A 144,179-nucleotide genomic window follows, 5' to 3' on the forward strand; every position below is an offset into this window, starting at 1 on the left:
CCTAACTAAAGAGGTAAAGGATCTATACTTGAGGAACTATAGAACGCTCATGAAAGAAATTGAAGAAGACACAAAAAGATGGAAGACCATTCCATGCTCTTGGATCGGAAGAATAAACATCGTTAAAATGTCTATACTGCCTAGAGCAATCTATACTTTTAATGCCATTCCGATCAAAATTCCACCGGCATTCTTCAAAGAGCTGGAGCAAATAATCCAAAAATTTGTATGGAATCAGAAGAGACCCCGAATCGCTAAGGAAACGTTGAAAAACAAAAATAAAGCTGGCGGCATCACCTTACCTGATTTCAAGCTTTATTACAAAGCTGTGATCACCAAGACAGCATGGTACTGGCATAAAAACAGACACATAGACCAGTGGAACAGAGTAGAGAGCCCTGATATGGACCCTCAACTCTATGGTCAATTAATCTTCGACAAAACAGGAAAAAATATACAGTGGAAAAAAGACAGTCTCTTCAATAAATGGTGCTGGGAAAACTGGACAGCTATATGTAGAAGAATGAAACTCGACCATTCTCTTACACCGTACACAAAGATCAACTCAAAATGGATAAAAGACCTCAACGTGAGACAGGAATCTATCAGAATCTTAGAGGAGAACATAGGCAGTAATCTCTTCGATATCAGCCACAGCAACTTCTTTCAAGATACGTCTCCAAAGGCAAAGGAAACAAAAGCGAAAATAGACTTCTGGGACTTCATCAAAATCAAAAGCTTCTGCACAGCAAAGGAAACAGTCAAAAAAACAAAGAGGCAACCCACGGAATGGGAGAAGATATTTGCAAATGACAGTACAGACAAAAGGTTGATATCCAGGATCTATAATGAACTCCTCAAACTCAACCCACACGAAACAGACAAACACATCAAAAAATGGGCAGAAGATATGAACAGACACTTCTCCAATCAAGACATACAAATGGCTATCAGACACATGAAAAAATGCTCATCATCATTAGCCCTCAGGGAGATTCAAATTAAAACCACATTGAGATATCACCTTACACCAGTTAGAATGGCCAAAATTAACAAAACAGGAAACAACATGTGTTGGAGAGGATGTGGAGAAAGGGGAACCCTCTTACACTGTTGGTGGGAATGCAAGTTGGTGCAGCCTCTTTGGAGAACAGTGTGGAGATTCCTCAAGAAATTAAAAATAGAGCTTCCCTACGACCCTGCAATTGCACTCCTGGGTATTTACCCCAAAGATACAGATGTCGTGAAAAGAAGGGCCATCTGTACCCCAATGTTTATAGCAGCAATGGCCACAGTCGCCAAACTATGGAAAGAACCAAGGTGCCCTTCAACGGATGAATGGATAAGGAAGATGTGGTCCATATACACTATGGAGTATTATGCCTCCATCAGAAAGGACGAATATCCAACTTTTGTAGCAACATGGACGGGACTGGAAGAGATTATGCTGAGTGAAATCAGTCAAGCAGAGAGAGTCAATTATCATATGGTTTCACTCATTTGTGGAGCATAACCAATAGCATGGAGGACAAGGGGCGTTAGAGAGTAGTAGGGAATTTGGGTAAATTGGAAGGGGAGGTGAACCATGAGAGACTATGGACTCTGAAAAACAGTCTGAGGGGTTTGAAGTGGCGGGGGGGTGGGAGGTTGGGGTACCAGGTGGTGGGTATTATAGAGGGCACAGCTTGCATGGAGCACTGGGTGTGGTGAAAAAATAATGAATACTGTTTTTCTGAAAATAAATAAATTGGGAAAAAAAAAAAAAAAAAAAAAAAAAAAAAAAAAAAAAAAAAGAACTATGGGTCGAATGTTTGGATTTGAAGTGCTTTTTTCCCCAAATTCCATCCATAGAGAATCTGGGCCTGGGAAGACTATTCTTCCAGAGGCTATTGACATGAGAATTACTGTCTGTTCAAGAGGCTCAACACATTTGCTAGCGTAATCTAATTTTGGAGAACAACATGCTAGAGGATGATTTTGAGATAAATTACATTTGTGTTTTCAATCAAGGGGTCAATATTAATTGATTATGTAACAACCCATCCTCTTTGCTTATTTTAATCCTTGAGAAAATAGTAACCTGACCCATTAAACTCCCTCTGGCCCTGATTTTGGAGACTTATTGCAAGGCCTGGATATGACCACCTCAGGCACAGGACAATGGAATTAGGTCATAAACTATCAAAACAGAGAGCCCTTCTAATTGCAGAAGTAACTCCCCAGGGATAAAGAATCCATAGAATTACCCTAGAAGAACTTGTGGGGAGAGGCCTCCCTTCACTCTCCACACCCCTGGAATGACAGCCCTGTTTGGGGTCACCCCAGGGTTGGCCACACCAGCTCTGGGTTCTATAACAATTGTGACAAGACCAAAGATCTGAGTTGAGTTACGCAATCACCAGCTCATGTAGAACTTTGAAAAAAATCACACGTAGCTTATGAAGGTAACATCCCCTTGTAAACTGGACAAGGAGGCTTCCACAGGCAGGGTCAAGGAGGAGCACGATGTTGGCGATATAAGCCCACTCTTGGGGTACTCCCAGCCTGAACCCTGAAATACTATTCTATAGAAACAACTGATAAGTATAATGGTTAGCATAGTGCCTGGAGCTTCATGGGAGGTCCACAATATTTGCTGAGTAAATGAGGGAGTTGGGGACAGAGACGACATCTCCCCAAGATTTTTTGTATTAATGGAATTGTTGCATTGTATAAATCTCACAAGGATTCCCAAGTGAGGAAACTGAGCTGCAGGGAGCACAGAGCTAAAACATGGGAAGCAATTTCCAAATCAGTTCTGTCTGCCTTCGGGCCTCATACTCTTCTCTGCATCACCTACAAGAGTATCACGAGAGACGACACGTCGTCTGTCTGGCATGATGGGTTCCAGCTTTCACCCAGCCATCCTCCCTATACAAGGTCTCTTGTTTGGCCTCGAAAGAGAAACCCAGGCAGAGGCAGCGACATGCTCAAAGGCCCCAAGGAGGAAAAGCTCAAGACCTGGGGGGGGGAGAGGAGAAATGGTCCACCATGCCACGGACCGAGCAAACCTGCTGCTTCTGGGTCCAGATCTCGGCTTTGCCACTTCGTTCGTGGTGTGACTCTGCCAGTGAGAGCATTAACTGTCCACACCTTCATTTCCTCACCTGTACAACGAGAAGTCATCTGCCTCCCTTCAGGCTTGGCACACGATCTTCCCTGTCACTTATGAACAAGCTGGAGCTTCCCAGAGGAGAAAACCATCCGGTGGCAGGAAGGTAGGATGAGACAATGCACGTGGAGGGCGAGGGCCAATGCTCCACAAATACAGGCTCTTATATTTAGCATTGGGGGGCCCATCAGGCAGGTAGGATATGGGCAGAAACATCTCTCTGTTCAGAGCACTTGGCACTGCTTGGTATCTATTAGACATCCATTAGAACACAGCCCCTTAACCTCATGGACCCTTCCCGGTAAAACAGAGGACGCAATAGGTAAGGATTACAGGAGATACTGAGGTCCAGGGAACACAGGCATTCCGTGGGATGCTAATAGTGTTCTAGGACAACCTATCAGAAACTCAAGCCCTAAGCACTGCTGTGTAGTGGTCTATGCTGGTTTTTAGGAAGGCGCCGCTCAGACAGCACAGAGATTCAATCAGTACAGCCCCGGGATCAGGAGCAGAGAGGCAGATGGACGAAACCAAAGAGAGGGTCCCAAGGAGCCACAGGTTCATGGTGAATTTCCGTACACAATAGAGATGGTGTTTTATCAACTCGATGGGGGAAAGACATTTTACTCAGCAAATGGCACTGAAAAAACTAGCTAGCTGTTTCATTTCCGCCTTTCATTCCACACATCAAAGATTCTACAATGTACACGGAAAACAGATGTAATGATTTTTAAGTCATTTTTGAAATCCCCATCGAGGGACCATTCAAACTTCCACGCTCAGCAAAAAAAAAACAAAAAACAAAAAACAAAAAACCAAAAAAAACACCTCACTGTTTAAACACAGCAGTAAAGCAATGCATGTTTAGGGTTCCTGAAGAATCAGCTGCACGACCTCCTTCTGCCCAGCATTCTTGTTCCGTGTCGGGGCTTGTGTGTTTGCCAGCTGCCCCAGTGGCCGGAATGCTCTCCATCCAGCCCCGGCATGGCTGACTCTTCCTCACCCTTCAAATTCAGCTCCAATGTCACCTCCTCGGAGAGGCCTTGCCTGTCTCCACCTCATCTGTGGCGGGCCTCACCCAATTCAGTCACTGTAACACATGGCCCCGTTCATGCCCTCCCCACACATCACGGTGTCTAATGCTCTGTCTTGTTTGCCCCCGTTAGAGCGCACACTCCTTGAAGGCAGACAGTCTTACTCACTTCTTTATTGCTTGAAATAGTGCCACGGACAAACTACCTGCTTAACCGGATTTCTTGAATGAAGCAATGAATGAATGATCCCTTCCTCAGTTTAAGTATCTGTCCAGTGTCTGAGCAACAGTCTCTTTCAAGAAAGCTGACACGTTTTTCTCTTAACCATAATAGAATCCTTATCAATACATGTTTTCAACCTTCTGTTTTATTTTTAAATGCCTGCCCACCTGTGCTTGGTTTCTCTCTCGTATCTCTTGAGTTGAAGAAATTCTACTTATTGTAAAACTAGGTCTTTGAAAAGGCACGGGTTCATAACTTTGGCAACTAATGTGTTAGCTGATTTAATACTTTGACACAAAAAGATGACAGATACTGCCTCCAAACCATTCTTTGTTCACTTTCTGATGCATGCTTAGCCTGCTGGCCCCACATTCAGGGGTTCATGATGGACTGTCATAGGGGAAAGGGGCTCCATTGGTCAGCGTCCTGTCTACACAGACTGCAGAAAGGACATGCCTGAGTGTGCTGCTATCTATGTGCCAAACAACATGTCCTCTCCCTGCTTCTATGTCGTGTGCCCACAGCAGCATCAGACCCAAACACGTACCCGTGAGAAGACTAATCTCCTGTGGCTGTGAACCCCCCTTACATGATGTGACCTGGTCCCAACACCTTTCCGTTTTGGCATCTCCAGGCTTAGAATTCCTTTCTTCTCTTTTCACTCTTCCCTCTGGACCTTGAACATCTGCCTGACTGAAATGCTTTTCCTGAGTAAATATGCACTCTAGACGATAGTTCTCCTCAGCAAAGTCACACAGAGAAGAAACAGGAGAGTGACTGTGGCTGACCGGATTTCCCAAAGATGGCCACAGTGTCTCCCATCTCACCTGCTCTCCCTGGGGTGTGACGCTGACATTCCTCCTGCCACATGATGTGATTTATATCCACTTCCCTTCCATCTGGGTGATGCTGTAAGGCCGAAGAGATGCTGGGTGACTTCTGAGGAGAGATCACTAAAACACCATATACTTTTGCCTTGCTCTTTGGGGATGCTTCCTCACGGACCCCAGCTGCCATGTTCTGAGTTGAGTTTGAGGTGTGTGTGGCCATCACTGGAAGCATGTGGGTTCCAGGTACCCCGGCTAGAGGTGAGTCTCTGGTAGCCACTGGTGTCAGGTGCTGATGAATGCTGTCCAGAATTGTGAAGAGAAGGGAGTGAATGACCTAGAAGAGAACCCTGGAGAACACCCCCTCATCCCCAGGGCCCAAGCAGAACCCTTCCCCCATGCTGACTTCCACAGCTAATTCTTCAATCAGGTCCTTTAGATTCTAGCCCCCCACCCCCCAGCTCCATTTCTGATGCCACCTTGTCTAGGCTCTGGTGACTTCTTGATTGGATTACTACAAGTTTCTCATTGGTCTTCCCCTTCTAATCAGGACGGATTGACGTCCACACTGCAGCTAAACGTCATTCTGAGAAATTAGTCATCGACTTGAAATCTTTCAGAAGTCCTCTATGTCATTTTCATAAAATCCGAACTTAATAGTTTGATAAATCAGGGCTTTGGGATTTAGAACTCGACCTTTCTTGCTCCATGTCACCCAACATAGTCTGCTGTAGCCACACAAAACCCACAGTGCTCCGGTATGCAGGGTTCTTCTGCAGGTGCCCTCCCCCATCTCCTTTCTTTAAACCTGATGCCTCCTCCTCTCTCCTTTCCTGGATCCGAATAACCTTACTTCTCGAAAGCTCCGTTCAAGTAGCATTTCCTCTGGGAGGCCTTCCCTGCCCAGTATTCTGATTTAGATGCTCTTGTTGTGTTCCCACATTATCTTATTTATGTACCCATTATGGCTCTCAACACTCTGCATCATTGCAATTCATTATTGATGAGTCTGTTTCCTTCGCTAACCTGAATATACAAAGTCTCATTCAACTTTGTATTCTCCGCAGCTGGCGCATAGCAGTAGACATGTAACTACGCACCGAATTAGGACATGATTGCTAACATTTATTGAGTGCCTTCAAAGTCATCCTTGCTCCCTGAATCCTCGTCTCACTATGTGTGAAGTGGACACCCACAGAATTTCACTATTCTGACAGGAATCTGCTCAAACAGGGCTGTGAAGGGGGGGTCTGCCTGTAGAACCCGTGCTCTTGACCACACCATGTGACCTCTGGCCTCCTTCTGGATATTTTACTTACATTTCGTCTTGTTTTTTGTTTTTTTTTCTAAAGAACTTTACATTCTGCATTGGAAGCTCCCTGAACACAGGAGTCATGCCTTCGTCATCTTTATGTCCCTTGCAACAAGGGATACGACGCTTTTCCCATAATGCCTCCTTCCCCTAAGTCATGACATACCTAAGAAATCAGTGTGGGGTTTCATACCAAGTTTCTAAAACAACACTATTAGAGCAACTGTGACCCTGAAGTGTACCAAATGTATCTCAAGTCCGTTTCACAACTTTCCTACGTGATACTGTTACATCTGCCATTTTGTGAATGAGGAATATGGGCTCAGGAGGCTAGGAGGTGGGAAGCAGTATGGTCACCAGGGAACCAACAGGGGCTGGGAAAGACACCAAGACCTCGGCCAGAGACACTTAAGGGGATTCTCCTGGAGACACACATCACGTGGGACCGAGGGTTGGAAGCCCTCCGAACCGCGGACGAGACAGCACCCCCTGCATCCCACAGCCAGCCGTGGGGGGGAGGAGGGTGGTCTTCAGATCTCTCTAATCCAGGATTTCATCTCTATGCCTGCATTACATTCACTTCACAAAACCTCTTTCCACAAGTTTTCAGGAGGACCGGCATTTTTTTACCTTAGTCTCAGGTGTCTCCAGGATCCTTAAAATGGATCAACTTTCCATAAAGGAAAGGAAGCTTTTGGAATGCCAGAACAAATGATACATTTTTTTCCAGTAAAAGCTTTCAAAAGGCCCCAGCGTTCTTCAGCATGAAGTGTACATTTTCTCTGTCTGTCCTCAGATATTAAATGCTTCAAAATCACTGCAGACTCTATGAGACATTCGGTGAGTTCACCCAGAGTAATTACCCCAGAAGTACAATGGTCATTTCAGCTTTCTACCAAATCTTCACGTCTGAAGTCACAGCTTTGGACGTGGGGCATGTGGGGTACAGTCTGAGCACAGGAATTTCGCTTCCTTGGCTGGGCCTGTCCACACTGCCTGGCAGTGTCGGCTTATTAAGAGCAAATGCTTGTAAAATTGTGGTACCTCCATACCATGGAGCACTGTGATCTGACCCCCTAAGCCTGGTCCTCTTCATAGGCTCCCAGCAAAAGGCTCCTCTCCTCCCGGTTGTGTGAGCTAAGTCCTCCTGACACTCCCCTTCCTGTGTCCCCAGCCAGCTGACTTGGTGCCAAGTCCTGTCCCCCTGAGGCCTCATAATACTCACTCTGGCTCCTTCCACACCACATCCAGGAGCACTTTCTGGGAGTACAAATCTCCCCACCCCTCCCTGCTTTGGCAGAAGTTCATAAACCTGATCTCAGTTTGTAACTAACTTTGCATTCAGTCAATTAATGTAATTTCACATCAGTTCTAATCAGTAGCTGTATATGGAGTATACGGAGCATTTATGATGTACAGAAATCAGAGAGTACACGGCCCCTACTGTGTTCACGACAGGAATTTAAAAATACATCTGTTGAACACAGTGCAACCACCGATAAGATTTTGAGGATGATAAATCTATGGAACACTGGGAAAATGGGGAGCTTACCTGTAGTTATTTTCTCAAGCTTCCATTGTTATATCTGATAATCTAATCCACTGACATGTAATTTTGCAAGTTTACCTTCCTCATCATTCTATCATCTCCGGTTTTTTCCCTTAAAATCCATGCAAAAACTCTGGCAGGTTAAACAAAACTAGTCACAGAACTCCAACGACGAAAATGTTCATTTCTGCAGCCGAAAATCAACACAGTTTGGAAAATGGTTTCTACCTGAAGGGAAAAGGCTCCCAACAAACAAAAGTTTCAGTTAAAAACAACACAATCATTGCGTTTGTTCCAAAATGTGCACAGGCGGCATTATTTCACTGTTTTCTTTCTGGGCCCTGCAGGGAATGGAGAAACACTTTGTAATGACACGGCTGAGTATAGGAAAATCAAGATTGTACTTTATTCTTCTACAATTTTCCTTATTAATGACCTAACATGCGATTTCCCAAATTTGTTGGGTGAGCAGGGTGTCCCTCATAGAAAGGGAGCAGGTCACACCTCAGTCCATTTTGAACGTTTCTTCTTATCATCCACAATTCAGAGTTCCCTAAGTCCGAAGGACCTGAAGTTTCCTCAAAAGAAGTATTTGGGGAGACAGTGGGAAGTGCTGGATTTATGACGTTCAATTCACCCAGGGCGTCTCTCTGCTCCAACGGAAGGAAAAATGAATTCTACAGCTGCCACATTTGAAAACTCGAGACTGCTATGTTTTATTCAACCCACCTCCCTCCTTTTGAGCCAGTGACTGGGGAACAGGCTGCTTTCCATCCTAACCACGAGAGTAACCTAAATCCTGCCCCCAGTAAATGATGGCCCTCTACGTCCAATTATGTGTGGATACAGAGAGCTAAGTATGAGCCCTGGAATACAAAATCCAGCCTACTGCTTATCCTCTGGCTCCCTGCCTCATCTGCAAAGAAGCACAGGGTTCTCTGGTACAGCCTCCTGGCCAGCGAATAGCCCTACCTACAAACAGTCAATGGCATTAGAAGCTTCGCTCTTCATTTCTTAGCTCGCTGGCTGCTCTCATTGCTGAAAAACCAGAAGGCTTTTCCTTGTACTTAATATGGTCTCTGCCCTCTCCGCCTCTCTGTCCCCGTTGAACCACAACGGCAAAACATCCTCCAGATGGCAACCTTTCAAATGCTGTGAAGACAAGTGCCCATCCTCTCCCCTTCAATTTCCCATGATGGTTCCTGAAGTAATTTGTTTTATTGAGAATGCTCCAGGTAAACTCCAGTTTGGCAGTGACCTTACAGAAAAATGATACTGAACTTGGGAGTAGTTCTACCCCAGGGAGACCCGAACCCGGGTGATTAGAATCACCTGTGAACCTTCCAGAGCATCAAAATTGGGGATGCCCAGCATCTGAACATCTGTCCAACTCCCCAGTGACTTTGCTCATCACCCAGGTTTGGGAATGACTCATCAAATCAGGGTAGTGGGACCGTTTTTCCTGATCTTCAAATGGAATTTTGCTTACTTGAAAACAATTAGGAGGCAACATAGGAACATTTAATTAAGTCTTCATGTCGAGGGCAAATCATTGATACCAGGTGAGGAAACTCAAGAAAGGAACCAATTTTTTAGGTGAATTATAATAAGCAACATGCTTTAGGATGGCATAAGCTGGTTTCTTTGGGAATCAGGTCCGTAGTAGCTGCCTGGTGAGTTCCTGAGTGTTAAGTTAAGAGACTCTCCTTGGAGAACTCGGGACTGAGAGGGAGGGGAGTAAGTATTTGAATCAAGCTTAGAAATTCTATTACTGGAGAGTATTAGGAGTTAGTATTCTTGATTTCTTATTACACTTAGTATCTCCAATCCCTTTGACTGTTTTTGATTTCCTAATCTCTCTGTGGGGCTCTCTCTGTAGGCCTAGTAGTCTGACTGCATCTCTGTGGGTGTCAATATCTTTCTACTCCACCTTTCTCCACCTGTTCTGTAAAGATGTGTGTATGTTGAAGCGTGCAGCTGACTTTCCAAGCAAGCCGCTTGACTCCTTCCTAGGTGGTAGATTCCTCAAGGTCAAAGACTATGCCTTTGACTTTCTTAATGACCCACGGTGAGCATGTAAGTGTTGGGTATTTGTAAAAATCTTTGATCTTCTCCAAGTCTCCCAAAACGTTGAAAAGAAGGGAATACTTTCTAACTCATTCTATAAGGTCAGCATTACCCTGACACCCGAGCCAAAGATCATTCAAAAAACTACAGACCAGTATCCCTTAAAATATTCATGCAAAACTAATGTACAAAGTACTGACAAAGCAAACTCAGCAGCATATTTCAAGGACTGAATACTAAGACCACATGGGACTTACCCCCAAAATGCAAGGATCGTTCAACTTATGAAAATCACTAAAATACATTAACAAAGCAAAGCAAAGCAAAAAAAAAAAAAGTCTTTTCACAAAACTCAATACCTTTTCTTGATACAAACAATCAAACTACAGATAAGAAATTTCCTCAACATGAAAGCCATACATGAAAAACGCCCAGCTAACATCACACTCAGTGGTGCATGGTTGAAAGCTTTTTCTCTAAGATCAGGAACAAGGCAAGGATGCCTGATTTCACCACTTTGATTCAATGCTGTACTGAAAGTTCTAGCCAGAGCAATAAGGCTGTTGCCTTCTTATATAAGAAATAAAAGACATACAAATTTGAAAAAGATGAAGTAAAATTTTCTATTTGTGAATAATGTGATCTTAGATGTAGAAAACCCCAAAGATTGCCCCACAAACTGTCAGAATAAACAAACCCAGCAACGTTGCATGACATAAAATCAACACACAAAAATCAGTTGCTTCTCTATAAACTAACGATGAACAATATGAAAAAGAAAATTAACAATCCATTTAGAATATCATCAAAACAATAAAATACTTAAGAATAAACTTAACCAAGGAGGTGAAAGATTGTTACATTGAAAACTATAAATAAATGTTGCCGAAAGAAATGAAAGCAACACAAATAAACAGACATCTTCCAGGAAGACAGATTCAATGCAATCCTGCTCAAAATCGCAACAGAAACTTTTGCATCTTTTTTTTTAAGTCCTAAAATTCATATGAAATTCCACGGGGCGCTGAACAGCTAAAATAATGTTGAAAATGAACAACAAAGGTGGGGGCCTCATACTTCCTGATTTTAAAACTTACTACAGGAATAAAAAGTGTCACAGTGGCATAAGAACACACATATTGACCAGTGGAACAAAATAAACCCTCACATATACGGCCAATCGACTTCTGATAAAATGCCAAGATCATTCAATGGGGAAAGAACAGTTTTTTCAACAAGTAGTGTTGGATAAACTGGATATCCACATGTAAGACAATGAAGTGGGACCCTTACCTAATGCCATGTTTAAAAATTAACTCAAAATAGATAAAAGACTTAAGTATAAGAGCTAAAACTCTAATAAAACTTTTACTAGAAAACAGAGGAGAAGTTTTGTGACTGAATTTGGTTGTGATTTCTAGGATGCGACACCAAAGGCAAAAGAAAAAAAAAAAAAGATCCACTGGACTACATCAAAAAGGATACGATCTGTAAGACAGTGGAAAGGGAGAAAATATCTCCCTGGAAAGGGATGAATATTCAGCACTTAAAAAGAACCCCTACAAAGAATTCAATTTTTAAAAATACATAACCCAATTTTAAAAACAAAAAGCTTGAATAGACACTTCTCTGAAGAAGTTATACAAATGGCCAGGGAGCCCATGAAAATCTGCTCAACATCACTCATCATCAGGGAAAGGCAAATCAAAACCACAGTGAGATGCCCTCACACCAGTTGGGACGGCCACTACCAAAAACATTCCAGGGAAGTGGAGACAATTGTTGGCGGGGATATACAGAAACTGCCGTGCTGGGGCATCACCGGTGGGGAATGTAAAGGCGTTTGGAAAAACAGCATGGAAAACAGTTCCTTAAAAAGCTGGAACAGGGGTGCTGGGTGGCTCAGTCGGTTAAGCGTCTACCTTTGGCTCACGTCATGGTCCTGGGATTGGGTCCCACTTCAGGCTCCCTGCTCAGCGAGGCATCTGCTATGCCCTCTCCCCCTCCACCCATTCATTCTCTCAATCTTTCTCTCGCTTACCCTCTCTCTCAAATAAATAAAATCTTGGGGGGGGGTAAAATAGAATTAAGTGGTCCAGCAATCTCTTGTATAGACTTGAAAGAGCTGAAGTCAAGGACTCGGATATTTGTCCATCTGTGTTCCTAGCGGCTTTACCACCCAAATGTCCAAGAGATGAATGGATAAAAATGTGGCATGCTATGAAGTATTACCAAGTACTAACAAAGGAGATGCTGACACGTGCCTCAACATGAAGCTTAAACACGTTACATAAGTGCAATGAGCACAGTAAGTGCAATAAGCGAGACACGAAAGTACAAATATTATAGGATTTGAATGAGTGACCTACAGCAGGCAAAGTCATAAAGACAGAAAGAAGAAAAGGAGTTACTGGGGCCAGGGGAGGGGAGGTATTATTGAATGCATACAAAGTTTCTGTTTGGGAAGATGAAAAATCCTAGAAATCAATGGTGTTGACAGTTGCATAACATTGTGAATATGCTTAATGTCATTCTACTACACTTAAAAATGGTTAAAATGGGGGCACCTGGGTGGCTCAGTTGGTTAGGCGTCTGCCTTCGACTCAGGTCATGATCTCAGGGCCCTGGGATCGAGCCCCGCATCAATCTCCCTGCTTAGCAGAGCCTGCTTCTCCCTCTCCTGTGCCCGCTGCCTTCCCTCCTTGTGCTGTCAAATAAAATCTTAAAAAAAAAAAAAAAAGGTTAAATGCCAAACTGTAGGTCGTGTGCTTTTTCCACAATAAAACACTCTGATAATGACAGCCACAGCGAAGGGCTGGGCCACAAAGTTCTACCTACTTGAAATCTGGATCTACTACGTTCCAGCTGAGTGACTGTGGGAAAATGCCTCCGCCTTGGAGAGTTTTAGTTTCTTCTTGTAAAATGAGGGTTCCACATATCCATGGAAGTCATTGTCAAGATCGAAAGAAAATGCTGAGTATACCAACAGCCTCTCATGCCATCAACCAACAAATGATGGGTTGTTATTGCAGCAACTCTGGAAATAAAAAAAAGTACTATGTTATCACAGAAAACATAAACGAGGGGCGCCTGAGTGGATCAGCTTAAGTGACTGCCTTTGGTTCAGGTCATGATCCCAGGGTCCGGGGATCGAGTCCCACATTAAGCTCCTCACTCAGTGGGGAGTCCGCTTCTACCTCTGATGTCCTCCCCTCTCAGGTCTCTTTCAGTCTCTCCCTCTTTCTCAAATAAAAATAAATAAAACCTTTTTTAAAAATTAAAATAAAAAATACAAATGCACAAAGTTTTTTTTAAAAAAAAAGCTTCAAAAGAAGAGAAACAGGTACTGGGTAACGAAGGAACTTGAATAAAGGGAGGGGAAGTCTTGGCTTTGCAACAGTTCACAAGAAGCTCTCAAGAGTGCAGACAATTTCACTTATTAAAGTTTCCACACGGTACGCCTGGGTGGCTCAGTTGGTTAGGCAGCTGCCTTCGGCTCAGGTCATGATCCCAGGGTCCTGGGATCGAGTCCCACATCCGGCTCCTTGCTTGGCGGGGTGCCTGCTTCTCCCTCTGCCTCTGCCTGCCTCTTTGACTGCCTGTGCTTGCTCGCTCTCTCTCCCTCTGTCTCTGGCAAATAAATAAATAAAATCTTTAAAAAAATAAATCTTTAAAAATCTTGAAAAAAAATAAATCTTTAAATAAAGATTTAAATTTAAAAAAATAAAATCTTTAAAAAAAAAGATTTAAATAAAAAAAATAATCTTTAAAAAAAAAAAAGTTTCCACACAAGGTGTGTGATACAGATCTTTAAAAGACAGAATGCCATCTAAGGTCCCCAGTGATGATCTAGGTCACCTATTACTGTGCTCCTTCAGAGAGATGAATACACAAGAGTGTTTCCGGGATGGTCACCCAAGAGCGAGGGAGGTGGATTACACAGAAAGGCAGGATTAGCGCGTACTTACTGAGAGGGGGAGCGGGGCTTCGAGTACTCCAGCACAGGGGGAATACCCCCAACATACCGATTTTGCTACACTGGGAGGGGCAAGGAGTGCTAAAAATGCTGCCCTTTAACCTATTTGCCCCTCTCAGATTCTGTGATCCTAAATTTACATTTTTAATCTTGGGATTTGGGGAAAGACCGTGCTACTATGGAAAGATGGATGCGAGGTACGCGAGGATCACACGTGACTGCGCGTGCTGTTTTACATGTGCAGAAGGCTCTGGTGGGACAATCTCTTTGGGTAACAGAGGGAGTAAGTTCACAGATAAAGCAGTAAGGCCGTTCTCCAAGTGTATCCAGTTGAACTGGAACCACCCAGGGGTAAGGGGCACCGTGTCTAGGCAGTCGAAGAAACCCTAACTTTTGACTCTCCAAAAACTTATTATGAGTCTACTGTTGTCCTGTTACCGATAACATCCGCAGGCCATTAACACACAGTTTGTATATGTTTTATATACTTTGTTCTGACAACAGAGCTAGAGAAGAGAAAACGTTAAGAAAAATCCTAAGACAAACCATGTTCATAGTACTACGTTTATCGAAGAAAATCCACTTAAAAGCAGACCCACACAGCCCAAACTTCCGTGTTGTTCATGGGTCAACTCTTCTAATTCACAAAGATATTTTAGGCAGAAAGAAAAAAACACACTCAAAAGCCCACAAGCACAAATAAACCAACTTTAATAGATATTATTTTGTATTTATATAGCGCCTTCTTCAAGAACCTTAGATGCTTTACAGACATTATATCTAATTAATCCCCACAACAACCCTGTGAGGTAGGTATTACTCCCATTTTACAAGATAGGGAGACTGAAGCACAGAGAGGTTAAGTGACTTGCCCAAGGTCACACAGTTAAATTCACTGAAGAGCCAGGACCTGAGCGCCTTAGCCTCCCGGCTCCCAGTTAAATACCTCATGAGAGAATCTTTAATGAAAAGTGTCCTTAAAGAAAGTATCAAGAGTAGTATGTTATGAAAGTGAGGTCTTTCTACTGCCATCACCAAAAAGAAAAAAACCCGATACTGATGGTTAGAAGCAACAAGACCCATATATTACACGGCCTTTTTTCCCCTTTTCCTGAAGTCTCACGGTTCCTGTCTTAAGCAATCTTCTAAAGGTAAAGTTTCCAAGACAGAAGCCATAGGACTTAGCAGTGAGACTTAATTTAGAATATTTACTTTCAGTTATGATAATTTATAGAAATTTTTATTCCAATATACAAAAAATATGGGACAGCCATCCCAACTAACATGTACATGGTTAGAGAGCAGTCAGCCACCCTTTACAACCTAACCCCGCCCCTCATTTCAATCACAGTCAACCAACACACAACCTCACAATGCTTTCTAGATGGGCCATTTTTCTTACTAAATACCTGCATTTTCCCCCCCAACCCTAACCCTTTGTTTTCAAAGTATACTGAGTTTCTGATAAGCTTCAAAACGTTTTATGTAGATGCAGCTGTACTAAGAGTAAAAAGGAAACTGAGAACAATCACCCCACAGTCCCTCGCCGGACAAATCATACTATTAAACATGGTGGAGATGTGAACAGTGTGTGACTACCAAAGAACTCAATAAAAATGCTAGAACTTGCTTTAATAGGAGATTTAACCTTGCTTTTACTGTATTTCTTAAAAATGCAAAATGTAGAAACAAACACAGCGAAGTATTCCAATGCTGTACCTCTATGCAAATGACTTCATCTATCTCTCTTATCCATGCTGTGGCCTGACTCAAGTGAAGACTGCCTCAGCCTCACTTTACATCTCTCTGCGCTGAACGCTGCAGAAACACAGCCTCAAGTTCCAAGACAATTTGGTTTAAGCCCTCAAAATAAAAAAAATGTACCCACTTCCACGTCTGTGACCTTCCCAACATTCTCAGTCATGATTCTCTGTGCAATGTAGTCATCGGGCAGGCTACATAATTTGTACAAACCCACTCCAGCCAGCGTAAGGTTTTAGCAACTATAATCTTAAAAAGCAAGTTGTCAAAATACATCATTTTCTCCCAGCACATCTGTTGAAACAGCCCGATTAGCCAAGTGACCCTGTTAAAGATCAGTTCATGGAACGAGTAGGTGAAGTCATTTCCTGAGCTAAAATATACAGATAATAAATGTTAATAAATAGCAGCAGACAAAAAAGTTTTTTTTTTTTTATCATATTCAACAGTATTAGTCAAAGAAGTTTAGAAAATTACAGCAATTAAAAAAAAAATTACTTCCTAAAGGGACTTAAAGAACATCCAAGGCCTGATCGCTGTGATTTGGACTCTGTATTCAATCATCTCCTGCATGTTACGTTTGGCCACCGTCCGACAACTTAATGATGCGTGGAAAAGTGTCGACCGCCATGGTTCACGTGCACTTGACATGACATCTATTACTTCTTCAAACTCCCAACAGAAGAAAGTCTTAACAAATGCAAACTGTAATCTCTGAACACTCTTCCAGTAAGGTTTGTGAAGATGGAGAGAGGGGGTGGGAGGAAGAGAAAAGGACTTGCTCCGTGTGTTCCCCGCCTGTGCCACAAACACTTCATCTTCGTCGGGTGTGTGCAGCGAGCCTCGGGGGCTGCTGGGGTTCTGACAGATGACTTCTTTCCCGGGTGAAGAATGACGTTTGAGAAGAACATAACTGCTACGACACCAATTTTCCAAGCACGGCCTCATCTTGAAACGTCCGAGAACTTGAGAGTGCTCAGGACTGGTGCGCCCCCACGGGGCCACACCTTCCTTCATCGTTCCAACTGGGACAGGGAGATTCTGACAGTTTTTTATGGTGCTGAGATTAAAGCTGAACAACTGATTTATAAACTCTAACAAAAGGACAAATATTAGCCAGAGATATCAGTTCCTCCTGAAAAAGATTATTTACCTCCTCTCATTGCAAATTTTTCTTAAGGTATCCTAGGACTTTAAAATAGAGTTTAAAATTCACCTTCAAAATAGAAACAAACAAAAGGACTAGTAAAACTGACAAAAACTAATAAAAATATGCTCAAATTTACTGACAGAATCATGGGCACTTCACAAAATACTTAAGACTCTACCAGTTTTAAGTAAAATAAATAAGAAAAAAAATTATAATTACAAAGCCAGTCTTTCCCCTTGGGGAAACAAAAAGCCACTTTTGACCAATTGTTCCCTACATATACATATACTGTATATTATTATAAGCTTCTTCAGAGAAGCAAAACATATTTGCCTTCCTGACACTGGATTCTAGTGATCTGAGTTCTGACATCAGGAAGGCAACCGCAAGTGTTGGGCCCAAATGCAGTTCTGGTTTACACTTGAAAAGACCACCAAATATTCCTTCTGTGTGGCTTCAACACAGGCAAATTTACGCAGTGTATTCAGTGTGATCTCCTTACATGATCAATACAACCTAGCACAGATTCCTAGTCTTTCTACTGCACCCCCAAGGAGTTCAAATCATTACTGGTGCAATTAATAAAGAGAAATGCATATCAATTACTGGAAGGCTGTTTTACAAGAGGAGCTGCTATCTCTGATTTCACTTCCTTGTTGTATGGAACTGCAGACAGCATGATACCTGAGCAAATCAATCAACTACCATGATAGGAAGAGCGTGTTAATCCATAGTCTTTGCTTTATTGTGTGCAAAGTGTGCTACTGCCCCCTGAGCTTCCTGCATTTCTCTTGTCTTGAAAAATCAGTGCTTGATCCTTTCCAAAATAACCAGAGAAGAAATGAGGCAGAAAGTATCTCTTCATCATGATCCCACTCAGTCCCGAGACTGATAGAAAAGGATGTAACCAGACTCTGAGTTCTTTGAGATATCTGATGTCAACCCGTAGAATTCTTCAATAGCTTGTGCATCTATTTTCTGTGAGGCAAAATGGAAATATTAGTACAGAAATGAGCTCTACAGTCCAGTAAAGTCTTCCACATTTCTTAGAATCGTGCCTCTCATTTTCCTGTTTATGTTTATAAAACAGCTCTGCACGAGAATGGCTTAAGTTAAAAAGACTGATCATGCCCAGTATTGGTGAGAAAGTGCAGCAAAAAGGGCTCCCACACGTAGCTGGCAGGAAGGCAGAATGGAACGGAGATCTTGGGGAAATGGTTAGCATTATCTTGTAAGGCTGAACACACAACTAGCCTTCGATCCAGCAAGTCTATTCCTAGGGAACAGAATTACCTGACCCACTTGAAACCACCAATTCCCAACCATTTGTGACCTATGAAAATAGCAATTTCTTATGGTCCTACCTAACAATTACCCAAGAAAAATGAGTGCGTATATCCAGCGTTAGATAGGGGTGATTGAGGCAGTTTTATTGATAATAGGAAGGGATAAAAAGGCAAATTTCTAACTTGTTATATTCTTACAATGAGAAATTACAGAGCAATAAAAAAGAACCACTACTATAGGTAGCAAGAGTGAACTGCTAGATACAAAAGAAGTCACACTGGAGGAGTCCGTTAATAGTCAAACAGACGCAAAACTAATCATAATGATCAGTCATCAACAGTGGGTTCAGAGGATGGTGAGGACTGGGAGGGAAAACTGTGAAGACTGACCGGGAAAAGGATGAGGGGCTTATCGAAGGGTGTTACAAATGTACTCTCCTTTGATCTGGAGAGTGGTTACAGAGTGTGCATGTGCACATACATATGTTTGTATGCAAACCCACACATAGAAAATTCAAGTGCTGGGGCACCTGGGTGGCTCAGTGGGTTAAAGCCTCTGCCTTCGGCTTAGGTCATGATCCTGGGGTCCTGGGATTGAGCCCTACATCGGGCTCTCTGCTCGGTGGGTAGCCTGCTTCCTCCAATCTCTCTCTCTGCCTGCCTCTCCGACTACTTGTGAGCTCTGTCAAATAAATAAAATCTAAAAAAAAAAAAAAATTCAAGTGCTGCTTCAGATCCATATACTTTCTACACGTGTATTATAGCACAATCATTCTTTTTAGACAATGAAAGACTTTTTAAACCTAGTTGTCCCGTGGAAAGCTTTTCTTTGTTTTACTCTATGCATTTTGAAGGTCACCTGACCATTCAAGCATTGGGGTTGGCTGTTGGGGAGTAAGAAGTAGGAATCTGACTACAGTCTGAAAACTTCCAACAAAAATATCCAATATTCATCACCTGTCATATGAATGAGAGGCTGGGAGAAAAAAACAGAAGAGTAAAATACACACACAACTTTCAATAAAATTAAGAAATTCAGGAACTACTTACTTCTACAATGTCGTCATCAAACAATAACCAAAAATCATGACTCTTAACTATTGCAATATAATGTCCTCGATTGGGACCACTAAAACAAAGAGAAAGAGAAGTTAATTATATACAATGTTTATTAATACCACTCTTCTATGCCCTTAACATCATGTTCTATAAAGGAGAATAACTGAAACCGATGAAAATATTCCTTATCTATTCCTCCCCAAAATATCAAGCTACACGGATGTGAACTGGCATTCAATTTTATAATCAAATAATCAGTACTCTACTTTGAGAGCTATGACCAGCATTCTATTTACATAAATCTATGCTATTAAAATTTTTGTTGTCTTTGTAATAATTTTTTAATTATAATGTTTAAAATAATTTTCAAATTTGCTTCTCTGAAAAATATATTTTTTAGCATTTGGGAGAGATAGAGGATCAAGGGTCAGAGACCCCTGAGTTAAACTACAGAACATACGTAGAATTTTTTCTAAGTTTTATTCCTTTGGCCATCGTTTTTCTCTTGAGGAAAAATACCATGTGATGCCTAAAAAAACACATATCACATCTATAGTTCTAAAATCAAGCTTGACCCTCAGAAACTTCTTTAAAAATAAATGACATTTTGCTAGTATTATTAGTGCTATTTTTAAGTACCTGGATCTTAGTCATAATAATTCTTGGAATTGCCTCTGCAGCTCATTTTAAACAAAACTGGAATAAAGAAATCTATAAATGCATTAAAATGCAGGTGGATTTTTTGTTTTTGTTTTTTGTTTTTCAAAAAAATCTTTTGCTCTATAAAGGACATGGCAAGGATTTTAACCCCTCGTAGATTAAGAATGACTAATTATAAAAGCTTCTATATAATTCTTTAAGTTATAATTCTATTATAATTATTATATTATAGAATTTGAGATAATTTTCAACACAAAGAGCTGTTTATGGTGAATAGCAACATTAGATAATCAGATAATAGAATAAGAACCCTCCCATGTGTCCCTGCCTTGGCTCCTCTGATTATTAGGTGAGACGAGTACCTCAGGTGACAAAATGACAAAACAACAGTACTACTCTTTCTCCACAGAAGAAAATACCTCAGAACATTTTTTTTTTAAAGGCTTTTAATACTGGAAAAAACAAAAAACAAAAAACAAAAAACAAAACCAAAAAACAAAAACAAAACTTCCCCATTCCTATAGGATTCATCTAGAGTCTTGTGTTTTATAGTGAGATGATAAGAATTTTTTTTTAATTTTTAAGGTGGTGAACATAAAGAAAAAAACCTCAGAAAGGCGGAGGATCAGAGCCAGAGAGGAAAGGAGGCGGGGGGGCTGAGGACCCTTGGGTGTGAGACTGAAAGGGTAGCAGCCTTTTCCTCGGGCAGAGAGGCAGTCTGAAGGACAAAAGACAAATGTGCACTACAGAAACTAGTAAGAGAAGAAAGGCTGGTAAACTTCGCCCTACAAGAGCCGTGGCTTAGGGACGTGCATCCTGAACATAAGACACGCTCAGTGCAGTATGGTCTGAATACATCACGTGTGCTAATAACTGCTGGTTGCTGTGGGGCTCAGAAAGGCACCCACAGCCTCCTGGCCCGAGGACACCGTGAGTACAGGAGAGAACTCTCCAGGAACACCATACGAGGCCCCATACGCTATAAAAGCGGAGTTGCAGGGGTAGTGCAACCTACAGGCCTCACCCAGGAGAGGGGGCAGCTGGGAGGAGGAGGGCTGAGGAAGTTGGTGATAGTGGAGCGGGGCCCTGAGACGGAATGAAAGGATCACACGCACGAAGTCCGGAAGCACCTGTCGGAAATCCGCGAGATGCCAGACACGCAGGAGCAGGACCACGGGAGCTGGGCAGGCACAGGCCTGCTGCAATGAGCACCACCCGCGGCAAGGATGCGGCAACGTAAACCCTTTACACTCTCGTATGAAACGTAACTACGAGTAAATCTTGTAAGTAGAAAATAAGATTTGAAAAGGTTTTCAATCTTTTGTTAATGGGAGGATCACTTCCTGTTTTAAGACGTGCCTGTTCTGCTAACGGAGACGGCCCTCCAAACTGATAAACACACACCATACCCAGCAGTGAGTTACTGCGGGCAGGACACATCCAGCAGCTGCGTGGACACAGAGGCCTGGCACCAAATGGAACAGGGCTGGATGAGAAGGGCACCCAGCACGGCTTTCAGAGAGGTCTGAGGAGGCCAGGGGGGAAGGCGGCAGGGGGAATTGCAGTGAGAGAAGAGGAATAAGGAGTCGGGGAGGGAGCCCAGCTGTGACCAGGAATCTCAGAGCTCACGGTCTGTGAGCAGAGCAATTCCAGGAACCCCAGCATCATCTAAGCAGAGGGAAACCTAAGAACTGTCCCCGAATTTGAAGAGGCTACAGCACAGTTAAGTTAGGATGTGAAAAGGTACTATAAGGGTGTCGTTATTGTTGACAAAGTAGCAGCAGCTAAGTGATTTGCATTCCCCCTTTAACAGTAACACGGTGGCAGGTTGTTAATAGGACTGCATTTTGCGTAGGAGAACGTGGACATTCAGGGGGTACTGTATGAAGCCACGCCAGGCACAAATGGCAGGCACAGAACATCCCGCACGCCTGCCCCACGGAGAGAGATCCTGGCTGCACGGCCCATGGCTGCACTTACCTTCCACAGTGAACCACCACAGCAACAAGGTCGTACATTCTGTCAGGATTGGTCGCATCACCAGAGGTGTTAAACAGACGAAGTTCTAAAGGAAACACTACCCGGTAAGACAGTTTTGTGTATCGATGAAGCTGATCCATGTATTTAAACCTCTTCAGGTGCAGAGCCAGAATCATGGGCAGTTTTTTAACTTTCATCCTATTCAAATAAACACGGAAACAAAATTTCAGGAAAGGCATTCAAACCACGTCTTTAAAAGAACTCTCAAACTTTCTGATTCCATTAACAAACAGGTCACAGAAAGTGTGAGTAGCCCAGCACTGACCACTTTTGCGTATTCTTACCCGTTATTTTTAAATCGGCGAAGCAACATTCCGAATGTCTTGCGAAGATCCCACCCCACCCACCATCACCAAACAACGTAACAGGACTTTGTACTCCATACAGCTTCAAAACAGATGGACTGGTCTCAGTCCTTTGTTCAGAAATCTGTATTCTGAAATACAGGCCCCCAGGATCGGGCTGACTGCACAGGCAGCCGAGACGATGGGTGGAGGAAACGCGGTTCCTCACACCTGCTGTCTCCTCTGGATGTGCGTGGAGACCGAGAGCTGCTTGTTCCATCGGTCAGTAGAACTCACTAACATGTGGAGGACAGGCGCAGTGAGAAAAGCATTACTGAAGACCATTCTGTGAAAGGTGTTTGCCAGAGGTAAATAGCTCCAGATGAAGAATGAGGACTACATGTTCTAGAATGGGAGTTAAATGACCTGCAAATTTAGGAGAAAAGTTTTTAACTGTAAAACAACTGGCCATCTTCCACATTCTGGACAATCTTTAGTATGCCCTTCAGTGCCATTTCTCCCTGGCACGACCTCTGCACTTCTACCTCATCTAACGGAAGTTTATTCTTCTGAAGGCTCAACTCACATTGTAACCCCTGGCATCAGTACCTCCTCCCTTCAATCCCCCATCGGCACTTCGCGGAGTCACTGTGGGCGTATACGGTTTATTACACCATAAAATACTGAGATGACTGTGGGTTTTTCTCTTCTAGGATCTGAAATCTTGACAGGTAGAAACCTTGTTTTTCCCTCCATTTTATTTCTCTACCGAACAACACACCTGGCACATGACAGATAGTTGACAAATGTAGCGGAACCGAATTTTGTATGTGTTCAATGAAGCAAAACACTTTTCATAATTAAAAAATGATATTTACTAAGCCAGTGTTGCTAATGAAATGAAAACAAGAATCATTTTGTAGCATTATAGTAAATCTGCATCCTACAAATCTTAAATGTGGTGGGCAGCTTATTATTCCAGAAACATTTACTATTCTACCCTGACCTTTGAAAAAGATTAGTAAGAATAAACATAAACAGATAATCATTCCTGGAAAGAAATCCAGCAGTGTAAGAGTCTATGGCCTTTGCCTCAGGATTCCCACTACTAGAAGGGAAATAAATCATCTCAAATACAAGATTTCTGAAAAAAAAAAAAATTTCTAGAATTATCTTATACTGTGAAAAACTGGAAAAATCCAGGAGACAGGCGTATCACAGAGATACTGTGAGTTCAGTTTCAGACCACCACAGTTAAGTAAATATCGCAATACAGCCAGTGAAATGAAATTTTTGGTTTCCCAGTGCATACTAAAGTTAGATTTACACCATACTGTTACTATTAAATGCGCAACAGCATTATGTCTAGAAAAACAATGCAGATACGTTAATTAAGAAATAGTTCATGGCTTAAAAAGGCAAACCATCATCTAAAACTTGAACAAGTCATAATCTCTCTGTTGGGGATGAGGGTCCTGGCTCCCTGCTGATGGTGGCTGACTGATGAGGGCGGTGCCATGGCAGGCTGGTGGGGGTTGTGGCAATTTCTTAAAGGAAGACAAGAAAGTCTGCCACATCGACTGGCTCTTCCTTTCATAGAGGATTTCTCTGTAGCATAGGATGCTGTTCAAGGGTTTCACCCACAGAATTTCTTTCAGAATTAGAGTCAGTCCTCTTAAACCCTGCTGCTGCTTTCTCAGGTAAGTTGATGTAAGATACTAAATCCTTTGTGGTCACTGCAACAGTCTTCACAGCATCTCTACCAGGAGCACATTCCAGCTCAAGAATCCACTTTCCTGGCTCATCCACGAGAAGCAGCTCCTCATCCGTCCAAGTCTGATCATGAGATGGCAGCCGTGTGGTCCCATATACTCGCCCTACTTCTAACTCTAGTTCTCTTGCTGTTTCCACCACCTCTGCGGTGACTGTCTCCGTGGACGCCCTGAACCCCTCCAAGTCCTCAGGGACGGTGGGAACTAACTTCTTCCAAATGCCAAACAAAGGTGGATATTTTGACCTCTTCTGATTGTTCTTAATAGTATCCCATTCCAGGAAGCATTCAATTGACTTTGCCCGGATCCATCAGAGGAATCACTTTCTAGACAGCTAGAGCCTTATGAAATATATTTCTTAAAGAATAAGACTGGAAAGTCAAGATGACTCCTTGATCCGTAGGCTATGGAACGGATGCCGTGTCAACAGCCATGAAAACACTCATCTCATTGCACATCTCCATCAGAGCTCTTGGGAGACCAGGCGCAGTATCAGTGAGGGAGCAGCAATATTTGAAAGAATTTTTTTTCTCAGCAGTAGGTCTTAAACAGTGGGCTTCATATATTCAGTAATGTTGTAAACAGATGTGCTGTCACCCAGGCTTCATTGTTCCATTTCTAGAGCATGGGCAGAGTAGGTTTAGAGTAATTCTGAAGGGCCCTAGAATTTTCGGAATGGTCAGTGAGCCCCGGCTTCAGCTGAAGTCACCAGCTGCACTAGCTGTGAGAGTCTAACGTGAGAGTCAGCCTGTCCTCTGAAGCTGTGAAGCCAGGCACTGACTTCTCCTCTCTAGCTCTGAAAGTCCTTGACGGCATCTTCTTCCAGTAGAAGGCTGTCTTGTCTACACTGGAAACCTGCTGTGGTGTGTAGCTGCTTTCATCGCTATTGTAGCTGAACCTTCTGGAGAACTCGCCGCAGCTTCTCCCCAGCCCTTGCTGCTTCACCTTGTACTTTCTGTTACGGAGTTGGTTCTTTCCTTCAACCTCATGGACCAGCCTCTGCAGCTTCAGACTTTTCTCTGCAGCTTCCTCACCTCTGTCAGCCCTCCCAGAATCACAGAGACCTAGGGCCTTGCTCGGGGTCAGGCTTTGGCTTAAAGGAAGGCTGGGGCTGGTTTGCTCTTCTCTCTAGACCACTCGAACTTTCTCCGAACCAGCAATAGAACTTTTTCCACTTTCTTATCATTCATATGCTCACAGGAGTAGCACTTTTAATGTCCTTCAAGTTTGTTTCCTTTGCACTCCCGACTTGGCTGATGTTTGGCACAAAAAAACTAGCTTTTAGTCTTTGATTCAAAGTGAGGGACATGTGACTTTTCCTTTCACTTGAGCACTTAGAGGCCACTGTAGGGCTACTAACTGGCCTCATTTCAATTTCGTTGTGTCTCAGGGAACAGAGGGGCCAGAGGAAAGGAGAAGAGGTGGGGGAATGGCCAGTGGACAGGGCAGTCAGGACACACACATGTACCAGGTAAGCTCATCACCTTATATGGCATGGTCTATGGTACCCCCAACAATTACAAGAATGACATCAAAGATCACTGATCACAGATCGCTGAAGGGAAAAGTCAGAAATACCGTGGGAATGACCAAAATATGACATAGAGACATGAAGTCAGCAAATGACATCAGAAAAAGGGCATTACTAGACTTGCTTGTCTCAGGGATGCCATAAACCTTCAGCTTGTTAAAAAAAAAAAATGCAGTATCTGTGAAGGACAATAAAGTGAGATATGCCTGTGCCTACACCCACCTTACACAAGCCCCTTTATGCAAGAGGGAACCATCACCAACTCAATTTTATTTTATTTCTTTTCAGTGTTCCAGCATTCATTGCTTATGAACCACACCCACTGCTCCATGCAGTACGTGCCCTCCATAATACCCACCACCATTCTCACCCAACCCCCCATCCCCCTCCCCTCCAAAACGCTCAGTTTGTTTCTCAGAATCCACAGTCTCTCATGGTTTGTCTCCCCACACTCCCATTTCCCCCCACTCACTTCTCCCCATCTCCCATCTCCTCCATGTTATTCCTTATGCTCACAAGTAAGTGAAACCATATGACACTTGACTCTCTCTGCTTGACTTATTTCACTCAGCATAATCTCTTCCAGTCCTGTCCGTGTTGATACAAAAGTTGGGTATTCATCTTTTCTGATGGAGGCGTAATACTCCATAGTATATATGGACCAAATCTTCTTTATCCATTCATCTGTTGAAGGGCATCTTGGTCCTTTCTACAGTTTGGCAACTGTGTGGTGGAGTTATGGACATTGGGGAGGGTAAGTGCTATGGTGAGTGCTGTGAAATGTGTAAACCTGGCAATTCACAGACATGTACCCCTGGGGATAAAAATATATTCTATGCTTATAAAAAATTTAAAAATTAATTTAAAAATTAATAAAATAAAGAACAGTGACATCAAACACACACACACATACACACACACACACACACAAAAGAAAGAAATTAAAAACAGAGCTTCCCTATGACCCTGCACTTGCACTACTGGGTATTCACCCCAAAGATACAGATGTCGTGAAAAAAAAAGGGCCATCTGTACTCCAATGTTCATATCACCAACTCATTTTTGAGACCAGCATGAACCTGACACCAAAACCTGACAGAGGTTTAAGAAAATTACAGACTAATGATACCCCTCATGATATTTCAAAGATATGAAAATCAAGAGAACATTATCGAACTGAACCCAGTAACATATAAATCTCAGCCGGTGATGATGCAATAGTTCTAAATGCAATGATGTTTTTTCCTCAGGTTCTTTCTAAAGACCAATAACTGTAAAAATGCAAAGACTTCTTTATATTCCTAAATTAGCAAAGTAATAATAATAAATACGTAAGGGGCATCTTAAGATAATAGATAGCATCCTTCTCCTCCTGAAGAAAAGAAACCTTGACCCCACTTAAATTTTACAGAAATTTTACATCTTGGCAGAAAACGTATGCTTATCAGCAATGTGATTTTTTAAAAACAAGCATGTCCTCTTCCAACCTAATCCAAATATTTTTCTAGAAAACCAGGGAAGGGCAGACTTATTTTCTTGGTAAAAATGCACTGCCCACATTACACACCAGGTCACAAATCAAACCACTGTAAGAAGAGGCAGCAGTCACATCCTTCCTATTCAGGGTCTAATTAGCCAGAAGCAGACCCTGACCGGAGGGAGCCAAGAAGGAAAGGGAAGAAGCCAGCTAAGGATTCAGTCTCTGGAAAAGTGGCACAGAGGGCAGCTTCAGCTCTGAGCTCTGAATTTCTCTACTCTGCACGGACAGCAAGGTAACTGGGTTTTCGCACTCTCATCTCCATCCACTGGTCGAAAGCCACTGGGGGAAAGAAACTCTCGGGAGCTTCCTTCAGCAGCAGACCAAGGGGAGTCCCCCCGAGAGGAGCCAGAGTGAGAGCATCCTACAGGAGTGGGGGCGCTGGAGAACGGGCACTGTCTGCCACCATTCCCGGGCTGGAACACCAGCTACTCCACTGAGGCAACAGACGGCCCCAGGAACGCAGGTGCCAGGTTCCAAAGCTGTCTGATGTTCTGATTTTTCACCCCACGCCCTGGTCAAGAAAAGCCAGAAGCCACTCTTTTAAGTGGATCTTCGATCTGTATAAGCCCTGTGAGCCCAGCAAAGAGGGCTGTACGGTGAATGTGGGCCAAAGGGCACTATAGGCAAACTCTGCCAGACAGAAGTTAATATCCTAGCACAAGCACCTAAGAACTTAATAAAATTCTGTTGGCAGAGAAGTCTTTCAGCAGGCTCCCCGCTGAGCAGGGGGTGGGGGGATCACAGGACCCTGGGATCATGACCTGAGCCAAAGGCAGACACTTAACTGCCTGAGCCACCCAGGTGCCCCAGCAGAGAAGTTACGACCACACAGAAGAGTTCAGTAGTTGTACACACATGAAATCCCATTATTCTCATATACTATCCCATCCAGAAGGCCTACCTGGGGTAGGCAGGCTAAGGAGTGAGAGGGGAACAGAGGCTAGACCACAGGTGAGGAAGACACCATATGACTGAGTTGTCAGCACTGAGAGGAAAGTCAGCCCCCGAAAGTCCCAAGAAGGTCCCATGTTCAAAACCTAACGTGACGGTACTAGGAGGCGGGGCCCCGGGAGATGCTTAGGTCATGAGGTTGGAGCCCTAAGGAATGGAACTGGTATCCTTATAACAGACACCCTAGACAGTCTGCCAGCATCCTTCCAGCACGTGAGGACGCGGTGTGAGAAGGCACCTTCGAGGAAGCAGGAAGAGGGCCCTCACGGGCACAGGGCACGCTGGCGCCTTGATTCGGGACTGCTAGCGCCCAGAACTCTAAGGACGCCCCTGGCGCTTGTAACGCACCCAGTCTAGGTATCCTGTTACAGCAGGGTACATGCCAGGAGTGACTGGGCATGTGGCCACGACCAGGCTGCCAACATGACACTAGCCTTGACTAGGACCTGCACATGGAAGAATCGGATACGGAGCTGGTTGTGAAAATGGAGCAAAACGGAAGAACTTGCCCTCAGAAACAGGAAGGACCTCAGTGACTAGACCAGAGTAGACGGGAGACAGAGGCCATGACACCTCGATGCTGCTGACCTGGGCGCCACACAGGTCTTCCCTGATGCCTCACGTGGCAGGCCCCAGGCCTGGAAGTGAAGAGTGAAGAGAGGAAGGAGGCGGAGCAGAGAACCAGTCAGGCTGGCTTCCCCCCCCCCCCCCCCAGCCACTCACTGAACCCTGCTCTGAGGCAGAGAAGACTGACAGCAGAGCAGCTTCAAAAACATCCCCCACCACCCCCACGCCCAGAGGACAGGAAAACACCTGGGGAAGCAAAGCCATGGAAATCCTAATCCTCACCTTCCAGTTCCCTGCGGGAAAGCACTTTGCTTTTCCTCAGGGGCTTTATCCTCCCACTGGGTATCAGCTTCTGGCTGTTCACCTACATCTGCCAAGCCTGTGTATACAGCCTTACACAGTTCAACAGGTGGGCCATGTAAAAGGAGTCCCTGCACAGATAAATTCTGCATAAAGCTAAATAAAAAGATAAATTTCTCTTATTCTGTGAGTATTCTCAGAGTTTGTAATATGAAGCATGAATAAATAATTAAGAGGAAGTTTTATTATAGAGCGAATTCATTTGATCATGGAATACTTCTTTTATGGTAACATCTCCCAAAATCATTCTTCAGGATTCCAATACTGAAACCTTTGGTTTTGAGGAACACATTGTCTGCATATAGGAACATATATAGTCTGAATGAAGGCCAAACCACATGTTTTTTTCTTCTGTGGTTAAAAAACACGTAACATAAACTGCACCATCTTAACCCTTTCTAAATGTATGGTATAGCAGTGTTTCCAATTAGCACCATTGTTGTGCAACAGATCTCTAGAACTTTCTCATCTTGCACAATGAAACTCTACACCCACTGAACAACTCTCCTTTGCCCCTCCCCCAAGACCCGACAACCAGCATTTTACTTGTTGCTAAAAATGTGACTACTTAGAGTCTTCATATAACTGGAGTCATCCAGAAATTGTCTTTTTGTGATTACAATGTGTCTTTTTGGCTTTTGTGATTAGCTTATTTCACTTAGCATAATACACTCAAGATCCATCCACCTTGTTGTATAACCAAATGTCCTTCTGCTTTAAGGCAGAATAATATCCACTAGATGTCCATCCCACATGTTCTTTAACCATTCATCTGTTGATGGACATTTAAGTTGTTTCCACCTCTTTGTTAATGTGAACACTGCAGCAATAAACAAAGGAGTACATATAATCTCTTAGATACACTGTTTTCAAATTCTTTTGGGTGTGTATCTAGAAGCAAGAATGCTGGGTCATGTGGTAATTCTGTTTTTAGTATTCTGAGGAGCCTCCATACTGTTTTCCAAAGCAGCTGCACCACTTAACCTTCCTACCAACAGTATACAAGGTTTCAATTTCTCCCCCTTACCAACACTTATTTTCTTTTTCCGATGTGAGTTTTCTAACAAGTGTGAGGGGATACCTCACTGTGGTTCTGATTTGCAGTTCCCTGATGATCTGTGACGTTAACTGTCTTCTCATATGCTTGTTGGCCATTTTTTATCTTCTTTGGAAAACATTCAAGTTCCTTGTCCATTTTTTTTTAAAAAGATTTAATTTATTTATTTGACAGAAATCACAAGTAGGCAGAGAGGCAGGCAGAAAGCAGGCTTCCCGCTGAGCAGAGAGCCCAATGTGGGGCTCCATCCCAGGCCTCTGGGATCATGACCAGAGCCGAGGCAGAGGCTTTAACCAACTGAGCCACCCAGGCGCCCCTCCTTCTTCATTTTTAAATTAGGTCACTGGTTTATGTTGTTGAGCTATAGGAGATCTCCATGTATTCTGGATATTAACCTCTTATCACATACTGGTTTTCAAGTATTTTCTCCCATTCATGCCTTTTCACTCCATTTATTGTTTCTTTCGTTATGCAGAAGTTTTTGAGTTTCTTATGGTCCAGCCTATTTTTGCCTTGTTGCTTATGCTATCGGTGTGGTGTCATACTTAAGAAACGATTACCAAATTCAATGTCATGAAGATTTTCCCCTGTGTTTCTTTTTTAAGGAGCTTTATAGTTGTGGCCTTACGTTTAGGTCATTACTCCATTTTGAATTAAGTTCTGTATATGGTATAAGGGTCCAACTTCATTCTTTTGCATATGGATATCCAGTGTTCCCAAACTATGTGTTGAAGAGGCTGTACTTTATCTATTTGTAGCACTGGCACTCTTGGAGATCATCTGACTGTATAAATAAGGATTTACTGCTGGGCTCTCTATACCACTGGCCTACATGTCTGTCTTTATTGCTACTACCACACTGCTTCGATTATTGTAGCTCTATAATATGTTTTGAAGTTAAAAAGTATAAGGTCTCCAGCTTTTTCTTTTGAGATTGTTTGGCTTTAAGAGTCCTTTAAGATTTCCCATATGAAATTTTGGATTGTTTTTTTCCTATGTCATCAAAAAACTCAATTGAGATTTTGGTAGGCATTAAACTGAATCTGCAGACTGCTTTGGGTACTATGACCATTTTGACGTTAAGTCTTGCAATTCACAAACACAGAGTATCTTTTCATTGATTTGTTACCTTCTTTAATTTCTTTTAGCAATATCTTATTTTTTTTTTAGTGCGTAAGTCTTTGGCCTCCTTTGTTAAGTCAATTTCTAAATATTTTATTCTTTTTTGATACTACTGTAAATGGGATTATTTTGCTAATTTTCTTTTCAGATTGTTCAGATAGTTCAACAATCTTTTCAGATTGTTCAGATTATACACTAACTGTTCAAGTCAGGGTACAGAAATGCAATGGACTTTCACGTGCCGATTTTGTATCTGCACCTTTGCTGAATACTTACTAGTTCTAACAAGGCTTTTTATTGTTGTTGTTTAATCTTTAGGGTTTTCTGCATACAAGATCATATTATCTGTGAACAGAGATAATTTAACTTCTTTTCCCATCTGGCAGTCTTTCCTTTCTTTTCTTTTTCTTACCTAACTGCTCTAGGACTTCCAACACTACGTTGAATTAAAGTGGCAAGAGTAGACATCCTTGTCTTGTTCTTGATCCAAGCGGACAAGCTCTTCAGTTTTTCACCACTGAGTATGGTAGCTGTGGGCTTGTCACAGAGGGCCTTCATTATGTTGAGGTATGTTTTTTCTATCCCTAGTCTGTTGAGTGTTTTTTTATCATAGACAGGTGTTGAATTCTATCAAATACCTTTTCTTTATCCACTGAGGTGATCATGTGGTTTTTGTCCTTCAGACAGACTGAAACCTTTTGTTTATTTATTAATTTGAAAGAGAGAATGTGTGCAAGCAGGAAGGGGGATAGGAGGATAGGGAGAGAGGAATCCCAAGCAGACTCCACATGGGGGCTCGGTCTCATAAACCTGATATCAAGACCTGAGCTGAAATCAAGAGTCAGATGCCTAACCAACTAAGCCACCCAGCACCCCCAGACTGAAACATTTTAATGTCAAAATGATTTTTGTTTAATTAGAATGATGATCTGTATATCCACTATCTTTTTCTTTTATTCTGAGACCAGAAACTATAGACTTCTACAGCTGGTAGGGATCTTAGACAGCAACTAATCAAGTGAGACCCAAAAGGTTAAATGACTTGCCCAATATCACAGTGCAAGTTATCAGAAGGGCTGACACTAGATCCTAGTAGAAAATGATTTCTATACTATCTTTCCATTAACCCACACACAATTTATCCTATAGAAACAGCCTAAAACCTGTGTGAAAATGTGTGTATGGGTAGACGTATACATACAAAATATGTTTATCAAAGCCTTATAGCAGTGAAAAAAGGGAACAATATAAACTATTAGATTTAGAAACTCAGTAATTATGGCATGCCCATATAAAAAGTACTATGCAGCACCTCTGAAGAATGATGTAAAAGTATACTTTCACTGACATGTCTGTAATTTATTAAGGGAAAAAATTATAAAACTGTACATAGAATTCAATTCCATTTCAAGAATTACATGTGTACACACATACATTCTTTAAAAATCTAGGATACACACAAAAATGTTAACAGTGATTTTATAAATAATGATTCTAAACTGATTTATACTTAATCTGTGTTTTCTAATTTCTTGACAGAGTATATATATTTCCCACGCATTTTAATAAAAGATCTACTATTAAATACTATATTAAAATCACATGGATGTCTTCAAAACAAGCAGCTGGAGTTGCTGGACAAATTCTAATTACTCATGTCTGGCTATTTGTGATTCTGGATGAAGAACAGCTCATGCTCACAGATGCACTTACCTCCGTGGAGCCAAAGAAGTTTGTCACGGCACTCCTCTGAGCTACATTTAGTCCTCAACTCTATCTTCCTTAACCAATAGTCTTAGGCTCCTTCTTCAACATTTTCAGGGTTAATCTATTTTATCACCCCCCATGACATAACCAAACTTAGGGGAGGTACTCTACTCGTCGTCACTAATAGAAGGGGACAATGAGTACTCTGTTTTGATTACTTGGGCTCATCACCTAAAACATCTCCCTTCCTACTAGATACATGTGTCCAAAATACAGATAAAAACACAGTCATTTAAAAATCTAAGTTCTTCTTCCTTTCATGAACGTTTCAGTGTAACCATTTAGGTAGGTAGGGCCCTCCAGGATAGACATCTGGGCAGGCAGGGGAGAGGAGAAGACTGAGCAGAGCAGAAAGCATGTCTGTGCAATAGGGAGTTGAGTGCACGCATGGCGGTTGAGGAGTAAGATCAGTTACGGACAGGGTCACTAACCAGGTAAGTAAATACAGAAGGATACTGGGAACCAAATTGTACTGTCAGAAGGAAATTATGAATATTAAAAAGGGCAAAACTAGAATGAACCCTATGGTGTCGGCTGAAACTGTGGATATCATTGTGACTTCATGGCTTCTCAGTATAGACAGATCCATGATAATATCGACAGGTTGACGTAAGCATGTGTGGAGTACATACATACACACACATCGTCCAGCTCACTTCACTAGGGGGCTCAGGAACACAGACATCCTGGTATCAGTGAGCATATCTATATACCAAATTCCTGCTTCCTAAACATCATCGTCCTCCTGTAAGAAAGCAGGCCTCCTGGGATAAATGGCTGATACCAGAGTCGGGGCAAGAAGAGTACAAGATGAGCATGGAACATCTTATGTTATGTTATGCTACGAAGTGAAGGGTCACTCAAGGACATGGGACATGCCAAAAAGACACGGGTGATAGCTTGAAAGGGCCCCCACTGGCCGAATGGTAATGGAGCATAACCCACTGAATTTAAAAAAAAAAATCCTTGAGTCCATGCTGAGATTTAGAAAATGAAAAAAATTAGAAGTCTGATGAAGAATGGGCATATGTACAACCTCAAAATACCTCCACACAAAATACTTATGAATTATATAAATGGAAAAACCATTGCTTAACAGAGAAGACCTCTGGGAGACATCACCACAGTCAAGTGCTCAAACAGAACAGCACCAGTAACTGGATGGGCAGGAAAGTGTTAACCTCGCAGGCCTCAGACTATCCTTTCTGGAAAGGCCTGCTGGCAAGGATGGTCCTTGGTTAACATATGAGAATTTGGATTTGAGGAGTGTTTCCACCATTCCCTAAATGATGGGAGTGTCTCAATAGACCTAAATTGTCTGGACAAACAATATGGTTTACACTCAACACCTCCTTTCCTTCTGAGTGTCTAGAATTCTGGAAGACAGAGGGGTACCTACATGCCTGGCTCTCAGTTTAAAACCTTGGACACTAGGTCTGTAATGAGCCTCCGGGGGAGACGACACCTCCCCCATGTCCTACTCAGTACTGAAGGAGGTTAGGTGTCTTTTTTTTTTTTTTTTAAGATTATTTATTTATTTATTTGACAGAGAGAGATCACAAGTAGACGGAGAGGCAGGCAGAGAGAGAGAGAGAGAGAGAGAAGCAGGCCCCCCGCCGAGCACAGAGCCCGATGCGGGACTCGATCCCAGGACCCTGAGATCATGACCTGAGCTGAAGGCAGAGGCCTAACCCACTGAGCCACCCAGGCACCCGGAGGTTAGGTGTTTTGCGGGACTCCATGGCACTGAACTCTTGGAAGCTCCCCTGGCTTTCTGCTCTATAGAGATGCTTTGCCATTTTCCCTGTAACAAGTCTTGGCTGTGGGCCTGACCGTACATGCAGAGTCTCGTGAGTCCTTCCAGTGTGTCTCAGGAGTGGTCTGAGGGACCGCACACGTGAGACAAATTGGAATCATGCATAAGAGGATACAATGAGAATAGAGCATCACCTCTGTGAGATGCCCACCAGAATACATAACCCGAACCTCATCATGAGAACACAAAGAGGGGCAATCCTTAAGATGAACCCAAAGAGGGACAATCTATAAAATAATCTATAATTTTCAAAAGCATCGAGATTTTTAAAGCCAAGAAAAGACTGTTCCAAATGTAAAAAGAAAAAGACACATGAATACTAAAGATAACATGTGTTTCTGAACTGGATCGTTTTGTTCCAGAAAGGACAGTATTGGGACATCCGTGCTAATGAAATACCTTCCACTAGAACAGTTAACATGCCAGCGTGCCTTGCCCCAGGGGGGTGACTATGGCAATAGGGAAACTTCCCTGTTGGTAGGAAACAGCCACATCATACCTTACGTCTGAGTGGTTTTGGGTAAAAAAGCATTCTTGGTACTGTTCATACTACTTTTCTTTGACCTTGAGATTGTTCTAAAATAAAAAGTAAAATAATAAGAATGGTGATGATGCGATTCCATTCCTGGACACCAGATACCAAATGAGAGAGAGCACAAGATCCTATGTGGGGCTAGCAGAAACGACAGTAGAGGCGAGGAAAAGGATCTTCCCCACTCTTCCTCCTCACCAAGACCAAGTTTACATAAAGCATGCAAGCTTCAAAGTCAAGTATTTTAACTGTACTCGCTGATGATTCTTAAACAACTTTCATTAAGTGGAGAAAAATCACTGGAGGTTGCAGAGCTGACAGTTGCTTACCAAGGAATAACTTAGTGAGTCTTAATTACTTAATGATAAAACTAGGCATTTTTACTCTGTAGATTTTCAGGCATAACTTTCAGCTAGGAAAGCCCATCTACATGACCCACTGCCAGAGAACTACTACCAAATTTTAAAAACGTTACATTACCGTTTGTGTGCTTCCTGTTTGCTGCGACATTCTTCACAGTAATATTTGTATTCACTGCACAGAGTTTCTGTGTTGCTGAAACCCCTGTGTGAAATTCAAGATACATTTATTTAGTCTATACCAGAAAACTGTGTATTCATTTAAAAGGACTCTAAACCAAAGATAGTCATTAAACTTCAAAATAAGTAACTCTCCAGTTACCTTAAGCAGTGAGTGATCGATGTGTTTTGTTCCACGTCAACAGAAAGGTCTAAAAAATCTTCATCTTTGCTGCTTATCTGTAAAAATAGGGAATTATCTTTGATTTCTTTACCTGTCAGTAAATCATTGTTCTGAAGTGACAGAAGTAAATGCATTCATTCTATCAGTAGTAGTAAGTACTGAAGAATTCATCTTCCATGAGTTCAAAAGAATCTACTGGATCTGGATTATCCAAAAGGACACTGAGTAAAGGACTCTCAACACACGTACAGGTTAAACAGCAAAGTCCACCTGTGATTGATGCCCTTTCTGGCAAAGATGAGGATAGGAAATCCCATTATTTTCCAAAACCTTGGTATTATGGTGCAACAAGAAACAAACTGCCCATATATACTAATTCTTAAAAAAACACGGGCTAAGACTACATGGGGACACTTGGCAAAGGGCATCACACCTGTGCTGTTGTATTATTCAAGGAAATAATTTTGCCTAAAATGCCAAATTACAATCTTCACTGAAGACCAAATTATAGTCTTCATAGATGACCTCCTTTAATCCTTCTTCTTCTTCAAAAATAAAATCTAACATAAAGTTCTGTTTGAATTATGGGTAACTTATCTGATTAAAAAAAATTCAAGTTATTACTTATTCATTTGAATTGGATTAGGACAGAACTTCAGGCATCAATTTTCCTAGCTCTTCCCTTTAAAGACTCTATGCTTAAGGTTAGCACACAACAGGAGATCTCTGACTGTACCTCTCACACACAAGGGCTATAAGCCCAGTGCAGTAAATGCCTTCCTGCTTCAATGGTGCATCAATTTTATAAGATCAGCATCATTAACTTGTGACAGATTACGTGGCTGTACATACTATGTACTTACGCAAACAGGAGTAGCTATGGTACCATGTACGCACAGTCTAGGGACACCACGAGGGAAATGATCTGGTTCTCAAAAGATTCAGTGAAAAAGAGAATAAGAAAGACTCCTCACAGAGAGAGGAAAGGGGACGTGAGGTGCTAAGGAAAAACAATCAGCCCACTTTGGGAGGAAGAAGGGTAGGATGTCAAGGGATAGTATGGGACAGACAGGCGAAAGCCAGACTGAGCAGGGCCTTATGTGTAGGCTAAAGAGAAATAAAGATTAGAGAGTCTGGTGTTTCTCAAAATGAGGTTTGTGGTTCTCAGGCACTGCCTCAGGGGTCTTCATTTTAGATTTTCATCTTTATTATAGCATACAAACTTTGACATAACGATTGTTCTGGATCACCTGGATATATCTGAGTTACTATGTTTGGATTTACAGTTCTGTTGGTACAGGGAAACTTCCAAGTGGGGCAGTATTTAACTCTTCAAAGTGTTGGTAAACACGTCTGGTTGTTGCTGGACTCCCCCGTCCTAATGTCAGGTCACACCCAGATGTGGAACACTCAGTAAAGCTCTGTAGGCTAGAGATGTGGGTGGGGAGTCATTAGCACAGACCATAACAAACTGGAACATGACCCTCCCAAGGCAGAGTGACAAGCAGCCCAAAACAAAAGCCTGGAGGAAGCCCACATTTGAAGGATTAATAGCAGAAAAAGAATGGGACCAGAAGAAAGCATCAAAGAACAGAAGAACACAAGAAGAGGGTGCCCTTACAGAAACCCAACCTTCTACCAACTGGGACATTAACCACTGTGTTACTAACATCTGCCATATGAACACTGTCTCCAGGAAGCCCACTCTGAACCTGCACAACTCCGTCCCACTTCCACCTGGATAGGTCAGCTCCACTGTTGTCCGACTCCGACAGACTCGTGCTTACTTGAACTACAACATACTGTACTGGAATTACCTATCTGTTGGAAGCCTGCACAGGTGAGCACCTGTGAGCATCTTGAGATCAGAACTGAGGTCTTACTCATCTTCCGCCAACCTCTACCCATCTTCTACCTGGCATAGTTGGTACTCAAATAGTTGTACGAAACTACATGAAGAAATGCTATATATTCATTCTGAGAAATTCTCAATTTCATTCCTCTAGCTGAACTTGATAAAGGCATGGTACTAATGATCATTTACGGAGTCTGCAAGAGGACGATTGAGATTTTGAGGAAATATTCTCAATTCATACCCTTAATTTTTGGGAGACTATCTGCAAATACATATTGCAGACCACAGGAGGACCTAGCTAGCGAGGAATGGGTGGAAGGATCACTATCCATCCATTACAAGTAAAATTAATAAATATTTGAGCCAAACAAGAATGGGTGATAACACTTTATCTATCTAATCCTCACTCCCATCATCCTCAGTCTGTAACATAAACTTCAAAGACCTTACATCACAGTATCCCCAAACCCTCCCAAATCTACTTTGCCAGCTTCACCTATTACTGCATTTCTCAACATGCTAAACAAATTTAACTATTTTCTGTTTTATCGAAGAGGATGAATTATACATATCTTCTAACACAGACCAAACTCCATCATATCAAACATCAAAAGCAACTGTCAAGTTCTCTAATTGTACCTATGATTCCAACCAAAACAATGCTCTAATAATTGGACAATATATTTACTTACAACTCAGCTCCAATAAAATTCTTCTTTATAAGATCTACAAAACTGGTGTTAAAAAACAGATGGAGTTGGTTAGATTGAATAAATATGAGTATTGAGACCAACTCCTGACATCAAACATTGCCCAAACTCTTACTACAAGTAACTAATGGCTGCAGCAGTGAGCAATAATCCTTACTCTAACCCAAAAACATCTTCACAGCATGTTAATATATTCAAACACTCAATTATACCTCTTTCACTTGATGTGAGAGAGGGTTACCAATAAAAATGTATTTCCACAAAAGAATTTTATTTATTACTACTGTGTCCTTCATTAACTAAAATTATACTACTGACAACTATCATTTTCCAAATGCCTGATTATAATTAAACAGATCAGTGCATACTCAACAGTCAATAGATCATTAATCGGTATAGGTCATGGTTCTATTTAAAGACCCTATCTTTTAATTCATGGTGGAACCAAAACAGTCACCATTTGCTTTCAGAGAGAGAGAGAGAGACAGAGAGAGAAAGAAAGAAACTACAATATTACTTACATTAGAGCCAAAACCAAACAAACAAAAAAACCCCACAATCATCTATACAAACATAACAAAATAAAATATGTACAAGATCAACATGAAAACTACAAGATGATTTCTTTCTAAATCAAAGAAGATGTAGATAAATGTACAGTCCATGTAAATGGACAGTTAGACTCACGACTGTGAAGACGTCAGTTTTTCCCAAGTTCACCTACAGAGTCAAGGCAATCCCCTTTGAAATCACAGCACACTATCTTGTAGACAATACTAGTTTTTAAATTTTATGTGATTCTACAGTTTATATGGAGAAGCACAAGGCCCAGAGCAGACAAAGCAATAGTCATCAAAACTTGGGAGGCAGGTGAATGGATAAGTGAATAAGTGAATGGATAAACTGCAGAATATCCACATCATGAAAGATAATTAAGTGATGAAAAGAAATGAGCTACAAAGCTACTTCTCTATGATTCCAAATATACGACATTCTGGAAAAGTCAAAACTATGGAGACAGTAAAATGATCAGGGGTTGCCAGGGATTTGGAGAGGAAGGAGGGATGAATTTGTGAAACAAAGGGTGAAACTTCTCTGTATGATACTTTAATGACAGACACGTGTCATTATACATTTGTCAAAACAGATGGAACCCCAGAACAGACAATACCAAGACTGAACTCCAAATATGAACTACATATTTTAATTAATGTGTCATGGGGCGCCTGGGTGGCTCAGTCAGTTAAGCGGTTAAGCATCTGCCATCGGCTCAGGTCACGATCCCAGAATGGATCGAGCCCCACATCTGGCCCCTTGCTCAGCGGAAAGCCTTCTTCTCCCTCTCCCTCTGCCTGCTGCTTCCCCTACTTGTGCTCTCTCTCCAATAAATAAATAAAATCTTAAAATAATAATAATAATAATGTAATGTATTGGTCCATCAACTACAACAAATGTACCTCATTAATGCAAGACATGAATCATAGGGGAAAGTGGAAGAAAGGAGAGAGAGAGTTGGGAACTTTCTGTACTTTCTACTCAATTTTTCTGAAGTCCATTAATTAAAAAATACAATTTCCTATTAGCCTCACTCAACATACTAGGTATGTTTATCTGATTTAGACAAACAAGTAACCATGCTATTCTTCCAAACATCCATAAAACATGTCTTATATTTCTTGCTTGTGAATTCTCTTTTCCAATGGATGATGCTACTCTTCTGTGCTATTAAAGACTAGTCGTAGAACCACCATAGTAGGACTGGACCTGAGTGGATGCTAAATATTGCGGAAGATTCTGATGAACAACATATTTGTGTCTCCCCACAGACTGCCTTTACCAAGGCATAAAAACAAGACATTATCAACCAGAGAAAGTGAACAACACCTTGAATGAGAGATCAAAATTTTACCAACGAGAGGCAGATGGATATTGTGTGCCCACACGTGAGACCCTGAGAAAGACACGTTAACGAATCACTCCAGCCAAGAATGCATATCTGCGTCTCAGAAGGAAACATCAGATAAACTCATTATGAGAAATGTTAGATTTTTTTTAAAAAAGGACATATTCTTTAAAAATGTAAATGCCTTAAAAAGGTAATGATACTATGAAAGGACTGGGCTCTCTGACCCCACATAAAATCCATTTTCAGGCTTCTTCCCTACTGCTCCTCTTTACGAAGTATCCAGCAAGTGGATACTTTCCCCTGCTTGAGTGTACACAGTATGCTTTAGTTTTTATTCCAACAATCAACAATAAACACAACAGCAGGAAAAAGGAAAACAAATTAATGTACCTCCCTGACCTGTAAGTTTCTTATGGCCTTAAGTAAGACACAGACATACAATTTCCAGAACATGATTCTATGGCCTCTTACACTGAAATAAAAACAAATACAGTTGACCCCTGAGCAATGCAGGGGGGGTGACAGGCACTGAAACCTCCTATCCACGCTGCCACTGTTGAAAATCATGTGTAACTTCTGAGTCTCCAAAAAAGCTAACTATAAGAGCCTTCGGTTTACCAGAAGCCTTATTGATACATAAAACTTAGCACACACTTTGTGTATGTATCACAGTATGTATTTATAATAAAGTTAGCTACAGAAAATGTCATTAAGAAAATTATTTTTAAAAACCTCACATTTTCAGTACTATATGTATACAAAAAAAAAAAAAATCTACAAATAAGTGGACCCATGCAGTTCAAGCCCCTGTTGTTCAAGGGTTAACTACGGTCCAAACCGCAGTAAGTATTTTTCTGTCAGCTCAGGTACTCACTGTTAATAAGCAGCATTACTACAGAGCATACCGAGTACGAGAGCAAGTACAGCTTCGATAATTCATTTATGCTACACCTAAGAAATTACAACCTTCATGTTCATCTCTCACACTCCTCCTCTAAGAAGTTTTAATAAAAATGAATTAAATCTGCTCTATACAAAATTTTATGACATACTCACAGTTTCACAAGTAAGACATCTGGTTTCATTTGTCAGTGTTCCCTGAAAAATCTCGTGAACCCACGTTGGGTCTGGTGTGCTGTTGTTGTTCTCATTGTCAATATTACCATTAGGTAAACGGCCATTTTGTTTTTCCTGCTTTCTTTCTTCTTGTAAAATATCAGCAATTGTATTTAGTAGGTAATTTAAGAATTCATGGGCATCTTGCTGCATGTAGTTGTCAAAAAGTTCTAAAAATAAAAATATATTAGAGAATTACTTCAAAATTAATAACCTGATTAAAACTAGATTTAAAACAAATATCCAAATATCCAATATACTAAATACAAACGTCTGGTATTGTCAGTCATGTACAAGAAACAGATTATCTTTCACAAAAACATATGACTAAACTTGGAGAAAATACAGTTAAGACCAATGAGGATCTTCTTTTTAAAGCAACAATATTAAGTGATCCACGAGAATTGTGGGCCATGCATCCTAGAGATTCAGTCAGAGGTGAAGCCTGGAACCTAGAAGTTTCCAAAGTTCCTCCAGGGGACTCTGATCTGCAGTCAGGTATAGGAAACATCGGTATCACAAATTATCTATTCAATCCAGATAATCTCTAAAAGTGAGAATTTGTAACTCTGTGAAATGTTCCCTGTAACTATACAAATGAAAAAATATCACCGAAAACCAGTCCCTAACATGAACTGCTTTATACCCAGCACTGGACATTACACCACCTGAAACTGAAAGGTAAGGACTTCACAGGCAGTGTTGCAGTTGATCTTTTTAACAACTCTGTGATGCTGTTATTGCCATCTTCCAAATGAGGGAATGGGATCAGAGAGGGAAAGTCATGCCACCAGGAAGTGGCAGGCCCAGGACACAAAGCAGGCAGTCCCCAAGCAGCCCGCCCAGGGAGGTCCTGCCCCACAAAGGCACCTGCTGCTCAGAGATCACACACACTGAGAAGACCTGGCCAGAGATATTTTACCTTTAGATCCTCAAGGCACATTTAATAAATTCCAAAGATATCACAGCTGACATTTTTTAAATAAAAGACAACAAATTAGGAACAAAACTTAGGCAAAGTCTAAGATAAAAAGAACAAAAAATTGCATCTTAGAAGAGCTACAGTGATGACTGCATAAAATTAAGTTTCTGTGCATTAGAAATCACTGAAAAGGTTTTAAAAAAAACATTACAACTATTAACAGCTTCAACACATAAAGAGTTTATACAAAAGGAAATACCAAGTGTGGAAATCAACAATTTATAGAAACAGAATTCAAAAAATTAAAAAATGTGAGTAAATGTTCAATCTTATAGTAATCAAAAAGGCCTTGATTTTCTGGTCTTTAAAACGGAATACCATCTTCTCTTGCAAAGTTACTGTACAAACAGAATGGGATCTAGTGAAAATGTGGATTTGGGAGGTACAGTCAAAACAAATAAAGACTCATTTCACTCTTGGTGTCAAAAAGACCTGTAAGGAGCCTCAGATGTAAGGTGCAGCTGCTCGAGCAAGACTGTCTGGATTCCTAGGATGGTTCGACCTTTAATTACATGTATGTCACAGGCAATTTATTAAATCTCTTTCTTGGGAGTTCAAGTCAAACTCAATAATGCAGTTAGAGCCACTCCCCACTTCTCTTCTGTAAACTTGTCCTGAGGGATTTGATTAGCCTCCAACAAGCCCTTTATGTTTAAGAACAATGAAAGCCTTGAGTCCTGAGAGATACTGCATTAGCCTATGTGGCGTTAACATCTAACTGATGATAATTTGGTATTGTGTGTCCAGTGGTTTTTGCCCATGAGGGACAGATCCAAGAGACTGTGACACCATTCCCATCCCCTGTTGCCGGCAGAAGTCTGTGTGTCACTCCCGACACTGACACAGCTCACTGCAAAACCTCCCAGCTGTCTATTCTATCTTCCTGAGACAAACCAAGTCATGGTCAGAACCCTTAGATGGTTCCACCGCTGGACGGGGCTAGGCAAGGCTGGGGTAACTGAAGTCAATCATCTTTCACTTTGCCTCTCGGTGCAATGATGCCTCATCCCTGAAAATACTAGTCTACCTTCCTCTATTACTCTGAGTCGTTTATTGTTCCTTATTTCCTTCCTCATCCTTGGGATTTTCTTCTTTCTCAACCCTTTCTGCTGTTCCCTCCAGAAACAACTTTCTCTTCTAAACTCCCCATCTTTTCAGCCTCTGGCATTTTTGAGCTCCCTACAGCCACTTCTAAATCATGACACCTTGCTTTGCATATGAAACACTCGCCCTCAGTCAAAAAAGCTGTTAAGGTCTGGCCATACTACCCTGAACCCCCTTTTGTCTGTGGTCATCTGTCAACTTCCCCTCACCTCCTAAAGGCCTGATTCGTGGTCTCTTTGTCCATCCCGACTCCTTCACCAACCCTGACACTTTGAGTGTCTGGGCAGCTTCCAGAAGTGTACAGGACACCCTTAAAAGTCCCCTTTTTATCTCTCACTTACTCATCTATCCCCAGGTCACAAAAGAACCAACCATGTCTGCTAAGAAGGAAATATGCTAGAGTTGATTAGTGTTCAAGGAAAATACGAACAAACTGGAAAAGTTAGCGAGGAATCTAAAAGGAAGGATAATGGGAGAGCACCATAAAAATATTTTATAAAAACTCTAAGGGCCTAGTTAAAGTGAGATATGAACAATTTACTCTATATGCAGGCTCTCTATATGCTGGCTCAATGCCACAGTCTAAAGTAGTCTCCCACGAAATCAAGTTTTTTCTAACCCAAGTTTTAGTTTTTTTTTTTAATATTTAATTTATTTATTTGACAGAGATCACAACTAGGCAGAGAGGCAGGCAGACAGAGAGGAGGAAGCAGGCTCCCTGAGGAGCAGAGAGACCAATGCAGGACTCCATCCCAGAACCCTGGGATCATGACCTGAGCCGAAGGCAGAGGCTTTAACCCACTGAGCCACCCAGGCACCCCCTAACCAAAGTTTTAATGAATGTATTTTTGCCGTGAATATTTAAAATAAACTATAAAATTAGAAAATAACTAAAAAGATATAAATTTTAAAACTTCTGGTTAAGAGAAAACAATAAACAATAAGAAGTCTCTTTTTTTTCCTGTTACAAGTTATTTTAGCATCTATGCATGTCTTTCAAAATAATCTATAAAGCAAAAATGTGCAAATACTTTTGTTTTTTTAAAACCTGAAACAACTTTTTTTAGATGTTGTTCTTTAACACAGAACAAAGGACTTCACATTCATAGACATACCTCAACTGACTTGAACACTCTGGAAATGAGATATAGAGTAAAACAGAAAATACTCTTAAAAGCATTTTGTTGAAATATTTAAAATAATTTGCAGTCCATTTTTTAATAAACATTATGGTAAATGTGCCAGACTCTCGCTATGCCTGAGTAGTCAATACAGATTTAAAAACTTCAACCAGAACTACATGAACAGCAAAACAACATCAACTAAATGGCCACAGACAAGACCCGTAAACTGTATTACACTTAATTTCTAAAATCTTGGTTTCCTTTCTTTTCTACTAAGTAGCATGATGGGAAAGGTGGGCTTCAAAGTTGCTTTGGCAAATTAAACAAATTCACTCATTCGCTCACTCACTCATCAAATATTTAGTAAGCACCTACTACGTGCCAGGAACTAGATTACATGCTGGGAATACAATGGTGAGCAAAAACAAATGGGTTCCCCTCATCATGGAACTGACAGTCTAATAGGACAATTTCATTATTAAATGAATGAATATGAAAGGTATAAATTATTAAAGTCCCAAACAGCTGCAACATTAATGCAAAAAAAAAAGGGGGGGGAAACTAAATCAACGTGTAAAAATGTTATGTGTTCTTCATAATTCAGAAATAGTTAGCTTTCATTAATACAAAAATCTTTTACGCTCTTTTGGAGAAACAGGATTAAAATGAACACGGGAATTATTCACTCACATCTATTTAACAGGTGTTATTTGTAATTATTTCCTCACTTAAGGAAGGCCAATCCATAAATATTTATTCTTACATATTTATATTAGTATCTCTCTGCATCACCTGAAGCATCCCTAGGTACATACAGGTTTCTTGAGAATAAGGATCTTTTCTGTCTCATTCACTGCTGTATCTCCAGCACCCAGGACAATGCCTGCTACATATTTAGATGTGCTTGACGTTGTATGAATGAACGAACGGACGAACTACCAAATGAACAACAGGGCCGGAAACAGCTACCACAACATGGGAAGAAATCTGGGCCCAAACAATAGCGTGAACTACCTGTGCTGTTAAGACCCAGTGAGTCAGAGCACACAGCTACACTAACCAGCTGATGGGACTTTCAAGCCCCCATAAGTGATCCCAAGCCAAGTCACTGCTAGCTAGCACACAAGTAGCTCATCAGTCTGTGTTTTGAGACTTCTAGAATGGTAGAGTGGCTATGGGAAGTTAGCGGTGTAGAACAGAGGGCTTTACTTCTTACCTAGGTTAGTGCAACAGCCTCCTGGCTGGCTTCCTGGGCTGTACTCATGCGGCCCATGCCCGCTCATGCTACCACACCACCCAGCAGCCAGATCAAAACACATCACCCACCTGCTCAGCAACCCTAACGGCTCGCCATGGCTTTCAAATGAAAGCACAAGTTCTAGGCCCTTGCCTTTTTGCTCTTTCTTCACTCCAGCCACGTGAATATTCTTGTCATCCTTCAAGCACTCAGTGCAACTTCAATTTCGATTCTATCCACTCGGAACGAGTTTGCCTCGGATTTTCCAATGGCTTCTCACTTCAACTCTCTGAACTAACATAACTGACCAACAGCCTTTTCACGTTTTTGTTTTTTTTTTTCCACGGAGATAACACATTAAATTACATGACTATTGGTCCTCTCCACTAGTTTCTGGCCGTCAACAGAAGCTAAATATATAATAGTTAATCAATTCAAACTTTCAGCTAGTTTCCCATCATGAAGGAGAACACATTTACGGAGCAAGTCTTATCACACTGTAAAAGTTCTATGCTACAGTTCTTATATGCTATGGATAGGGAACATGAATTAAAATTTTGAAAGCAAAAATCCATTTCTGAAATTAAAACAGTTTCTTCCCAAGTAATATCGAAATGATTAGCTATATAAAGTATCAGCGGTTAACATAATATGGAGCTAATATCGACTGCAAGTACAAAACATGACATGTTTATTTACAGCATACGATGGAAGAAAACTGGTTTAAGAACAATAATCCAGGGCGCCTGGGTGGCTCAGTGGGTTAAGCCGCTGCTTTCGGCTCAGGTCATGATCTCAGGGTCCTGGGATCGAGTCCCGCATCGGGCTCTCTGCTCTGCAGGGAGCCTGCTTCCTCCTCTCTCTCTCTGCCTGCCTCTCTGCCTACTTGTAATCTCTCTCTGTCAAATAAATAAATAAAATCTTTAAAAAAAAAAAAAAAAAAGAACAATAATCCAACAGTGACAGTTAGTGGAAATTCTGAAATGGGCAACATCCATTTGTGCCAGAGATTTAAGTACAAACAAACAAACAAACAAAAAACCCCAGCAAACATAAGGTGAGAAGGAGAGTTAAGCAATGGATAGTCCATTAAATGCTCTTTAACTTGTATGCTCTCCTCTACAAAATTGCCAGGAAAAAAATCAAAAGGCAAAACTGTACTTCATACAAATGCCAGCAACATCAAATAATAAACATGCTTTTCCATTAAATATTGTTTCTGAGGTATAGAAAAATGAAACAAAACTATGAGAGGATAAGTTTGGAATATTCACTCTGGAATCAATTTCATCAAACAAAAGAAGTCTACTGTACAATGTACTCTGCCTAAACATTTAAAAAATTTTCCGAAAATACTGAATTATTAAAAAAAAATAAACACAGCAAAAACATTTCAGCTTTGACAAGCAAACGTATAAAGCCACAGAGACGCAACTTTCAAAACACAGTAACTTGAGCTCTGTGTGCAGCGTGACTTACTGTAAATTTAAAAAGCCACAGCTCACTTCAGGACCATAGGCATGTACCTCCACCCAAAGTCCCATGTTGAAACCCTAACCCCCAATGTGCCGCTCTTTGGAAGTGGGGCCTTGGGAGGACCTTTAGGTTTTTAAGACTGGGATTAGTTTCCTTTTAGGAAGAGACATGAGCGAGTTTGCTTCTCTCTCTTCACCATGCGGGGCATGGCAAGAAGGCAGCCATGTGTAAACCAGGAAGACAGCCCGCAGCAGACGCTGAAGCTGCCGGCATGTTACTCCGGAATGTCTCAGCCTCCAGAACTGCAAGAAACACGCATCTCTTGTTTAAGGCACCCAGTCTATGGTACTTTCGTTACAGCAGCCCAAACTAAGAGAACATACAATAGATTAAAGAATAGGGTCGGGGCACCTGGGTGGCTCAATGGGTTAAAGCCTCTGCCTTCGGCTCAGGTTATGATGCCAGGGTCCTGGGATCAAGCCCTGCACCAGGCTCTCTACTCAGTGGGGAGCCTGCTTCCTCCTCTCTCTCTGCCTGCGACTCTGCCTACTTGTGAGCTCTGTCAAATAAATAAATAAAATCTTAAAAAAAAAAGAATAGGGTCAAGGGGCTCCTGGGTGGCTCAGCTGGTTAAGCATGGAACCCTTGATTCTGGCTCAGGTCGTGATCTCAGGGTCCTGAGACCAGGCTCTGCTTCTGAGCCCAGCGCCCAGCTCCACGCTCAGCAGGAATTCTACTTGAAATTCTCCTTCTCTGCCCCTCCCTGCCCTCAAATAAATCAATCTTAAAAAAATAATAATAAGGTCAAGAAAAATGTACTATTCACTGAAAAAGAAAATACTGTGTATTCTGTGTTTCATGTTTCTGATGCTGACCATTTCTAAAGTACTAACAAAATCACCGAGAAAGATGGCACATTCAAGTACCATGTACATGAATTTTCTACCAAGACAAAATCCCTGAAGTTTCATACCAATACAGACAAAACGACTTAAGGGACTTGAATCACTCAGCCAAACTCTAACAGAGCTGTATTTGGTGTTCTTAAAAACAGAAGATACTACACAGATTTCTAACTTAAGAGAGATGTTTGGCTTTCATAGGGAAAACACAAAAAGATTTGTTTTTGTGAATGAATGATCAACTGCTTTGTAGCTGTTTACAGAGGAAATGAACAAAATCGTTTAACAGGTGAATCAGATTCAAGAATAATAGCCTATTGCCATGTTATCTCAGTGTCTTCTGACCTTTCAGGAAACTGGATATGACCCAGGCTTCTCTCAATTCATGGGATGATGAACAGTGTCTGCGCAGTTAAGGACAGCATTATTCAATGGTGTGTTTGGTAACCAATCTTAAAGACGTCTCAAATCTTATTTCTGTGGGCATCTTTTGATAATAAATCAAACTAAAAATACCACTCAGTTTTATTTCCACAATGATTAAACTGGCTACATCAAACAAAACCCAGAATTCTACATGTGATTTAAATCCTGCTTGAAAAAAAATAAATAAATAAATAAATCCTGCTTGAGGGGTGCCTGGGTGGCTCAGTGGGTTAAAGCCTCTACCTTCGGCTCAGGTCGTGATCCCAGGGTCCTCAGATGGAGCCCTGCATCAGGCTCTCTGCTTGGCAGGGAGCCTGTTTCCTCCTCTCTCTGCCTGCCTCTCCTGCCTACCTGTGATCTCTGTCTGTCAAATAAATACATAAAATCTTTAAAAAAAAAAAAAAACTGATGCAAATTTTTTAAAAAATAAATAAATAAATCCTACTTGAATTTTCTGAGGTAACGTAACACAGCGGACAGAATATGGGATTTAGATGTCAGAAACATGTGGGACAAATCTAAAAGAAAAACATTGAAGAGAGAAAAGAGAAGACAGGCTTAATCAGTAACTATTTTAAAAAGGGGGTGAGTGGAGTTAAAACCACCTATACCTACCCTAAGCCAAAAAGTTTCTGGAAAGCTTTTTAGCCTCTATTCTTTGCATGGCTAAAGTGGGAGAGATCACCTGCTCTCTAAATCAGGGTAGTGTAAAGATCCAATGGGTTAACAGACATGAAAGAGACATGAAACAGACATGAAACTACAAAAACAACAGATAATGGGAGGAAGACCCAACTTTACTCTCCATAGAAGAGCCAAGCAGGCAAAAATAAATAAAAAAAAATAATAATAGCCAAACTATGTAAAGAACCTAGATGTCCATCAACAGATGAATGGATCAAGAAGATGTGGTATATATACACAATGGAATACTATGCAGCCATCAAAAGAAACGAAATCTTGCCATTTGCGACAACATGGATGGAACTAGAGCGTATCATGCTTAGCGAAATAAGACAAGCAGAGAAAGACAACTATCATATGATCTCCCTGATATGAGGGAGTGGTGATGCAACATGGGGGCTTAAGTGGGTAGGAGAAGAATCCATGAAACAAGATGGGATAGGGAGGGAGACAAACCATAAGTGACTCTTAATCTCACGAAACAAACTGTGGGTTGCTGGGGGGAAGGGGGTTGGGAGAAGGGGGGTAGGGTTATGGACATTGGGGAGGGTATGTGCTTTTGGGTAAATTGGAAGGGGAGATGAACCATGAGAGACTATGGACTCTGAAAAACAATCTGAGGGGTTTGAAGTGGTGGTGGGGGTGGGAGGTTGGGGTACCAGGTGGTGGGTATTATAGAGGGCACAGCTTGCATGGAGCACTGGGTGTGGTGAAAAAATAATGAATACTGTTTTTCTGAAAATAAATAAATTGGAAAAAAAAATAAAATAGAAAAAAAAAAAAGTAAAATAAAATAAAAAATTTATCATTTCTCATTTCCTGGCATACAGAATGTAATCTTTGAAGAACATACTTCCAACATTAATCATACCTCATATTAATTACTGTGTGATTACCTCCCTCACTGAACTAGCACTTCCTTCAAGACAGGAACGTCAGCTTTGGTTTTTCCATGGCTAACATACTTTCAGTCCTAGAAGATGCTCAGTCAGTGCCTGCTGAACTGTAGTGTGCTATTATTTACCCTTTCTGGTATGTAAGAATACATTCAGAAGTAGAAGAATTACCATTTTCCTTCCGTAATCTTGTTATGAACTTCTTAGGAGGAATCACCCCAACCTTCTTCTTCTGAGTGGCTATGCTATGGAAGAGGTCTGCTAGGCAGGTAAGAAGGTTCTCCTTTTTCCTAGGTTGGCTCTTGTATGCTAGAACTTTTTCCCGAAATGGACGACAAAAATAAAGTGCTTGCAGAACTGAATTACAGTAGCAGGTATTCCCAAACTAGAATAGGAAAAAAAAAAAATCTTGTTAAATATGGGGCAACACATTTTCAAGAGAACGAATTTCCATGTACAGTTAAGAAAACAGAGAGAAGATAGGGAATTTATGGTCCTTATAAATTCAAAGGTATCTGAGAGTAGAAATAATTAGTCTGACTGCTAATCTGCCATTTGAACATTAAACGGATACTCCAGGCATTGGTTTCAGGTTAAAACTGAAGGAAAATATATGCAATAAATTTGGCCTTCATGAAGACTAATTTAAAAAACTATACAGTTTAAACAGTAAGAGTACTTAAAAGGCTTAGACTTCTTTATAATTCTTTTTTCAATTCCCATTGTTACATTGTAGATATTAAGCATTTCATATATTATACATTTTAAAATATAACTCTCAAAAATTCTTTTGAAAAAACACAAAAGTGAGGTTTTCTATCAGATTCTTAAGTGCCATCAAAAAATAAAAACAAGGGGTCCCTGGGTGGTTCAGTTGGTTAAGCGTCTGCCTTTGGCTCAGTTCATGATCCCAGGGTTCTAGCACTGAGCCCTGCATCAGGCTTCCCTGCTCAGTGGGGACTGTGCTCCTTCCTCTCCTCCTGACCCTCCCTGCAACTCTCCCCCGCCACCCACCACTCATGTTTGCTCTCTCTCCAATGAATAAATTAAAAAATCTAAAAAATATTAATAATAAAAAGCAAAATAAAATGAGATCCTCTGAAATGTTAGATTAAAAATTTTCAAGGGCACCTGGGTGGCTCAGTCGGTTAAGTGTCTGCCTTCTGCTCAGGACATGATCCTGGGGTCCTGGGATCAAGCCCCACATTAGACTCCCTGCCAAGCGGGGAGTCTGTTTCTCCCTCTGCTCCTACCATCCGTCCCCCCGCACTGTGTTCTCTCTCAAGTAAATGAATAAATAAAAATCTTAACAACAACAACAACAACAGCAACTTTTCAGTATGCTAGCACAACCACCACTGACATGCTGAGATACCTGCACATCACTCTTGATATATTACAAACAGACTTCAGGTGCATTAAATCCTCCACATGAACCGACTTCTTACCAGCCATGTGTAACTACAGCCTACTGAACTTTAACCTCCTCCTCTTTAATAATGGGGAAAAATAATCCTACCTTATGAGAAAATGACACACAATTTGATCAACATTCATTGTCTTCCTTTTCCCTTCCCACTAACAGACACTGGTTCCCAAAGCCAGCTGACAAAACACCCGAAAGCTGATTGATGAGGACTTGGGGAGACTGAAAGTGTAAGAAGAGGGAAGAGGACAATTCTCACAGCACTACCATGCAGTGAGGTCACATACTCACTAACCTAAGAAGCCGAGGCAGAGGAGACTGTTTTAAGGGGCAGTGTCAAGGTTCCTGGGTGGCTCTGACGGTTAAGCACCAGACTCTTGGTTTCTGCTCAGGAGCTGATCTCATCATGGTATGAGGCTGTGGGATCGAGCCCCAATGCAGGATCTGTGCCCAGCGGAGAATCTGCTGAAGATTCTCTCTCCCACTGCCCTACTCAACCCCAACTTGCACACACACTTTCTCTCAAATATAAGTATTTTTTTTTAAAGGGTAATGTCAAACACATCCACAGACATGTACATTTGATTATATTTAAAAACCAGGAAGGATAAATTAAAAACTAATAAAAATGGTTATAGAGAAAGAGGAAAGAGTAGAGAGGAATCAAAGTACTTTTTAAAAATATTTGCTTACCTTTTTAAAAATATTTACTTTGCACCGATCTTTTTTTAAACTAAATTAAATCGAAAATATCTCAGAGGAAAAAAAGAAATTCCTAAAGCTAAAAGGAAACAGAGATCCGTGACACCTAAATGTTTATCCACTCCGTGGGAGAACTACACAAAAAATTAGTTCGAGCAACTTTAAAACATGGAATTTTTACTATCCATGCATATTGAAATAGTCTAAGAATAAAAAGAAGAAATCTTTCTTTTTAATAATTTCTTTTTTTAAGATTTTATTTTATTTATTTGACAGAGATCACAAGTAGATAGAGAGGCAGGCAGAAAGGGAGGGAGAAACAGGCTCCGCACTGAGCAGAAAGCCCGATGCGGGGCTTGATCTCAGGGTCCTGAGATCATGACCTGAGCTGAGGGCAGAGGCTTATACCCACTAAGCCACCCAGACGCCCCTTAAATTAGAATTTAAAGTATTAGTATAAACTCGTGTTTGTGTGTGTGTGTGTGTTTTCAAATTCTATCCACTGTTAGGCCTAGCAGCAACAAGTTTCCCTGGCACACAGATTGTAGTCTTTAAAAATCTTTATCCCACAAAAAGGAACTAGGATGTCTTACAGATATGGCTACACTACGTCTGGGACAGAAAATATATAAATGTAGATCAGCCTGGAATATATTTTGCACAGATTCAATAGCCAAATTTCATTAAAAAGAAATACTGCAATTGATAAAAAGCACATTAATCATATAAATATTTATGAATTAATAATGATATTTTATAAAACCTTTCATTAGACTCCATGGATGCTGTACACTCATATATAAAAGGAGAACATCAAAGTTTTATCTTGTTCCCTCCCTCCCCCTGGCCCCGAGAGCTAGCACATGAGCATGGGGGTAGAGAGCAGGGGCAGAGGGAGAGAGAGAATCCCAAGCAGGCTCCACACCCAGCATGGAGCCAGGCAAGGGGCTTGATCACAGGATCCTGAGATCATGACCTGAGCCAAAATCTAGAGTTGAATGCTTAATTGACTGAGCCACCCAGGTGCCCCTTATCTTGTCTTTTTTATTTGAGAAAGAGAGCATGAGAAGGGGGAGGGCCAGAGGGAGAAGCAGACTTCCCACTGAGCGGGGAGACCGATGGGGGACTAGATTCTGGGACTCCAGAATCATGACCTGAGCCGAAGGCAGTCGCTTAACCAACTGAGCCACCCAGGTGCCCCTTATCTTGTCTTTCTTGTAAGAACAATACTTCACAGGGAACTAAAGAGTTGATGAAGAAGTTCCAGCTTATAGAATAAATCCAGCTAATAAATTCAGAAGAAATGACTACAAATAATGGTGTTGGAAATAATTACCAATGGATACCAAAAGCGTTAATGGCTGATGGGAACTTGAAAAACTATCTGAAGCCCGAGTGCACTATAACATCATTAAAAAGGAACAGCCAAACCTTTGTCTCTTGCAGAAATGTGTAGCAACTCTTAGGAAGAATTCTTGTCTTAAAAAACAAAGGTACTACATTTTTTTAAACTACTAAATTTCAATCGCATGTCTAGACCTATCTACCAATTTACAAGATACTTAAGGAACAGAGAAATGAGTTAAACAATACCACAAAAAAAGAATAGAACATGAGGCCCAGTGAGAATATATGATTGTGACATTCCTATTGGTGGTCAGAGCCAAGAAGTGGTTTCCATAAAAACAAGTGCTTTAAAGGCTTTCTAGGTAAATGCTAAAAGAAGCAGATGAAAAGGAGATGATGCATTGATACTACTGATAAATGTAACTCTGGATATACTTTAATAAAGCCTATCCGGGGGCTAAGTACACCTACAGTAGAATCTACAATATTACTGAGATTAATTTACCGATTATTCAGTATTAATTAGTCTGAAAAATACTAGTATTTGTATCACAGTCTAATGAAGCTCATGACCAACAAACTATGCCTCTGCCATTGGAGAGAAGAGTCACTCTCCATCACTGGACACTTCTGTTAAAGAACAAGCAACAGGGATTCGAGTGACTTCCACAGAGCAGGTAAAAGCAAAAGAAAGCATCTCACAGTATACTGGAAAAATTTATCATAAAGGTTGACCAAATTATAAAAAAAGAAGCAAATGGAATGATAAGCTAAGGAACCAGAGGGAGTCTATTCTTCTGTACAGAATGCTGGGAGGTAGACTCCTGCTCATCTTCTGAACATAAGGCAATGAGTAACATTATAATCAGTTCTCTGAGGTCTTCTCTTATGGTCTTGCACTGATCTTCATCAATCCCATTAAAGAAAAATCAAAGCTTGAAACTACTACAATTTCTCCAGAACAAGCAGTAACTTTCGATCTTATTCGTAACTCTGAAAATTTGTCTTCACCTTCCCTGACAGTAACTTTCCTCCAAGTTCCTAAAACCTAAAAAGGTATCTCTCGAGTGTGTAGCTTTCATGCAAAAGATTGTCTGCGATGATTTCCCCCACACTCCTGTTTCTGAATGCTCGATTTCCAGAAAAGACATTGCTTTAAGGGTTGAAACCTACCCTATGTCTTCTCAGCTTGTTTTGAAGATCAAAGGTATAAGCAGGTTTAAAATAAAGGGAAGCAAATTTTAAAAAGCCGCCACTCTCCTCAAGGTCTGAGCATTGATTTTTTTCAGTTGCTTACTGAACACAATGACATCCTCTACTGCCTTTTGCTCCTAGTTTTAAGATAAATGCCCCCTCCACAAATCTTTATCATAGCCCCATCACTAAGATGATCTTGAACACACATTCCTAATAAATACAAATAAAAATTATATGGTGCATCATATACATGAAAATACACTTCTATAAAGTGTAAATTTATATACATAAAAATATACATTATATACAGTTATCCTTTCAACAGTGCAGGAGTTAAGGGTACTAACCCCTCACATAGCCAAAAATCTGTGTGTAACTTTCAACTTCCACAAAACGTCACTAATAACAGACTACTGCTTACCAGAAGCTGCACCTATAACAATTAATTAACACACATTTTGTATGTTATGTGTATTATATATAATAAAGTAAGCTAGAGAAAAGAAAATGCTATCAAGAAAATCATACAAGAAAATACAATACTATACTGTGTACCAAAAAAAAAAAAAGCAAACTGCACATAGATGGACCTAGACAGCTCAAACCTGTGTTGTTCAACAGTCAACTGTGTAACAAATGTGACTGAGACAAAGTAAATTAATTTTGTTTTCACTAAAAATTATTAATATTTAAGTGAGAGCAATGAAACAAAGTACACCTTGTGATAAACTGTGGGCTATAGATTTTAATATTCGATTGCAGGTCCGAGTGTATGTTCAGTTATTTCTGTATGTGGCTTTAACGGCAATCAAAGATAGATACACAGGTGCATAGACAGGTCCAAGGGGGAAAGTTTCCTTTACGGCCTTACTGTATTTTCAAAATTAAATTCTCCATCCTATCTACCAAATTTGTTTGAATTCACTGGAGTGATCATCGGCCTTGAAAGCAGCACCGCTCAGCATCGAAGCGAACAGGCTCTGAAAGCAAACTGTCTAGGTCCAAGTACGCTTCTGCTCTCAGACCTCTGGAAACTGCCACGCCACTCCGCTTATCCGCGTCCTCGTCTGTAAACGAGATTTGCAACACAGGGCCCACCTTCTAAAATCTTGAAAAGAACTAAACTAATAATCCACCCGCAGCACTAACAACAGTTCCCAGGTCTTCATCATGGCACTGTTATTTTTGAAACTATCTTTTTAAGTCATTTGACCATTTTGAAAAATTAGATTAACAGAAATTAAATCGTATCATCTCTAAATCTACCTTGAAATTGTACTAGTTTATAAACACATAAATGAATACGAGACAGTTACACTGTCAACTCTTTGGTGCTATGGAACCTGAAGTGACATAGGACCACTTCACGCATGGATAGAGTGTGCATACTAGTATCCAACATTTAATAAGGATTAATAAGGCTGGGTCCCCTGGGTGGCTCAGTCAATTGAGCATCTGACTATTGATTTCAGTTCAAGTCAGGATCTCAAGAGGCCTGGGATGGAGTTCCACATCCGCCTCCACCCTCCGGACTCCACCCTCCACGGGCTCCACACTCAGCGGGAAGTCCCTCTCCCTCTGCCACCCCCCCACCCACCTATCTCCAGCCCCGTTTGGGTGCACACACTCTCTCTCTATAAAATGAATAAAAGAATCTTTAAAAACAAGAATTAGTAAGGCTTAGCTCTCATTTTTAGATAAAAATCAACATTAGTGATTCTGTATTTCTTTCCACAGCCCAATCGTTCATCTTACGTATATCATTTGGAGACTACTGGTGTTTACCGCCATTATATTAACAGTATCGCCTAAAAAAAAAATGTTTTAAAATGTTTAAATGCTCCACTGTCCCCCGTGCTGGAGGCTGGTGATGATGATGCCTATCCTCTTCTAAGGATATGAACATCCCCTTCTAAGGAAAGAGCCTCTTCCCCTACTACAGTTTGTTTAGGTGGCCCTGTTTTTGAACACTGTACCCAACATGCCCCTACTCACCAGTCTCACCACAGCCAAGTGGACCAGATCGAAAAGTGTCCTTCCATGTGCTAGTGGAAATGCATTCCTCACCCCATACCCCTTACCTCCGCTGTCCCACCCTTTCTTACCGAAAATAACTTCTCTACATTAATTCTGTAAGGTTGTCAATCACAAACCCTTTCACAGACCCTGCCACAGGGCTGGACACTTGATCCAATCTCAGCAGAGGACTTGGGACACAGCTGTTCTCTCAGATCTAATGTAAACATTCTCTGGGATCTCTGATAATCTAACCCTCCAGTAGCCTATGGCCATCAGGTGGAGAGAAACAAAATGACAATCAATCAATTCAAACAAAAACAGAACCAAGACATTTGCGTAATCAACTTTATTCTTGAGGATGTCGTTTTATAATCCGCAAATGGAAAGAAAGTTTCATGTCGCTGTTCTTCACAATGCTCCTGTCCCCTGGACCAAAAATTCGAACCAATGACCACTAGCGATTCAGGTGTAAAAAGCCTTTTGTAAGATGGTCTAGGAACTCAACTGTTATTTCGTAACAAAGATCTTAGGGAAAAGCACATTCCACTGTAACCTCACAAATAGATTTGCTGAGGCGACATGTCTGTTGGCTCCTACCGTATTAGAAAATTAATACAGAGCCATATCATAAAACAACGAGAAAAGACTATTTAAAAAGGTAGACTGTACAAAAGTAGAAAAGAGATATTGCTAACTGAAATCACCCCTTTTCTATCCACATACAAAAAGAAGTACTCACTAGCTAAAAGACACAAGGAGGAAAAGGCAATCTGGTTCACTGGATCAAAACAATTCATTTTCAAAGAAGTTAGCTGACCCTATAAAGGTGACATTTAAGCAGGATATTCCGCTGCAACAGAAAGCTTTCAAAAGGCTACCCTGCCTACTCAAGATAGTTTCTGAACCCCCACACCACAGTAGTATTCCTCCTGCTTTCTAATAACATCAGAAATATTAAAGCATTCACAAGAATTAAACCAACAGGAAATCCCCACTCAATGTATTATGGAAAGTACAGTGACAGACATCAGAATATTAAGAATGAACTGCCATCAAAGCGATCCTCTGTGAAAATATTCTTCGAAAAAAAGATAACTGCAACTGAAAGTAATGGAAAATAGGTTATAGTAACAATATTGAAAGTAACCCCTATGTTGTATTTTCTGCCAGTTAATTAAACTGTGATTATTTTTCTTCTGTCCATTAAAAAAAAAAAAAGTCTGATTTTCTAAGTGCCCAAATACATGTACTATTTCCCAAAGGCAAGTGGTAGTGAATGATTGTGCCACTCACCAGTCACAAAAAGGCTCCAAACAGGCAATTCTGATAGAAACCCTTCTCGGTGTAAGCTTTTTGTTAGAAGCAATTAAAATGAACCTTGAAAATGCATACTTAGCTAAGAACATACTGATAAAAGAAAGAAAATATATGTGTGCCTCATTTAAACAAAATTCAATTGTTGGAAAAGATAAACCAGAGTTCTTAAAGCAGTTATATTCCAGTGTTGTTTCAACACTAACTACCTTGTAGACAGGTACAGAGAGGGAAAAAAAAGTCACAATGTTACCTCTGAATTAAATAAGCTACCCTCTCCTACCCTCTCCCCACAAAGCTCCACCCTTCATTTTTAAGGGACTCCTATAGTGTGATTAACTCCAAAAAATTTTTAAAAAGGAGGAAGGCGTGGAGGGGTGGAGACAGAGATAGAGTGATGATATTTTAAGAGCTGCAAAACAGGACCTATAGAATAAAGTTAACAGTATAGAAGACAGTCGCAAGGTAGCCTGAAGGTTTAAATCACAGAGTTAAACACTATACTAGTTCTGCTGCACCTACTCTGACCACCAATTAATTTCTCAATATAATTCAGGTGTTCATCAATCTTTCATAGTTGGAGCGCTGGTTACCTCAGAGATCCCAATTTTTCATAATAACTAGGCACAGAGATCAGAAACTACATTTCTATCCATTAGATGAGTCTCTGGAAGGGATAAAAGACAAAGCTTCCTCTAAAGATCTCTTACTAACTTCACTCCCTCCTGCTTCTCTTGGGTGTTACTCAGTATCAGTTAGTCAGTTTCAGGGAGAAGCACAAATACCACCCTTTTAATTTGGATTCATTGATCCATGGAGAATAATAATAAAAATAAAACCTTCTTAGAAATCCTTTTCTTTCTTTTTTTTTTTAACACAGCTGACACAAAGCAATATATCAGAGAAAAAACAGCATAACAAAAAAATAGACTAATTTGAGAACTCATTTTATAATAAATTTTCTCAAGGATGTTGTTTTAGTTGTTCTTAGTCTATCTACAAAAATAGTTAGAGTCAGACACAAAATGGAGAGACTGAAATATTTAAACTGGAGAGGATTAAAGGTAAAACAGCCTTCAATATATAAAACATTCCTCTGCTGAAGAAAATGGGTTCTTCTGAGACACAATTCAAGACACACATCAATGTAAGAACATGGACCGAATCGGGATGGGAGCCGTAGGGAAGGAGTTCATGGAAGTGGAGGAGCTAGGGTGCTGCCCTTGCCAGAATTGCCAGAATGTACACCTGGCTTCCAATCACCAGACACCTCTGCTCATAAGCACGGATGCTTAAGACGTTAGAAGAGGACCAGATCGTGTTAAACCAGGGAAATTAAATAGTCAACTCCCCACCTTCCCCACAAAATCCCAATAATAGGACAGTAAAAGAAGATATTAAGCAAAAACTCAAAAGGCCAAGAAAAAGGGGGGGGAGGTCGAGCTTCCCCTAAAAACACGGTCTGGTCAGAAATCTTTTAAAAGGACCATTTACACCCCTAGATGACACTTAACCTTTCTTTCAAGTGCAGGTTTAGTCTCCACAGAAGCTGCAGAGAAGAATCCGGTTCAAAAGCCCTTAAGGACAGCAGAGGACAGCAGTGAGGCACCAAACAGAAAACAGAGGGCTCAACAAAACCCTGAACTAAGCTACCTCTGACAGAAACGGAAAGTCCCTCAGCACCAAGTAAGAGTCCCAGAGGAAATGCTCCAGCCATTGGAATGGGAGGTGGGGGGGATGCAGCCATTTCTAACACCTGCCTGCCAAGGGTCACCTTAGAGGAAACCACAGCAGACAAGCTCCACCCATAGTACACCAAGTCCCAATCAGCTTTTCAGAATCCCAGTGGTATGTATGAATGAAATTTAAGGAATGCTTCCATTAGAAAAGACAGAGTTTAAAACAGTGGGGGTGGGGGGAGAGGACCTCAAAACAATACAGTAAGCTTAAGAAAACCTCACCAACAAAAATTATTAATAATATCTTGAGAAAAACAACAGAATATTGCCTCCATAAAACAAGATAAAAAAATTAAGGTAACACTCTACAAAATAAAAAGTGCAATGAACTGAACCAAAAAGGGCAATAGTCCAAAATGTAGAATAATATCAGATGATCAAAAAATGGAAGAAAAAGGAGGAAAAACAGAGAATCAATCTGCATTTCAATATGCAACTAAGAGTATCTGAAAAAAGAACAAAGAGATTACATTGATTGGAAGCAATTATCCAAATACTGGTTTCAGAAATCTTCTAGAACTGAGGAAAATGAAATATGTCTAAATGGGTTAATAAACAGCCAACAACAGCAGGAGACACAAAGGACCGCATCATGGGGCCTAGGGGTCTAAATGGTCCACAACAACAGCGGGAGACATGAAGACGCATCATGAAATTTCAGAACACTGGCTATCCATTCACATTCTGAAAGGAAAGCCTCCCAAAACATCTTTCTAAGGGGCAAAAGCCAAACACAGAAGAGATGAAGAATCAGAAGGGCATCAGTCCTGCCGATGTCAATGGAAGCCAGAAGTCCACCGAGTAACCCCCTTACAATTGTAAAGGAAGGTTGTACCTTAGGATCTCCATCTAGTTTTGACAATCACCAAAACATTCTTAAATACACAAGATCTCAAAGTCACCTCCTGTGCACACTCCCTAAAGAAGCTACTACAGAACATGTTCCACAAAGCAGGGAAAAACCCAAGCAGAAGACGGGATCCAGGGAAGGAGAGAAGTGAAGGGATGTCCGGGCTAAAGGTAAAAGGACGCAGAGGCCACACGGTAGGATGACAGGGCTCCAGAGGGATGTTAACATTCTGGGGCTGACGCAGTGCAAACTGGTACTGAGGAAGTCTTTTTGCATTTGTTGGCGCTGCTGAAGACTTGGAATAAATGAAAATTAAGGATGAAATTTAATGAAAATGAATAAATGAAAATTAAGGATGTGGAAAAATAAAGCAGTGGTGAATTCCATACCAGGGAATGGGCAGGGATGGTGCTAGAAGAGGGCTAAGTTTCTTACCTACCATAACAGGAAGTCAATGAACTGTTTTGTTTTTGTTTTTAAAGATTTATTTATTTGACAGAGAGAGAGTGAGAAAGGGAACATAAGCAGGGGGAGTGGGAGAAGGAGAAACAGGCTTCCTGCCAAGCAGGGTGCCCGATTCGGGGCTTGATCCCAGGACACTGAGATCACAACCTGAGCCAAAGGCAGATGCTCGATGACCCAGGCGCCCCAATGGACTGTTTCTAATAGCAGCATAGGCACTTGATCTAGAATACAGGGGGTAGATTCCAGGAAAAATGGCCAGCCTCCTCTGGGGAGAGGGCACTGTGGAGTGGGGACTGCTGATTCTGTCACAAGCTTCACACCCACGAGAGGACTCCCAAAGAAAAAGGAAACACCCACACCACTTTAACTGCTTGCTGCAAATCACACAAGAAATCCACCTCACACATCACAATTACATACTAGTGTTTAGTAACACACAGGTGTGTTCAATGGAACTTTCTTTGTCACCCGTATTTCTCTCTCTCTCTCTCTAATATAGAACATTCACCACGGACCCACCTAATAGTACCCTACAACACAGATTTGTGGTGTGTGCTGATGATTCAGAAAAGAGTTAAAAATTCTAAAAGAACGTTCTTCCAAAGTTTTAATAATGCATAATTACTAGAATTACCTCCACAAGCCTGGGGAATGTACCCTTTACTTGTATTTTGCCCTTGTAGATCTATACTAGTTAAACACTGCCACAAGTTGACAAATACTTTACAGACACAGGGAGGCATTTACAAAAGTTTATTATACCTGTACATTTGGACCACTTATATTTAGGCATTTAAAGGATTCTCAAAGAATCAAGAGATCATTTGGTGTAAGCCATACAAAATTTAAGTTGTGAAAAATTCTGACACAAAATAGGAAAAATTAAAAAACCATTTTAAAACTCTTATGACCTTGGGCAACTTTGTTTCCCTTTCATTAAAAAGGGAATTTCAAATCAAGTTTCTTGGCCTTAAGCCTAGTGAGGCAAATAAACAATTTTCCTTTAATAAATGATGAGATGCATGCAGTAATTTTTTTTTAAGATTTTTTAATTTTATTTATTTGTCATAGAGAGAGAAGTGAGAGCAAGCACAGGCAGACAGAGTGGCAGGCAGAGGCAGAGGGAGAAGCAGGCTCCCTGCCAAGCAAGGAGCCCGATGTGGGACTCGATCCCAGGATGCTGGAATCCTGACCTGAGCCAAAGGCAGCTGCTTAACCAACTGAGCCACGATGAGATGCATGCATTATTTTAAAAACTATTTCCAAAGGTACTGGTGAAGACCAAGTATCAACGGGTACTTACATTGACTAATCCAAAATAGTGCTCATTGACTGGAAACTGTTCTGGACCAATCTCTTTCTCTAATGCCGAGGCATTGGCGCCCTTTAAAAAAAACAAAAACAAAAGCAGAGATCTTAGTATCTGTAGTATGAAGTTTTCACAGTTATATAAGCATTACAGAGAAATCCTTTAAAAGCTATGTTCCCTTTGACTCCCTAACATTACTGGAAAATAAAGGATAATAGTGAAGAGTAAAGGATTTTAATGATATAACTAAAAACCAGTTCGCAAGAACTTCTTCAGGAAACCAAAGCATGGATCAAGAAATTCTATTTGTAATGTGTTACTATTTTCTGGGTAATGCATTAAAGACCCTGCTGTACCATGTGCTCTAACAGGAGAGCTGAAAACTAAATATGCAGATATTTAGATATGCGATTCTTTGGAGCGATATACCTGAAAATCCCCACACGGATCCCAAACGACAAGAACGTTGTGTGAAATGGCACTAATGACTGTGCAACTGCCAACCATCCTACTACGTAGCAGAGTCAGAATCATGGAACTAGATTTACATACAAAAGCACGACCATTTCTCAAAAAGATAACGTTAAAGAAAAAATGAGACTAACACATGTATAAAAAATAGCAGACGGCAAATGGGCTGAAGAACATACAAGAAACATACTTGAGTGGGTGCCAAAAGAGGACTGGGACATGGCATTGAGGGTGAGGGATTAAAAAGGAAAAAAAGAAAATGAAATGGAACAAAAAAAAAAGGGCCTTGCGCCCCGACAACAACTGAGTGTCACAGTCTCAGGAATATGACTGACTCAACTCTGTGCACTGGGGTCCCTGAAAAAAAGCGGGGGGAGGTCGGGGGCAGGATGTCCCTGTGTAGTGGCACATGCCACTAAACGGGCTCCAAACATAGCTGGAAGGGAAACGACAGCAATACTGAAAACCCAACTCTAATATGGTGACTTGAAAACTCCCAAGAAAACATACCACCACCTACATAAAACTGATACGGTATGACTCACAAAATACCTGAACACCACTTGGCAAAGTCACACACAAGACAACATACACGCTATGCCTCCTCCGAGGCGCTGACTCAAGGTTAAGCTACCTCTGTGCCCAGAAGCCCATCCCTGTTGTTTCCTGACTGAGCTCCGCTCCAGGACTTGGGAAGCCCAACCTCTGTTAGAGGACACATCCTCAACTTCCTGATTGCAAGTACTGATTAAAGAGACCTGGTGGACTGGTGGTCAAATTCTACCAAAACAAGACATTTCCTTTAACATCGTCCTGCCCTCCAGCACTTGTATATAAACATGACAGTGCCTTTATTTTTTTTTTAATTTAGGACTTATTTTAGGCTTTCTACAAAACCTTCATATAATCGCTAGTTTACAGGTACCATTTATTTCTCATCTGGCCATCCACTGTTTCAGAACAACATCAAATTCAAATATTTCAGCAGCTACAAGATCTACTGAACATATCTGTCTTGGTGCGAATGTTAGAAGCCCCTCTCCTCATCCCCGCCAGCACAAGTTATCATGTCATAAAATTTCCTCAAATATGTTGAAAAAAAATCCGTAAGCCCAGATGTTTACCACCTACTCTAAGAACTAATACTTGTTTATTCAAATAAGTATAACCCCTTCCCCACAAAACAGAAGGGCAGGGGAGAAGGCAGGGGAAGGAGGAAAAAGAAGAAAGGTTCTATTACCCAAAATACAACGTTATTACATCTTTTTATGTGGAACAGTAAAATGCCAGTACATGTAACTCAGGAAAGCATTTCTGGCCCTTAGGATGAACACAGTAACACATGAACATTGTCTCTCCAATGTAATGCATCACACACCACAGACCGTGTATTCTAACCATGCCAGAGGATCCACTTATTCCCGCCCCTCCATCACAGATTTTCATGCCTGCTTAGAAAATCCTCCAGCTGTCCTGCATCCTCAAAGTAAGTCTCACTATGGATCAAGTTATTAGCTTCTCTGCACCTTGGTTTCCTTAACTACAAAAGGAAAATGTCACCAACTACTTCAGAGGATAGCTACAAGGAAAGGAATTTAAACCTCTATAAAAGCGTCCAGCAGTGTCCCCAAAATATTGGTTCCCTTCTTTGCCTTCCCTTCAAATTCAAGGGGGGGAAGAAAGCTACTCTCATTAGCCAGTAATGTTAATAAATATCTGCTCCATGCAACAGAGAAGAAAACAAGTCAGAAGAAAGATGAGATAGCTTTAAAAATAATAATAATAATAAGATATTATTAAAAAAATAGATTTCCTCACTCAGGCCAATTCCACCAAGTGGCTCAGAGGTACAGTCACTGTACTCTCCAGAGGCTGATAATAAAGCAAAACCACAATCCAATCAGAGATCTGGGAAGAGGATGCTAAGTGTGATAAAATGGAAACAGCCATACACCATAGCCATTGAACCTTTCTGGATTTATGAAGCTTCATTTGCAAAATAAAAGGGTCCATCTCCTCACTGATTTTCAAAAACCCCAGCCCCCAGTTTATCTGTTGGGTGTTCAAGTAATCCTGTACCCAAATTAAGGTTTTCACAGCTAAGCCTGTTTAGAAAATTAAGACTAGGTAATTTCCAATTCAACATTCTACCATTACCAATCACTTTTACCAACATTTCTGAGAACATTTACTATACCAACACAAAACTCCATGGAGGGCCAAGCCAACCAATAATACATGCCAAACAACACAGTTCAAAAGAGAAAGATCAGAGCAACAGATGGAAAAGGGAGCAGATCCAAATGGAAAGTTCAAAGAGAGAATGGAATTTACTTTATGACAGTTCTAAATTAAAGGACAGCATAGTAACATATACCTTACCATGATAATGATGCTGTATAATGCAGATTCTGTGACGGTGGAGGATAGTCTTTCGGCATGAACTCAAGATTTTCTCTGCAGAAACAATCAGAGTACATGTTTCTACCTCTAGCTGAAAGCTAACTACAAATGCAAAGAGGAGAGGAAGTAATTCGGTTTCTGATGACTGGTTCTCAACACTAGAGTTTGGTATAGCTGGGGAGAAAGAGCCACCAAGCCAAATGTTTGCTGTAGAATTTTTAGTATCTTCAAAAGAGTTCTCAACGTCATCCCTTGAGGATGTTGTTGAAGGTTGACAAACCCTATCGTGTCAAATAATGGTCAACCAGCAACCTCAGGGTTTAAACTGAACCTAGAACAAGTCAATATTCAATAATAATGGCTCTGAACAATTCTCCATCCTTACAACACTTGAGAAATAAGATCCCACTACAATTAACAGTGGTTTATTGCATTAGTGTTGCTTTCCCAGAATAAAGGAAAGAAATGTTGGATTCTCAGATTAGAATTTCTGCTCTAAAGCTTTCATAGGTATCAGGATTCTTCTTATTGTATGAGTACATGACACACAGAGAAGGAAGAAGACATTCTTTTCTGATTGTTGTCTCCATTTTTGTAACTTACACAAAAGATTACTTTAGAGTCAGTACCTATTACTACAGAATTCATCATAAAGAAGCAATGATGTATCCATGACCCTCCTGATGAGAACAATGAGGTGGATGAATTTTAGTATTAAAAAACTAGTAATTTACTGAGCTGGTGAGAAAATGAGGAATCCACAGAAAACAAAAAACAAAATGATGGGAGAACCCTGGGAGACAGGCCAAATGCCAAAGAGAGATTTTACAGTGAGGGTATGTGTCAACACTAGTGACCTTTATACTCTTTTCTGACAGCTGAATGAAAGAGAGTGCAGGGAAGGCTAAAACTTGGGATGACAGGAAGGCCAACAAAAGACCTGGGCGTGACACTAAGATTCTAAAAGGGCTGGTCTTCATGTCAGGGGGAGCAAGAAATAATCCTGTACCACAAAAGGCAGCAAGGAAACATGCGTGACATGTGCTTGGCACTGGGGGTGGAAGATAGCTTCCAAAAATTCATAACCCCAAGTTGACCCTCATGAAAGACTGTAACCCAAATCCACACAAGCTGCATGATCTTAAACCAAACCACTCAAGCAGATACTGTAATTCAAAGAGACCCTGAGTTGATGGTGCCCTCTCCACCTGGCAACCAACAGAATTACAAGTTCACTCTGGGAGCTGAAGTTAATCCACCCCACAAAAAATTCCCACAAATAAAACTCCAAGAGATTTGAGTTCACAATCAAAACTCATACACACATACACAAAACAAGAAAATAAAGCGCTATGAATAAAAGCCAGCAGAAACACAGACAGCAGAATTAGACTCTCAAAATACTAAATACCAGAATATTTCAGACAGGACACAAAACAAATGCTTAATATGTGCCAAGAAATAACAATTGCTTGATTATAAGAACAGAGATGAGACTCAAAGCTGATGCAGGTTTTTTTAAAAGAACTGAATCAAACTTCTAAATATAGAGGCACCTGGGTGGCTCAGTGGGTTAAGGCCTCTGCCTTAGGCTCAGGTCATGATCTCTGGGTCCTGGGATGGAGCCCGGCATCAGGCTCTCTGCTCAGCAGGGAGCCTGCTTCCCTTCCTCTCTCTGCCTGCCTCTCTGCCAACTTGTGATCTCTGTCTGTCAAATAAATAAAATCTTTAAAAAAAAAAAAAAACTTCTAAATATAAAGGTTACAATAATTGAAACTAAAAGCTCAATGGTAACTATAGAAGGCAGTAAAAAAATGGAAGTTGGGGAGAAGGACAGATGAACAGGCAGAGCACAGAGGATTTTTAGGGCACTGACAATATTCTGTATAATACTGTAATGATGACTAGGTCATTATACGTTTGTTTAGGCTGTATACCAAAAGTAAACAGTATCATAAACTTGGACTTTAGGTGATTACGATGTTTCAGTGCAGTTCATCAGTTATGTCAAAAAGTACCAGTCTGGCAGGGGACGCTGATAATGACAGAAGCTATGCACACGTGGAGCAGAGCTTTACGGAAAATCCCTGTACTAGCCCCCAAGAAGAGAAAGTCTTAATAAGATAATTAGTCAGAAAAGAGAAAAAACTCAACGGCTAGGCCTAAGAATCCAGGTTAATAGTAACTAATATTTTTTCTTTTTCTTAAATGGAGCCCGAAGTGGGGCTTGAACTCATGACCCTGAGATCAAGACCTGAACTGAGACTTAAGAGTTGGACCCCTAACTGACTAAGCCACCCAGGCTCCCTGGGTAGTATTTTTTAGTCAATATTCCTGTCAATATAATGCTAGAAATTCAAACTAACATTTTTATTAAAAACAGGAAATGTTGCTTTACAGAAAATATTTCATGGAAGAATGGGTTGGATCAGTTGGGGAGCTGCTGCAGCAAGACCACGGTACACTATTATGGCACTGACCTAGGAAAGGTACAGACTTGGGACTCTCTGGTCCCAGCCTTGTCACTAACTAGCTGAAACAACTTGAGGCAAAAGGCTTCTCTCTCTGGACCTTGGTTATCTCATAAGTAAGACCTCAAAATCTACAGCACCTCCCATCCCCATGTGTCTAGCAATGTGTGAATCTATTGGTTGTTCTGATCTCAGACATTAAGGAAAAAAGTTTGGAGAGTCTATTAAACACCAAACATCAAGTTCTGAAGAAAAGGTAGGATATATTATTACATCCCCAGAAACAGTCATCCAATCCAAGAATTTGCGGGTCGTGGAGTAAGTGTCTCCTTCGACCTGCCTACTATGAATTCTTAGAAAGCTAAGCAATCTTTCTTTTTCATGCCAAAAAATAACCATCCAAGTAAAAGAAGAGTAAGTTCTATAAGGCTGTCTTTGACCTATCATTCTGAAGATACCACCTGCAAAAAGGAAAAAACAAAAGAACCCAGGGGGAGGCTGTTTCTGGTTGAGTAATTTTTACATGGTCAACCACGGAAACCACACCCTCTCTGACCACCCTCCACTCTGCCATTATGAGAAAGACACAAGACAACACATTATTACATTTGAGCAAGAAATAAAAAACCAGTAAATTGTAAAAAGATGAATATCTACTACCTAGAAAATATACTTATCAAGATACTTCCTTTTTTTATACTAAACAGTTGCAATGAACAATTAGTTCCCAGACAACTTTCTGTTTAAAACAAATATGATAAAATACATTTTTCCCACTCTTCTGTTTCAAATCATATCTTTGAATCCAGTGTTTATCATTCCGAGTGTAACACTGGAGGGTCACACCAGGTCAGTACCCAAAGGAGAACTGCCAAAACAGGCAGGAAAGGCTTCCCAAAGAGGAGACAATCAAGTGACCTTGGTAAAACTAGGAAAAATTCTAAAGGCACAGGAAGAGCCCATATGAGGATATGAACACAACAGAGACAAAGCGAATTTGAGCAGTGAAAGGATGAATCCAAAATTGAGATGATACAAGAAGCAAATATTTTAACTCAAAGAATGGAAAAGAACAGAAGGCTAAAAGCCCACACCTGTTCTCCTGGAAGATACTGTGTCCCTGAAATTGTATCAGCGACAACAAAAATCTGTATTAAAAAAAATTTTTTTTTCACAGGCATCATAAAAATCATCTCAAAACAGTCTTTCATAAAAGGTGAAATTCACCAAGTATCGGAGTATCTACTTTCTCCCCAGTCCTGTGCAAAAAGTGGTAGAGCATGACTGTCAAATTGTAATACCCATTTAGTGGACAGTGAAATCAGTGTCTCTACCATTTGGATCTACCATCTTCAGTAAAACAGAAGAGGTCATGGTATATCTCTTTATGAATGAACAATGGTGTGTGAAACTTTTATTCCAATAATTAAGTACGTGTATATTAGATCATCTAACTGTAAAACCGATTTCCACTGTGAGTTAATTTTTTTAATCTTTTTGAAGATTTTATTTATTTATTTGAGAAAGACAGCAGAAAGGAAGAGAGAGGGAGAAGCAGACTCCCTGCTCAGCAGGGAGCCTGATGTGCGGCTCAATCCCAGGACCCTGGGATCATGACCCAAGCAGAAGGCAGTTGCTTAACTGACTGAGCCACCCAGGCACCCATCCCTTGTGAGTTTAAATAAAAGAAGTTTTGATATATACAGTGCTACCAAAGATTTAAAAGGGTAAGAAAGAATCGTGAAGTCAAGATCCAATTGAGGAGTATACAGTGAATAAAAATTGGTTTTTCATGAAACCACATAGAAAATGATTACAAATAAATTTAAAGTTACAGAGGGGAAAACAAATGTCAAATTATGTTAGTATGCAGTATGTACTATAGGCTATCAGGACAGGAATGACTCTGGGAGCTGCAGAATTGGGGAAAGACTTTATAAACAGATGTAACTAAAAGAGCCAAGCCTTGAATTTTCCTTCAGAGGTACTTCGATTCTAGCTTTACAGGCTGTTGAAACAAGAGCCCAGAGAATATGAGTAGACACTTAACCATTCCAAATGCTGGCTGTGCCATGACTGAGTAATGGCTTGTAAGCAGGAGGCCTGCCTTCCTGGCCTAGTAGGAGCTAAGCACAGCGTCACCGTCCAGAATCACTCTGCCTTGCTTTTCTCATCAGCAAGGTAAGAGAGACCAGATTTATGACATCTACTGTGAATCTAAAATGTTATAATTCTAAGACAGCAGCAACATGGATTCACAATCACGGTGTGAACTTAAGGCAAAACAGTTCACACCCTTGTGCTCCAATTTCCAAATGTGGAAAACAGGGAGGATGAAACCCTTACGTCTTATGGCCTGTTTCTAAAAACTGTATAGAGTATTTAGAACAATGTCTGGCACGGTAGGCACTAAACCAATAGTTTCTTTATTCCTTCTTAGTCCCAACTTCAGATCAACCCCCCAAGAGACTGACACTGCCAAAATAACTGAGAAAGTATCTGGACACTCCACACTGGTGCACCATCATTCCAAGAATCTTGGTCTAGGACCTCTACAGTGGCCTCCTCTGGTTTTAACTCGGCCATCAAAGAGAAAACATGCTCCACAGAAAGTACATGGGCTTCTTAAGATTGGGCCAGGCCTAAGAGTGGCAAGGCCCCCTCGAAGCATGTCACAGAGGGTGGCAAGTACTGTCTGAGAATCCGAGATCAGCACAAAGCAAAGCCAACCCTGGCAAGACATCACATGGTATAAATGGTACACACAGAGAGGGTGGGATGGTCTCCAACACAAATGGAGAACTCAAAACACCTTCATATCCCCGAACTACTATACAACCAATTATCAACCTCTGGAAATCAATCACACTCCCGAAGGGCTCTGGCCTCTGTTACCATCACAGGTCTTCTGAAAGCCCTCTTTGTAAGTTCCATGGAGGAGACGCCATATAAACTTTTTACCCAATGGTGCATATGTACATGTTCATGTGTACCTCCAACTTCCCTCTATCTTCCACAGCACCCCCAAAATCTTCAACCCAGCAGGGAAGACTTCTGGCAAGTTTTCAAAGTTTTCAAGAATATAGTTCTTTTCAGAAGAAATTAAAGCAGCCTACTCCCTTCGTCAGCAGCCGCCACAGGGGCATATACACGACATGTAAGTTACACAGGTAACATTCTCCATCTAAGCAACTATGGAAAATTCAATTCTATGATTAATCACTGACCAAATGACTGCAAATTTCAATTTATTCAGTATATATAATCCTTTCCATCTAACAGTAATATATACACAAACACACCATATAAGAGACAGAAGCTAAGCAAGTTACATATCTGAATCATTATAATTCAATGATAAATGACCAAACCAAAAACATCAGACAGGTTATTTTCACCTCCAGAAGTTCACATATCCATTAGAACCTCAATATTCCTATTAGATGTTAAAAGCTATGATTTCTGTATTACTTGATCTAACATCTTCAGTGAAATGATTAGCTATATAATTCACAAATAAATGTTATTTGTAGAGAATATTTATATGTAGAGAATAAAATAAGATTCAGATTCACTTTTAAATCTTTTAAATCAGTCAAAGAATGAGAAAGTAATAACACTGACTTGGTGCCAAAAACAACAACAACAACAACAAGAAAAATCCACGTCTTTAATCGCTTAAGTGTTCACGAGACAATGAGTTACTGAAAACGCTCTCATTAATTCACCTCTGTCAGAAAGTTATGGTGGTAACACTGGGCTTAGCACAAATTACTCTGCCAAGCCTCCAATCAGCTTAACAAGAACATAATAAAGAAAATTCTCAAATATGACCAAGTTTCATATAATGGCATGCTTAATTTGAGTGAGTACACTGAATTTTACAAGTCCTATTTATATCAATACCAAAAAAACTTTCCTGAGAAAATTATATAACACTCTCACGTACAGATACACATTTAAAACATAACCATACCTGAACTCCCTTAGTGGTACCTTACTTATGACAAAAAAGGTTAAGATTTGGTTTTTACAGCCTCTCTGTGGAGATTCGCCTACTCTGGTCAAACAAATAACAAGGAATGTGACATTACTTTAAGCTCTACCATATTCTTTTCATCATTTTTCTATTCTATTTTACCAAATAATAGAACAGAATATTTTGCTCTATAAAAAATAAGGAACCCTGGACCGGTACTAGGCCAACTTTGGACACGTGACTAGGATAACTGATTATATGATAACGCTCAATCAGAAAACACATGTTCAATTCTTTTCCACTTACAAAAACGTGAACACTTCCATTTTTACAAATAATGACCTATTTGTAAAGCCTGTCACATTCCTGTGACAAAAATCACTATATAGAGACAAGGTATTAAATTGAAGGGAAATAAAAATTATTTCCTGAGTTACTGTTACTACAACAGAGTTCATACTCCAGATTCTAGAGGCTAAATGTACTCCTGCTCACCCTAATAAAAAGTAAAAATATCATCAAACTTAAACAGTTTTGTCAAACACAGACAGGAACTGACTGCAGCTGCCACCACAGCATGTCTAAAATATAACCACGGGTGGAGTGACGTCACAAAAAATTGAAGCTCCAGGGATCAATACCGCCACAAAATCATGGAAACCCATGAGAATCAACTATTTCAGAGCATTTACACCAACCAGGGGAGTGGCTGCTGAAGACAGAGGATACTCAACCCAGGTCAGAGAGTAGAGTGCATGAACCAGCAAACAGCCCCTGTCCCTCTGCCTCGCAGCCCAGGCAGGCACAGGGCCCATGTGCCTCAAGTGCTGGCTGGTGCCAGGGTGGGCAATGGGGACCTTGCCCTCCTAACATTTGGATTATGTATCTTATCATACTGGAGGCAGCCTAGGGAAACAACAGAGACACCTGCATTTGTTTCCACCCTCCTGGGCTGCATGAACTTCCCTTTCTGGATTTTTTGGGTGATGGGAGGGAAGACCTAGACATTTAAGTAAATCTCTGCCAGGTCACAAGCTGACCAAATATAACGTAAAAGAAACTGCAGTAACCACACAAAGCAAAGAATACAGGTTTTGCAAAGTCATTTTGGAAAAGTCACCACACAAAGAGATGACAGCAACCCTCAACAGCAATCACTGAGAAAGGGGAGAATCTGATTCCCAAGTCTCCACACCGTAATATTCAAATGGTCCAGTTCTCAACAAAAAGGTATAAAACGGGATGTCTGGGTGGTTCAGTCATTAAGCATCCGCCTTCGGCCCTGAGATCCAGTCCCACATCAGGCTCTCTGCTCCAAGGGAAGCCTGCTTTCCCCTCTCCCACTCCCCCTTCTTGTGTTCCCTCTCCCACTGTGTCTCTCTCAGTCAAATAAATAAATAAATAAAAATCTGTTTTAAACAGTTACAAAATATACAAAGAAACAGGAAACCATAGCACTTTGAGAGGAGAAAAAGAATTTGATAAAAACTAGATGTTAAGAATTACTAAGGTATTAAATCAATGGTCTTAAATATGCCCAAAGAACTAATAAAGGATATCAAGAAAATGCTGTATGAATAAAGAAATTAAAATTAACCAGGCAGAAGAGTCAATGAAAAAAGAATACAGAAAAATCAACGGAGGGCCCTATGGGACACCATCAAACATATCAACATGTACATCAGGAGAATCCCCAAAGACAACAGGGATGGAGGAAAAGAAGCAAGCAGTAAAAAAAAAAAAAAAAAAAAAAAAATCTGAAGGTAAAAATGGCTGGAAACCTCCCAAATTTGATGAAAGGCCTGAATCCACATATCCACGGAATTCAACAAATTGCAAGCAGGAAAACCTCAAAGAAATCCATACATTACAATCAAACTGCCAAAGGACAAAGACAGAAAAACCTTAAAATCAGCAAGACAGAAACAACTCATCACATACTAGGGATCCACAGTAAGATTAGGAGCTGCTTTTTCAACAGAGGGATGACAGGTTTTAAAGTGCTGAAAAAGAAAAAGTGTATCTTTCAGGAATGAAGAATTAGGACATTCCAAGACAGGCCTCAAGGGGATTCATTACTAGTAGACCTGACCTCCAAGAAAATGCTAGGAATCCTTTGGGCGAAGATGGGGAAGAAAAAAAAAAAAAGGCTAAGGAAATCACTCAAAGCCATATAATGAAATAAAGAACACTGGTAAATACAATAGCCAGTATTACTGTACTTTTTGCTTTTAACTCCCCTTTTCTTCATATAGGATTTAAAAAACACATTAAACAATAAATATAGATTTGTGTTAAGATGTGCACAATGTACAGATGCAGTCTGTGACAACTATATAAAGGTGGAGGGACGGGATGTACAGGCACAGAATGTTTGTGTACTCCTGAAACTGAACTGAACTGCTATTCAAACTAAGTTGTTGTAACTTTAAGACACTAATTCTGACACTAAAGAAAACTAAGAAAAAACTAAGGAATACACAGAAAAGAAGGAAATCAAAATGGTACATTAAAAGAAATGCAGTAAATACCAAAAAGGCACTACCAGAGAAATTAAAGAACAATAAAAAAATGAAAGAAACCACACAGAAAACAAATACCTAAATGCAGAATTCCTTCCTTATCAGCAATTACTTTTCAATGCAAACGGCTTCAGCTCTCTAACTAGTTGGTAGACTGGCAGAACAGATAAAAACATGATCTGGGGTGCCTGAGTGACTAACTTGGTTAAGAGACTGCCTTCCGTGCAGGTCATGATCCTGGAGTCCTGGGATCAAGTCCCACATCAGACTCCCTGCTCTGCAAGGAGTCTGCTTCTCCCTCTGACCCTTCCCTTTTTTGTTAAAGTCTTAACAAAAAAAAAAAAAAATCTAACTATAGGATGTCTGCAAATGGTAACTAAAAAAGGGCCAAAGGGATGAAAGCTATTATCAGACAAAATAGATTTTTTTTTAAAGATTTTATTTTTATTTATTTATCAGAGCGAGAGAGAGGGGAAGAGAGCGAGCACAGGCAGACAGAATGGCAGGCAGAGGCAGAGGGAGAAGCAGGCTTCCTGCTGAGCAAGGAGCCCGATGTGGGACTTGATCCCAGGACGCTGGGATCATGACCCGAGCCGAAGGCAGCTGCTTAACCAACTGAGCCACCCAGGCGTCCCCAGACAAAATAGATTTTTAAGTCAAAAAAAGTTATATGTACACCTGAAACCAACATAACATTGTGTGTGAAATACACCAAAAAAAAAACTTAGGACAATTCTGTATTATATACTTGAAAGATCTAAGAAAGTAGATCTTAAATGGTATCAACACACACACACACACACACACACAGCAATTATGTGCAGAGTGGGAGGTGGTAACTAATCTTCAGGTGGCAATCATTTTGCAATACACAGAGGTATCATATCACCACCTTAAACTTCCATAGGTCATATGCTGATATCTCAGTAAAGCTAGGGGAGAGGGGAAGATAAGAGACAAAGAACATTACATACTAATAAAAAAGTTTAATCCATCAAGACAACATAGCAAGCACCAATCAACAATTGACAAAACTGAGACAGTTGAAGTTGGTCTAGTGGGAGAATCCTGAACTCACTTCCTTCCGTAGACAAAACCAATCTACAGCTAATATGCAACAACTGGGGGGAGGGGGGATGAAAATTAGCTGAACAAATCCTCCACAAAAGAGGATAAAAAGGCCACATCAAGAAGGGAAATAGAGGCAGAGACACTATCTTTCCAAAAACCCCACCCCTTGTATAATGATCCACAGTCAGAAGGAGCTGAGAGGGACCTCACAAATACAAAGCTTTCCTTCAAGCACCTGAGCCCTTGGCTCAGCACTGAGCTTTCCTTCAAGCACCTGGCCCTCTGTACCAGAGACACAAACCCTTAAAACATCTGATTTGGAAAACCAGTGCGGCTTACATTCAGAAGAAAAACAGGGCTGTAGGAAACAAAGACTCTGCTCTTAGAGGGGTTGTGTGCAGACTCATTCATTCCCAGACCCAGGGCAAAAGCAGCAGATTGAAAAACACCTAAACCATGTGAAGGAGATTTATTTGCAGGCCAGAGGGAGTGGAATGATATATTCAAAGTGAAATATGAAAGGAAAAAAACTTTCAACCAAGAACTCTATCCAACAAGGTTATCATCTAGAACTCAAGGGGAGATAAGAGTCTTCCAAACAAGCAATAGCTAAAGGAATTTATTACTAAATGAACCTTACAAGAACTGTTAAAAGGACTTCTTCAAGATGGAGGGTGGGGGAGTGGAAAGGCACTAATTAGTAACAAGAAAACATAGTAAAGTAAAAATCTTACTGGTAAAGGTAAATAAACAATAAAAGTAGTGAAAATGATCACTTATAAAGCTAGTATAAGATTAAAAGAAGTAATAAAAACTAAATAAAACTTCAATAATTAAACAATACACAAAATAAAAAGATGTAAAATGTGACATCAAAAATATAAAACATAGGGGAGAAGAAGTAAAAATTGCAGCTTTAGAATGCATTCAAAACTAACTTCCCATTACCTTTAAAACAGACTGTTCTATATATGGGCTCTTACAAGTGGGTCTCAGGTAAAAGTGAAGTAAAAACCTACAGTAGGTACACAAAAGATAAGGGAAAGTATTCTAAGCGTAACACTTCAGAAAGTCATCAAAACAGGGAAGAGAACAAAAAAACATAGAAAGAAGTGAGGAGGTACAAAACATCGAAAAAACAATTTACAAAATGGCAATAAGTACAAACCTACCACTAGTTACTTTAAATATAAATGGCCAAAATTCTCCAACCAAAAGACAGAGTGACTGAAAGAATTAAACACACATACACACAACCTATGTATATGCTGCCTAAAGAAATTCACTTCGGACATTAAGACCATACAATGAGGGACGCCTGGGTGGCTCAGTTGGTTAAGCAGCTGCCTTCGGCCCGGGTCATGATCCCAGCGTCCTGGGATCGAGTCCCACATCGGGCTCCTTGCTCAGCAGGGAGCCTGCTTCTCCCTCAGCCTCTGCCTGCCATTCTGTCTGCCTGTGCTCACTTTCTCTCCCTCTCTCTCTGATAAATAAAATCTTTAAAAAAAAAAAAAAAAAAGACCATACAATGAAAGCGAAGGGATGAAAATATATATACCATACAAATGAAAACTAAAAGGTAGTGGGGTATCAAGCAAAATAGCCTTTAAACACAGGGACCAGATATTACATAAAAATAAAGAAATCAATTAAACAAGAAAATACAACATTCGGAAATATTTATGGACCCAACACAGGAGTACCTAAATATATAAGGCTAACATTAACAAACCTAAAGGGAGAAACTGACAGCAATACGATAGTGAAGGACTTTAATAGTCCATTTACATCAATGGATAAATAACCCAGACCAAAAAAAAAAAGAAAAAAAAAAAAAAAACCAGTAAGAAAATAACAGCCTTAATCAACACATACGATTAGATTAACTTAATAAACACATATAGAACATGCCATCCAAAAGCAGAATAGACAATTTTCTCAAGTATTCATGAAACAGTCTCAAAAACAGATTTTAACCATGCAAGTCTTAATAATTAAAGAAAACTGAAATCATATCAAGTATTTTTTTCCAACCATAACAGTGTGACTAAAGAGCAATTATAAGAAGAAAATAAAACCAAAATATCACAAATACATGGAGAAAAAAACAACAAGTTCCAGAACAACCAATGGGTCAATGAAGAAATCAAAAGAAAAAATTTAAAAAACATACCTTGAAACGAATTAAATTGGAAATATAACACACCAAAATCTATGGGATGGAACAAAAGCAGTTCTAAGAGGTAAGATGACAACAATACAAGTCTAACTCAAGAAACAAGAAAAATCTCAAATACGCAATCTAACTTTATACCTAAAGTAACTAGAGGGGCGCCTGGGTGGCTCAGTGGGTTAAGCCGCTGCCTTCGGCTCAGGTCATGATCTCGGGGTCCTGGGATCGAGTCCCGCATCGGGTTCTCTGCTCAGCAGGGAGCCTGCTTCCCTCTCTCTCTCTGCCTGCCTCTCTGTCTACTTGTGATCTCTCTCTGTCAAATAAATAAAAATAAAAATCTTTAAAAAAATAAAATAAAATAAAATAAATTAAAAAAAAAATAAAGTAACTAGAAAAGGAAAAACTAAGGCCAGACATAGTAGGAAAAAAAATAATATAAATCATAGCAGAAATAAAATAGAGACAAAAATTAGAAAATATCAATGAAATGAAGAGTCTCTTTTCCTTGAAAAGATAAAAAATAAAAACTGACAATGCTTTAGACTCACTAAGAACAACAGAGACAGAGCTCATATAAATAAAATTAGAAATGAAAAAGACGTTACAAATGATACCAAAGAAATACAAAGGATCTAAGAGACTATTATCAACAATTATATGCCAACGAATTAGACAACCTAGAAGACATGAATAAATTCCTGGAAACATATAATCTTCCAAGACAGCATCCTGAACAAACAGGAAGTCTAAGAAGACTGACTACTTGTAAGGATACTGAATCAATAATCAAAATCCTCCCAACAAGCAAAAGTCCAGGATCAGATGTACTTTGCTGAGAAATTCTACCAAACGTTCGAAGAATATTTAATACCTAGCCTTCTCAAACTCTTCCGAAACTGCCAAACCCATCTTTCAAGGCCAGCATTGCTGATATAAGAACCAAATAACAACACACACACACACACCCCAATAAAAAAGAATGAAATCTTGTCATTTGTAACACAAAGATGGACCTTGAGATTATTACGCTAAGTGAAATAAGTCAAACACAGTAAGGCAAATACCACATGCTTTCACTTTTATGTGGAGCTGAGAAAAAAATAAAGCAAAACAAAACCAAACTCACAGACACAGATAACAGACTGGAGACTGCCAGTAGTGGTGGGGGGGGATGGGTAAAACTGGTGAAGAGGATCAATAAAATAAGTAAGTTATGGAAATGTAATGTTCCTCATGATGACTAAGTCAATAATATTAAACTGCATATCTGAAAGTTGCTGAGAACAGATCTTGAAAGTTCTTAACACAAAAAAAAATTCTTTTGTAATCCTTTATGAAGACAAATAGAAACTACACTTACTGTGAGGACTACTTCACAATGAACATCAAATCATGATGTTGTATACCTGTACATTAGAGGCCAATCCTACCTCAATTAAAAAATAAATTTTAAAAACTGACAAAATTGAAGGGAAAGGGGAAGTTGTACAATAGATGGGTAACTCAATATTCTCATTCAATAATAGATAAAAACCACCAGACAGAAGCTCAAGGAGGTAACAGGACTTCAACAACAGTGTTAACCAAATAAACCTAAACAGACATAAATGGAACACTCCACCCAACCACAGAATATACATTCTTCTCAAGTCCAGTCAGTAGATTCTCCAGAATATATTACATTAGACCATAAAGAAGCCTTAATTAATTTTAAAAGGCTGAAATCATACAAAGTATCTTTTCTGACCACGCTGTAATAAGACTACAAACTGAAAAAACAAGGAAAACTTAAAAACTCACTAGTATGTGGAAATTAAACAACATATTCTTAAACAACCAAGAGGTAAAGAAGAAACCAAAGGGAATTAGAAAATACCTTAAGATGAAAGAAAACAAAAACATAATACATGTGTTAACAAATGGGATACAGCAAAAGCAATGCTCAGAGAGTAAAAAAATTAGATCCAGATAAGCCAACATTAACAATGAAGAAAGAGCTTACTGTCCAGCTTAAGAAAGTAGAAAAAGAAGAGCAATCTGACCCACAAAGCTAGCAGAAGGAAGGAAATAATAAAAGATTCACATGTAGATAAATGAAACAGAAGTTAAAAGAATGGAGAAAATCAACGAAACCAAACAATTCTTTGGAAAGATCAACACATTTGACAAACCTTTAGCCAGACTAATGAAGATAAAAGAGCAAAGATTCAAATTAATAAAATCAGAAAAGACAGAATATTACTACCAACATGACAGAAATGAAAAGATTTTAAGAAAATATCATGACCAACTACCATATGCCAACCAATTGCAAAATCCAGACGAAATGGACAAATTCCTAAAAATACAAGCTGCCAATAGACTCAAGAAAAAAAATAAAAAATTGGAAGACTTAAAACAAGTTAGGAGACTGAGTCAGTAACTGAAAACCTCTCGACAAAGAAAAGTCCAGCACCAGATGTCTCCACTGGTGAATTCTATCTAACATTTAAACAAGAATTAACACCTTTCTTAAACTCTTTCAAAAAACTAAAGAAGAAGGAACACTTCCTAATTCATTTTATGAGGCCAGCATTACCCTGACACTAAAGCCAGACTAAGACACTGTAAGGAAAGTGCACACCAATCAATATTCCTTATGAATGGAGATGAAAAAATACTCAACAAAATATTAGCAAACCAAATTCAGCAACACATTCAAAGCCTTCTTAATCATGACCAAGTGGGATTAAAATCCAGAATGTATAAAGAACTTCCACAATTCAAGAAAAAAATGACAACTAGAGGCGGTGCCTGGGTAGCTCAGGCAGTCAGGGGTCCAACTCTTGATTGTGGCTCAGGTCATAGTCTCAGGGTCAGGAGATTGAGCACCCATCAGGCTCACACTGGGCATGGAATCTGCTTAAGATCCTCTCTCTCTCTCTTCTCTCCCTCTACCCCTGCCCACTGTTTTCTCTAAATTAATAAATAAATAAATCTTTAAAAAACAAAAACAATTCTCTCTCTTCTTTTGTCCCACCCCCTCTCCTCTCTTAAAACAAAAACAAAAAGACAACGCAGCTGGCAGATAAGTACGTGAAAAGATGCTTAATATCATTACTCCTCAGGTAAAGGCAAATCAAAATCACAAGGTACTATACTTCAACACCCATCAGGATGGCTAGAATCAAGACAATAAAAATAAAAATAAAAAATAAAATGACAAGTCATGATGAGGATATAGGGCGACTCAGTGGTTCCTCAAAAAGTCAAGTACGGGATAACCATTTGGCTCAATAATTTCAGTCCTAGGTATATATCCAGAAGATTTGAAACCAGGAAGTCAAAGAGATACACATATGTCAGTGTTCACAGCAGCATTATTTGTGATAGCCAGGAGGTAGAAACAACTCTGAATGCCTATCAAGGGATGAATGGATAAACAAGATATGGAATGATACAATGCAATATTAAGGAATATTATTCGGCCATTTAAAAACATGCAGTATGGATTCATGCAACAAATGAATGAACCTTGAAAAAAGTATGCTAAGGGTGGGTGGCTCAGTGGGTTGAAGCCTCTGCCTTCGGCTCAGGTCGTGATTCCAGGGTCCTGGGATCGAGCCCCGCATCGGGCTCTCTGATCAACAGGGAGCCTGCTTCCCTTCTTCTCTCTCTGCCTGCCTCTCTGCCTACTTCTGATTTCTGTCTGTCAAATAAATAAATTAAATTTAAAAAAAAAAAAAGTATGCTAAGTGAAAGAAGCCAGACACAAAAGGACAAATATTGTATGCTTCCACTTACATGCCTACCTAAAGTAGGCAAATTTATAGAAGACAGAAAGTAGAGTATAGGATAGTAAGGTTTGGAGAGAGGGAGGAAAGGGGAGTTACCATCAAATGGCTTGAAGTTTCTGTTTGGAGTAATGAAAACATTTTGGAATGAGATGGTGGTGATGGTTACACAACATGATGGACGTAACTAATGTCACCAAAATGTACCCTTAAGGTCAGTTAAAATGACAAATTTTACATTCTATATATTTTACCATAATTTTTTAAAAACCCATAATCAAGGGACAGGAGTATTACACTGGGCTTCCAAGACAAGAGCTAAATACACTTACTTCCTCACTGTTGTTTTCCTGGAGAGCAAATCACTAGTTGAAACAAAAATTTCTTAGGTGAAAAACACAACTGTAGGTTTCAGGTAAGGCCACGTGTTGCTTATTCAATATCACAAGCCCAAGACAATAAGTTAGTTCTTGAAGTAAACAACATTTAAATTCCACTGCTCTGATTCGGCAAACCACAACAGCACCAAACAAGGATATGAGAAAAATTTGAAGGCATCTATTTCTCTAAGAAAAGATCGGCTCAGCAGGGTAAGGAACAAGGGTTGCCCAGCTGCCAAAATAACAAAAGTTTGAATGATACCCAACATTTATGTGTGGCGCATCTCAAAAACTGAATTACAATTAACACAGATTTATATATTTTAAACACAGCTAGAATACAAATTTCAGAATGCAGGAAGAAAACAAGGCCATTAATGTCACAACTGGAGTTTGGGGCATGTTACAAAGAGGAAAGATAAGCGCTGGTAGGAGAGACCCTTCAAACACCCAGGGACACAAGGAGCTGCGCAGGAGCAGAACTGTCACAGGGGTATGGGGCGAGCAGCGAATCGGGAGAGCATGAAAGCAGGTTCCTTGCCACTTTACAAGCCCTACGACCTTAGCAAGTCAATCTGTCAGTCTCCATTTCCTTGCCTTCTCATACAGAGAAACATCTACTCTGCCTGCCTCATGGGGTTGTCATGGAAATCACATAATCAAATAATGAATGTGAAACTTCTCTATAGCATTAAAGCACTACGTAAAGGAATGATGAAAGCATTAGTCACTGAGGTTTTCCTAAGTGGTCGTTTTACCAAACTGGGCAACAGGATGGAAAATTCCAATAGAGGACAGTACTTTAAGTGCACTTTGTTTTGATAGCTACTGTGTAGGTAGAAGGCAAGTATGCCAATCTTCAATCTACTCAAAAATCTAGAGTTAGTGCCCTACAGACATTTGTTAAAAATATCAGAATAAGTATCAAATCCCTTCTGTGAGCCTTGTACAAAACTTTAATAAATATTGTATGCTCACAATCTGAAAGCAATGCAAACCGTAAAAGGGGGCACATAAAATAAAAACACAGGAGTTATTATTTACCACTCCATCCCTTTACATTCCTTTCCCCAGGGACAACCATTGTTAAAAGCTGGGTTTTAGTTTTCATGGTGATTATTATCACTTTAATATACGCCTCAGCAAAAAGCTTTTAAATCTACTACTCAAGATGGGAAAACTGGCGTGAGGACATGCACATGCGTGCACATAGACAACCTCCAAACTCCACTTCCCCATCACCTTTTAATTTTTATTGTGTATTATTGGATACAACATTGCTCTAAGGCTTCTAGTAATTCTACATTTAAACTGTAGCTAGGTATGCCAATTTCATATAGTACTTAAGAAATTCCTGACATGAAGCAAAAGAAAATTAACACATGTACCTTTCCTTCTACCTCTCATTTCTTCTACCTCCCAATTAATTCTTTATGTACTCAGGGATTGTAACACTTAAATATTCATTTCTGTAATTACAACTAAATCTGTCATGATTTATTCAAAAAACAATAACTAGAAAGAGAGATTACTCAAAGAATAGCTAATGCATGCAAAGGAGCTTGCCTTGTAGAGGGGGGACATATTGAACAACTTAAGACATAAAATTTTAGTCACGCATGCTAAAAATTTTATAGGTAACTAGCAAAAAATAAAGAAAATGCCATCACTCCAACAAAAAGCAGTTCAGGAGAGAATTTTTTAAAAAAGAAGAGGAGGAGGGAGGGAGGGAGGGAGAAAAGGAGGAGGAAAAAAAGGAAGGAAGGAGGAAAAAAGGAAAGGAACAGAAATGTGACCCTACTCATTACACTACTGCCACTAGAAGGAAAATCGGTCAAGTTTCTTGTTTTCTTTCAAGCTCTCAGTGTTCGTCAAGTGTCTGGGAATCCTTGGTTAGTTGTTCAGATTTGTGAATGAAAGACGATTAGCAAAAGTACCTGGCACAGGCTTCCCGTGCACCTGTCCAGGGAGCAGTGGCTTCAAGTTCTAGAGAGGCAGCTGAGTGTGAGCAGGAGGCCGACCCTGCTCCCTGCCTCCCACTCCTGGGGAAACCCAAACTACCATAGGCCCTCTCTGCGCTCTCCAGTGTCGAGGCCCAGGACCCTCTCAGCTCTCCTCAGAGAAAAGGTGACCCACTTCCCCCAAGGACCACATCTCTGGCTTCCTCCTAAAGGTAAAAACCTGGCATGCCAGCTACTCTGAACAGAAGACAGGAGGCTCTGCTGAACCTGCTCCTGTGAACCAACTTCTTGAACTGATTACCATGGTGACCGCATCACAGGCACACTCTGACAGCAGCTACGGGTTCCAAATGCAACCTTCCATGAGGCTCTCCTGAGAACACACAGCCCACAGTTCTTTATCAGTTCTGCTCTTTCCTGTCCTGACTCCTCCCACTCACTGCTGTCTCTTGAACCCTTTCTACTACTCTTCACTCCTCCATGAATTCCTCAAAAATATCTGGTCCACTGTTATCCTCCAGATCTGTTACAGTTTCATAAACTGAACACAATACACACACCACACTCACATCTCTCTGTCAGTTCCACAGAAATTGGATGTGCTGGAGCTTAGACTGGCCTCTGGCTCCTTCTAACATATTTCTTAGAAAATAAGAGTTTTTAGTTTAACAAGTATATTACTTCAAAGTGGTCAAGTCTCCCCAGAATATACATATTGTATAATTCATTACACAATTATTATGAAAAGCTTTGCTAATAAACATTATAAAAGGAATATCTCTGATGCTAAATCAACCTCATCAGAAACTCTCCATCCATATTAAAGCTGTTTCATTCAGACCACTATTCCAAGCAAAAATCCCCATAATATTTTCCTAAATATTACATACAGAAATGTAAAAGAAACGTATAGATTATCAATTTCAGAAAAATTTTTCATTTTATTCTGATTTATTTAAAAATGCTTTCATGAGTCATACTTTTATGGTATGTGTCCCCACACTACAAATGAAAAAGGACTCAAGAAACTCTCTTTACAGGGTCACTAAAGGTCTGCAAGATAGAATGTGGAGAGAGGCAACACACAGCAAAGTGTTTTGATCAAAGCAATTCAATTTCTAAAATTTCTACCACATTTTGTTTGCCATCTAGACTCGTTTTCCGTTCTATTCTAAAAACTGACACAGAAGAAAGGGAGAACAGGTGTCCCCATTCAATCGGGGGAGCTTGGGAATTAGAGGTCAATGAATCCAAGGTGACGACACATTTATCCACATGCCCAACATACAGGGTACTTTCTCCCAAACCTAGAGTTACCTTTATCCAGGTCCCCTCAAGTCTACTACAAAAAAAAACTAAATAAAAAATAATAATACTCTCAAAGTTACTTCCTTTGAACAACAAAGGGTTATCCAAGGAAGTCTTGTGGACCTGAAACAAATGAGAGTTCTAGATGCCTTTAGAGAAGAACTTAAACACATTTATTAATTATGCCTAGAGATATGATTTCATCATTCTACAAGCTGGATGTTGTAATAAATAAGACTTGCAAAAATCACTTTTATAAGGGAGAGAAAAGGGCAACAATCAGTGATATATTATGTGGGCACATCAGCAAACAGACAAACAGACAAATCAGCTGTCAATATTATAAAAATAGAAATGTTATTATCCCAAGCTACAGTACCCACTGACGCCATCAAAAATGAATTTTAAAGTGCTATACATAGGGAAACACCTACATGAAAGTAAAGATGACATGCCCTGACAAACTATGCTCTAGCTCTAGGTCACAAGAATAACTAGAGATGAACCCAACACTAATGTTAAAGATACCTACGGTCGGGTTGCGCGGGGTGGGGGGGGGAATACCTATGAGCAATTTGAATATGAATAAAAACACATCATAAAATGAAAACATTTACAATTTACACTTTATCTCAAATCTCTATATGTAACAAAATTTATTAAATGTAAGTAACCCTTTCCTATACCATCTGAATCTCTAAACATTTACATTCTACTCAAACACTTAGTGTTAAATGTTATCTCATGAGATCTGCTATTTTATGTATAGGCATATACATAGAAATACTCACAGAAACATTTACTGCCAGAAGCAGGCTTGTGAAGGAGAGCACCAAGGAAAACTTGCTTTTCTTCACTTACCACACTGGATAAGAACAGCCCACCCTGAACCACAGAAACTGTTTTCATAGGGCTCATTCTGTCTAGACTTTGGGAACCAACAGTTCCCCCTTCACCACATCCTACCCACTGGAGGCCTCCGCTGTCCCTGAGTTATGACTGTTTCCCCAGCACAGCCCAGCTGGGAGAAAGCAGTGTCAGGAAAGGGGTCCTTTCCCAGGCCCCACTGCTCGCAGGACTCTGAGATGATTCCTGCTGAGAGAAAAAGATTACTTTAAGCAGAACCTGAGTTTCCATCACACTGCTGAGGATGGCAGAGTTGGGGTGACCTAAGTCCAAGTTTTACAAATAACTAGAACAAAACAGATCTTAATAAAAACCCTTTAGGTAATTTAATAAAGTGAAATTCTCCAATGGAGAGAATAAGATAGAAAAATAACTTATTCTAGGTTGGTTTGTAGACCAAACTCAAACGAGAGAATACAGAATTTTCTGACTTCTAAGTTTATATAAGGCACTACTAGAACAAAACAATGTATGGAATACATATGGTCCAGAACCTCAGGGAATATACGATATCCAAGAGGAGAGCCTAAATCAAACACATTAAAAAGTTAAACCATGCCTGAGTGCCTCAGTCAGTCATGCATCTAACTCTCAGGTTTGGCTCAGATCATGTTCTCGGGATTAGGGAACTGAGCCCCATGTCAGTCTCCACGCTCAGCATGGCATCGCCTGGGTCTCTCCGTCTACCTCTGCTCCTCCCCCTGCTCACATGCCCACTCGCTCTCTAGAATAAATAAAATCTTTTTTAAAAAAAAGAAAGTTAAGGGTGCCTGGGTGGCTTAGCATGACCTGAAGATCATGATCCCAGGGTCCTAGGATGAAGTCCTGCGTCAGGCTCCCTGCTCACAGGGGACTCTGCTTCTCCCTCTGTCCCTCCCCCTCACTCCCACCCTCCCACATGCATGCTCTCTCCTAAATAAACAAAATCTTAAAAAAAAAAAAAAAAAGTTAAATCATACAATATTTAAATAATGAAATGATACCCGGGATTTGCCTCAAAACAATCTGGGAAGGTTTAAGGAAGGTAGAAACAAGGAAGACCCAAGGTTGGCCAAGAGATGCTTTCTGCTGTAGCTAGTTGATAGGAGTAGGACAGCACACAATACTATTTTGTTTCCCTTAATATCTGTTTAAGTTTTTGTATAATAAAGATTAGGGTGGCTAAAACAAAATGCAACACATGATTAACTGCCCAACAAGTGAGAGAGATGACGACTCCATTAGTTCAGAAAAAGACAGCCACTCACCTCACATAAAACAATCACACGGAAGGCATTAACCACACAAGGTAAGAATTAAACCTGTCAGACTGAAACTCCTTGAGGACAAGCCACTGGGAATGCCTCACTGCGCTGGATGGAAACTGCTCCCTTGAACATAGGCAGGACCTGTGACTTGCCTCGAACGGAATACGACAAAGTTGAGGGAACATCGCTCCTGTGACTGGATTATGCTACAGAAGACTCCACATTGCTCCCGGCCAGCTCTTTGATTCACTGACTGGCGTGGAAGCACCAAGCTGCTGAGCTGTGAGAGGGCGTGTGGAGAGGGCTACATGGTGGGCAGGGCTACATGGTACAGAGGCCCAGAGGGCGACAAACTGCAGGCAGTCTCTCAGCGCTGAGGGCGGCCCGCAAAAGCCAGGGCCCTCAGTTGGCCTTACAACAAACTCCACAACAGCCTAAGTCCTAAGTGAGCCTGGAAAACGGACCCACTGCCAGGTGAGACTCCAGATGAGAACTAAGCTCTGGCCAAACCACTCAATGCAGCCTTCCAGAGGGCACAGCTAACCCACAGAAGCTCTTATTTTGTGTGTTGGCTTCCGTTGCTAAATTTATGGTAATCTGTTACATAGTATAGCAAAATACAATCATCCATTTACCTACAAACTTTTCCCTCATATTTTCAGTTTGAAGACCTCACATTTGCCATGTTTCATGTAACATTTGCCCCTTTAGCTGTGCTACTATCACTTCTTTTGTGTTTAAAGAAATAGTAATTCTAGAACTCTAGGACATGACTGAGAAATCCATGTTAACCCTTTAAGAGGATGACCACATGTCCCGGTTTGCCTGAGACACTGTGTGTCAGCTGTCACGGCATAATTAAGAGCATACCTTTTCACTCCCTAAGTGCTCCAGTTTAGACAATAAATGGTCACCTAGTCTTATAATCACATTCCACATATTACCCACTATCATTCCAGGCAAGTTTACCTTAATCTTTTCTTTTCAGTTTGCTCTTACTGCACATACTTCACATTTCTGAATCATTACAGTAACATGTTGCTGGACTTTTCCCTGATTGATGATTTCTTCAGCAAAGAAGTTTAGCATACAGATCAAAATATAATACTTAAGATGCAGACACACTTAACAGAGCCTTACTTTACATTTGAATGGAGTATGATTAGTTTCTCTAATGCTGATATACCCTATATTCCTAAAACTATGGTAGTTTCCCATAGTTTATGCTACATACTTGAATAAAATGTCTTCTAAAAGTCACTCCTATATAAATTAGTAATACCTAAAATCTCTTCAGAAAGACAGACTGTCCCACAGCAAGTTCACACATACAAGTCCCAACTTAAATGATCTTATGTAGGCAGAATATAAATAAATGCAGGTGAAGTCATACATAAGGCACTGCCTATACTGATTCATATATTTACATTAAAAATATTTTCTTATATGACTTACGAGCACTAGGTACTTACGATGTATAGGAGATATGAAGTTGCTTTATCCCTACAGAAAAGTAAACTGAGGTTCCACTTTTGTTGTTCACAGACTAAAATAATAAATAAGTGATACTGAAAAAACATTCTAACTTCCTTGAACCTCAAAGAGGTTCCTTTTATTATCCTTTAATAAATTAAAGTAAAATACAAATTAAAGTTTAATTCCTACATGTAAAATATGTCACTAGTGTATTAACATTAAAAATTATAATATGGATCTCCCTGATATGAGGAAGTGGAGATGCAATGTGGGGGTCAGGGGGTAGGAAAAGAAAAAATGAAAGAAGGTGGGATTGGGAGGGAGACAAACCGTAAAAGACTCAATCTCAAAAAACAGACTGAGGGTTGCTGGGGAGAGGGGGGATGGGAGAGGGTGGTGGGGATATGGACATTGGGGAGGGTATGTGCTATGAGTGCTGTGAAATGTGTAAACTTGGCGATTCACAGACCTGTACCCCTGGGGATAAAAATACAGTATATGTTTATTAAAAATTAATTGATTGATTGATTAATAAAAAATTATAATATGAAACTTAGGCAAAAAGCTACTCACAAAGCCCATTTAAAGTCTCTCATTTAGGTCAACTAATCTTTGACAAAGCAGGAAAGATTATCCAATAGAAAAAAGACAGTTTCTTCAGCAAGTGGTGCTGGGAAAACTGGACAGCCACATGCAGAAGAATGCAACTGGACCACTTCCTTACACCATACACAAAAATAAATTCAAAATGGATGAAAGACCTTAATGTGAGACAGGAAACCATCAAAATCCTAGAGGAGAACCAGGCAGCAATTCTCTGAGCTCGGCCATAGGAACTTCTTAACTAGAAACATCATCACAGAAAAGAGAAACTAAAGCAAAAATGAACTATTGGGACTTCAAGAGAAAAAGCTTCTGCACAGTGAAAAAAACAATCAACAAAACTAAAAGGCAGCCTACAGAATGGAAGAAGATATTTACAAGTGACATATATAATACACGCTTAGTATCCAAAACTTATAAAGAACTCATCAATGGGCAGAAGACATGAATAGACATTTTTCCAAAGTGTCTTTTCCAAAGACATCCACATCGCTAACAGACACATGAGAAGATGCTCAACATCACTCGTCATCAGAGAAATACAAATCAAAACCATGATGAGATACCAACTCGTACCTGCAGAATGGCTAAAATTAACAACACAAGAAAGAACAGGGGTTAGTGAGAATACAGAGCATGGGGAACCCTCCTGCACTGTCAGTGGAAATGCAAACTGGAGCAGCCACTCTGGAAAATAGTATGGAGGTTCTCAAAAAGTTAAAAATAGAGCTACCTCATGACGTAACAATTGCACTACTAGGTATTTCCCCAAAGAATACAAAAATACAGATTCGAAGGGGCACATGCACCCCAATGTTTATAGCAATATTAGCAACGATAGTCAAACTACGGAAAGAGCCCAAATGTTCAACAACTGATGAATGGATAAAGAGGAAGTGATACATATACACAATAGAATATTACTCAGCCATGGAAAAGAATGAAGTCTTGCCATTTGCAATGACATGGATATAGCTAGAGTATACAGTGCTAATAAGCAAAGTAAGTCAGAGAAGACAAATACCATGATTTTACTCATACACAGAAAAAGATGTGAACATATGGGGGTGAAACCAACCCCATTAAAAGAGACTTTTTAATGATAGAGTTTCAAACTGAGGGTTGCTGGACGGATCTGGATGGGGGATGGGCTAGATGGGGGGATGGGTATTAAAGAGAACACTTGTTATGATAAGCACTGGGTATTCTATGAAAGTGATGAACCACTGAATTCTATTCCTGAAACCAATATTGCACTGTATATTAACCAGAATTTAAATAAAAATTTGAAAGAGGGGCACCTATGTGTCTCAGTTGGCTAAGCGTCTGCCTTTGGCTCAGGTCATGACCCTGAGGTCCTGAGATGGAGCCCCACATTAGGCTCCCTGCTTCGCAGGAAGCCTGCTTCTCCCTCTCTTCTGCCCCTCACCCTCACATCCCCCAATCATGCTCTCTTTCTCTCTTTCTCTCAGGCACACTTGCTCTCTCTCTCAAATAAATAAAATCTTTAAAAAAAAATTAATTTTGAAAAGAAAACATAAAGTTTCTCATCGAATACAATTCTAATCTCAAAAATAGTTTATTTAATATACCCATTATGTTTTGGGTATGGCACAGGAGGGAAGAAGTAGAAAAAGTCATGGAGAAAAAACAGAAAAAGTCCCTGGAGAAAGAGAATGGTAGGTAGTCACTGGAAGAGAACAGGAAGGAGGGTGACTTCAAAAGTGTTGAAAATGTTTCTTAATACTGGTGCTGATTATGTGGGTATATCTAGTCTGAAACTTCATTGAGGCTTAGGCTTATACATTAAACAAATCCATATAATTATGAAAACACAGAAAGTCAATAGTTTAAGAATGCAAAATCTTAGATCCACATCAACAAGGAATGTTGTTAATCAAATGAGTAGTTTTCAGAGTAATCTGTAGTGCCCACTATGCCCCTATAGGCAATATTTGAGATGAAAACATTAGCGTAATAATAGATACCATTTATTAAGTATCTGTGAAAGGCCAAAGATTATGCTAGGTACTTTATATATATTATCTGTTTTATCTTCAGAACAACTCTTTTAGATATTATCCGAATTTTATAGATAAGAAAACTGAAGTTAGCGCTTTGAATCCTTAAAATACTGGAAATTTGATTAATGCTACTTTTTCTTCATGTGTAAATAAAACAATATCTAGATATAATAGGTTTCATCTTAAAAGTTCGTAACATGAAATTTAAAATTTTTTTAATTGTGAAACATTTATCTGTTCTAACGAGATCAGCAGGTTTCACAACTATTTCCATCCACTGACAGTGACTATACAGTCAAAACAACACACTAAAACTAGATTACTAATGAACTTCAGAAACACCATACAAGAATATCGCTAAAACCTTCTGCAGCTATTCCAATTAAAATTGCAGAAATGAAAATTCAAAGAAAAAAGGCACTCTAATGTTAAATTTGATTTGAAAATATCAATGTGGACCAACTGGAAAAAATTTTCCTTGCTATAGGTCCACTAAAACAAAAGAACCTCAAAACCATGACACGCCATACCAATAAGCACGCCTAGAATCCATACCTCCACTTCTAAATACCATTCTCCATTAAAAGGAATCAAGGCACTTAGAAAAGTCTGTTTGTAGGGCTAAGAAAGGAAAGTATAAGATGAACCTAAAAATATTTTATGCCAGGAAATTAGTAAGTGTTCAAAGAATGATTAAAAACATGACCAAAGGAAAGAAAGGCCGGTTTAATGTCCACTGGCCATGTTGGGGGCAATTCATGCATTAAATTAACAACAGATCACAATGTATTGAACAAAATAAAAGTCCAGAGTGCTATAAATAAACACATGAATAAATACTGAGAAGGAAGGAAGTCTCTTTGTGGCAGAATACCAAATAATACCTAAAGAAAAAATGACCATCCTAAAACTAGCCAGTGAAATGTGATGATGAGAAGAAGTATGCATACTTAGTATCAAAAGTATGTCCCCCCAAATTAATTACAAGGTAAACAGAGTAACTTGATGATGAAGGGGAAACCACAACCAAATGATCAAAGCTACCATCACCAATGTTCAAACAAATCAAGATCACAGGCCCCCTGAACAGGACATACCATGTCTGTGGTATTCCTGTTAAAAATGCAGAAACCAAATCTAATCAGAAAGAATCATCAGCCAAACCCAGAGTAAGGAACAGTATACAAACTATTTGGCTGATACTGCTCCAAAGTGTCAAGATCAACTAAGACCAAAAAACGCTGTGGAACAGTTATTAAAGGACACTTTAAAAAAAAAAAAAGAAGCAGCAGCAGCAGCAGCTAAGTAAATACACTATGATAATCTTTAATTTGATATTAAACATTATTGGGTCAACTGTCTAAATTTAAAAATGCACTACAGATAAAAGTATTAATTTTCTAAATTATACCGTGTTTATGAATGAGAACATCCCTGTTCTTCGGAAATGCATGCTGAAGAACCTAAGAGTAAAGCGACACAATTCTCCAGTTTATCCTTAAATGCTTCAGATAAAATCGTGTATATATGCCAAGCAAATTCAGCAAAAGGTAAACAATCAGTGACCCTGAGTAAAGGCTATTTGAGAATTCCTTGTACTACTCCTGCAACTCTTCCGTATATCAACAAGTCATGGCAGCAGCCAGTGAGGAGCTCTCACTGGCCAAATCCAGGATAATTTAAGCACCAAAAAGAATAACTATAAATATTAAACCAACTGTAACTGATTATAAAACATGCAAAAACCCATCATGATACTCGAAAGAGATTAAAGGAATGAGAAATGAGAAAACTCATCTGTAGCACTGGTGGGGAGTGACAAACTAATTCCTTATCCTAAATACTGATCACCGAAGACATAAACACTTATTCTGCCTTTATAGGAAGAGGTATACTTCAACTCCAGATAACGAAAGAAAATTCTTCATTGAGAAATGCCTGCGAATAAGCATGGAAGGAGTGAAAGAAAAACACCATTTTGCAAAACCCAAAGAAATGTTTCAAATTGCCCTCATCATCAGTGGATGCACAGGTTATCACCAAAGTGCCAAATACCTCAGATTACTTGGTAACTGCAAAGTGAAATATTCCACTTACAATGAAGAGATCTGACAGTTTCTACTTTAATCACAGTATCAAATTCAGCATCACTTACAGATACTGTTCCACATTACATGCCACAACATGAGGTACATAACATTACTCATGAAGCAACCTTGTCAAAGAATGTTTAACCTCAGTCTAATCAAGCCTTGTGACCTAATTTGAACTTTATAGAAATACAAGAGAATAAATTACAAGAAAAATAAAATACAAGAAGAATAAATTAAGAGATATCACAAAGGAATGTTCAGACAAATTCAGACACGGTATTAAATGAGACAATCTGTCCTGTCGGTTGGAAAATTCAGTGTTACTGAGGGGGAAAAAAAAAGAAAGAAAGAACTTAAGGGACTGTTCTAGGTTTAAAAAGACTGTGGAGACAAAGGCAGTGCATAAACCTTGACTGGACTGTTGTTGAAAAGACCCACAAAAAACCACAGAAGACATTTTTTAAACAACTGGGATGACTAGAATATGGTCTAAATATTAGGCAATATTGGAAAACTGCCATTACTTTTCTTAGGTGAGAAAATGGGAGTTGTCAGGTAGAAATATGTCATTATTTTTAGACGATCCTTCGGGTCTGCCTACTGAATCATTCCTTAGAATTCAATCCCTTCATCACAAAGGCCTATAATTTTTTTTTAAAGATTTTATTTATTTACTTGAGAGAGAGCGTGAGAGGGGAGGTCAGAGGGAGAAGCAGGCTCCCTGCTGAGCAGGAAACCCAATATGGGACTCAGTCCCGGGACTCCATCATCATGACCTGAGTTGAAAGCAGTCGCTTAACCAACTGAGCCATCCAGGTGCCCCAAGGTCTATAATTTTTAATCTAAAGGTTAAATTTTTTCATTAGAGTCTATCTAAGTACTAAAGTAAGTTTAATTCAAGACTACAAAGAAAAGGCTCTCAGTCTGCAGGGAGGGGAAGGTACTATGCTGTGTCAAGGGTTCCCAGTCACTGATTAGCCCTGACATCAAGTCACACTGCCACTGTGCTGACTGGACTTTCCCCAGTGTTCTCCCTTCCCCTTTCCACCCACTCTGAAACGGCCCTCAACTGTGAGTGGGGATTTTCACCTGCAGTAAGAAGGTAATGTGTAGACAAGTCAAGAGAGGTACCACATTATTAAAACTTGCTTTTGCTAATACAGGGAACTCATAATTTGTGATTATAAGCAGAGACCACCAGGAAAATTCAGGGTGCCTAGCACACCTAAAGAGCTGAAGGGAACTAACACTTACTGAACTGGCCACCTAACATACATGATCTTATTTACTCCTCCCAATAACCCTGAAAGCAGTGTTTGGAGACAAGCAGCTCAGGATGATCCTTACAAAGACAGCAACAGTGCCAGTGTCACAGCTGATGTGGGGATTAAATGAGTTAATATGTGTACAGGTCTTAGAATAATGTCAAGCTTGAAGTGAGGTAACTAATGGTTATATATATTATTTTTGGCCCATTTTCTAGATGAACTCAAGAGTTTAAGGTCATGGGCCCATGGCTGTAACCAAAATGGAAGAGAGGAAACCTGAACACAAGTCTATGTCAAACACAGAGATCCCACTCATTATACCTACTTCCCTTCCCTTCCAATTGTCAGGTTCTCCTCAGATAACTGTAACAGCGATAGGTATCTTGCCATGAGTTTCCTTCCTGAAGAATGAAAGGCAGCAAAATACATGAAATTCTCAGGCATACTTTTCTCCATGCAGCAACAACAGCCCCCGTGAATGAACTCTATGCCATAATGTTGTGAACTATGGTAATAACTGGCACTAAAACACACCCTGTGCATTTGGCTGAGAAACTGAACTGACACACTGTTTCTGAGAAAATGAATAAGGAACTCCAATCAAATGATTTCAAAAAAGAATCTTTGGAAACCAATCTGTTAGCTGAAGACTTCCTGCATAACCATCCCAACCCCCACCCCCGGCCCCACCCATGTTTGTTATTCCAGTTTGGTAGCTTTTCAGAAGGAAGGGCAAATTAATAATAATGTAAACTAGCTCTCACATAGCTTCAATCTAATTACTATGTTGAAGGAGTTCATTTAGAATCTACTCATCACTGTGAATATCACGATCCCAGATTTAGTTCCCCTGCAGTACCTGTAGCCATAAAGGGGTAGTTGTTCTAAGGTCTCTTTTAACTCCAAAACTCTAATAAAAACCAAAATCTGTTGTCAGTAGAGAAGACGAGAAACAATAAAAATACGTCTATCTTGGGCTCCAGGAGGTAACAGAAGAGAAGACGACAGGAGCAATAAATTTAAAAATGTCTAATTTGAGAGCACTAGCAATAATAATTAATCCAATTATCCAAAACCCAGATAAAAGGCTATGCAATCATAAAAATTTGTTTGAAAAATCATATTTGCTATGTATGGAAAAGGCCAGGAGAACACACAAACATGTTACCAATTCCTAGTAATTAATTAATGGGTTAGAGGTACTTTTAGTTTCTTTACGCGTTCCTGTTCACACAAACATATCTTTCATAATCAGTAAAACAATAAAATTTCTTATTAAGTATCTGTGTAATTAGTGAAAATATTGCATAGCTGTGAAAGACTGAGGGGGTGAGAAGTAGGGGACTGAGCAGTTGCAAAGAGAGGGGGGAAATTAAGCAGTTGGTTAATCACTTCCAGAAGATGTCGCCAATTATGAGATTAATGCAAAATTGGAGCTGTAGAGCTCCAATGCTCGCTTGTAAGTAAACTTAGAGGTACTTAAACTAGTTATTTTGAAGGATACCTAAACAGGGCAATTGCTATTCCCCTTTAAAAAGTACAATTCTTTAAGTCCCTACCTTATTCCTGAAAGGACTTCAGATGGCACCACCCCTTGAACCCATCTGTTATGGGTGGAACTGTGTTCCCCAAAAAGTTATTAAAGTCTGACCTCCCAATAGCCCAGGCTGTGACCTAATTTAGAAATAGAGTCTTTGCACAAGTCATCAAGTTAAAATGAAGTTATTAAGGTAAGCCCTAATCCAATATGACTGGTGTTCTTTCAAAAAGGAGAACTGTACACACGGACACATGCAGAGGGAAAACAATTGGAAGGGACACAGAGAAGAGAGCCATCTATAAACTAAGGAACACCTGACGCTGTCAGAAGCTAGGAGAGAGACCCGTAGCAGAGTCTTCTCTAGCACGTTCAGAGAAGATATAACCCTGCTGACACTCTGATCCAATTTCTGGCCCTCAGAACTGTAAGACAATACATTTTCCTTGTTCCAAGCACTGTCTCTGGTACTTGTTACAAAGACTTATGCAACGAATACCGCATCTTTTAAACTCCACACAGCTAGACACTCTCATGTCCACAGCCTTTTTAAGGAAATAACATGGAACAAATTTATTTGCAGAATACAGTGAAACTAACCTACAGCCACAATATACAACTCATGAAAAGAACTCACATTATCATTTCATTTTAGTTTGCATCGAATTTTCTCCTAAATGCCTTCTGTGAGAATGTTTGTAATATTTAACTATAATATTCTCAGCTGAGACAAAGCAATCCTGAATTAATCTAATCATTCTGAGTTACAAAGTTGACACGGTATAACTGAAAATGTCAAAATAAAAAAAAGCAATACTTTCCACTGAAAGGCAGAGGCACTCAACATAAGCCAGAACTGAAGAATATATAGGTCATAAACACAAAGAGACCCACAAACAAACACTGAAAGTCAAAGAAAAGGAGAAAATCTTGAAAGCAGCAAGAGAAAAAGGAGCTGTCACACTGGCCCACCAATAGGATTAACAGCTGACTTCTCAGCAGAAACAATGGCAAGGAGAAGGCAGTGGGGTAACATACACAAAGTGCTCTAAAAGACTATCAACCAAGAATACTAAATCTAACAGATCTTTCAAACTGTGAAATAAAGACCTTCTTAGACCAAAAGAAAAGAAAAGAAGAAAGAGAGAAAAGAAGAAAACCTGACAATTTTTTCGAGCAGCCACACGTATAAGAAAAACTAAAGGAGGTTGTTTAGGCTGAAATTAAGTGACCTCAGACAGGAATTCAAGCCCACATGAACAAAACAAAACAAAAAAAGAGGACCTGTAATGATAACTGTTTCACTACAAAGGCCACTATAAACACATTGTTTTCCTCCTTTTCTCTCTTAACTGACTTAAGAAGCAATTACAAAAGATTATGTATATATAAAATACTGCTGGAACTATAATATATATTAATGTAATACACATGTAACATGTATCAATAATGGCCAATGGGCTTAAGAAAGAGAAATGGTGAAGTACTAATTATAACCATGTACTGATGTGTTTATAACATTAACAGATGAAATATGTACAAGAATGATGCCACAAAAGGGGGAGAAAGAAAACAGGCGCACAAAGGAGTAATTCCTTTATTTCACTGGAATTAAGTCAGAATAAACGTGACATTGATTCTGATCATTTAAAATGTATATGGTAGGGTGCCTCAATGGGTTAAAGCCTCTGCCTTTGGCTCACGTCATGATCCCAGGTCTGGGGATCAGGCCCTGAATGGGGGGGGGGGGTCTGCTCAGCAGGGAGCCTGCTTCCTCCCTCTCCCTCTCTCTCTCTCTCTCTCTCTCTCTCTCTCTCGGCTTCTCTGCCTACTTATAATCTCTGTCTGGCAAATAAATAAATAAATAAATAAATCTTTTAAAATTAAATAAATAAAATGTATATGGTGAAATCTAAAGCAACCACTAAATATATAAACACACACAGAATAAAACATCGATAATGAAAATAAAAATGCTACCTTAGAAAACATTCACTCTATGCAAAAGAAAGCAGTAAAGGGGGAATACAGGAGGAAAAAAAAGACATGAGTCAGGGAAAAAATTTGTAAAACGTTGGTAACTGGACTCAAGTGGATTAATAGAGATTTTTTTTTTTAAAAGATTTTATTTATTTGACAGAGAGAAATCACAAGTAGGAAGAGAGGCAGGCAGAGAGAGAGAGGGGAGAAAGCAGGTTCCCTGTGGAGCAGAGAGCCCGACGTGGGGCTCGATCCCAGAACCCTGGGATCATGACCTGAGCCGAAGGCAGAGGCTTTAACCCACTGAGCCACCCAAGCGCCCCATTAACAGAGATATTTTAAGGTCGGTGCCTTAGTCTGCTTGGGCTGCTCTAACAAATCACCACAGACTGGGTGGCTTAAACTTCGCCTTCTTTCTCACAGTTGCGAGGCTGAAGTCCCACCCAGATCACAGCAGCACAGCTAAGTGCTGGTAAGGGCCCTGTTCCAAATGGCACACTGCTAACTTCCTGTTGAAGCCTCCCAGAGCAGAAAGGGAGCAGACCCTGGGGTCTCTTTTCAAAGGACAGTAAGCCCATTTGCGAGGGCTCCACCCTCAGGAATTCATCCCTCACCACGCACAGGCCACACCTTCGACCACATCACCTCCACCATTTTTTCCCAAATTTTTATTTAAATCCTGGTTGGTTAACATAGAGTGTAATACTGGCTTCAAGAGCAGAACTCAGTGATTGGTCACTTACATACAACACCCAGCACTCATCGTAACAAGAGCCCTCCTGAACAGCCACCATTTTCAACAGATAAATTCTGGGGAGATGCGACATTCACTCTGTAGTAGAGGCAATGGAAATGTTGCAAACTGATGCTGGTCAGAGTTGTACAACTGACAAACACAAAACCCACTGAATGGAGCACTTTAAACGCCCTGTTGGATCTTTCCATTTCTTCTGCTGAGATGGGTGATGTGCCAACAGTTTCTACTCCTATAGTTGCAACAGCTAATGACTTCTTAACACCCACTTAGCACAAAAGGCCTGTGTTTACTAATCCACTCAAACTCAAACTCCAATACTTCACCACAGCCCAAACTTCATTACAAACATTGCCGGGAACAAATTTTTGACATTAAATATAATGCAGGCTTTATTTTTTAAAGTTAAAGTATGTATATACACTATGCTCACAAAAAAATAACAGCATCACCTCCCTCCCAACCCACAGATGTCCACATCATTAATCCTCAGAACCTGAGACTATGTTGGGTTACATGATGGGAGGGAATTAAGGCTGTTACTCAACTAACCTTAAGACAGGAGGGTATCGTGCATTCCGCAAGTGGGCCCCATGCAATCACTAGGGTTCCCGATAGTGCAAGAGGCTGGCAGGAGAGTCAAGGTCAGGACAACATGATGTGAGAAAGACTGACCAACCCTCTCTGGCTTCCCAGGCCAGGAAAGAGAGCAGCCTCCAGAAGCAGGGAAAGGCAAGGAAAGAGTCTCACCCCTAGAGCCTCCAGAAGGGACCAAAGCTCTACTGACACCTCGATTTTAGCCCAATGAGATCCATTTCAAACTTCTGGCCTCCAGAACGACAGGATAAGAAATTTATGTTGTTTTCAGCCACTAAATTGGTGGTAATTTATTACATACACACAAATTTCTGGTCCATTTCAAACCTTACAAACAGAAATCAAAGCACTCTGATAGCCTAAAAGTGACTGTACCTGGTTAGTTCATCTAGCAATCTCAATCATATGCTTAAAAATTTGAAGTTGCTTTAAAAACAAGAGTTATTCTAACAAGTGCATATTAATAAGGGGGAATAAGAAAAACTACTTTGTCTAGCATTAGTGTACAATCACAGCCAAGTCTTACTATAGTTCAGATGCAAGAATTTTATTAGGATCCCAGGTACCTACCCACCTATAGTGTCAAAAATTATGTTTAGGTATGAAAAAAGTTAAATTTTATTTTAAAACTCAGCCTATTACTTTGGGAGTGCAATTATGAAAATATTCTGCATATGTTAAGAGATTTACATCTACATATATGAAAAATAGATCTACAGTCTCTCTAAATGTTTTCTATAGTATTTCCTACAAATACAAAAACTGATAAAAAGCATTTAAAAGGGATGCCTGGGTGGCTCAGTTGGTTAAGCAGCTGCCTTCGGCTCAGGTCATGATCCCAGCGTCCTGGGATTGAGCCGCATCGGGCTCCTTGCTCGGCAGGGAGCCTGCTTCTCCCTCTGCCTCTGCCTGCCATGCTGTCTGCCTGTGTTTGCTCTCTCGCCCTCTCTCTCTGATAAATAAATAAAATCTTAAAAAAAATAAAAGCATTTAAAACACTATTCTTAAGTTCTAATGAAATGCTGACCTAGGTAATTTTTACCCAACAGTTGCTAAAATCATTAGGTGAAAAGCTGCTGGGGAGCACATAATAGGAATCATGCTGACAACACCTGAACCCTCCATCAACTTCACCATCACAGAAAGAGAAAACACGTGTACCTCCTGATGTGCTGGAACTACAAGTACACATCAATTACCATACACTCTTCTCACTACCACCCACCTACTCACTCATTCCATCCTTGCTGGGGCGGGCGGGGGGGGGGTGCAACAAAAAAACAAACAAAAAACCCAAAACTACAACGGAAAACACGGATTCTGGATCAAGCCTGCAGATCTACCAGTTTAGAGAAATACAGAGGATGGAGGGATATTCTACACACCACTAAAAGGATATAATCAGCAAAATGCAGAGTATGAGAAAAGCAATGGGAAAACTGAATTTCAATAGATAAGCTATTATTTATAAGAGTGAGAGATCCATACTTAAGAGACACAATATCCAAATGCAATGTGCAGACCCAGCTATGTAAAACCATTTGAGATAATCAGGCAATTTCAACAATAATTGGACTGAGGACATTAAGAAATTGGGAAATGGGGGTGTGGGCAGTAAATGATACTGTGATTGTACTGGGGAGGGGAGGAACTCCACACTTACATTACTAGCAGTACGGTCCCGTGGCAAAAGCACTAGATGGAATTTGCAGAGATCCCAGGCAGATTCCTAATCCCAAATCACGGGTCATGTAACTGTAGTATGTAGTAAGCTATTCATCCATTTTCTCATTTGTGAAACAAAATACTACCACTTACTGGCCCATTTCACAGATTTGCAGTTGCTCTTCAAAAAAAATAAAGTAATAAAGTGGTCTAAAATGAAAATGATATTGGTGAGGCTTCTGAACAGCAAGTATCTGCCATGAAAATATATTCTGCATTGTTATTTTTACTAATGACTGACCCACAGTAACCAGGTTTTGTTGACATTTTAAGATAAATTTTCTATGAAACCACTTCCTCTGATCTCTTTTTTAAGTTTTACATATAATAATTAAAAAAAAAAACCCACACGAATAATGCCATAGCTGAAAAGGATCAAAGGTTTTTAGATTTCTACTTTGGGAAGGAAAGGAGTGAGTATCCTATTTATGATGTCTCCCACTTTCCTTTACCCACTTCATCAAAAGTACTTCTTCTCATTAACTCACTGGAGCAAAAATGAGTCCTGCATATGTGATTATTAATCACATAAACATGTTTTTTTTTAAACTGCCGGACAATTTTCAGACGTTTTTGCCTAAACCAATACATTGGAATCCATTTAACAAATCTGAGGACAAAATTACTGAAACATTAAACTACTTATGTCATTTTAATACCTAAACGCTTATTTGTTAGCTCTTCTCATTCATGCATACATTCTTGCCTCCTCTCTAAAGCCCTTTCCCCACCCTCATTGTCCGTCCTGTCCTTTGGAATCCCAGCAAGCTCCCCTCTCCACCACTCCCAGAAAGTCTCCAGATGGTCCAGGCTCTGTTCACTCCCAACTCGGCCTGTCTTCCCTTTGAGCAACAAGTCTGAGGTCTGTGTCACTGCTTACCCTGCCATGTGTGGGTATGGTCTTCCCAACTAGACTGCAAGCCCTCTGAGAACAAAGACTGGTAAAGAGGTAAACAGCCATGCATCCATAGTGTCCAGGACACAGCCTGACCATTCAGATTCAGACTGCAGAAATGGGCCTGACTGCTCCACCGCCGTTATGGGATGAATGGCACCCCACAATAAAAGCATCTGAAGTCCTAACCCCCAGAACCTCAGAATATGACCTTATTTGTATAGAGGGTCTTTACAGAGGTCATCAAGTTACAGGTCATTAGAGTGGGCCCTAATCCAACACCTGGTGTCATTATGAAAAGGGGAAACATGGACAGAGACAGATGTGCAGAGGAAAAGCAATGGGAGAGACAAGAGGGAAAACACCAAGTAAAGATGAAGGTGGGGGAGGGGAAGTCACCTGGGTGGCTCAGTAGGTTAAACATCTGTCCTCAACACAGGTCATGACCTCAGGGTCCTGGGATCAAGCCCCTCATCCAGCTCCCTGCTCAGCGGGGAGCCTGCTTCTCCCTCTCCCTCTGCTTGTGCTCTTTCAAATAAATAAGTAAAATCTTAGGGGAAAAAAAAAAAGATGAAGGCAGGCTGCATCTACACACCAAAGACTACCAGCAAACACCAGAAGCTTCAAGAAAGGCAGAGCGGACTCTCTTGACAGCCCTCCAAAGGAACCAATTCTGCTGACTCCTTGATTTTGGACTTCTGGCCTCCAGAACTGGGAGACAATACAGTTGTGATTTTTAAGCCACATAGATTTTGGTGTTTTGTTCAGGCAGCTCTAAGAAACTGTTACAGTTGGGGTTTAAGAAAATGAAAATGTACAATAGTACTATATAAGATCTAACATGGGAGACACTGAAAATAACGGAGAATAAAATGAGCACAGTTTTGACCTAGAAGGAAGTAACCAAATGACAAAGAAAAATAGCCATTATACATGGAAGTAAAAACTGCAAGCTGCAAATCTGCAGATTTTATTGGGGGTAGGGAAGTGACACAAACACACAACGTCATGTTTGTACGTGAACAGGTAACATCCAACCATACAGACTCTCACAAGCAGTTAACTGTTGGGAAAGACTGCATCTCCTTCTCTTTGCAGAAGATGACTTTTTTTAAATTCACACAGCTTCGTACTTTGTAAAATAGTAAGTGGCTCTTTAACTTTTTAGAAACATAGAATTCAGACTATTGTTTCCAAGGTAATCACACGTCATATTCTTTAACAATATACACGGTTAAACCGGAATGATTTATTCACTTTTAAATTCCTCATTTCGACAGTTCAAAAGAATTCATTAGTTACTAACCTACAAAAGCATATTTACCATTCCATTTCTAAAACTGACCTCATCATCATATTTCAGTCAGTATTAAATATACTTTGTTTGTAAAAATGACAGAAGGAAAATAAGGCAACATTTAACCACTCCACAGGCATACATATCTGGAGGTTTTACAAATGTTCCATCATTAAATTTTATTTCTAAACTGTGCCACATCTATTCAGTCCAGCCTTCTCCCTGTTAGAGTAGCATTTTAAGAGAGCCTTGTTAGCTTTGATTTCAACCAAAAATATACCCAAACATCCTTTCTTAAATAATTCATTCCAGATTTATCATCCATAAATTTACCTAAATCCAAACCCTTTTTACTTTTCTTAAAGATTTTATTTATTTATTTGACAGAGAGAGATCACAAGTAGGCAGAGAGGCAGGCAAAGAGAGAGAGAGAGGAGGAAGCAGGCTCCCTGCTGAGCAGAGAGCCCGACGCGGGACCCGATCCCAGGACCCAGAGATCATGACCCGAGCCGAAGGCAGCGGCTTAACCCACTGAGCCACCCAGGCGCCCCAAACCCTTTTTTCACCTTTATTTATAAGATCTCAATTTGTGAGGTTACTTAGCAATATCACCAGAAAGTAGCCACTCAATAAAGTTAGAAATCGACATCTAGTATACAGCAATACAAGCCTTTCTCAAGAAACAAGAGAATCTCAAATATACAACCTAACCTTACACCTAAAAGGAGAAAGAGGAAGAACGGCAAAAAAGCCTAAATCCAGCAAGAGAAGAGAAATAATGATTAGGGCAGAAATCAATGAAACAGAAATCAAAAGAATAGTAAGCCAGACCAACAAAACTAGGAGCTGGCTCTTTGAAAGAATTAGTAAGATCAATAAACCCTTAGCTAGACTTATGAAAAGGAAAAGAAAAGGACCCAAATACATAAAATTGTAACTGAAAGAGGAGAGATCACAACCAACACCAAAGAAATAAAAACAATCATAAGAATGTATTATGAACAACTATATGTCAATAAATTAGGCAATCTGGAAAAAATGGATGTATTCCTAGAAACAAATAAACTACCAAAACTGAAATAGGAAGAGATAGAAAACCAGAACAGATGCATAATCAGAAATTGAAGCAGTTACCAAAAAAATCTCCCAACAAAGGAGTCTAGGACCAGAGGGCTTCCCAGGAGAATTCTACCAAACATTTAAAAAGAATTAATACCTATTCTTCTGAAGCTATTTCAAAAAAATAAAAATGGAAGGAAAATTTCCAAACTCACTCTATGAGGCCAGTATTACCTTGATGCCAAAACCAGACAAAGACCCCACTGAAAAGGAGAATTACAGACCAATATCTCTGATGAACATGGATGCAAAAAATTCTCACCAAGAAATCTAAATTCTCTGTGAAAGCTGAAAATTACTGAAGTCACATTCAACTTTCCAAAGTCTGCTAAGATGATCGAAGTAATCACTAATAGAAAACGGCAGGAACATCACAACAAAGCCAGACTGTCAGGGCTGAAATGGTCCAGCTCCCAAAGTGACAGGAGAGAATTAAAGCAAGTAGACTGGCACAGCAGGACTGTGGAGTACTGGGAAAGCCAGTGACCTCAGCACAAGCAGCCATGTAGTCTTTAAGGAACAAAAACAATAAAATTACAGACAGAACAAAACAGGTGACAGATATTACTTGTTAGTTTTTAAATGGGCAATCTAGCATGTCTTCAAACAAGAGGACAATGTTGCCAATACACAAGTGGGGTTACTAGGCTAAGGCTTGATTTTCACAGGGGGAAAAAAAAAAAAAAAAAAAAACAATCAGAAGGTAAGATTGCTTCCTTCAACTTTCTCTTTGGAAAGCTGAGAGTCAAAGTCCAGGCAGCTGCTTTACCAGGCATGGGAACATGTCAGGTCTTTATTAAACTGGATTCCCTGTGAGGGATATGTAAACCTCTTCGAATTAAAAAAATGTGGTAAAAACAAATGAAACTAACTAGTAAACTAAAGAAACTAGTAAAAAAAAAAGAGTGAAAGGTCTTTTAAAGAAATATATACAAATAACAACAAGAATAATAAATTTGCATAGCAGAATCAAAGCACAGTATTTCTGGTTTTGTTTTTCATCAATTATATCAAGTTTTGGGCCTCTCACATTTCAAAATTGTTCAACTTTTGTTCACCTTTAAAGAAAGAACCCTGACTACCATTGGTCTGAGGCGATCAGAGTGTTATACTCTAAGTCCATCAAATAATGAAAGATTAAACACTCCATTTCTATTCCTCACCTGTTCTAGATGAACCAAAGCTTCATCATTCAAGGCTGTAAGCTGGAAACCTAAATATTATACCCTGTTTGGCAGAAACAAGAACACCCTTCTCCTACTCTTTGAAAAACACATTTTCCTCGTGCAAAGTTCAAAGTACCAATTGCTACCCCCAAGGTACCACTGTAATCATCCTGCAGGAGTATCTTCATAAAGCAAATTAAACACCAGGGAATCTGTCTAACATCAGCAAAAAACTGTGGAACAACATTCTAGGAAAAAAGATAGTAACTTCTTCAGTTATAATGCCTGAGATAATCACAGACAAATCAGAATAAATGTTTTTGTCTACAGAATCTCATATTACAAACGTATTTATCATTCCAAAGAACTTTTATTTTAGTCTCTCCTTGCCCCTTCACTGCTTGCTTTATTTGTGCTGAGATGGGTTCTTTGTAAGATTCTACTTAAAAAGAATTACAAAAATTCTCTTGTCAAGGATCCCTGAAAAATCCAGGTGGACCAATACTGTAGAAATTAACAACATTTACTCTCCATAATTTTAGAACTTTAAAAAACTGCTACTAGAATTACAGAAAGTTTGCTGATATCAGAAGTTAACTGTACCCTCACAGCACAAATAATTCAAGAAATAATTGTATGCTAAGAGAAGAGCCAAACCCACAGATAGCTTATAAGGAAAAAACAAAACAAAAACAAAAAACAAATAAAACCTCTATTAACCATAAATTTATGAATCATTAAAATGATCTTTAGAAGAAGAACAATAACCACCACCACTTAGAAATTTGTTTCATCAGTCACCTGAGCATCCTAAGACCAGGAACTTCAAAACATTCATTTTCAAACTCTGACATGACTACACTTTGTGAAAGCAAACTTGTGAGGCCTGTTGTAACTCTCAGACTATGGCACCTTAATGTGCCTTCCATCCTCTCCTTAGGAGGACAAGGAGTCCTATCAATAATGGTCATATACCGATTTTAGGTTCTTTTTTTTTTTTTTTTAAAGATTTTATTTATTTATTTGACAGAGAGAGATCACAAGTAGACAGAGAGGCAGGCAGAGAGAGAGAGGGAAGCAGCTCCCTGCTGAGCAGAGAGCCCAATGTGGGACTCGATCCCAGGACCCTGAGATCATGACCTGAGCCAAAGGCGGCGGCTTAACCCACTGAGTCACCCAGGCGCCCCGTTAGGTTCTATTTTATAGCACAAAGGATGTCTACATGAATTGTCTCATTTTACATGCATCTTCTCATGTGATCTAATGAGAATGACTATTCCATTTCAAAGCTGAAATCCAAGTACCAATAATTAACGAAGTGGGACTCAAAGGTACTCCCACACATACAGAAAACTTGGATGTCAAGAGACAAAAATTCCAAATTCTTCTTTAAAAAGGAAGGAAAAACAATTTTGTTCCAACCATAAAAGTTTCAACATAGTGGTTTATAGATATCATTATGGATTTGGGGGTCAAGAAATTCAGACCTCATCCCTAGTGAATGTGAGAACAACCTAAAACCTGTTTCTCCAATCTGTGAAAACCGGGTTATCATTTGAGCTTTCCTAGCCCTAAATGGGTCTTCAAGGCAATAGTTATGAGAAAGTATGGAGCTAAGATAAAAAGGACAAAATAACTTTGAAATGATTTTGAAATATCTCAAAATCAATCTATATAGTTGGTTTTCTTAGGTATAATAACATGAATATATGGTTATATATGTTGTCTTTTTGTTTTAGGCAGGTTTCTTTTAGCAACATTTTGGTTTTTATGTAATTTGATAGTCCTTTCACTATAATACAGATAAATTTAATCCATTTAGGTTCATTGTAATTAATGAACTAGCTCTTGTTCCACTTTATTTTGGTTCTTCTGTTGCTCTTTTATTTTTTTTTTTAATTTTGCTTCTTGATTTTTCTATTTTTCTGCTCTCAGAGTCTGAGTGATACAGTTTAATTTCCTGTTGGTTTGGACGCAAGAAAATTCATCTCTGGGGTGGGTGTGTATTTATTTATCCTTCATTTTTAACATGCCTATATAACTTTAAAATTTCTAATGCTGGGGTTTTTCAGAGGAGCAAACCTTTACCAGATTTTAACCACCCACTGAATAGTGGTGATTATACCCAATCTTGTTACCATCATCTTTAAAAAAATAATACAAGTAACTTTTAACAATCCATGCAATGTACTGACATTTTTATCAATTCCAATGTTTCATTATCCCAACAACTTTCCTCTGAACTTATATTTTCTCAGGCTAAATACATATTTTAATGATATTTTAATAAGAGTCAATGACTGGTAAACTCTTGGTACTTCTTCATCTGCCCCTTCCTCCTCTCCAGCCTAAAATTCTTCCAGGACTCCTTCCATGCCAAACTGAACTACAGATTCTAAAAATAGCACATTATTCCATGACTCTATACCTTTGCTCACATCTGGAATCCTACCCCTCCTTGTCTACACAATAAATGACTTCATTTCACAAAGTTCAAATCTCTTCTGTGAAGCCTTTTCCCTGAAAGTCCTCTTCTCTCTTGAGAGTAGTAACTGTAGAGCCCCAAAAAATATACAGATAAGACTATTCTCAACTGGATGAGACTAGTCAACGGATCTGGTCAATCCAAATGCCTCTCGGCTGCCCAGAGGCCACGAGGATTACGTTCTCAGCACAACCAGATCCCATTCAGGACACACTAAATGGGAAGCTTTGTAAAGACCAGGGCTTACCATTGTCACCTTTGTAGTCTCAGTACCGCCCCTCCCCACACTAACGTAATGTAATTCTCCAATAATACTTCCTTAAAGTACTTACTGAAGAAAAAACACTCTTTACCAAAAAAACAAAAAAAAAAGTATGTCACTATTGGCTAATAAATTCTCCCCATCCCCCGATGAAAAACACTATCAGGCAGACGACTTATTAGGTCACTAAAACACCAAAATAAAATCAAAGGCAACAGTCAATAACTCAGCTAAAAGATTCTGTGATTTAAACCAGTATTCACAAGTAGGAAATGCATGGATGATTCCTGCACCTATGAAGCATTTCAATAAGAACATCTGTCAGCTATCACTGAAATAAACATCCACTTCTTGTTTTAAGTTGGAAATAAATTTTTACTGGCATGCAGCCTTCGACATGTGGATTACTACAGATGGGGAGTCTAGGCAAGCTTATACACTCTGTAGACACTCCACAGTTTCTAGAAAAAGTTAATGATCTTTCTTAAAAAGAAGCAACAGAAAAGCATGAGGCAGTGAACACAGCGGACTATGCAAAGTCTCAGCACCTCACACAATTATGTTTCCTATTAAATATCTTGGACTTGCCACTATCACAAAATTCTTCTCAACTGGCAACTTTGTGAAAGTGGAGACTAATAGTTTTCTTCCAAAACAAATTATGTCTATAAACTGTGTCCTTCATCTCCTTCTAATAAAAATTCTAACCATAAGATTTTAAATGATCAAACTCTAATTCCAGGTATTCACAATAACACTGTCTCTCTGGTTGCGAGTTTTCCACCCAGCAACCCATACATAACTGTTCATAACAACTAACATTTACCCTTTTCTTACAACACCTTAAAGCACTTTCAGATATTGAATCCTTTTCCAGCCCATGAGACAAGGAGAGAATAATAGGTTTTTGACAAGCTATGAAAGCAGACTGGGTAACTACACGGCAGGCCAACGAGAGATGTTATTCCAGGAAAGGACAGAGGCAGGAACAATAGGAAAATACAAAAGGAAATAAGGCCTGAAGCTGACTTTAATACACACAAGTCATTCTAACAATGACAAAAAGTTGGAGTGCCTTTTTTTAGTATAAAAAATAAGGCAAGATTTTTCTTCTAAAAGTAGTATTCCCAACTTACCTAAACTTCTCAAAAATGTTCGAGAATGTCACAAATTAGACCATATCTATTCCCAGACAAAAAGAATAAAATCTTTCTACAAACTATTTAAAACAGAGAAAGATCATTTCCATTCTTAGTTTACAATATCATAATCTAATCCACTTCAAAATAAATCTGTGTTTTCAGAGGCATATATTGTTAATGAGCTGTTTCCTGTGATGAAAATGAACTGTAATAATTGCATTTCATGAAACAAATTTTTCAATTTTGCTTACTAATATTTGTTGAGCTAACATCAATCAGTAGTAGCGTCAAAGAGTCCTTTCCACACTGAGGGCACAAATCACTTTACAGGGGTAATAAAGAACCACCACCATTACAAAGTGATTACTATGAACCCAAGTATCATTTACCCCCATTTTACAGATAAGGAAACCACAGCACAGAAAATTAAGTTGTCCAAGATTGCACTCACACCTAAGGAAACAAATGTAGACTCTCAAAAAGGGCACCAATTCAAAATTGGTTTTAATGGTACTGGAAAAGAAAAAATGTTCAAGCCTGAGTAAATAGTTACATAGTAATAGCCTGTTAATGAATAAAATGGCAATATCCCTAACCTCCACAAAATGCTTTTAAAGGAAGAAATATATATTTACTTTGGACTGTAATTTTCCATGCACAAAACTGGGGAACTAGACATAATTCACATTTAACTGTACCTAATTCCATGCTCCTTATATAATCTAAATCATGACTGAATACAACCTACTAAATGGGAGAAATATTTGCAAATCATGTATCTGGTAAGGGACTAATATCCAAGATACATAAAGAACTCACTCAAACAGCTCAATAGCAAAAAAAGAAAAAAATCTGACTTTTTCAAATGGGCAAAAGATCTGAACAGACATTTTTCCAGCTAGCCAACAGGTATATGAAAAGATGCACATCATCAATCCTCAAAGAAATGCAAATCAAAACCACAATGAGGTCCGACCTCATATCAGTTAGACTGTATTATCAAAAAAAAAAAAAAGTATTGGTGAGGATATGAAAAAAATGGAATCTTTATTGGTGGGAATGCACTTCTGGTGGGAATGTAAGCTGGAATAACCACTTTGGTAAACAGTATGGACGTTCCTCAAAAAAAATTAAAAATAAGGCGAACCATGAGAGACTATGGACTCTGAAAAACAATCTGAGGGGTTTGAAGTGGTGGGGGGGGTGGGAGGTTGGGGTACCAGGTGGTGGGTATTATAGAGGGCATGGCTTGCATGGAGCACTGGGTGTGGTGAAAAATAATAAATACTGTTTTTCTGAAAATAAATAAATTGGAAAAAAAAGGAAAAAAAATTAAAAATAGAACTACCATAACACTGCAATTATCTGAAGAGAATGAAAACACTAACTTGAAGAGGTATCTGCACCCTTGTGTTCACTGCAGCATTATTTACAATAGCTAAGACACAGAAGAAACCAAGTGCCTATCAATGGATGCAGTGATAAAAGAAATTATTGTATATACACGGAGTGGAATAATACTCAGCCAGAAAAAAGCATGAAATCTTGCTATATGCAACACCATGGATGGACCTAGAGAGCATTATGCTACGTGATGTAAATCAGACAGAGAAAGGCAAATACCTATGATCACTCATATGTGGGAATCTTAAACAAACAAACAAACAAAAAACCCACCAAACTCATAGATACAGAGAACAGTTTGATGGCTGCAGAGGTACAAGGGGTGAAGGTAGTCAAAAAGTAAGAAGAAAAAAATTAATAGATAAAACATGACTAGAGGTTCCAAAATACTGATGATATCAGTAATAATTTATAAACTCTGAAGGAATCAAAGTATTCAGTTTTAGATCTGGAAGGAAACAAATGTACAAATTTATCTAATATTTATCTTCTGGGTTAACTGCTCTTTTTACTATGCCATGCTGTAGGATACATAATAAAATATTAAACATTAAGTTTCTGGGATTAAGCTACTAAAAGAAAATCTAAATTAGATTTTAGGTTAGACTATCTGATTTAAATCAGACCATCTAAATCTGGAAAAATGAAGGTTTCTGTTAAGGATTAATGCTATTAAGTGAACAAGTGCTTAAATAATCTTTCCTGAGACAGCAGAAGTTTCAGGAGAACTAGAATAAAAATTATTTCAAAGGCAGGAAGGAAGAAACTTCCAAGTAACAAAATGGAGGTTTTCCATCTCTGAGGGACCTGGTCAAAAGCTGGTAATCAAATAAAACTAGATGTGTTGTGATCAAGCCTGGCTAAAACTAGCCACGTGGATCATGATAGGGTAAATAATTAAACTGTTCTGAGATTATAAAAAGATTAGCTAAAAGCAGAAGGTAAGGCAAAACCACATGATATAAAATAAATCCAGTCCTTAGACACATTCCACACACTTGAATATGGTGTTTAAAACTATACTTTTTAAACATAATAAAAGTTTCAAATCCCAATGGTCTTACCTTTGTGATAACTACTAAGTACCTAAGATTAGAATAAACCCATCATTTACAAAATTCCATTTCTACTAATTATATACAACATCGTAGCCTATCACCATACCTTTCTGCAATAACAAACTTGCCATATTATCATTTTAAACATTAAACTCTCCATGCTTATCCTGCAATTGTATAAAATTTAAAAGTCAGCAAGACAGTCATTCATGGGGAAAACTGAAATGGAAAATTTTATCTATAAGACTGATTAAGTTTTTTGTTTGTTTTTTAAAGATTTTATTTATTTATTTGAGAAAGAGACGGTGAGAGAGAGTATGAGAGGCGAGAAGGTTAGAGGGAGAGGCAGACGCTCCGTGGAGCTGGGAGCCTGATGCAGGACTCGATCCTGGGACTCCAGGATCGTGACCCCAACCGACTAAGTCACCCAGTAGCCCAAGTTGTTGTTTTTTTTTTTAAAGACAAAATATGCTCTGGGAGGTAAAGCAGTTATTTTCTTTTTGAGTAAGAGTTTTCAAATGCTTTTATAAAATATTTGCCAAATTTTCTCTAATGAGAACACATCATTTTAATAACCAAAAGGTATTGTAGCCAAAATCAGATTAGCAAGCTTAAATAAACCTTTTATAACACTTATTCTAAATGCTCTCTCCACTAAGTCTCCTCAAACACATGCTCAAACATTCCTTATCAGTACTTAATCATTTACATGATGGGAAAAAAAAAATCCTTCTTTTTGAAATTTTCCTGTCTAAAATTAATGTTTATAGTAAAAACAGCAAAAATGAGTAAAACAATGGCAACTCACTTTGAATGTTCCTATTATAGAAGTACTGTTCTACTAATAAAATATAAATAAAAATTATTTTACTAATAAAAGAATTACATCTATCCTATTTCCTGAGGAGGAACAAAGCATTTTATTATTTAATACAATATTCGGACTGCATGAAGAGGAGAGCAGCCAGAGCGCAGGCGTGTACCCACACACACTCACACCCCCAAACCCCAACCCCCAACCCCCTGGGAGGGGGTCTGACAATCAACAGGGTAGAGGCTTAACTCTTAACTCTTACTGAGTGACCCCTGTGAGACTCAAAACAATGAGAAAAGACAAATAGCCACCTTCACCTGTGACTTTCCTTCAACAAGGAGTTTAAAGGTCACGGTGTGTAGGGTGCTATTTTAGGGACAAGCTTTTAAGAAGTAAACTGTCGGACCTGCACAGACTTGGGGCCTTGGCCTCCCACGTTCTGATGGCTCTACCTCCCCGTGCTGTGACTGGCAGTGGGCAAGCAGCCAGGCCAGTGCCATCCCAGGATCTACCACCGTCTACCCTTAACAACTTCTCCTTTACCCAATCCCCCTCCTCAACAATCTCTTTCCAAACATGACTTCTCCATCCCACGCAGGAAGGGACGTAATGATCCCAGCTGGTGGAGCTGATGCCTTCGAGGAACAGCGCAAGATCCATGTATTACCACTTTCCAGTCCCAGGCCACCCAAAACTGCTCTGCAGCTTTGGTTTCCAAACCTAGGCCTCTCTTATATGTATCTGGCTACTCTTCCCACCATTTCATACTTATTAAGGAGACTATTTAAAATCAGGTAACTACTGTGTGAAATCTGAAGCTACTTCAGAGGCAAAACAAACACCACCATGTGACACTGAAAATATATTATTTTGTGGACAAATAACAAGAGGCATTTCTAGTCATAGCTTTGCAAGTTTATTCACTCCCATCTAAAAAGAATCACTCATTTGGGTCAGGCTACAACACTAACTTCAGAAAAACTGATTTTTCCCATATTAGCAGAACAACAGTGACCTAGAACAAGACATATCTGAAGAGATTTGTTCTTAACAGTTACTCGATCCAATTAAGGTATTGCCAATCTGCCCAGATACCTTAAGCTGACAAGTGAAAAAAAAAAAAAAAATCAGGTAAACTTTACTAGTTTTTTTAAGATTTTTATTTATTTATTTTACAGAGAGAGAGATCACAAGTAGGCAGAGAGGCGGGCAGAGGAGAAGGGGGAAGCAGGCTCCTTGCTGAGCAGAGAGCCCCACACAGGGCTCCATCCCAGAACCCTGAGATCATGACAAAAGCCAAAGGCAGAGGCTTTAACCCACTGAGCCACCCAGGCGCCCCTACACTTTACTATTTCTTAAAATAAAATTCCAATCCATCATATTTTCACAGATGTTGACCCTGAGTAGAAGCATCATTCTTCTTAGGTCCAACGCCCCCTCCTCTTTACCACCAACACACACACACCCACCACCATCCCCAACCTCATCCATGCTAAACAAACTCACTTCCCCCAGACTCAGGTAGGAGAAATGGAGGCCTCTGGGAAACTGTTCTCTAGCTTGCAGAAGTTAGTGATCCACCAAACTGCAGAAATAAACAATAGTCCTTCCCCTTAAGGTCTTCGGTCTAATAAGGAGACAAGAGAAAAATTCACAACACAGCAAGTGTAATAAATGCTACTGAGGTTACCAAAACTCCATGAAATTATGAGGGGGATAGAGGTGGGGACAGACAGGAGTAGGATTATCTAAGTAAGGCTATCAGCTTGAGAGATGGGGAAGAACTCACCAGACTAGAAGCAAAGAGGGAGTGTTCAAAGCCTACACAAAGAGCATCTACAAAGGCACAAAGGTAAATACCTTTACTTTTCTTGACCGTCAATTTTCTAAGATGGGTTGCAATCTTCTTTAAAGAGTAAGATTACAGATTACTTTGAGACATTCAGCATTATTTTGAGAGTGCATCAGAATTCATTCAAATATGAACTACAGACACACCCAATTCTTTTTTTTTAAGATTTTTTTATTTACTTATTTGACAGGCAGAGACAGGCAGAGAAAGAGAGGGGTGGAAGCAGGCTCCCCGCTGAGCAGAGAGGGGCTCCATCGATCCCAGCACCCTGGGACCATGACCTGAACTGAAGGCAGAGGCTTAACCCACTGAGACACCCAGGCACCCCCGTGACACACCCAATTCTAACACTAGTTTTGGAACTATCTTATTTGACCAGGCACTGACATTTCCATATTCACCAACAATACACACACACTGCAGGCAACCAATCAACACACTTGAGTGAAAGTCCTAGAAAGAGCTTGAGTCTGACATTCTTCAAATCAGAATCCTTTACTCAGCGTTTGACTTGGCAAATCTCTCCCCATCTTCCTAATCTAATCAGAGCATGTGTATTTTATATATCTACCTGAATACTGTTTGTGTCCCTCAACTGGATCATAAAAACCATGAAAGCAGGGACTGCCCTGATCACTACTGTTTCTTCACTGGCTGAGGCCAGTCTCTCTTCCTTAGCAAGTGATAAACGAGTGAATGAATGGTGAGTAGAGAGTAACAACACATCACTCACTCCCTAAGCAATAGACTTTGACAATGAACTATGACCAGATAATCCGTGTAGCTCAGCAATCTGGCAAAATTATCACTTTCAAAGAATTAATTATCACATTCCTTCTGAAACAGAATACGATAATAATTGGCATATCTAAAAATAATTAATCCACATAATCCTGGGGAATCGTTGTTAATATAGTCCCTTTAATATCAATGATTTCCTAAAATGTTCATTTGGGGAAATGGATTCTTCAGTGATTCACTCCTCAACATGATTTAATACTGTAGATTTTAATTCCACCTGACTTCAGCCATTTTTTTGTACTGTTCCTCAGCGTGCAGTATAGAATCTGCCTCTAAAGCACCTTTCCAATCTGATTCATCACTCCTTAAAGAAAGCCATATAACATGTACTACCCTTAAATCGAAGACTGCTGGGGATCTCCTTGTGCAATCCGACGCACAAAAAGGGCCAGTAAGATAGAGCAGAAGGAAAGATTTCAGATGTCTTTAATAACATAATCACTAGGCCCACACTGCAAAGAATAACTTTTTTTCTGTGAGGGTTCACAATTAAGATCCCTCGTTGTAAGCTCAGAAGTACCTAATGAAACGAATTTGCCCCACCGTGTGGAAAAACTGGGGCCTTTCTGGCCAATCACGAAAACACCAAGATTTAAACGCACCCACGTTTTGCTGTAATTAATTCGGGACTTTGCAACAGGCAGCAGCACTTTTCCGTCAAAGTCTATTTAAATGCCCCAACGAAACGCGAACAACCCTCACAATCCATCCCCGTACAGAAGTGCTTCCAGCCACACACAGATGTGTCTGATGTATTAAAGTAAACAATCGACCGGGAAGCTTAAGCGGTTTTCAAGATTAACGCGGATTCGCAAAGCCGAGACTGCCGCCTGGACACATGGCTGGAAAACGGAGAGCTCGTTGCTCAGGAAGAGCCGAAAATGGGAAAATTTTCAACAGCACTTATTTAAAGTTTCCACCTTCACACACACCCCCTTCCCCTAAGCACCGGGTGGGGGCCTCGGCGTCGCCAAAGGCGCGCGGAGGATATCTGCGTTTGACTTCCGTCCTCTCCCGGCAGGAATGAGACCCTGCCTTCCTGCCGGCGGACCCCCCACCCCCGCCCAGGGCCGCCTCCCCGCTCGGCGCACCGCCGGACGGAAATGGAGAGGCGCTGCCCCGCGTCCTTCCACCTCCGACCCCAGCCGGGGGCCGTGCGCCCACAGCTCGGGGTGCGCCTCGCCGCTCCGCCCCGGCGCCGCGGGAAGACTCGGACAGTCGAGCCCGCGGGCGCTGGCGATCGGTGCCCGCGCCCCGCCGCGTCTGCCACGGTCGCCCCCGCGCCGCCCAGGCTCGCCGGGTACCTCACCGCGCTCCCCGCCCGCTGCCGTCCAGCCGCCCCCGCCCGGTCCGCGAGGGCCCCCACGCTAGGCCCCGCGGGCCGCCCGGGTAAGGGGCGGGGACAAGGGCCGAGCAGCCGCCGCCCGCCCGCGGGGGTCCCGGGGCCGCCCCCGCCGCCCTCCCGCCGCACCTACCATGGTACAGATGGAGGCGAATTTGGAGACTGTCATTAGGATTTCCATCCGCCCAACGCCATCTTCCACCCAATCACAGCGGCGGCGGCGGGCGGGGGAGGAGAGGAGCCGGGCCGCCCGCTCGCACCGCAGCCCGCGGGCGGACCCCGAGCCGCCACGGACCCACGCACCGAGCCTGCTCTGCCGCCGCTGCCGTCGTCGCCGCCGGCGCTCCGGCACTCCCCGCCTCGGGCCCCAGTCCCCGCCTGCAGCTCGCCCGCCCGCCCCCGGCTCCTCCCCGGCGCAGGGCGCAGCCGCTGCCCCCGGGCCCGCGCCTGCCCGCGAAGCCGCCCGCCCGTACACCCCGCCCTGCGCGCTGGGGAGCGGGCTCCAACGAGGCCCTAATGCCCGGCCTGCCCGGCAGCTGCTCGGCCCAGCGGCGCGCCCCGCCCACCCGCCGCGCGCCCAGACCTCCCCGTGCGGCCCCGCCCACTCCTCCGCGCGCGGCTCTAAGGGCCGGGAGCGCGCGAGCAGGGGAACTCAGGCGCGGCCCCACCCCGCGCTCGACCGGACCCCGCCTCCTGCCCGCCTCCCTCGCGGTCCTAGAGCCCGAGCGCCACCAGAGCCTTGGCTGCGAGGAGAGCAGGGGGGGGAACTGGGAACGCGGGAGAAGAGGGGGGTGCGGGGCTCGTCCTTCCGCTGCATGGGCTGCGGCGACTTGGGTAAGTCCGGGAGAGTACTGACCCGCAGCCTCCGCTAAGGGTGAGGGGACTGCTGGTCCCCACTCCCCAGAAAGAAACGGAGGTGATCTGCGTAATTCTGGGCGGAGTGGGAGGAAACCTTCGTAAGGTTGAAATAACCGGGTAATCCAACATCCAAAGCACTTAACAAAAATGTCAGGTGGTCTATCTCTTTGACATACAGTGGGTGAATCACCTGGGTCAAAACACCATAACTTAACAAAAGATAATTAAAAATGAAACTATATATTTAGCTCCTTGAATTAGGAAGAAAGACAAGTAATAGGGAAAGGGGGCCAAGCTGCCTTCCCGCCTCCCTGCTGGCCATAAATTTAGAATATGTTTATAAATATAGTACCTAAATATATTTGTTCTGAAAGTTGAGTTGCAAAAGGGAAAATCTCAGCCCAACACTGATGATGATGTTACCATAGACAAAAAGTCTCCTGAGTGAGAAAAAATGTCCTGTGAGAAATACTTAAACTGGGCGAGCTAGGATACGGTTCCTCTCTTCTACTTTTATAAAATACATCAATGCATCCTGTTCTTTATGTCAGGAAACTCAGCTTTAATTTCTTCCTATCTGAGAAAGAAGTTCAAGTTAGTAGAACAACTTTATTATATTGGAAAGCCTGTAACATTTCCCATTTGGTGAGCTGCAGTGATGGGGTGCTTTTTGGTTCCCCTATTTCAGTGTGGCTGAGGATGTGAATTCAGATAAACCTCCAAAAATCAGATATGCCTTGCCTAATAGGTTCAAAGCATTTGAAACACAAAACAAAGCAAACAAAATTTAGGTGCAAAACAGAGTTCTGGTACATGAATGCTGTTTCCATAGTGATTTCCATTATAAGCTTGCTAGGGGGAAAAAATTGCAAATAGAATATAGTCAAGTCCCATAGTTGCTGGCTTGATTCTCTAGGGACCCACCTCCATGGAAGCTGGGGCCCTCCCTCTTTGCCCTGATACCCAAGACAGCAGCTAGGACCCTGCTTTTCACCACCACACAGTCAGGTACTTGGAGTGCTTAGTGCCTCCCTCTCCCTGCCAAAGATTAGGAAATATCACCCGCCTGAATTCTTTCTGTGTTCTATTCTGCTTAGACCCCAGGGCCTACAAGTGTCATCATGGTACCAGACCCTGTCTTGCCTATTTGGGTAAACTATTGTAATCCTGCCCTCCCCATCTACTATTCCGTTCCAGGAAACAGATCTATTGCGCCAGAATTTGAGCCCTGCCTCTATCCACACTGCCCACCAACATGCCTCTTCATCCACGAATCCTAAAATGTCACAGGAACAGAGGCTGCCAGCTTTACACTTAATTTTACATAAAAACGGGCCTTTTTAAAAATGGATTCCTGGTAGAATTATCAAGAGTTATGTATAGGCAATGTCATAACTGTCTAAATTCACAAGGGGGTCAGAGACCTCACAATGCCTTGTCTCCCCCCTCCTCAAGTTCACTGGAGAGGCACAGATAAAAAGAGATTCTTCTAAGTGCTGTAATGGGATATTTCGTAACAATGTGTCATACAGTTAAGATTTGATTGAGGGGCATCTGGGGTGGCTCAGTTGGTTAAGCGTCTACCTTCAGGTCTGGTCATGATCCGGGAGTCCTGGGATCAAGCGGGACATCGGTGGGGAGTCTGCTTCTTCCTCTCCTTCTCCCTCTGTGTTCCTTCTCTCTCTCACACACACACACACACACATACATACATACATACATAAATCTTTAAAAAAAAAAAAAAAAGATTTGACAGAAACACAACCCCTTTGTACCCAGAACGTAGAAGGGGTTATCTAGGTTTAGAACCCAGTTTTTACCTGTAGCTGTATCAGCTTTACCATGACCTTCACTGTACCTAAAGAAAGATGGGTATGTGTACAACTGACTTCTTTGGGGCCTGCCTGAGTGTGTGAGCTACAAAATATACCCACATAACTTCAAAGACCAAGCATAATCTACTTGGTTGCACAGTATTTTAATTTTTGTCATTTGAATACTTGTACACAATCCTATCATGTTTAGTTCCTTGCAAGCCCTTCATATTTTCTGTTGCCTGTCTTGTCTCCAGTTAACCATGTGTCACCTCATACAGGCATACCATGGAGATGTCGTGGGTTTGGTTCTGGACCACCACAATAAAGCAAATATTGCCATAAAGCAAGTCAAATCAATGTTGGGGTTTCCCAACACAAACAAAAGTTATATTTTTACTATACTATAGTCTTTTAAGTGTGCAAATAGCATTACATCTAAAAAAACAATGTATGTAGCTCAACTTAAAGAATACTTTCTTGGGATGCCTGGGTGGCTCAGTTGGTTGAGCGGCTGCCTTCGGCTCAGGTCATGATCCCAGCGTACTGGGATCCAGTCCCACATCGGACTCCTTGCTCATTGGGGAGCCTGCTTCTTTCTCTGCTTCTGCCTGCCACTCTGTCTGCCTGTGCTCCTTCTCTCTGACAAATAAATGAGTAAAATCTTTAAAAAAGAATACTTTCTTACTACAAAATGTGAACTCTCATCCAAGCCTTCAGCAAGTCATAATCTTTTTGCTGGTGGAGGGTCTTGCCTCGATATTGATGATGTTGAGCTGCTGACTCATCAGGGCGGTGGCCATTAAAGACCAGGGTAGCTGTGGCAATTTCTTAAAAGAATACAATACAGTTTACCACATAGACTGGATCATGGGACGGCAGCCGTGCGGTCCCATCTTCTCACCCCACTTCTAACTCCAGTTCTCTTGCTGATTCTACCACCTCTGTGGTGACTGTCTCCGTGGACGCCCTGAACCCCTCCAAGTCCTCCGGGGGGGGGGGACAATCTATCCCAAACTCTGGTGAATGTGGATATTTTGACCTCTTCCCATGAATATTTTAAAAGCATCTGGAATGGTGAATCCGTGCCAGAAGGGCTTTATTTGCTTAGCCCAGACCTATCAAGGGAATCGCTATCTATGACAGCTATAACCTTACAAAATGTATTTATTGAAATATAAGACCTTCCGAGTTTCATATGTAGCAGAACAGCTCCCTCACTGCAATCTATTACAGGTCAGCCCTCAATACAAGAAAAAAATATTAAAAATAGTATTAACAATAATAAAAGAAAAAAATAAGACTTGAAAGTCAAAATGACTCCATGATCCAGGGGCTGCAGGATGGCTGTTGTGTCAGTGAGCACAACAACAAGGTTCATCTTTGACGTCTCCGTCAGAGCTCTTGGATGACCGGCTGCGTTGTCAGTGAGCAGTCACGTTCTGACAGGAATGGTTTTTCTCAGCAGTAGGTCTCAACAGTGCACTTCATACGTTCAGTAAACCATGTTGTAAACAGACAGACTGTCATCCATACCTTGTGTCATTTCTAGAGCACAGGCAGAGTAGATGGAGCATAATTTTTAAAAACCCTAGAATTTTCAGAATAGTCAGGGACCTTTGGCTTCAACTTCAAGTCACCAGCTGCTTTAGTCTTTAATGAGAGTCAGCCTGTTCTCTGAAGCTGTGAAACCAGGCACTGACTTCTCCTCTCTAGTTCTGAAAGTCCTCGACAGCATCTTCTTCCAGTAGAAGGCTGTCTTGTCTACACTGGAAACCTGCTGTGGTGTGTAACTGCCTTCATCACTATCGTAGCTGGACCTTCTGGAGAACTCGCCGCAGCTTCTCCTCCAGCCCTTGCTGCTTCACGTTGTACTTTCTGTTATGGAGCTGGTTCTTTCCTTCAACCTCATGGCCCAGCCTCAGACTTCTCTCTGCAGCTTCCTCACCTCTGTCAGCCCTCCCAGAATCACAGAGACCTAGGGCTTTGCTCGGGGTCAGGCTTTGGCTTAAAGGAATGCTGGGGCTAGTTTGCTCTTCTCTCCAGACCACTCGAACTTTCTCTGTATCAGCGGTAAGCCTGCCTCATTTACATATCATCCATAGCCTAGCACTTATAATTCCCTTCAAGATTGTTTCCTTTGCATTCCCATTTTGGCTAGTATTTGATGCAAGAGGCCTAGCTTTGGGCCTATTTCGGCTTTCAACATGCCTTCCTCGCTAAGCTTAATCACTTCTAGTTTTGATTTAAAATGAGAGACAGTGACCTTTCCGTCCACTTGAGCACTTAGAGGCCACCGTAGGGTTACCAACTGGCCTCATTTTCATGTTGTTGTGTCTCAGGGAACAGGGAGGCCAAAGGAGAGGGAGAGAAGAGGGAGAACCACCTGAGGCAGTCGGAACACACATACTGGATAAGCTTGTTGTCTCATATGGGAGCAGTTTATGGAATCCCAAAACAATTACAAAGTAATTTCAAGATCACTGATCACAGATCACTGTCACAGATACAACAATAATGAAAAAAAAATTTGGAATATTGCAAGAATGAGCAAAATGGGACACAGACACACGAACTGAGCACATGCTTTTGGAAGAATGGCTGGACACACGATTGCCACAGGTCTTCCGTGGAAAAAACCACAATGTCTGTGAGGCACAGTACAGGCGAAGAGTAATAAAATGAGGTAGGCTTGAGTACTTCTTGCTGTTTCTCTTCTCCCTGAAGGCATTTGCGTTTATACCAGCTAGCACAAATGAATGCAATGTTGCCTGTGGTGGGGAGGGGAAGGATGTGGGGAGAGGGAGTTAGAGCTGGGCTGGGGTATAAGACAACCATAGTCACAGGTAATGCTTACTGAGGACTTTTCTACACACCAAACAATTTATCACATCCTCATCCCAACCCAGTGATGTAAGTGCGATTATTTATCCCTGTTTTCCAGGTAGGGCCACTGAGACACAGAGATAACTTTCCTAGATGGCACAACTAGTAAACAGTGGAACCAGGATTTGAACCCAACCGCAGAGGCCACATTTGTATGTGCTCTGCTATACCAGCTCTTGTAGAAGTGCCTTGTTTTGATTTGAGGAGGAGGAGGTAGTCTGAGAGGCACTTGACTCCTTTGGAACCCACACGCAGGTTTGAGTTTCAAAATATATTCAAGAAGGTATTTCTTTTTCTCATCTTTCGTCCATCCTCTGGAAAATAAGGGTAATAATTATGTCTACCTCAGAGGGGTGCAGCGAGGAGAAAATGTGGGGACGTGTCTAGAACAGTGCCCGGCACTCAACAACAAACTGGAGAGCTTTGAATGACCACTCAAAAGTCAGTATTTTAAAAATCAGGGCAGGCACTTACAGCCCTTAGCCTGCCAATTTACTCCCCCAGATTTAGTGAGTCTCTGCTATGTGCCAGACACCTAATTAGCACTCTAGGTACATTTTTTCTTGTTTTGTTGTTGTTTGTTTGTTGTTTTTTAAGATTTTATTTATTTATTTGACGCAGAGACAGAGACAGAGAGAGCCAGCACAAAGGGGTGCGGGGAGCGGCAGGTGGAGGGAGAACTGAGCAAGGAGCCTGACATGGGGCTCCATCCCAGGACCCTGGGATCATAACCTGAGCCGAAGGCAGATGCTTAACTGACTGAGGGCACCCAGGCACCCCAGGTACATTTTCTAATGTAAGCCCCCCAGTGCCGTTAGAGTGGGATCATTTTGTGCTCATTTTACCACTTTCACCATGGCGCTGTTTAACCAGTCAGAGTCAGGAGCCGCACTACACACTTGGACTTGAAAACCCACCATCTCTCTCCTTCTTTACCCTGCCCATTGGCAGTCCAGTGAATCGACTTCACTGGCGGCATTAACATCTTCCGTTGCTCAGAGGTAGATGTTAATGAAAACAGTGATGTTCTTTGTTGGCCCAATCAACATATCAGCGACTTACTTTTCGATGTTGACTTCTAATTCCGATGAGTAAAGCTGAGTCATCTGCGCCAAAGATATAAGATGTTGATTTGCTGGGCAGGATGGCATATAGCTAATGTAGCTAAAAGTTCGCCATTTAAATCTAGGTTTTAAAAGGCTACAGTCCTGTTATAATCTATTTAAAACTGAAATGTGAGTGCATCCATTAAAACGAATATGTATTGGTCACCTACTGATAAGGAAGAGAATTCCGCACCCTCAGGAAGCACCCAGGCCATTGGGGTAGAGAGATGACTGCATTTCTGGAAAATGCACTGAGAAAATAGAGAACAAAGTGCTGGCAGCTCCCAGAGGGGGTGAGAAGAGCTCTGTACTCAGGGGGGACAAGCTGATGATGGCATCATGATCCAGAAGAATAGGATGAACAACAGTGAGGGAGGGGAAGGCAGTGGTCTCCCAAGCAGAGGGAGAGGCTCATGCACCAAACTTGAGAGAGCACAGCTCATGTCAGAGGCTTCAGCATGAGGCGTGTTGCAGGGAACTTGTGAAGATGAGTGAGGAACGCCAAGGGGACCATCTGACCCGTAGTGACATCAGCAAAGGTTAGAGTCTACTGTCTCTGCTGTCGAATCCGTCAATACTAAGTGGTAGAATCAGCGAACCTTAAAAGGTTCCTTGTTCCTGGTTTGTCATCCTATCAATTTGGATTCCCAGTCCTGTAGTTTGTTGAGACCTAACGTGGTGGAGAATGTCAAGGAGACATCAAGCTCCCAGGTTTACAGCTGGAGGAAAAAACCTTGAGTTCTGGTGAGCACAGAAGTAAGACAGAATATTTTCTTCATATACTTAGCTCCTCATTAAGCAGGGCCTGACTGCCCAGAGGCTAGGAAGGATGAAGCAATTACCTCAGTTGTTTAGAAAAAGTCAGAAGTTGCTGAGCTTACCTTGAGAAGAGGATACTGTTTCAAAGGCTTTGACCAGCCACCCCTTTCTTCTATGCCAATTGTAGAACAGAGAGAAATACAGCCACAAAGTGTAGAGCACGTTGACAACCTTGGATAGGAACAGGAGGAACACGGTCTGTTCCGATCACACAATTATTCAACAATGTATATCTGAACCGCATTTTTGTATTTAGTACCTATCCTTGAATACCTCCTACTTATGAAGGCTATGGTAGACTTTAGGGAAGGACAGTCCTGCCTTCCAAAAGCCTGCCGCCTAGCTGAGAGAGGATGTGTACCCAAGCAACTTTAAATTAGATGAGTGCCAATTGTGTGATTTACAATATTATAAGAGTTCAGAGAAGAGAAAGATTGTTTCTTCTTTAGGACTTCAAAAAAAAAATGCTATCATGTCCTAGAGAGTCAGGTCACGTGGTCCAAAGGGAAAAGTTGGAAAATCACAGAGTCACATAATTACATCTTATAACTAATCGTTACAGAAAAATCTCTTCATATGTAAAATGGGTATAATGATATTACTCCCTACCTCCTGATATCTTCTGAGGATTAAATAAACTGATACTTGTAAAGTTCTTCATACAGCACCAGGCACTTAAGGAACAGATACTTGTTATAACTCCTTCTCCTCATCCTCCTTTCTATCTTTCTAGCTTCCTCTCAGGTTCCTCCCCCTCATTCACTATGTTCCTATCACATATGCCTCTGCTTTCTTCCTCAAACACCAACAAGCCCTGTGCCACCTACGAGGGCTCAACCCTAGGCATTCCTTGTCCCCAGAGCACCGTCGCTCCCTCACACAGTCACATCTTTGCTGTCGCTGGATCCCCTCCTCTCTGTGTGAGCTCTGCAGGAACCTCATCTGTCTGTCTGAAGAGCTCTATTTCCAAGGCCGCGGAAGAATAGTAAGTGCTGAATAAAGATTCGTTACCCTGTGGACCCAAGCCGAGAAACACCTGCGCTTTCCACAGGTCCAACTCTGGAGCAAAGAAAAATAAAATAATTCTGGTCCATAGAGGTGTTTTAAGCTCTCTAATCAACAGAGAAGATCTGAAGGCTCCCGAAGCACTCCAGGAGGCTCTGTTGCTTCTCTGACTCTCTTCAGGTTAGAATTTCCCATTTTCACCTCAGTATTTACTCAGTTCTCCTGAGGAAGTTCCTCAGGAAAAGAAAGAAAGGAAGAAAGAAAAAGAAAGAAAGGAAGGAAAGAAATGAAACTATAACACCCTTTGGACTCTAAATAAAGTCTTGAGCACCTACATCTTATTTCTCCAGTCAGAACTCTGATTTTCTTTCTTGTGTCTTTAGGGTTTGTTGTTGTTGTTGTTGTTGTTGTTTTCCCCCTATGGAGACAGCTTCTTCTTTCATCCTGCCCTCTTCCTCACAAACTTCTCAGGATGGCTTTTCTGTATGCTTTACCAGAGTTTGACCATATGTTTGGAGTTTGTATTGTAAAAGTGTGGCTCTAACTTGTGATTTCACTGCCAAATATGCGTCGCAGCACCCATCAAACCTCCTTGCCACTTGACCTTGATCAGCCAACCCAGGGCATCTAGTAAGGGGTAGTGTAACACCTGGGGGTTTCCTGAAATGTTCAAGCTTTGTCATCAGTTGAGAGAAAAAGGCGTGGCTTCCACTTCTTCTTTCTAAAAAATACTCTATTAAAATAGCCAAGCTTTGCCAAGCTGAACAAAAGCAAAAATTCCAAAATATATTTAGCATAAAGAAACTCCTGTCAGATAGACAAGAAACGATTCATAGTCCCAGGATTGAGGAAGTGGGGACGTGTGTTGGAGGACAAGGCGAAAGTGGGAATTTTTACCATATATATATATATTTTTTATACTTTTTGGGTTTTGAATCACACAAATGTATGACTATTTCAAAAATTAAATAGATTGAATATTTTTAAAGCTTGAATGATATATTTATGTGACAATTTTTTTAAAGATTTTATCCATTTATTTATTAGAGAGAGAAAGAGAATAAGGGAGGGGAGCAGCAGAGGGAGAGGGAGAGGCAGACTCCCCACTAAGCAGGGAGCCCGATGCAGGGCTCGATCCCAGGACCCTGAGATCATGACCTGAGCCGAAGGCAGGTCTCTTAACTGACTGAGCCACCCAGGCACCCTTATGTGACAATATTTTTTTAATTACTAGACACAATCTAAAATTTTTTTCTTTTTAAAAGTATCTTATCAGTGCAACCCTGGTTTAATTCTGGTCTCCCTGCCTAAACAGAGCACACACTTGAACTCTGACCCTTCTTTAGGAAGGACCCTCTCAAGACCCTCTTAGGGCTCTTCTGCCTTCAGTCACTTGGAGTCTCCTAGTAAAGAAAGACAACAATCTCTTTACACATGAATTAAAGGGCAAGTTCTTCTTTTTTTTTTTTTTTTTTTTTTAAGATTTTGTTTATTTATTTTAGAGAGAGAGAGAGAGACATTGAACATAAGCCTAGGAGCTTATTCACAGGAATAAGGCCGGATCTCAGAGACACTCCCCTCCCGGATGTGGAGATGACTTTGTTCACAGATGGGGCTAGCTACATGGCAAATGAAAAGAGGTATGCAAGGGCGCCTGGGTGGCTCAGTGGGTTAGGCCTCTGCCTTCGGCTCAGGTCATGATCCCAGGGTCCTGGAATCGAGCCCCGCATAGGGCTCCCTCCTCAGTGGGGAGCCTGCTTCTCCCCCACCCCCGTTCTCTCTGCCTACTTGTGATCTCTGTGTGTCAAAAAAAAAAAGTTAAAATGGTTAAAAAAAAAAAGAGAGAGAGAGAGAAAAGTTCATGTATATTTTACCCCAATAAAAAAACAATAATTAAAATAATTTAAAATATTAAATATTAAAAAACAATTTAAAAAATCACCCAGGGCTTGTAGACAAAATAGGATGCCAATTGTTCATTTTTTAAAAAATATTTTATTGATTTATTTGGAAGAAAGAGAGAGCACAAGCAGGGAGTGGGCGGTGCCAATTGTTCATTTTTTAAAAAATATTTTATTGATTTATTTGGAAGAAAGAGACAGCACAAGCAGGGAGTGGGCGGAGAGAGACAAAGAAGCAGGCTCCACACTGAGCAGGGATCCCAACATGCAGCTCGATCCAACATGCAGGACGCTGGGATCATGACCTGAGCAGAATGCAATGCTTAACCGACTGAGCCACCCAGGAGCCCCAGTTTGTTCATTTACGCTGAGTTCCTTCCGCCTCTGGGCACTAAAAACACCGATTACTTCTATTATGTTGACTTGCTTACATGTTCGCCTCTTCTGCCACCCAGTCTACTTCTCCAGCCATAGAGTGCGTGTCTTATGGGTTCTTCAATGGGTCTGCCCTTGGGTACCTGCTTCCCTGCCCTTCTTGCTTCAGTACTTCTCCTTCCCGGGCTTCCCTAGTCCACATAGGCACCTTCACTCTTTCTTCTCCTTCTTTCCCATCTGTGCTGACCCCTTTAGATAGAGTGACTCAGCTCTTGGATTGGCCTCTTGGCTTGGCACTTGGTCCCTACAAGATCCAGCTTCCTGTATCTGCTCCCTGTCAACTCTCAGTCTGCCAAACAGCTGAAGTCATTTTCTGACTTATCTCTGCCCATGGGAAAGGACAACAGAAGCCACCAGTCATGAGGTCTGGAAACTTTAGCATCATCTACCTCTTCTGTTCCTCACCCCCTGCCCCTCCATACAATCTGTCAATTCTCCCTCAGCATCTCCTGAAGTATGTATTTCCTTCTGAACCCACCCTCCCATGCTGCCTAAGAAGCAGGAGCCTGTCATTCCCTAATGAGCCTCCTGTCTGGTCTGTCTTCTCTAATCTGTGCCCCTCCAGTTCTTTTTCTGCATGCCTGCCAGAGCCATTGCCCCCAGATGGAAATCTGGTCATGGTACTCTCCTGCTGAGAAAGCTCCACAGGGCCCCCGATGCTGGAGGACCAAGTTGAAGTTCTTTGGTTGCCAGAATAGGTCCCTCACTCTGGGGCCCTGAGCCCCCACCACAGCTGCAGCCCGTCTCCTCACTGTGCCACACGCTTTACCCCCACACACCGGGAGTGCTCGCCTTTCCCCTGGCATGTCCACCATCCTCCACCCTCTCACAGTCTTCTTCCAAGACTGACCACATGGCTTGGTTTGCCTGGAGCAGTCTCTGTTTACACCTGTAATTCAGTGTAATTATTAATAGCCTCCCTTTCACTCTCCGAATATCCTGGTTTGATCAACAGATTATGTGGTCATACTGCATTTGCCCCAATTCTGCATCTGGAAAATTTCTGCTCATCTTCTAAGTTCTGCTCCAAGAGCTGGAGGAAGGGCTGGGAAGCCTTGCCTGACTCTTATGGAGGAAGTCAGTTGGTCCTTCCATGCTCCTTCAGCCTTTAATGTATATAACTCATGATAGTGTTTACCATGAGGTATTGTTAGGGAATTGTTTATATGTCTGGCTTCCTTACTAGACTTCTTGAGGTGTGTGTGTTTTTGCATCCCCAGGGTTCAGAAGAGTCCCCGACATGTAATAGGCATTCATTTAAAATTTGCTGAAGAGGAATAGAAAAATGAATTCATGAGACGTTTATTAAGAACTATGTGCCAGGCACTGTTCTAGGTTCTTGGCCACACAGACGAACATCTGCATTCTCATCAAGTTTACATTTAAGTGGAGGAAACAGACATAAGTTAATTTCTGAACAAATCCCTGGTGAGGATGTAAGTAGGGGGGTTGCTTTGACTAAGCAGGCTCACTCCTGGAACTGGGGCTGGGAGTCACTTGCCTTGAGGCCCAGGGCTATCCGAGGGATGGGGGCCACTCTGGACAATATGGGCATTCTGTCAGAAGAGAAGAAGCAAAGAATAGATGCTAACGAAACGGTGTCCATTTGGGGTAGGGTTGAGGGAATAATTCACTCCTAGGCCACAGCTGCCTCTGGTAACATCTTCTTTCACTCCTGTCAGGCTATCTCTGGGACAGTATGTTCCAGAGAACCTCATCTGAATATAAGTCATAAGGTGATGGTAGAGGCTTGGATGAATGGCTTCCATGGCACACATGACACGAGAGCCTGTTTTTTCATATTTGTTCACGGTCAGGATTGTTCAACCTTGTCATTAAAACTTTCTGGGGCACCTGGGAGGCTCAGTGTGTTAAAGCCTCTGCTTTCAGCTCAGGTCCTGATCCCAGGGTCCTGGGATTGGGCCCCGCATTGGGCTCTCTGCTCAGCAGGGAGCCTGCTTCCACCTCTCTCCTTATCTGCCTGCCTCTCTGCCTACTTGTGATCTCTGTCAAATAAATAAATAAAATCTTAAAAAAAAAACAAAAACCTTTCTTTGGGGGCACCTGGGTGCCTCAGTCATTAAGCATCTGCCTTTGGCTCAGGTCATGATCCCAGAGTCCTGGGATGGAGCCCTGCATCGGGCTCCCTGCTTGGTGGGAAGCCTGCTTCTCCCTCTCCCACTCCCCCTGCTTGTGTTACCTCTCTCACTGTGTCTCTCTCTGTCAAATAAATAAAATCTTAAAAAAAAAATAAAATAAGTAAAATTTTCTTTGACCATTGCTGCTCCCTAACTTTTGCATCAATAGTATTTTTAGTCACCATAATATCAAATCTGTAGAAAAACATACCCACAGAAACTGCTCCCATTCACATATTGAAATAAAAATGGATCTCTACAAACATGAAAATGATAATATAGTCTGTTCCACAGATGTAGTTCTGCTAGAAGCAAGGCACCCAGGGACGATAATCTCTATGAGAGATCTCTTTAGGATTAGGCCCCCACCTGGAAAGCCCTAAATACCTTCCCTCCCGGGTCCATAATTATGGTCTAAGGAAGCCTCAGTCCTACCAAAAGCACATCAAAGGAAATTTCTTTAATTCCTTTTTTTCCTTATGAGATGATGGAGTAACTAGTTTATGGATGAGAATAATAAGTAGGCATTTTGATGAAGTTGATTATGAAGTTGGTTGGAGAAAACGGCAACTGGATCAGAAAGCACTGAATGAATCCCGCTGGGTGCTTTTTCCTATTAATGCCTGGGTCAGCACTGCCCATCCTGTTTTCTACGATACCGCACAAGTGTTCCGATGAGGCAGAACCCTGCTCAATCCAAGTGTTTTGCTCTTTTGACCTGAACGATGTCACCCTCAATCAATCCCCTTTTATTCCATTCCAACACCTGGGGTAAGTTTCCTGTTCTCAGTATCAAAGAGGATGTCTTCCTCTCTTTTTCTTTTCCCTTTCTTCCTTTCCTTTTACTTCTTATTAGGAAATGTTCAAATATATTTGAAAAAGCAGAGAGAATAGTGAGATGAACGCAACTTAATCATCATCCAGTTTTTCTACATAAAACATATATAGTAAAATGAATAAACTTTAAGGGTACAATGTGTTTTGACAAATGTATGTATCTGTTTAACTGTCACCCCCAACCAACATATTGAACATTTCCATCACCCCAGAAAGTTCCTTTGCCATCTCCCAGTTTTAGTAGTTATCAACACATGACCATTTTTTTTTCATCTGTACCCCGACCCCACAACTCCCAGGATGACTTTGAAGCAAATCCAGACATCAGATTATTTTATCTGTAAATATTTCCTTATGTTTCTCTAAAAGATAACCAAAATATTACTATCACTCTTAAATGAACAATAATTTCTTAACATTATCAAATATCTATTCTGTGTCCACATCTCCCCAATTCTAATAGATTTAGAATTGGTTTCTTCACCTTTGATCGATCCCATTGATTTTTAAAAGAACACCCTGGATGAATATTTCCAATCCATCGCCTTGACTATCTACTGAGTACTCCTTAGTCTAGTAGAACCCAGATTCAATATATAACTTCCAGTTTCAGCTTCCAATTTTCCTCTTCATGCAGCTTATCCTTCAGCAAATGTATACTGATTTTTGTATGAATAAACCTGGCTTCCCTGACTCTGGAGAATTTGATTATGTGTCTCTTCTGTTTACCCTGCATGCAAATGGTCATTAAATAAATCTTTGTTGCACACCTGCTTGGCATCAGGGACTACTTGGTAGCCAGAGAATCCAGGTAAACAAGATAAGTATGAATCCCTCCCTCACAGGGAGATTATGGGCATCCTGCCCTCTCTACCTGCTGGAATCCCGTGTGCTTAAAGGTGAAGTCCTAACGTCCTATTCTCTGTGAAGTCTGCCCTGATTTCTTCAGGCAGAATTATTCTCTCACTTCTCTAAAAGTCCTGCTTTGCTTCATTTGAACTGCTCCTTGAGTTTATACCACATGAGGAATCTGAATAAAAGACCTGTAGACATTATTACATCATCTTTGTAAGACCTTCAATGTCTAATGGGAACATAATGAATGAGTAAATGAATACATTAAGAACAGTTACAAAACACACAAACCCAAACTCTCAGCCTTCCCTCTTAGCGCAGCTGACAACGTGTCAGTCTCATCATGTAAAGGTCCTGAGTTCAATCCTCAGGGAGGACAGCTCTCTCTTAACCTCTGTTAGCAGTTGGTCTGGCCTAATATTATGTTGGCAAAGAGAAAGAGTATAACCGGGGGCTCCAGGGTGGCCCAGTGGGTTAAGCGTCTACCTTTGGCTCAGGTCATGATCTTAGGGTTTTAGGATCGAGTCTGGCATTGGGCTCCCTGCTCAGTGGCGAGTCTACTTCTCCCTCTCCCTCTGTTCTCCCCCACCCCCCTGGAACGTGCTTTCTTTCTTACATACTGTCTCACACGTGCTCTCTCTCAAATAAATAAAATCTTTTCTTTTTTAAAGACTTTATTTATTTATTTGTCAGAGAGAGTGAGCACAGGCAGACAGAGTGGCAAGAAGAGGCAGAAGGAGAAGCAGGCTCCCTGCTGAGCAAGGAGCCCAGTGTGGGACTTTATCCCAGGACGCTGGGATCATGACCTGAGCCGAAGGCAGCTGCTTAACCAACTGAGCCACCCATGTGTCCCTCAAATAAATAAAATCTTAAAAAAAGAAGAAGAAGAAGAAAAAGAAGAAGAAGGAGGAGGAGGAAGAGGAGGAAGTGGAGGAGGAAGGGGAGGAGGAGGAGAAAGAAAGGGTTTACCAGAAGCACTAAGAGGGGAAAGCAACACAAAAAAATCATCCTGTGACTGGGGCGCCTGGGTGGCTCAGTGGGTTAAGCCACTGCCTTTGGCTCAGGTCATGATCTCAGGGTCCTGGGATTGAGTCCCGCATCGGGCTCTCTGCTCAGCAGGGAGCCTGCTTCCTCCTCTCTCTCTCTCTGCCTGCCTCTCTGCCTGCTTGTGATCTCTCTCTGTCGAATAAATAAATAAAATCTTTAAAAAAAAAAAATCATCCTGTGACTGCTAAACCTCAACCGTTATAAGCAAACGTATATTCCAGACATTCTCAACTCAGTATAAGTGATTACAGTGCTTTGAGGACACATGGGGTAAAAGTCCATGTATAAAGCAATTGAGAATTGCCCTGGAGATCAAAAGGATATACCTCAAAGTCTTTCCTATCTTTTAGTTATCTTTTTCCATTAGGGTATGGTTCTGAACTTGGAACACAGAATTAAAAAGCTGATTTTCTGCAATCAGAAGTCCTTAAAAATACTTCTCTATTATGAGCATATGAAAACCTAACAAGATATAAAGGAGAAAATTAGAATCACTCATAATCCACCAGTCCAACAAAAATTAGTCTTTTTTTTTTTTTTTTTTTAAGATTTTATTTATTTATTTGACAGATCACAAGTAGGCAGAGAGGCAGGCAGAGAGAGAGGAGGAAGCAGGCTCCCCACTGAGCAGAGAGCCCGAAGCAGGGCTCGATCCCAGGACCCTGAGATCATGACCTGAGCCGAAGGCAAAGGCTTTAACCCACTGAGCCACCCAGGCGCCCCACAAAAATTGGTCTTAACGAGGTGCCTGGGTGGCTCAGTGGGTTAAAACCTCTGCCTTCGTGTCACAATTATGCCAAAAGACATCCAGCTAGCGCGCCGCATACGTGGAGAACGTGCTTAAGAATCCACTATGATGGAAAACATTTCATTCTTTAAAAAAAAAAAAAATTCTCTTCTTCCTGTTATTGGTAGTTCTGAATGTTAGATATTTTTTTTCCCCATGGGGTCAAAAGGTACCTAAGTATATGATTGCAAGTGGAAAAATAGGGGACAGAAATCAGGTATTGGCAGTTTTTCCATTTTCATTTGTGTGTGAATTTTTAATATAAATGCGGGGACATATAAAGCATTAATGCAAGTCAAAATGTTTCAGTGAACACGTTTCAGCAGTTCAACTTTATAACAATTATAAATAAACCTGTTAAATTTTTCTGGACAATGCCAGAATTTGGATTTTTTTAAAACAAGTAAATTTCTTATTGACGGCAACTAAATGGAGTTTGTAGCATTTTTATTATACAGTAGATCCATCCATTTGCTATACTTTTCTAACTGAGTTGTCCTACATGCAAGTACATGTTTTTAATGTTGTCTGTCTTCTGTGCTGTTTCTGTAAGTTTGCTACTAAAATACATTAAACTTAAAAAAAAAAAAAAAAAAAAAGCCTCTGCCTTCATCTCAGGTCATGATCCCGGGCTCCTGGGATCAAGCCCTGCATCAGGATCTCTGCTCAGCAGAGAGCCTGCTTCCCCCCAACACCCCCCGCCTGCCTCTGCCTATTTGTGATCTCTGTCAAATAAATAAATAAAATCTTTAAAAAAAATCGGTCTTAACATTTTGGTGTGTTTCTTTCTGGTTTTTTCCCTCAGCAAGTAGAAAAAGCTTGCTCTGGAGTGCTAGATTACACATTGGTGCTGGGAAAGGGTAGGCTTATACATGGAGAACATTTTGTTTTCCATATTAAAGCAGTGGTGTCTTTGCTCTGACTTTCCTCACTGATGACTCTTTTTTTCCCGCCTTTTGTTCTCACCCTTTTCCCACCCTACCCAGAGTTCTGATCCTATGACCCTAACCAGAGTCTTTACTCCAGTCTCTGGTCCCGACATCATGGCCCCAGTCAGGATCTCAGAGCCCCATCACCTTGTATACATTTACTTTACCACTTTGATTTGAAACCAAGTTCTTGGGCCACCCCGACCTTTACTATGACTTTTTACATATATCTGCATTTTCCCGTGATGTTAAAAAAGCATTTGTAAATTAAAGTTGAATAGTTGCATTTTTTTTTTAAAGATTTTTTTTTATTTAATTATTTGACAGAGAGAGATCACAAGTAGGCAGGGAGGCAGGAAGAGAGAGAAGAGGAAGCAGGCTTCTTGCTGAGGAGAGAGCCCAATGTGGGGCTCAATCCCAGGACCATGACCTGAGCCGAAGGCAGAGGCTTAACCCACTGAGCCACCCAGGTGCCCTGAATAGTTGCCTTTTATTCACTTTACTATCTCAACCATTCTCCTGATATTGACCTTACGTCAGTTTCAGTTTGTCAGTATCATGGATAACTTTGTAATGAATATCTTTGTAAACAACCTTTAAGCATGTATCAGATGACTTTCTTAACTCAGATATGTCAAAGTAAATGTATTGACATAAAATATGGCCCCAAAACAATTGATACATATTGCTAACTTGATTCTAGAAAGTGTGTGACCTTAGCACTCCCGCAGCCGAAGCATACTATGCCTTTCTTTTCAATTGTTGCCAACATGGTGCATTATTGTTAAAATAGAGAACAAAAAGGAATTTAGGAATAGAAAAGAGCTTTCAATGTAATCGACAGCATCTGTGAAAAATGTACAGCTAGTGCCATTCTTAACAATGACAGACCAGATGCTTTCCCCTCAAGATCAGGAACAAAGCAGGGATGTCCACTCCCACCACTTTTATTCAACAGTGTATTATTTTTAATATTTATTAATAGGAGATATTTAAATCCACTGTACTCTTTAATTTGCATTTCTTTGCCAGAGTAACTTGTTTATTAGCAATTTGCCTTTTCTCTTCTGTGAATTATGTACCTGTAGTCTTTGCCCGTTGGTATCCTAGAGCTATTTAAGTTATTTCTATAAGCTGTCTGAATTTTTGTCTTAAATGTTTATTGCTACAAATTTTGTTTGCCTTTTTTTGAATGCCATATTTTTGCTACACAGAAGTTTATTTCACTTCATTTTATTTTTTGTGGGAGAAACTATTGAAGTGTCTCTTTTAGAATGTGTTTATGCTTAACCATGTCTTCTTTTTGTTGTTGTTGTTACATAAATTGACACATTTATTATAGGCTAGCCAGGTTTCAACAGTGGAGCTGCTATTGGTCTTCCAAATTCTCCAGTATTTAATTATTATTGTTATTATTTTAAGTCGGCTCCACACCCAACGTGGGGCTTGAACTCACAACCCTGAGATTGAGTCCCACATCTACTGAGTGAGCCAGGCAGGCATCCCCTCAACTCTTTCAGTCTTCTGCCAGCTGACTTGCTGGTGGTAGCAGGAATGGTGCTGAGTGTCCAGGCACCACAGACTACCATTCCATGTGGGAACCATGGTGCCACAGCCCCAAAGCTTGTCCCTTCATCTTGGTTTTGCCACAAAGAGAGCAAGGGTACTTGGCATGCTGGCTTCTTCTGATTTTTGCCACCATTTTCCTGAGGGAGGCATCATATAGAGGTGAAGGGGAATCCAGTATTTATCAATGATTTCTCCCTTCTTGGTGTGTTTTACCGAGTTGCTGCAAACTGGGTCCCAGCCCAGAGAATAACCTTAAGAAAAAAAAAAAAAAAACCAAAAAACCAAAAAACAAACAAACAAAAAAAACCCAGTACCACATGGTACTACAGAACCTGTTTCGCTTCTATATTCAAGTCTAGTTGGCTAGTACACTGCCCTATGATTTCAATAACCAATTTTTCTATGAAAAGTAGTTCTCACATCTTGATCTTGCAACTGGTGTTATCTGTGTTATTATGGTGCATCAACAGGAAAAAGAATGGTTTGGAGAATCCAGTTTTCAATATTGGTTCAAAGTTATGATGTGTAGGATTATCCATGCTCAGTTCTGGGTAATGTTTTCATCCATAAAACTCAATGAAAATGATGATGAGGTTGATATTCGAGAATCATGTATAGCAAAGGAGCATCATCTTTTCTTGTCTGAACCAATAAAATAGAGCCAAAACCATTTTAAAAAATTATATATAGGCATGCCTGACTGGCTCAGTGGGTTAAAGCCTCTGCCTTCGGCTCAGGTCATGGTCCCCGGGTCCTGGGATCGAGCCCCACATCAGGCTCTCTGCTCAGCAGGGAGCCTGCTTCCTCCTCTCTCTCTGCCTGCCTCTCTGCCTACCTGTGATCTCTGTCTGTCAAATAAATAAATAAAATCTTTAAAAAAATTATATATAAACATAAAGTTGTATGATAGAACTTCACAGGGGAAAATAGTTGAATTTGGATGGAAATTTCACTTCATGAACTGTTCGATATGGAAATAGAGAAGTGTTTTCTCCTGTTCAAGAATAGCTCCAGAGTAAGGAGAACAAATAAGAAGTTATGTTCATGTGTCATCAATCGATTGAGTTTCCTGAATATATGGAGTATCGAATTTTTCAAAGGTTGTTATTCTAAAAGGGGATAATTATTTAAGTATTCGCCTGCTTGTAAAAGTGACTCTAAAGAATCTTTTATTTTACTTTATTCAGAGCTTAATTCGTATAGAATATCTCCAGGTTAATAACTGCTAAACTACCCCATTTTTACTACATCTCATATTCTCTTGTGTGATGAGTTGGATATGAGCCAATGAGACAAGGTGTACCTCAGAGTAACTATTTTCCAGAATTATTATAAGCATATGATGAATAAGATTTTTATGATAGTTAGATGCCCAGCATAAAACAAAGGGAAAGTCCAGATGAAGCAATGTAAAAGAATAGTTCAGATAAAAGTATCAAAAAAAGGGTCCTAGATTACTGAACTTCAAAAAGAATTCATCATTCACAATTTCCAAACACATCAGCGGAAGGAGAAGAAAATTGCTCTCAGCAGCCCAGCTGAAAGATGCTCTGAACATGTTAAGGACCCTGGCTGCTTGGCTGACTCTGCTTCCCCCCTGTTCAGTTCAGCTTTTCTAGAATTTGTTTTCTGTACCAGCACAGTACCTGCTTAGAGTGGGAGCTCAGTAAATGGCAGCTATTAGGAACGCCTTTTGGTAGGTCCTCGGGAATGGAATCCACATTAAAAAGGTATACCAAGAGCGTGGGCTCTGGGGTCAGGCTGTCCAGAGGCAAATCCCAGATCTGCTATTTACCCATCGTGTGACCTTGAACATACTTGCCTAACTTCTGAGTTTTGGTTTACTCTCATTGAAAATGAAAATAACCATAGCATCATAGCTTTGTGTCAGGATTAAATGAGACAAAGCATAAAAAATAACTGGCAGAAAGTATTTGGTATACTTGAGCTATTCACACACAGAGGAAAGAAAAGCATAATCCGCTAGGTATTTCCTATCAAATCAGCCTATGCAAGTAAAACAAAGCAAAACAAAGTATATATAATACATTCTCAAGGCTACTGAATCCGTCAGGGTTAGGTTTAGCTGCATGAAATAAATAAATACCCTTTTCCCACATACATACATTCAAACCAGCAGTTTAGGAAAACAGAAATTAAGTTCTCTCATGCATAAAATAAACCAGGAGGTAGGCAGCCCAAGGCTGGTCAGTGGGTTCACTGTTATCTGGATCCAAATTCCTTTTCTCGAACTGCTTCTCCCTGTTTAGTGATCTGCTCATGGCTCTGGAAGATAGCTTGACCATGTGATCTTGTCCATGCAGTGGAAAGGAGAAGAGGGGTAGGTGGATGGCCCTGCCCTGATCCTCTAAAAACATTTGCCAGTAGCTGCATCCAACACTTCCATGAACATTCCATTGGCCAGAACTTGGTCTCAGAGTCCCATCCAGCTACAAGGAAGGCTAAGAAGTAGTCTTTACTCTGAGTGGTCCTGTGCCCAGCCAATAATTGGGGGCTGGGGAATAACAAAGGAGAGAATGACTATTGGGGAGGAAAATAGGGTTCCCTACCACAGCCTAATAGATAACAAAATGGCTCTGAGAGAGAAACATAATGACAATATTCAAGGGAAATGAAGACAACCCCAAGATTTATGTATTTGCTTACTTAATCTGTTAGGGACACAAATGTCAATGGTTTATTTTATTACGTTTTATGCTGCGGTCCAAAAAATCATAAAAAGGATTATGTTCTCGGTCCCCCTAGAAATGCTCACCAGAGTGTCCTTCCTATTCTGCTCTCCTTGGCTTAAAAGAGAAGAAAAGCTCTTGGGAGGATTTCAAAGAAAAGCCACCAGAATGACTAACAGCTCAAAACAATATAGGATGGACTTTCAGGAATGGGAATGAGTCAGTCAGAGAAAGGAATGGGGAGAAGGTGACTACATAATGATGTTCTGCTACAGAAAGGATTCTGACGCAGAGGAAGACGGGGAGAGGGAGGAGGACAAGGAGGCTCTCCACTGTTCCTCTCCACTGAGGACTGAGGAGGGGAAACGGGGGGCAGAAGTGACTTAGGGTGACTCGTGAGGAGAAACGTGCTGGCAGGGTTGGCTGTGTTGACCTGAAAGTTAAGTTCTGGTTTGCATGGGTACCAAAGAATGGTAACCACCCAGAATCAGTATATCACGAAATAAACGCTACAAGGAGAGAGGAATGAATTTTCTGTGTTAAGATACCACTGCTTGCTAGTCAAGATGGTACAATAAGGAGCATTTCACCCACTGCAAACAGTAAGCAATGCCAAACAAAATATACGAGGAGGAAAGAACGAAGAGAGAGCGCATGGCTTAGAAATAGGGTAATGGCTTAGGCGGGCCAGACACAGAAAACAGTAAGAGCTTGAGGAGGAGGAAACTGGGCCCCGGGCCCTGGGTCTCAAAACAGGCAGTTGTGGATGAGAATCTGGCTCCTCTCTAGGGTTCCACCTGGGGCTGCAGACCCTGGTCACTTTCCTGGCTGAAGCCGGAGGCTGGGACACCAAATCCCCTTCCTCTCTTTCCCCTTTCTCTTCTCCAAACCCCACTCCCCAGGGGCTGGTGACTTTCCCTTTAGGGTTCTCCTGGTGGTCACACAGTGCATGAAGACACACGGGCACCTATAGGCCTTCCTGCCTCTCTTCCCCTCCCTCTCCTTCCCGTCAAGTCTGCCGCCTTTCTTACATTTTCATCCTCTTCTAGAACTCCGACGAAGTCTTTTGTGCTCTGGATTCATGTTTGTTACAAAAACAAGTAATGTGACTGAATCCACAGAAAAGGAAAAACACCCTATGTCATTAAACCCGGGTCATGATTAAACAGAAGATTTTTCTGAATTCTAGATATACTCAGAATCATGTTGTGCTTTAGTTAGCTTCCTGTTTGGATCATGACTTTCTTACAGAGCGTTTGTTTTCCCCAACAAAGTTTCTCATCTTCTTGTCTGTGTGTGCATGTGCGTGCGTCTTTTTTTTATATGTGGTTGTTGAAATGTCTTCGCTTTATCGTTAAGAACTTGCAAGTTCTTCAATATTCAGCGTGTGTAATGAAATCTGTTTTGTTCTTAAAGTTCTTCATGGAGACTTTTCACTTCCTGCTTTAATTTGAACTGACAACTTTCCAGGCCTGTTGCTCAAATGACCCCCTGAGGTTTCTTTTCAATGATTTCCTGAGCTAGTTCCCTTGATTCTCAGCTTCTCCTGTCTCCCCCTTCTTCTTTTTTTTTTTTTTTAAAGGATTTTTATTATTTATTTATTTGACAGAGAGAGATCACAAGTAGGCAGAGAGGCAGGCAGAGAGAGAGGAGGAAGCAGGCTCCCTGCTGAGCAGAGAGCCCGATGCGGGACTCGATCCCAGGACCCTGAGATCATGACCTGAGCTGAAGGCAGCGGCTTAACCCACTGAGCCACCCAGGCGCCGTCTCCCCCTTCTTGGATTCCTTCTCCGCTTGAGAGGAGTACATCCTCAATGATTTTTTTTCCCCCAGAAAGGGTGTATGTAGAGGTAACTTTTGTGGGTGCTTACCATTTTTAGTTTATCCTCACCTTACTTGTTTGACCGGATATAGGATTCTTGGTTGAAATAATTTTTCCTTAAAAACTCTGAGACATTGTTTCACTGTCTTCTAGCAGGCAACATTTCTTCAGATAAATCTGGGGCCGACGTAGTCTTCATTTCCACCTGAGATACTTATTTTCTTTCCTTTCTGCAAAACATTAGTATTTTTCTTTCCTCTGAACACATCTAAATGTTGATACAGACCGCCCTCTGCCTTCACCAGAATGGGAGGTGGGCAAGAAGTTTTTTTAATCCAAACACTTGGATTTCTTCACTTCTGGAGAATTACATGCTGTTTCCTAAATACTTGCTTTTCATTCACTAATCTCTCCACCTGGGGCTCTTCACGGAGAGACGTTAGATCCACGTTTCTTAACCTTCCCTCGTTGCTGCTCCATATTCTGGAACCCCTCTCTGTCCATCTCTTCCGGGTCTTTTTTTTTTTTTTTTTAAAGATTTTATGTATTTATTTGACAGAGAGAGAGAGATCACAAGTAGGCAGAGAGACAGGCAGAGAGAGAGAGATGTGGGGAAGCAGGCTCCCCACTGAGCAGAGAGCCCGATGTGGGCTCGGACCCAGGACCCTGGAATCACGACTTGAGCCGAGGCTTAACCCACTGAGACACCTAGGCGCCCTTCCAGGTCACTCTTTGACCATTTGCTTCATTCAGTTCTTTTATTCCGAGTTTCCATGTTAGTAATCATGCTTTTAATTTTTGAGAGTTTTTCACTTTCTGAGTGTTCTTTTTTCATGGCCATCTGTTTCTATTCTTTTCTTCAATAGATAGTATGTCTTTTGGAGCTTAGATTAGAAAGTGTTTTCAAGTTCTATTTCTTGCCATTATCTGTCTCCCACTCTCTGAAACGATGTGTTCTGTTTGTGCAAATTGGTCTTTCACAGCATGAATTTCTTCTAAATGCCTCATGATTTTGATTGACATGGACGATGGATGATGGGATATATTGACTTTTCCGGTCGACTCACCTGAGCTGCCTTTGCAGATAGGCAGGCCTGTTTACCCCAAAGCCTTCTCCTTTACCCCATTCCCATCCTCCACACCCCCATCAGCACAAGAGGCAAGCAGGAGGACTCTGGGTAAATGGGAGTGTCCTTCCCACAGGCAGGATTCTCAGAATTGCCAGAATAAAGAAGAATTGCCTTGGAGAGTCTGAGAGGGGCGTCTCCTACCTGTGGCTTTTTGTGGGGGCCCTGGGTCTCTCAGCACCTGCTCTGCCTCCATCTACAGCTCCTCCCCCCTCCCTCACCCTCATAGCTTTTACTTTGCTGGAGGAGGGGTGCATAGGGCTATACCTGGGGCAAATGGTGCTGCTCCAGACATTTAATGGAGGGCAGGGACTGAGTGGCTGAGCCATTCTATACATGGTCTTTCTATCCACCACCTCTTTCCTCCCAACCTGCTGTCTCCATGTCTTGGAATTTCTCCAGAATTCTGCCAGGAGAAACAGCCACTACTTCTGTGGTGGCCTACTTCTGTGGTGGCCTGGGGTTACCATTTTATCCTGCTATGATCCCATCTACTTTCTATCCTCTATAAACTTTTCAAAATGTCTTGTCTGTGGATGATGCTTTCTTATATTCAAGGCTCCCATCGTCATTCCACTGCTTTTCTTTTTCATTTCCAATTTCGGTGGGATCTGCTCAGCTCTGGGGTTACAACTGAGAAGAAAACAGACACTGTCCTTTCTCGCATGGAGTTTATGTTCTTGAGCAGTAAATAAGCAATTAGAGTTAAACAGACAACTCCGGCCTGCACACAGTCAGCATTGCAGTCTGCAGAACATCACACCAGTCTGGATTTGTGGGTAAGAAAAGGCCTGGAGGGGGAAAGGGTGTCTCAGCTGAGATCTGAAGAAAGAGCAAGTATTATGGCAAAGCCATCAGCATCTATAAATGGCTTCTGCTGGAGATGCTTGTTTGTGCACAGTATGCCCCTAATTCTCTCAGTAATCTGGTGACATAAACATTATCGATACCAGTTTAGAAGTAAGGAAATCAAGGATCCGAGAGGTTAAGTAACTTGCCCGAATCATGCAGCTAGGAAGTGGTAATGCTGGGATTTGAGTCAGTTAGGGCATCTCTAAAATCTACATGCTTTTCTGCATTAGGTGCCAATTTATTTTTTTTTCTTTTTCAACTTTAAAAATTGTGGTAAAACACACATAATGTGAAATTCACTATCTTTTTTTTTTTTTTAAGATTTTATTTATTTATTTGACAGACAGAGAGATCACAAGTGGGCAGAAAGGCAAGCAGAGAGAGAGGGGGAAGCGGGCTTTCTGCTCAGCAGGGAGCCTGATGGGGGGCTTGATCCCAGGACCCTGAGATCATGACCCGACCCAAAGGCAGAGGCTTAACCCACTGAGCCACCCAGGCGCCCCAAAATTTACCATCTTGACCATTCTTAAGTATAACAGCTCATGGGCATTAAGGACAGTCACACAGTGGTCCAGCTACTAACACCATCCACCTGCAGAACTCTTCCCATCTTGCAAAACTGAAACTTTGTACCTTTTTCACAACAACTCCCCACTCCCCCTCCTTCCAGCCCTGGCAACCACTAGTCTAACTTCTGCCTCTATGTGACTGATGGCTCCAGGGACCTCATCTCATCGGAACTGCGCGTTGCATTTGTCTTTTTGTGACTGGCTTATTTCGCTCAGCATAATACCCTCAAGGTTCATCCACAAATGCCAATATCTTTTTCATCCCCTGTACTTCCTGATAATCTCTAAAAGGAAGAATGTGTCCCAGCTTGAGCTGCAATGGGGAGGATCGGGTTATGATAAAACTTGATATTATTAAGAAAACTACTGAAACTATGATGAATCAGCACAGGACCCCAGACTTTGTCAACCCTCGAATCTTGCAATGACTAGTGTATACGATCTGTCTCCACTATATGTTAAAAAATCAGAAAGTACACCACGTCCTGGCATTATAACTTTAATCAATGTGATCCAGAGAGCTTCCTGCTCAGTGACCTGACTCTTTAAATTCTATGTCTGAGAAAGAACCCTCCTTTAACATTGACTCACAGTTCATTTATTCATTCATTCATTCATATACAAAGGTACCAGTATGGTGGGCACATACCAATGAACTGTACTGTACCACATACCAGTATGGGGAGGTGGTTGTCATCTGCATCTGCAGACCCCATCACCACCTTCTCTTCTCTGCCTCGCATCCTACAGGCTGACCCGCCGGGTTGGCTTTCAGTGGGATTTGGCTCAGGAGGCACTAGCAGGAGACTGGAGAGTGGTTGGCATATTTATTATCCTGGCTTTCTCTCCACAGGGTTGCTGTGGGTTGGCTGTTCCAAAGGCAACACTTTTCT

General features: G+C 40.8%; 1 protein-coding gene across 2 annotated transcripts; it reads right to left on the minus strand.

Annotated features, from left to right (window-relative positions):
- Positions 1 to 14,832: 14,832 nt before the first annotated feature.
- LOC122906955 (ubiquitin carboxyl-terminal hydrolase 12) lies at positions 14,833 to 117,545 on the minus strand. Of its 2 annotated transcripts, XM_044249470.1 has the most exons (9): positions 117,374 to 117,545; positions 62,876 to 62,956; positions 50,685 to 50,898; positions 41,623 to 41,852; positions 36,075 to 36,151; positions 35,874 to 35,957; positions 22,035 to 22,232; positions 19,386 to 19,464; positions 14,833 to 18,027 (listed from the first exon to the last, which is right to left on the minus strand). In XM_044249470.1, the coding sequence occupies exons 1-9, from the start codon at positions 117,419 to 117,421 to the stop codon at positions 17,926 to 17,928; spliced, it is 1,113 nt and encodes a 370-aa protein (XP_044105405.1). In that variant the 5' UTR covers positions 117,422 to 117,545; the 3' UTR covers positions 14,833 to 17,925. The 2 variants fall into 2 exon arrangements, with proteins under 2 accessions (XP_044105405.1, XP_044105406.1); XM_044249471.1 differs by lacking the exons at positions 50,685 to 50,898; positions 117,374 to 117,545 and having other exon boundaries at positions 62,876 to 62,948.
- Positions 117,546 to 144,179: the final 26,634 nt, after the last annotated feature.

This window comes from Neovison vison, chromosome 5 (genome assembly GCF_020171115.1).
Source record: "Neovison vison isolate M4711 chromosome 5, ASM_NN_V1, whole genome shotgun sequence".
Taxonomy (NCBI): domain Eukaryota; kingdom Metazoa; phylum Chordata; class Mammalia; order Carnivora; family Mustelidae; genus Neogale; species Neogale vison.

Bases quoted from the DNA above. Each gene is read 5' to 3' on its own strand.
- LOC122906955 (XM_044249470.1), bottom strand. From the start codon at position 117,421: ATGGAAATCCTAATGACAGTCTCCAAATTCGCCTCCATCTGTACCATG. The intron at 62,957-117,373 runs GTAGGTGCGGCG...TTTTTTTTAAAG, and splicing joins TCGCCTCCATCTGTACCATG to GGCGCCAATGCCTCGGCATT. The intron at 50,899-62,875 runs GTAAGTACCCGT...TTCCTATTCTAG, and splicing joins ACTATTTTGGATTAGTCAAT to TTTGGGAATACCTGCTACTG.